At 41.4% G+C, this 144,179-nt stretch overlaps 6 protein-coding genes across 8 annotated transcripts in view; 4 read left to right on the forward strand and 2 right to left on the reverse strand.

Annotated features, from left to right (window-relative positions):
* Positions 1-9,197: 9,197 nt before the first annotated feature.
* On the reverse strand, positions 9,198-55,960 carry znf704 (zinc finger protein 704). Its single transcript, XM_018698040.2, is given in 10 exon segments — positions 9,198-10,233; positions 10,772-10,863; positions 10,983-11,117; positions 12,039-12,095; positions 12,097-12,334; positions 12,791-12,891; positions 16,152-16,429; positions 17,835-17,938; positions 48,796-48,983; positions 54,540-55,960. Coding segments are annotated over 10 exon segments (1,569 nt in total). The 5' UTR covers positions 54,801-55,960; the 3' UTR covers positions 9,198-10,118.
* Positions 55,961-56,506: 546 nt separating this feature from the next.
* On the reverse strand, positions 56,507-106,265 carry pag1 (phosphoprotein membrane anchor with glycosphingolipid microdomains 1). 3 transcript variants are annotated; one of them, XM_051066915.1, is made up of 10 exons: positions 105,936-106,265; positions 97,326-97,414; positions 73,936-73,971; positions 72,084-72,315; positions 70,537-70,594; positions 67,450-67,546; positions 66,874-67,043; positions 66,155-66,607; positions 60,166-60,225; positions 56,507-59,807 (listed from the first exon to the last, which is right to left on the reverse strand). In XM_051066915.1, the coding sequence occupies exons 4-10, from the start codon at positions 72,269-72,271 to the stop codon at positions 59,442-59,444; spliced, it is 1,392 nt and encodes a 463-aa protein (XP_050922872.1). In that variant the 5' UTR covers positions 72,272-72,315; positions 73,936-73,971; positions 97,326-97,414; positions 105,936-106,265; the 3' UTR covers positions 56,507-59,441. The 3 variants fall into 3 exon arrangements, with proteins under 3 accessions (XP_050922872.1, XP_018553557.1, XP_050922875.1); XM_018698041.2 differs by having other exon boundaries at positions 66,164-66,607; positions 105,936-106,264; XM_051066918.1 differs by lacking the exon at positions 97,326-97,414.
* A 3,120-nt stretch (positions 106,266-109,385) lies between these two features.
* Positions 109,386-111,775, forward strand: mrpl53 (mitochondrial ribosomal protein L53). The gene is made up of 3 exons (XM_018698089.2): positions 109,386-109,551; positions 110,779-110,891; positions 111,577-111,775. The coding sequence occupies exons 1-3, from the start codon at positions 109,457-109,459 to the stop codon at positions 111,693-111,695; spliced, it is 327 nt and encodes a 108-aa protein (XP_018553605.1). The 5' UTR covers positions 109,386-109,456; the 3' UTR covers positions 111,696-111,775.
* A 1,035-nt stretch (positions 111,776-112,810) lies between these two features.
* Positions 112,811-114,311, forward strand: fabp4a (fatty acid binding protein 4a). Its single transcript, XM_018698090.2, has 4 exons — positions 112,811-112,980; positions 113,150-113,325; positions 113,487-113,588; positions 113,973-114,311. The coding sequence occupies exons 1-4, from the start codon at positions 112,908-112,910 to the stop codon at positions 114,024-114,026; spliced, it is 405 nt and encodes a 134-aa protein (XP_018553606.1). The 5' UTR covers positions 112,811-112,907; the 3' UTR covers positions 114,027-114,311.
* A 12,778-nt stretch (positions 114,312-127,089) lies between these two features.
* On the forward strand, positions 127,090-131,884 carry fam8a1a (family with sequence similarity 8 member A1a). Its single transcript, XM_018698101.2, is given in 6 exon segments — positions 127,090-127,490; positions 127,492-127,681; positions 127,993-128,113; positions 128,399-128,522; positions 129,019-129,158; positions 129,364-131,884. Coding segments are annotated over 6 exon segments (960 nt in total). The 5' UTR covers positions 127,090-127,250; the 3' UTR covers positions 129,509-131,884.
* Positions 131,885-134,659: 2,775 nt separating this feature from the next.
* Positions 134,660-144,179, forward strand: part of atxn1a (ataxin 1a) — a 98,822-nt gene continuing 89,302 nt past the window's right edge. The window contains exon 1 of the mRNA XM_018697971.2: positions 134,660-134,809. The gene's annotated coding sequence lies outside the window, so the exon portion shown is untranslated. The remainder of the gene's footprint in view (positions 134,810-144,179) is intronic.

A 144,179-nucleotide genomic window follows, 5' to 3' on the forward strand; every position in this document is an offset into this window, starting at 1 on the left:
ACGTGTGCAGTTAATGGCTGTGGGAATGATCAGGCTATGTAGGGAGCAGAGGTGCACACACACACACACACACAATCTCACAGTGAGCCTTTGTGCTCACACTTTACTCACACAAACATACAGACAAACAGGAGGAGGTGTAAATGCTACATTGAGCAGATGGGGCATACCTCGGGCGGTCAGTGGAAACACACACTCCATCATCTTACACACACACACACACACACACACACACACACATACACTTGATGCTAACAACTCCTTGGCGGAGTGGTGCATTTTTGGACCAGCAGCCCTGGCGAGATGTGAGCGCCCTCCACCAGCGAGCTCTTCACATCATCACAGGATGAGACCCGAAGCTACGGGGACCATATGTTGAGCCGCATGGGAGCATATCGCCCCGATGACATGATCTAATGTAGTTGGCTTTCACACCTCTTTCACTCATACTGTGAGCGTGTGTGTGTATGGGTCTAGGTTGCGTAATATCTACGGAGTCCCTGCCCAAAAGGTATCTATGAAAGATAGAACACAGGCGACAAGTGTTTGCAGCTGAGATGGTTGCATATTTAAATGCTTTCCTGGTAAATTCCACTTGATAAATGATGCAGACAGATATAAATGTTGCAGTTGCTTGATGCTTAAGGTGGATTGAAAAGGGGAGAGAGCCTCAACAGCTTAAAAACAGCTTGCACCTCCCAAAACTGTCTGACCTAATTTCCCCTCCATCGACCGTATCCCATCTTCAACCCTTCTAGCCACAGAATGATAAACGTTATCTCATTCATCCTGCAGCCATGAAAACATACGGTTACTCACAACGACTCAGAGGAAGCAGGCCTGTGGGACTTGCACTGGAGCTCATCCCGTAGTTTGAAAAAACAGGCCTCCAGACTTAATTTTCCCTGCATAAATATGAAACAAGGAGAGGCTTTGGGAGACAAGTATTCCTATTAGAGCTGACAGTGTTTGAGATATCAGCGCGCTCTGGTGTAGTAAATAATTCAACCTTCAGCAAAGTGAAACACTCTTTCCTGTGGGGGTTGTTGTTTCTGGATCAGAACTGTGATGTAAATTATGCTGATTGGAGGAGACAAATTTTTAGGGGAATCACAGTTTGGCCTATGTAAGTCGTAAAGCCTCAGCTGGCACCGGCCAACATCTGGTTTTCATCCCAAATGTCAAGGGATAGAGGTGAGATTCACGAATTTACGGATTTAGAATGATCTCATATGTGTCTGTCAGCAGCTTTAATACGTCTGCCCACACTGACTGTTCACCCTCCACCTTCTTTATGCTAAGCTACGCTAACTGGCTACATGCTGTAGCCTTGTATTTATCCACACCCACCAAGTGTGGTATCAATCTTCTCATCTCATTCTCCCCAAGAAGGTAAGAGAAAGTGTGTTTCATGAAATGCTGCAGTATCTCTTGAAGTTTCTGAACCCAGAGACTCAACATCCTGAGCATGGTTTCACCTCAGCACGGAAAATAAGTAATCCCCCTTTTTAGGTCAATCAAGGTAGTGTCATCATATCACAACGCAACTGTGTCAATGAAATACGCTGTCCACAAACAGATCTGGAGAAGAAGGACAGTGTGTTGCATCTACGATTTAGTTTACAGTCCGGAAACACATATCAAACATTTTACATTTAGAGGCTTCAAAGGGATATAAAACGCAACATACTGTGTCGGCCACGTCAGGGTGGAGAGCAGCCAATGGCTAGGGGAGTCTTTGCGTACATATACAGAAGCTATTTAAAATGCAAGAGTGTTGCTTTAGTGTTGCTTGTGGTTACCTCTTGAGCCACTTGAGGGGGAGAGGCAATAATACAGTCAAAGTATGGCGCTGTATGTGGTAGAAGTCTCTTAATATTTGATAAGAACCACATGAATCAGGCCTCCGCTGATCACACACAGATGGAAAACATCCATTTAAAGCTCTCGGTGTGTTTCCAGTCGAGCTATCAGAGGATCAGAGATGCAGGTGGAGGAGGAACGACCGAGACTTCACACTTAAGACTTCTTCATAACTCCAGCTGGCACAATTCCCATTGCTGCAAACAATCACACTGAGATACAGGCTTTAGTGTTACAGCCTCCCTCTCTTAGATGGATCTGTCTTCCACCTGCATCCCGCCCAGACTCTCCCAGGACCAGCTAACAGTTAATACACACACAACGTCGACAACAAAAGGACGGAGGGAGCTTCACTCAGACTGTGACAAATTGTTCTGTGCCGGCAGGGAATCACAGGTACTGTAAAAATACTTGTATAGATTTGAAAACACAAATTTCTTTTCTTATACCAATCTCAAGTTTCAAAAACCACAATTCAGAGTTCAATTGGAGTGAAGAAAAAAAAAACAAAAGTGGCAACCCCGGCTGCTCTCAACCCGTCACGGACGACACAGCACAAATAGAGCACATTTATATAAAGTCATGTATTCCATAATTTCCTTATTTGCATGCACATGCAGTATTAAAAATACAGTTAGACCAGAGCATATAGTATATATACTGTTTGAAAAAAGTGTAAAAATCCAGTGCGACAGTCATTGAGTTCTTGAGGTCTACATGATTGTAATCAGATAAAACAGCCAATGAGATGATCCAGTTTAAAGAGAGGGTGGGTCACCGCTCTCTGTGTTGCATATTCAAGTTAAAACTGAGGGAGCTGTGGCACAAAATACCCTGAAATAATGAACTGAACTCTTCTGTTAATGTTGAGTCAATTAGTATTCAGATCCAATGATAGAATTCAGGCTGATGAGAGTGTTTTTTTTTTCTTCTTCTATCTGCCTGTTAAAACACATTTTTATTCACCCACCTTCACACAGAAAGCAAGTGATGCCTTTGCAGGCTGGAAATCACTTAACAGCTCGGCGCTAAAAATGGATCATCTCGCTGCCTGTTTCACACGCTGTTTGCTGAATGAGGCTTCCTTGATTTCCCAAACATTTCTAGATTGCACCACAACAGCAATTCTTCACATCGACGCACATTTATCTACAAGCCCTTGTACAAAAGGGAAAGAGGAGTCATGTTTGGGAAAACAAAGAGAAGGAAAAGAACAGACCAAAATAAAAACAAAAACAAAAACAAAAAAACAACACATTGAAACACAGTATCATCATAAGTTTGGATCAAAAAATAGTTTACAGCAGAAAGTAGAAAAGTCACTCTTAAGACTTTGCAACGTCTCTCTAGAACCAAGAAAAGGGGCCAAAGGGGCCCCTGAACGCAACTGACAGGACATTTCTTTGTATCACAAATCTTTGAAATATAAGTAAAGTAAGCAGAACTCAGACTAGCCAGCACCAGAGACATTCCTTCACCATTGCTGTGGCCCTGCACATCACAGCAATGCACACCTCCACCACAAAGTTTCTACACATAATGCTGGCGACTGCTGAGGTCCAACTCTAGAAACTCTACGCTCATCAAGGCACATTCAGGACTCCTATATTCCTCCAGAGATAACCGTGGTGAGGGCGAAGCGTCTCCTGGGAAAAACACAGACCTAGGACTTAACGTCTTTTTCTAATCATTTTCATTTGAGGTGGTGGTGGGATCAAACAAAACAGCCCCAGAGTGTTTGCAGAAAGCCATTTTGCCCTCTGTTCAACCCTCCTCCTCCTTCACATTCCTGAATGAATGAATAAAGGAAGGATGGAGGGAGGGAGGGCCCCTCCTCTTTTTATTGACAATAACACCCCCCCCACCTCCACCTCCACCCATCCACCCCAGCATTGGCAAGCGAATAGGAGCAGAGATGCATAAACCTGCCCGTCAGCACGGTTGCCACGGAAACAAGCCCTACGGTTGGCGGGTATCTGGACACTCCACACACACACTGCTACTCGATCTATACTCGGGGTCATGCAAGGTGACGCCATGACTACTCAGGCGCATTCGGTCGATTTTCTGTACTTTTAAGCACGATTTGAAATAAGCCTAATTACACTTCCAGTCTGTTTCCACATGACTCCACCAGAGCGCCACCTGCTGTCTGCCTGCTGTAGGAAGGGCGGTGCAGGTCAGCATGGCAGATAACAACCCTGCGGGCGTCTGCTCATGTGTTTTACTAGAAGTGGGTGGCCTGCAAGCACAGAGCTGGGAGAAGGCGGTGGGGTGGGGGGGCTCCTGACTAAAGGCACAACCCCTCAGTTTAACTTCAACTTCTGGAGCTGACAGGTGCAAATAAAAATGGAAATAAGTAGAAATTTCAAGAGCATTAAAGTCAGGGATATCACATCAATATACTGATACACCGATACTGTAGCTTAGATATACTGTACTGCAGCTTAATCTGTATATATTGTAGCATATATTGACCTCTACTTGGATGATATAAGGTATAATAAGTGTCAGCCTCTTGTCACAAACAAGTCTTGTCATGTATGAAATATTGATCTCTGTAAGGATCAGGTACATAAAGCAGGAATTCTTATAAAACTGTCAACACATGAACTGCTGTTAAAGCCATCACTGCTCAGTAGCTACGCTGGACAACCGTGCACAGACATAATATGGGGACATGTGTGCGTGTACGTGTGTGTGTGTGTGTTAGGACATATACATCGAGGGTCCCTCATAACTCACAAGAGTTGATTTTTATGCCATCCGTAAGCAGAATAATGCTACCTTGTTTTATTCAGCTTATAAATCATGGCTGAGCGCTCAGCCCTTTAATAGGCAGCAGCAGAGGGGGTAAATACACCAGAGAACAAAAGCCAGACCAGCCGATGCTGCTCCATTTGAAAAAAAAAAAAAAGGTCCTCATAAGTATTCATATCACCCTCACTAGAGAAACAAGACCGCCTATTGTGGCTCTTTGATGCCACAGTTTTAATTCTGCTGCGCGAACATGTTTATAATGGCAGCCCATTTCTGAGCTCGTGTTCAGCTGCTCGCTCCCCGCAGGTTTCAGGGCTCAGAGCTCGGTTCTGCTCTAATGTGAATAAGTTAGATGATCAGATCAGGAGGGACTGATGCCATATGGCAGGTTTGGCATCATTAGGTTGTCAGTTTGGGAGTGAAAATGATGAGTGTCATGATCCCTCTTTGTCTGCCAGTTTCGCCTAAAAGGAAGTGAATTATCCAAAATCCCTAACATTTGTACAACGTGTTCATCTACTGGTTTAAAGTTTCACACCCTCCGGGACTCTGAGGTATCTCTGCGAAAACAAAAGAAATGTTCATTTTACCCAGACGTTTGAGCAGAAATATGACAATGGATGACTGTATGTTACTATTACAAATTAGCTTGTCTTGTTTAATGTATAATATGCAAAGTTCAAAACAACATGGATTTTAATTGGAATTTCAACTCAGGGTCCATTGACTCACTCCCTCTGAAGCTTTAGACTATATCACATGGTCTTCAGTAGTGATGGAAAATAACTAGGTGCTTAAGTACAATTTTGAATATTTCCATTTATACTTCTACTCCACTACGCTTGAGTTTTAATTACTATGTACTTTACAGCTTTAGATTATTATCTGAATATTATCTGAAAATATGATCAAATAAGAAATTACAATGTGTTGTTATAGATTAAGATACCTGGCAGGAAGCTACAACAATGTTGCAACAATGTGCATCAATAATTATCCAATATTATAATATACATTACTGTGTATAATGAACGTTAACTTTTGGCACTTTAGGTATATTTTGCTAATAAGCAGATTCAATTTTCTCAGTTGTTATGAAATGACAGAATCATTGTATACATATCAATGACAAGTAATAAACTCAAACTACTGATGAGACCTGTGTGATATGGTCAAAAGCTCCAGGACAAGCAAATAAATGGACCTTGAGTCAAGATTATTAAGAGCTGCTTGAGTGCTGAATGTATCTGTTGTTTAGGACATACTGATAGTACTCACATGCTCGCACTCAATAATTTGCTTGTAATACAAAATGAACCATGTTCTACTCAATTCATCTGTTTTGTTCTTATCCACGGAGCTGAGCCCAAGAAAAGAGGCAACAGAACAAATCACTAAAATAAAACAAAACTGATGAGGAAGCAGGAGAAAGAACAGAGGTCTTTGGGGCGACCCCCCCTTACTAACTTGTGCCGGGACACTCGGTAGACTTGAGGCAGGGTGTTTTTATTTTCATGTTCTACAGCATAACATAGTGTACAAAATGGAGTTAGTATGATCAGAGGACACATGGGAGAAACAGCACTGCATGGGGAATATAGCACCTCCATTTCTCCCCATGCCGAGGCCACAGCACCAGTTTGTACAGTATGCACAGACAGACGTGGGCTGAGTGTCTCTGAGAGCACCCTCATGCTAAGGCCATCTTTATGCCATTTGAAGTGAATGGGACCAAGATGTTCTCAGTACAAGGACACAGGCCAGGTCACGGTCCATGAACAAATCCCAGAGTTCCTCAGTGATCTACGAGGAGATGGACAGGTTTGAGAAAAATGGCAGCAAATATCCTTTTGAGGTAATTTGGATTAACCCTAAATGAGGGAGGGAGATTAAGCTTATTTTGGCCCAATCTTACTATCAGCCATTTGATGGACGCAACAGTGACCTAGAATGAGCATCTGGAGAGAGCTTCTTTTACAACTAGCTGCCTGGAGATGCTGCCACTTGAAATATCCAGTCTTTCCAGCACCTCTGAATGATCTGAACCACTGTAGGAACTTATTCATGGACAGAGTCCTGACAGGATCTGATTGGCCGCCAGACTTTTCCACACACCAATGGAGGAGACGGTCCAGACACAAACGTGAAGCACCACAATGATGGAGAAGGGCATTGGGAAGTGCATGGAGTTAAAAAGAACAAAACAAAGCAAAAAAAAAAAAAAAAAAAAGTCTGCCACATCCGGCCACTGAGGTCTGGACCCACAAAAACATCCTTGAACCTGCACACCCTGACAGGGAAACGCCACAGGCCGTGTGACATGGGTGTGTAACTCCTTAGAAGGAGCGAGACTAATGTCTTTAGGGCAGAGCCCCGCGCCTCAGTGGCAGCCCCGCGCACTTCGCCTGGGGGGCTCCTTCACGTTCAGAAACTCACCCGAGCGCGCGCACACACACACCCAGCGAGACGTCAATCAAACTAATTGCAAGTGGGCCTGCGTGACACACCAGCAGAGGAGAATTGGAAATAAGATAAAGGCTTTAATCAACTGTTTTCGACCGCTAAGCAGACGTGGAGCGTGACGTGAAGGAGCTCCAGGCGGGAGCGTGCGGGTCACACTCACTGAAAGGAGCATAACAAGCTTGGCTCGCAGTGAAAAATATATCTGGGCTCCCTCCTATAGTTAGAAAAAACACAAAAAATTCCTTCAGCAGAACATGAAAACAAAATCCATAAACAGTATATATATTCATATATGTATGAAAAAAAATAGAAACAGCCAAATCAACATCTTTTTTTGTTTTGAATTTAAATTTCAACATGTCTTTTCTTTACGTATATATAGATTTGTCTTTTCTTAAACAATAATACGTTCACATAATACAATGGCAAATCAGTTTTTGTTGAGATAATCTAAATATTTCTTACCGAAACATCAATGTAATGACATAGAAGCACAATTAATTTTTTAAGAGTGACTTTAAGGCTATCCCTATATTCAAAACAACAGAAGCCTGAACGGTACATTATTTCCTCACGCAATATCATACTTGAACTTGTCTTGTTCGTAAGGTGGCAGATGTAATGACCGAGGTAACTGGTCATAAACATGGAGCTTAGAGAAAACACAAGAGCTACATATATACATGAACAGACAATAAAACGTAGACATAATTGAAACAGCTGAGTAAACATAACAGAGCTACGATTTTCAGGTGCGGAAGTACTGAATATTAAAACGGGCGAGCGTGTGAGTTTATTAGCTGGTGTTGGTTGTGAATAATTCTGGTGTAAATTGGTTGATTGTGTGTGTGTGTGTGTGTGTGAGAGAGAGAGAGAGAGAGAGAGAGAGAGAGAGAGAGAGAAGAAATGCCAATAAAGATTTCAGCGTGCATTCAAACAAGCTTCATATAATGCAGAGAGTAAATAAACAAAATCACAACGTCCAGTGTTTGCCTTAACTGGAACACAGGACACTATCACTTTCACTACATCGTAACAAAGTAGAACGCAGCCTCAGGTGACTCAAGAGTTGGTCCGTGCTATCACCACAAAGAGAACATGTGTAAACAATTTGGCCTTGTGATTTTGTTTCCTGCCTTTGAGCCAACAAGGAGGCAGGAATTCAAACGATCACACATTCAAATGACAAATCAGAAAAGCGCATTATTTTCACGTATCCCACTCTTTTATCTCAGTTTCACTTCATCAGTAACAAGGTCCCAATCACAAGAGCTCCGATGTAAGCTCGAGCCGAAGCTTTGCTTGCACGATGCCGAGTGAACGAAAGGTGCAGTGCACGTTAAACGACAAATTATCAAGTGCTAGTAACTTTTTTTTTCCACCGTTCTCCAAAATTCTAGGAGCAAACGGTGGTTTAAAAAGGGGAGAAGCATATCTGCTTTTTTTTTTTTGCTGCTACTTCCTTTATAACCAGTTAAGTTGGAAATGGAGAGAGCAAAATGGAAGATATTTGGAGACATTTTCAACTCTCTAAAAGTAACCAGCAGACAGTGGCAAAGGTTACCAAGTGCTCCATTGCAAGTGCCTCACTTTTGGTTTTCAGCACCTCCACCCCTTTGGTTAACACATCAACAAAGATGCACCTCTATGGGGCACGTAAACACAAAGTTATTTTGTTCCCTTTGGGAAGGTGTAAAAGTTGGGGTGACGAGGAGGAGGGCACTTCGTCTCTCTGTATGTAGTGAAAGATCTTTTTATGGCCTCGCACGCTGCCGACTTCATGCTTCCAGTGCTCTCACGAAGGTCTCTGAACACACTTTATCGAGCAGTTGGTAGGTAAACAGTCATTGTTTCGCCAAAGAAAAAAAACAACAGTAAACATGGCACCTTAACAAGATCCAAAAAGAAAAAGAACATGATGAAGGAGTTTTTGGTTGCAAAGTTGTCATGTGTAATGAAAGAGAGAAGCTATTGAGATAGTGCTGTTTACAGTATAACCCCAAGTTTTAGCTGCTGGTTTTTGCTTTCTGTATAATCACATCCCTGATAAAACAAAGAAAATGAATCAACTGGATAAAAAAGTGACATAAAAAACAGTTTCTGTCTTCTGTTCATGATCGTGTGAAAATACCTGTGTTTGTGTGTTTGTGTGTGTAAGTGAATGCTGTCATGGTTTTATGTGGAAAATCACTGCTTTCTGCTTTTGCTGCTGCTTTCCCTGACTGTAAATTGTATCTTTTTTTTTGCATTGATCATTCACCTTGTGTGTCTCTCTTCCTCCTTCTTTTTCTACCTGTCAACCTGCCCTTCCCTCGGCTCTGCCGTACATTCCCTCGGGGGCTGTCAGGAGGGAAGAGCGGGTGAGAGTCCGGGAGAGGGGCTGTGATGTCGGTGATAAAAGATCACCTCAAAAAGTCCAGAAATAAAACAAGAGATGAACAAGTTGAAGGAAGAACAAAAACTGCCGGCTTTTACCTCCATGCTTATTCATAACGTTCTTCGAAAACTGCAGCAAAGAAGCTCATTCTTCTTTTGGATAAAAAAGTGAAGATTTTTTTTAATCTTTTGACAAAACACACAAAAAAGCTATTGGCCTTTTTTTCTGGACCCCTTCTTTGACTAGACTTTCCATTTAAAAACCAGAGCTTTACAAAACATAGAAAGATGCAACACTGAACCCAACATAAAAAACGGCAGAAATCTTTAGATCTATTTTTTTTTTCTTTACACTGTTTAGCTGCACTGGGATTTCCCAAAACTGGGAACGACGGGAATGGCAAGGCAGTACTCAGAATCCTGGACGGCGATGTAAAAAGGTGCCCGCCGCCGTCCTTGCGTCCACAGCTGGAATGGGATAGGTGGAGCTGAGTTAAAGGAGGGGCAGGGCCAGGAGCTTGACGGACAGTTGAGATTTCAAGCTGAAGAAAACCAAATGCATGCAAAATGACGCCTCTCCCCCCAACTTTTCTCTGGCAAAAGGCAGCGGCGCCTGTTGGCGTTGAGCTGGGACAGGGGTAGGGGGGTGGGTATGCTCAGTCGGTGAATCTCTGGCAGGCCTTCTTCCAGCGGCAGGCAGTGCACCACATGTCGCGGTTCTCCATACCGTACACCTTGCGGCACTTCTTTCCCTCGCCACGCACCTTCCGACTGAGAGGAGATGAGATATGGAGAGAAGTAACCAGACAGATGTGAGAGTGGTATCAAACTTCTAACTGACTGAGCCTATTTCCCAAAATGTTGAACTACTCCTTCAAGAATGGCCACATAGTAACATAGTCTTAGTCCTAATTGCAAGTAAACAGTCATCAATAGAGAACAATGTACCTTCAGTTTTCATTAACATCACACTGACATGTTCATTTTAGCTCTGATTAAGTCCTACATGATCATTTGTGACATGAAACATAAATCAGACCGTCTTTAACAGCTTGACTTCTTACTGAAATGGATTACTGAGCTGACTAATCATGACTTCTTTTTAATTAAGAGTCATTGACCTATTTGTAAGAGTCAATATTCCATTTTTCATCTCTTACCACATGAGGAGATTTTCACTTGTTGAGGCCTAATCTGAGCAGAAAATCATATTAGATGCTTTGGCTTTAATTTGAGTTGTTTCTTTGTAATATTCAAGCTGTGCTTTCAATTAATTTGGTCTTTCATTAAAACTACAGAGGTCCCGTACCTGAGGGCAGTGGTGGCTCTAGGAGGGGAGGAGAGGACGGCGATGGTCTGGGAGCGCTGCTCACCGAACCCCTGGCTTTTACTGGGAGATACCTGCAGGGGGAAGATATGACAGCCATCAAGAAAAAAGAAAGAGCAATACTGTGTAAATGGGTGTAATTGAAGCTGTGAATAAACGTGAATTCCTGCACGTGACATTAAAGTTTCCTCACTGTGTTCCCCGTGAAAGTGACGGGTGGTGACTGCCAGGAGATGCTAAAGCTGGAGCTGTTGGTGGGAGTGAAGCTGGTGGAGGCTGAGCCGGCCGAGTTACTGCTGCTGGACGGGATGGACACTGGAGCCGTGGCCTGAGGGCAAAGGTCAAAGGCCAAAATGTCATTAGTTTCTGCTTCTGGAGCAATAAATGTGGAACAAATTTTGCTATTGCCCCAAATCGCTTCTTAATTCACAAAGCCCTGAAGTCTTGTCTTTGTGTCTTTTCATGTGTCTTGACTGATGCTTGGTTTGCTGTGCTGTCTGCCTCACTTTTAAACTGTGGCACTTTATTCTTTTAATTCAACTTTGAAATAAAATTTATTCTTTTTATGACTAGCTGGAAAGAAAAACTGGAGCTCTGTGCAATAGCATCAAGGTTTGTGCAAATGCCTTTTATTTTAAGAAAGGACAATTCTTTAACATTCTTAATTTGAACATTAGTCATTTCCCAAACTACCACAAAAGAATTTTACTCTGAAATTAATCACGCAAATTTGAGCCTGAAACTGATCGTTTGCTTTGTTGTTTTTTGCAATAAAAGTCTCAGGAAGATTTTTCAAGAGCAATAAAGCACTGATAAGTATGTTGCTGGTAGAACATGTAGCCATTCACACATAGGGGTCACATTAATTGAAGACTCAGATTAATAAAACTGAATTTCAGGTTAAAATTGATGGATTGTGTCGTTATTCCACTTACAATTAATTGTTCAAACCTGCTGATATGTGTTAATATACCACAACTGTTAGCACAGCTGCTAATGGGAGCGAGGGACCACAGGTCGCTGTGACATCATTAGTTTTTTTGTAAACAGTGTGACACATAATCAGGATAATGAGGACCCTGATAGTGGTGTGTGAGAGATTATATGTGCATTTTGTGGGTAGATCAGTGTGCTGTGGTGTGCATATATTGATCCAGAAAGCATATTGATCTTTTATCTTCATGTCGAGTTTAAGTGTGTGTGTTGAACATTGATCTTCGTCTGCGGTTGTGCACGCATGCACGGTCACCTGGTAGGCATGGTCCGTGTGAATGAGGTAGAGAGCACTGGGCGCTGAGCGGCTGAGCTGGGGTGGTGCCGCCAGCGTGAGGCTCCTTGGTGTTGGAGGGCTGCGGGGGTCTCTGGGACTCTGGCAGCTGGTTGAGGGAAGGGAGGGGAGAGGGGGGAGGGGGAGGGGGAGAGAGGACAGAGGGCGACACGGGGGACAGGCTGCTGAGCCCGTCAGCCACCGAGTCCGTGTTGAGCTTGATCTCCGTGTAGTAGAAGTCCTCCTCGCCGTCGCTGCAGTCTGAGTCACAGCTACGACTGAAAACAGAAATACAGATAGTAAGGGGAGATGGACAGAGAAGAAAAGACTGGATGAAAAACAAAATCAAAATACATTTCCCTATGAATGCTAATTACTGTACAAGTTAAATGTGAAGCAAAGTGTGTCCATGTAATTGCGCGCAACCCCTGCTCCCCTGCCCCCCTGCAATATTAATGTCACTCTCCAACCAGCAAATCAGTCATCTGAGGTTGTTCAGTGTAGTACAGAATTTGTGATCTGTCTGATATTACTGTTCTCTGCCTCCCCTCCCACTCGCACCCAGAACAGTAAGCATTACAGTGACGATAGCACATCAGCCATTAACCTGCTGTTTTGACAGTGTAGCTGGTTGAAAGATCAGAGAGAACATGACAGAGATGTTTTGGTGGTTTGAGGGGACTGTAGCTAAGGTATACAGAGTGTATATGTGTCTGAGTGTTGTAGCGTCTTACCCCAGGTGGATGGTGCGGATATGTCTCTGGATACCAGCAGCAGTACTCAGCACCTTGCCGCAGTTCTTCCACAGGCACTTGAACATCACCTTCATTGAGTTCTGCAGGAAAACACATGTTGATGTTGGCTGCAGTCAGAAAACACAAGAGCTCAAAAATGCTTCCATGTTGACAGAAAGAGATGATAACCCCATATTTATTTATCTATTTTGTGGTCCAGTGGTTTGCACTGTAGCCCCCGAGTTCGAGCCCCGGTTCGCCCGGGGTTTGCAGTCCTCCACTCCAGCTTACTCTCACAGTCCAAAGACATGCAGGTTAACTGGTGACTCTAAATTGGTGTGAATGTGAGCGTGAGTGGTTGTTTGTCTATATATGTTGGCCGTGCAATGGACTGGTGATCCGTACAGGGTGTACCCCACCTCTCACCCCTGCGACCCTTAACGGATAAGCAGTTTAACCTTTGAGGATGTGACATTTCTTATCTGCCACCACCATCACTGACACTACGTAAGTGTGCAACTAAATCTCCTGAGCTGTTCATTCATCTCATCTCTGTATTACAGGAGAGATACATAAAGCATTTCTCTCTACAATATCCAAAAGAAAATCATTTCAAGTGACTGCACAACATGAGACATTTTCACTGCTTAAGACTTAAGGATTAAGGCAGATGAATGTTTTTATGAGGTTCAGTTTAAGATTTGAATGAATAGTCTATACAGTATGCAGAGCAGTACAATGAAACAAATGGCTGTTACAGTCAATGTTACTATTTCACTCATAGATTAATGTCTAGTTAAAAGAATAAAATACTGAATTAAACTATTCTTGAGATCCCAGACACTACTAATGCTTTAACTTAAAAGATTCGGTTTTACTTAATGCTAAATAAAAGTATAAAAGCTTCATGTTGCTGTCCATTTTGTTATTTTCTTTGGAATAAAACCACATTTACATGAGTCAATTTACTATAAATCTATTTGTAAATCTGAGGCTAACAGTGTTTTTAATAAATAAATCATTACATGAACATGTACAGAGTGAGGTAGATTAACATGGTTAATCTTCTACTGTCATGTTTTTTGGCCAGTGCCACTTCTGTCAAACTTAATCACTTCAGCAAAGAATTTGATCAACATCACAGTTTGGTTGACGATAATTTCACTGCATGCTGAGAACAATTCAATGAAACAACTTCACACTATATGCTCTTTCATCTTGGTTATGGTATGAATGTGCTAAAAAAGCAGCTTTATTGTAACATTCTTATATGGAGCTATTCTGAGCACATTTTTAAGTAAGAGCTGAGCAAAGAAGTAGACAGTAAATTTTTCTCTGGTTGTGAGCCGACGATGCTCCTGTATCTTTTATCCGTTTACTGTAATTACACCACCGGCCTCCCAGAGAGACCGTACATTGTTTTTCATGGAGTAAAAAGCCCTGTGAGCTTTCTCTCTGCCCTACAGCTCCCCCACTCTGAGAGCCATTATAAATGGTCTTATAGACCCGTCTATCAAACTATTGTTGAGGAGACAGATTTAATTTTGACAAAATGTTTTTTTTTATTTTTCTGCTCCTTACAGAAATGCATGCACATACAACAATCATCTGTCCCCTGTGCATTGTTTTGTCTGTGGGTAACAAAAGCTTTGTGTGTGCCTGTGTGTGTGTGTTACTCCCTTTAAAGAAGCATTTCACAGTTAATTAAATGGGGAGCTCCAAATGGTATTGTCTTGCCAAAAGAGAAGCGAGAGCACAAGAGTAGAATGTAGATAATTTCATGTGAAAACTTGGCATCGCGTATATACTGCATGTGTGTGCGTGTGTTTATGTAAGTCAGCTACATTGTTATCCAAGCTTTTACAGAAACTATTTATCTCCATCCACGCTCCAGTCCCTCTTTCATTCTTCATCCATAACCTTCCTTTCTCTTCCTCTTTCCCTCGTAATGTCTCCATCTCCATCTCCCTGCCCTTCTTTGTGATAAGTCCCCAATTAATACAGTACTGCGTGCCAATGTGGAGCTCACCCAAGGGTCTTTATCGACTTCTAGAGGAGCCACGATGCCGGCAGGATCTTTATGTTTGCTGTAGCAGGTATTAAAATCATTACAGCAGTTGCAGAGCGGCTGCATGTGAAAGCTGAGAAGTAATTATGAGGGGCAAAACATCTGGGGAGAGCCCACACATTCAGAGCGAGGGGAGAGGGGGGAAAACACAGGGGTGCAGGAAAGGAAGTAGGAAAGACAGAGTCAAAGGAGGGAAAGATGGATGATACTGACAGTGAACGACAAACTGGCACTGATAAGGAGAGAGAGAGAAAGAGAGAGAGAGCACAGCCAATATACATAAATAATGAGAGTGACACTGAGCTGTGGACGTGATGAGTTGTCCGTGGTGTATAGAAATGAGACAAGGTGAAATGATGAGTGAGAAAGGAATGAGTGTACATTATGAATGTATATGTGTGTGTGTTGTGCTTATCACGTCTGTATAGCAAAGACAAAACTACTACAGGAGTAAAAGGCTGTGTGTCCCTTCCTGTCCCATTTTCGTCTCTGCCTATCACTCGACATCTATAATCTCACTGGTTAATATCACAGTGTGTTAGAGAAAGGAATGAGCCATCTCCTGTACATGTGACAGCATCTCAAAGACAAGTTCCTCTCCCTTTTATTATTGAGATCTCTGCCTGATGTCAAGAGAACTGCTGCCGATCACAGCTCCACACTGGAATGGGAGAAACTCTTACTGTACTGCTGTGACAATTTCTGGGGCCCACACTGTAAAGTCATGCCAACAAAACAATTGTGTTTTACTAGAAACTATGAGAAAGTGGTTATTTGGGCAATTTATTTGGAACTTGAGAGAAAATAGCTTTTATAAATAACTCTTTAGGGGTTTATTTTGAAAGCTACACAGACCTTGTCCATAATAAGCTGGCCAAATCTCACTTTGAGTGTGAAGGAAAAACACAGCTTTTTGGTCCAGCAGTTACGTTAAGAAGACAAGTGTCTGGCCTCTAACCCACAGTGTGATCACTTATTTTAAATCTCTGTAGAGTTTGATAACTTGATGGATAGCATATAAACACTGATCAAATAACTACTACATGTGCATGAGAACAATTAAATCATGACTGTTATATTAAAACACAATATACATGACCTTTGAGAGCAGTACAGGTTAAACCAGAGGTCTACCTAAGTGAAATTTAGCAGGCATCATTCAACTTTTCACTAGATAATGCTCGTGAACATTTTTTGTTTGTTGTGGTGTTTCAGTGTGGATGGAGTAATTTTCAAATGTTTTCAAGTTAAAGTAAGGAATGATTCCTCCATGTGTATGCCTAGTTTATTCACCTTGCGCTTGCGAGGGATGGGCTCATCAAAGAGCAGGCTGCTGCCATCCTGTTCGTCCAGGCTGGGGTCCTCCGGCCCCGCGGGGCCGGGCCCCACGCCGCCCAGGCTGGGCACCCGGAAGGGCTTGAAGCTGTCGGCGGAGAGTGGTGGGGAAGGTGTGGAAGGGTTGGACTGGTCGCTGGGGGCAGACCAGCTCCAGTAGCCCCCCGAAGAGCTGTTGCTAGATGGGGTGAAGGGTCCCGTTGAACCATTGTCCTTCCACGAACCACTTAGACCCTCTGAGGAAACAGAGGTGAGCAGAGAGGGCATGGATCAAGGGGGGGGGGTGAGAGAACAGAGGGGATAGAAAGAGTGAACCAGTAAATTGAGTTTAGCAACCTGTCCGAGTTTCAGACAGAACAATTCAACATCAGACACACACATAAAACAAGTGAGGAAGAGACTTCCAATTAAGTTCACACAGATTTATTTACACCTCACACAAAAGAGCCTCAGCACTGCTATTGACTGTAGAGCAAGAAAAGAAAAAAAAGGTTACTTTCCTGTACTGTGATTCCGCTGAGACACTTCCAAGGTCTTGTTTTTTTAGATCAAAGAAATGTCTCTTTTGAATTTCAGCTACAGCCATTTCACTTTGTGAAGATGGAGGCTGGGGGGAAACTTTGGGCAGAGTATGTGTGTGTAAGAGTGTGTGACAGACTGAGTGAGTCACAGAGAGGGAGAGAGAGAGTTAGGAGCAGTTTGTTTGGTTTAGCTGGGCTGCTTCTTTCCTTTCTTCAGCAGTGCTTTATGTAAAAAAGGAAACAGTTCACCAACAATAAGAAAACTGCTGATATGTGTGGACTTTTTTAAGATACAGAAACACCTTTAGATATAACTTATATCAAATTATTTTGAAACATATGGTGGAATGTGAGAAAAAAAACAGTCAACCATGGCAGTGAGCTTGGCATGAAACCAAGTGTACACTATGCATGACAACCTGCTGTGTGCACTGATGTAAATGCACATTGTATGATCTCCAACATGTGTACAAGGGTGTGACATCTGTATGACTACATTACAATAAAACCGTAGACTTGGTATTTAAAATCTACTTTGTGCATGTGTGCATGATGTATGTGATGTGCATTTAACATCTGACCACATGTGCATGTGTGACCGTGATAGCACGTGCGTGGTGATTGGAGGGTTGGCTGCATGTCTGTTTGGTTGAATGGACAGCTGGTTGGTTACACACACTATCTAAGTAGTTGCATGTGATTGCAGGTTACGGGGCACTTTGGATTTCTGCCACCACGTTGAGTGGCAGAGATCCAGACTCATTGTGCTTTTTCTGTGGATTTGCAGAACTCACAGAGGAGAGAATCCTAAAGCACAGCAGGTGGCAGTAATTTATCAACCTAGGCTTCCACATGCATTCACAAGATAACCACCGCACGAGAATGGAAAAAAGTCAGTGTATAGCAGAATATACAAATGACTGGCTTAGGCTGAAATACTTTTTTTGTCTTCACTTTCTACAGAATTTCTGCTTGAGATGGAAATGAGAGAATGATACATCAAAGCCAAAGATTCATTAGAATCTGTGCAGCTGCTGAAAGCATAATGTGTTTGTCATAACCTCGCTGTATCAAAGGGATATTTCCTCTTTCTCAGTCATTTAGCAGTTATGATACTCACCGCTGACTTTGACAGGTGGACTCCTGACCAGCGGACTGGTGGAGAGACTGGTCAGTACCATGGCAGCCGTCACCTTGTCCATGTCCACTTCCTCCTCTGATCGTCTGTAAAAATACAAAAAGAAAAAGACAATAACTTAACTGAGCACTGTCTGCTCCCACTACAGAAATATACATTTAGAAAGACTAAAACCCCTTAAGATAGTTGGATGCAGTGTGTAGCTCAATAATGAACAACAGAAGCTGCTAATTAGATAATTTTGTTGAAATGTATAACAAATAACAAAAAGTGTTAATAAATGTAAAACCAAATTGGACTGATGTGGGTTTTGTATTTGATCTGTAAAGCTTCTATTATAAACATCAGCTGTGCAGTACACACATTCGCCGATCCATATGACAGACCATAACCACAGACAACACACATATTTGTCACTTCTAATTGGCACACAGAAAACACAGACTGGAAGACATGGGTCTTAATCCTCTCACATGTATTCCTCAGAGAGAGGCAATCCCTGTGATCAAAGGGATGTCAATAGCTGTATTACTGACAGTATACCTATGGTGCATGCTCACTATTAACGCAAGAAGCAGTGTGTGTGTGTTTTTTGTCCCTGAGCAAGCGAGACTTTGATGGTGGGTGGAAGCCAAATGATCAAAGTTGATTCTATTACAATGATGAAATCTCCAGCTGCCTTGGAAAAAAAGTGACATCAGCCATCACCAGGTTTCCCAGTCACTGGGATCAAATAGTAGGTTGCGCTGCATCTTAATTGATAAACACACAGCAGAGGCAACAAACTGCTGAAATAAACAACCCCCTGACTTTCCCAGTACCTGTCAAACAACAAATTAATGCCCACTAAGTAGTGACACAGGAAAGATGGAGTACTTTATTTATCCCAAAGGGAAACTGCAACATTGCTGCAACCACTTCACATGAATCACAAAGACAATAAGGTAGGTAAGTAACAAGCAATGGATTTAAAGGCTAAATTCTGTGCAATATCTAAATAGACATAGACATGAACAGTCTGTCTTTTTCAAGAAGAGACTATTCTGACAGAGGAGTCCCCTCTCCTGAGATGGAGGAGAATCACTGCACAGAGGGAGGCAGCTGGCAGGACTGACTTCCTGTAGCATTCCTTGTTGTAGTTGAGCTGAAGAAATCCCCTACTGTTTGACCAGCAGGTGGTGGAAGGGATGTAAGACTTTCTCCATGATGTTTAACAGTTTGTGCAGCTCTATCCCCTCCATGACCAAGTCCAAGGGGAACAGAGTCCCCAGCAGAAAGGCAGTTTGTTCAGTTTGTTGGTGTCACTGGCTTTGTTGCTGCTGCCCCAGCAGACTGCAGCATTGCACATCAGGAAATCGCACTGTCCTGGTGGTGATGGTGTTATCCATATGAACTCTTCTCACAGAGTACATTTCGGTCTGTGGCCTCAAAACATCTCTGCACAGTGCCATTAGCTTCCTTTAGACTGAAAATTCCATAAGTGGTAGTGTGAGTACATCCATAAAAATAAACAGATAGATGTTGATTTGCTCTATGTTGTTTAAACTGAAGCCAAGACTTGTCTGCTGGTGTTAAAAATAATTTAACTTTACGCTTAAATCCACATTTAAACTGAGCTGTATGACTTCACTTCATAAATGGGCCAAACGAAAAGGGAACAAAGAAACAACAGGATTTAATACTAAGTTGAATAAACATCGGTCTAAATACACAGTAAGACAATTCAGTAACAAATGTTGAATTAAAATTAATCAGAAACCAGGGCAAGTGGCCATCAAAGTAACCACAATGGCAAAGACCACAGGATGACAGCACCACAGAAGGCCTCTACTGCAACTACCTCATCTACTGTATTTGTGTTGTGAGGCAGAAAAAAAAATACAGCCAATGACAGCATGTCTGGTGCTTGCAAAAAAAGGAAAAAAACATGTGAAGGGTTTAAAGGAGAGAGGATTTAATCAAATTAATATTGAACTCCTCAGTCACGTTGCAGTTCGCTGTCTGGTGCACCACTCTACAGTAAAGCATGATGGTGAACTGGGAGACGTGTAATGACTTCAACTGCCCTTTTCACCGGGGCAACAATTTACACTCCAACAGGACACGACCCAAAACCTACTATATAACAAAAACTAACAGTGGAGAGGCTTAAGAACAACAGTGTGAAACTTGTTGAGTGGCCCAGTCGAAGCCCAGACGTGACTCTCAGTATTTATTTTTAGAAAGGCTTTCAGGCACAGATGCTCCCCATCCAAGTCGACCGAGCTTAAGCAAATCTAGAAAAAAGAAAGTCCCAAATTCCAGATGTACCAAACTAACACAGATGAATTTAAGAAAACTGAGAAGACTCAAAGCTGCCAAGTTTTTCAGATGCAAAGGAGTGACTCAAGGAGTAGAATACTGGTTTAAATGAGAATTTTCTGATTTTAAAAAAAGCAGAGAGAAACTGTGTTGATCCTAAGACCAAACATACTCTACTATGGGATTAGACTGCAGAGAAGAAAGCACAAAGACGCAATCTAAATGCTTTGGCTGCTGAACTGGGAGAAACCTCATTTGAATTATACAGTACATTTTTTTCAGTGCAGTTGTTCATTGTTTGTACCATGATGATCTAGAGAGATGCTCAAACAGCCAGTGGCCTGTCAGAAAATGAACATGACCTTTACTGGGGGGGCTCTGACTGGTTGTGCGCTGTCCATTACAAACTGGATATTCTGTGGTCTTACTCTCACTTGTTTTTGCTGCCTGGAACATCATGGAGGACTTAATCTCCACCACACACAAGTCTTTATGTTTCTGTTTAGCTCCTCATTAACTTGTAATGGTGTTGTTGACCATAGTAGGACTGTGACTGTCTCCAGATGCAGTCATGATGAACATGTTTTTGGCTGCTTGTGCCCAGCGAGGGCTGAGGGCCCGTGTTAGGGACTACAAATCAAAGAAGCTAAAAGAGCTAAAGGGGATTTCCAGTGCTCTTTTCTGATTAAAAACAGACCTTTTTTTTAAGAGTGTATCAGTTTCATAAAATTGACTCAGAGCACAGGGTTAGCTGTGGACAACTTTGATTAAAAAAAGGCATAGTTCCCTTAATGTACTGGTTTTCACAAGCATAAAACATTAGGATTTGTAATTAATAAAAATGTCAATTTTCTAGTTAATTCTGTTTTCTATAAATGTGGGTAATCATATAATACATCAGTCAATCAAAATTCATCTGAAAATACTTTATCATTAAACAAGGAATATTGTTATAGTGAACAAGTGAATTACATATTTTTACATGTTTTTATTTAATTTAATCTGTAGCAGAACAGACAGCTAATACAAGCTGGATAATGTTAACTAGAAATATATTTACAACCACTGATAAAACTGCAAATCACTCATACATAATAGTATTTTCTGTCTAAGAACCATTTAGCATGAAAGGGCTGTCAGAATTAGTTTTGTGAGTACACAAGAATATTGACTTTGCTCTGTAGGTAAACTTATGGACAGACTATTATGAATAAACAACTGTTTCAAAATTAATCCAAGAGCCATTCAAAGTTTATTTACTTCACAGGCAAAATGCAGAGATTGCTTTTTCTGAGTGAGAAGAGAAAAGAAGAGAAGAGAAGAGAAGAGAAGAGAGTGTTAGCTAACAAAGAAAGAGTCTCCATTAGCCGATGTCTAATTTATTACCCTTTCCACTGTTGAATATGATGTCATTACAGCCTCCACATAAATCAAAAAATGAAGCTGCACACACAACTGCCACTTTTACATATAACCCCCCACCCTGCGTCGCAGTAAAAACCACTTCCTGGTCACCTTGGGAGGCCATCATGTGACTGTAGATATTATCGCCATGGTAACAATGACAGACAATAATTACTGGGTGCTTTGTCTATCTTGAAATATGAAAGAGTAAATCTCAGAAAAACACATTAGGAGGCACGATAATTAAGATGTGATGTATGGGAGGGAAAGAGCGGGAAGGGGAATTTCCCAAATCGCATTTGTCATTAGCAGCCTTATCAAACTTAGTTTCCGTCCAAGTGCTTATTATGGCTATAATTAACACACACTGAGAACATGTGTGTGTGTGTGTGTGTGTGTGTGACATAATAAAACATATGATACATGTGACACAGGAGATGTGGTGGGATAGTTAATGGATTGGTAAGTGAATTCTGATAAATGAGTTTTATATGTAGGTGTGTGTGTGTGTGTGTGTGTGTGTGTGTGTGTGTGTGTGTGTGTGTGTGTGCGTGTGTGTGTGTTTGTGTTTTAATATTCTTACTTCACAAACTTGCGATAAAACATCTTCCCATATCTGACCCCTGAGGCTTCCTAAAAGGAACATCATCATGCTTCATCAACAGAAAAGACAGAAAATAAAGAGCTTGTTTACTTGCAGATTACATGAAATGGATCAATCTAATTTTTTATCTTGCTGCTGGCTATTCATAAATGGAAAATGAGATCTCCAGGGTTCAAATAAACACATTACTGTAGAAGCTGTTAATGTTATTAATGCCTTTAAAGTCTGCCAAAGTTTTAGAAATGACCTGGAAAAAAAGTCCATTGACTTGTGAAGTGATATATATTCTGTTCAGGTAGCAGCATCATCTTACAGTATGAATGATCTGTGTCTGATTTATAGCTGACTCCATTTCATATTTAAATGCTCTTATTGGCAATTAGGAAAATAGGTTTTTAATTAAAAACAGAAAAACAAATACAAAAGATATTAGAGCGCCAACTAACAATTACTTTAATAGTTGATTAATCTACCTAATATTATTTGGATTAATTGCACTTTGTTCTGTGAACTTTCAAATTAGACAAAGAAAACAAGAAATTGCTCACATTTGAGGTTTGCTTTAAAAATGACCGTAAATGATTAATTGATTATAAAACAGTTGCAGATTTCAGTTTTCTGTCACTTGGCTTGACTGTTCAGCTCTCTTTTCATCCATTAAAGTATCCAATAAACATATTCTGGCTAATTAGACCTCTACTCAGGTTGAAGTTGGTCAGAGAGTTAAAATTACATGAGGTTAAACTTCATGAACCATTAAAGTGTAACCTCTCCCACACTAACAGGTGCAACAGATCTGATAAGGTCACAAAGATGTCAGTCAAGCACAGTCACACCCACATAGTCCTTAAAATAGGTCTAATAAAAATAAATGAAAACACCTGTGTGAGTGGTCCAAGGGTGTGTAGTGCCTTTACATTTACATTCTGGAGTAAATGTGGCTTCATGTGTTTTCACTTCCGATCCGTTTTTAAATTTTTTGTCTTGAAATGTTAATGCCAAATGTAAACATTTGATCTTGTCCACTTGTTGCATAACTATTCAAGAGCTACTGAATCTCTCCAGGATAAAGAAAAAAAGACACATAGACCCCTGGCTGTTGAGAAGCATTGTTGTAGTTGTTGAAGTGTTGAAAATAACAGAAATTACAAACTAACAGTTAAAATTAGAAGCAGGGGTGAGTTGGGAATCGCCCCATGAGAGATACAAGTAAAACAACAGCTCCCTCTTCAGGGGTTTTGATGAGCTTGGTGAGAGATGTGGCTGTTTGACAATCTGGCAAGGGGCGGTGTGTGTGTGTGTGTGTGTGTGTGTGTGTGTGTGTGTGTGTGTGTGTGCATGTGTAGCATGTGTTGAAACTTGTTGTACTTCCCTGGACAGATGTGCCAACTCGTTATTTTAGGAATCTCATGTGAATTGAACAAAACAAAGGGCCTACATGGGAAAAAGAAAGACACCAGGGCAGGGTGGGTGAGTGAGTGTGTGTGAGTGGGTGTGTGTGTGTGTGAGGCCAAGTCACCACCATTGTGGGGGACAGGCAGTGTCCAGTTTCAAGCAAAACACTGGCCAAGGAGAGATCGACAATAACAGGGGTTCATGTTACTGTGGCCACCTTAGTTTGACAGGTAGATAGGAACCAATGAAATGTGGGGCTGGCTTTTGTTTTTTATCACTTTTATAGGTTGCATTTGATGTTCAGGACAAAAAAGGAAGCCATTTTTTTAAGGTAAGAGGATGAAAACATAACACTGAATTATGTAGTATTCCTATTTTACCTGGATTCTCATGGTTAAAGTTCTGTGAGTTTGCTATACAACACCAGCAAACACAAACCACAAACCACAGCTTCTGTCTATTTCTTTGTATGCCACATTATTAGACATTTAAAAACACATTCCCTCATCAAAAAAGGAAGTTTCAATGAACTCATTTGTTATTCCTCCTTGCAATACCCTGCTGAACACTTATTAAGTTACCCTCATTCATATCATTAATTCACAAATCTTGCCTTGGAAACTGACTTTGTATCACTACTTATCACGGAGCAACATTTGGCTGCAGACACACAACTAAACATCCCTCGCTGTAGGGCTAATTAGGGAAACTTCTGTCCAGAGGCAAAATAATTAACCCAGGTCACATTCTTGACAAGTTCAGATACAACATGTGGCCACAGTGCAATCCACCGTTCAAAATTTTTAATCTTTTTAACAGACTCCCTTTCCAAACTCCTCCAAAGTAAATAGGCCAAGGTCAATCTTCACACACACACAAACAAGCACGAACCCCCAGTAGTTTCTATGTTGCCCAAAAACTATCAATCAGTTCTAATGAAGGCAGCTGAAAGGTGTGGTGGGTAGCAGGAATTCCCCTGAAATGTGGGCCAGCGCCGCCAAACACACCCCTCACTCCTACACGCCTCCATCCTGTCTCTCCTCTTCCTCCCTGCACCCCTGCTGGACTGAGTCTAAACTCTCTGTGCCTCTCACTCTCTCTGGCTTGGCCTCACTCGGTTTCCCTCCCACACTTTGAGCTTCTTGGAAGTTTGTTTCACACTATGAGCAAAGTAAGTGGGCAAGAAAGACAGTGAGAAGGAGCATGTGTGGAGTTGTGTGTGCCTGTGTGTGTGTGTGTTTGGGCTGGCCTGTCTCTTTGATGCTGGGCGGTGCAGGGAGGTCTTCTCGTTTATTACAGCCACTGGACTATGACGCCTATTTCCTTCTCAATAAGCTCCTATAAATCAGAACGCTCCTCCTCAACCATGTGCTTATCTGATCTCTTCCTCTCTCCAGCGCACACACACACACACACACACACACACACACACACACAGAAACACAGAAACACACATACAGATGACATCAAAACCACAAAGGGAATCTGCATATGACATGGGGCTAACATGCATGAAGGGCACAGCTTTTGATTGGCAGAAGTGTATGAAGCAACACACACAGGAATTTTTCTTTGACATGCTTGCGTGCATCATTAAGGCTCTAGAGACAAAACAGATAACAGTCCTTTGTTAGAAAACACACATCTCAAAAACAGCATTTCTATATAGACGTATACAAAAAGGCATACTATAGCATTGTGTTGCCTATTCAATTTCCTGTGAACAGTCCTGCAGTTGTTGTAGGTCTAGGAAATACACCTATGACCCACATGAGGGGTATGTGTAAGGTGTGGGCAGGTGCTGCCAACAGCTGCAGGCTGGTGTTTGCCTTATTGTAAAGCCAAGCACATGGCTTATAAGAGGGCTCCATTTTTATGGGTGCAATAGGAATTTTACAGCACATGGAGGGAATGTCCAAAATAAATAATCCTGCTTTGGTCTCGTCTGTTGGTTTTAATGACCAACTCCTTATTTGTACACTGAGAACAACCAACTGACTGCTGTTGGGGTATATACTAAAAACAGATGCCAGAACAAGCACTGACAGCCAATATGGTGCCTTCATCTGTGGTGCAAGTTTTTAAAAATGATTTTTAAAAAGAAAAAAAAAAATCATTTACAGCAAATTTATTAAATGGCTGTTTCAGTCCTTTCACACAGAAAATGAAAAAAGTCTGTTTATAAGTGTGTAAAACCATGCACTCACAGAAGTCAGCAAGTCAACATTTTCATTTGGATTGAACATGGTGGATTGACCCAGGTGGATTGATGCTTTCTGAAGACGTTGGTGATCCAATGACTTCTCTTCTGGCTTCAAAAGCAAAGTTCACATTTTGGGTTTTTATTCAAATATCTCAACAACTATTGATGGTTTGCTATGGAATTTGGAACAGACATTCATGGTCCATGGGTGGGTTGTCCGATGGGGGGGTGTAGTTATATAGCTATAATTATATACAAATGTCCAAGTAGAGGACTGGGGCTAGCCAATGTTTGTCTATATATGATTTACAGAGACTTACAATGCTTCTCGGAGCTTCTCTTGCACTTATTGCAGTGAGCTGTCAACCTGTCTCCACCTTTCTGCTCCAGTGTGGATGCATTGGCAGAGATACAAATTAAACAGGAAGCGGGGAGGGAAACGGAAATGTAAATGATCCTCTAATTTTTACAATGATTTCTTTGCTTTTCAAATTCTCAATGTTAGAGTACTTTTTTCTTTTTACTTAAAAGTTTGGTTGGCTGCCAGTCTGTCAACTTTACAAGTGGTAACTGAGTTAAAATAAGATGTCAAAGTTTTGATGGAACTGGCATTAAAGTCTGTTGCACTTTCACCCATATGTACACACATATACACTGGTTATTCAGAACTGCACATCTGTTCTGAAGGCCACACACACACACACACACACACACACACACACACACACACACAGACATAGACATATAATCAAAGGACCAAGCCATCTTCCTAGCCATAACAACATATGCACTGGCCTGGCAGCCAGCTCATTGAAATAGGAGCCATGGGCATCTTTCCCTTCACATAGACTCTGCTTCAGCTCTTAGAGCAGTGGTGCCAAACCTACATCTGATTCACTGTAACTTGAGCTTTACAATGAACTGTGGCCCAGATCACAGTTCCTCCACTGCTGAAAAATCACCCCCTTTTCTTGGAAATGTCAAGATACCCTTATTCAAAGTTGATACATTGTTTATACATCACATCAGAAACATTCAAAAAGAAAATGGTTTTAAATTACAACATGCAATGGAACTCCAGCACTGAATGGTAGAGCTTTATCTAACCAGAAAACAAAGTTATCCCCTCACATGGAGAATTGATTTTACAATAATTTAATAACTGTCATTTCTAGAATTGGAGAATGATGATGATAATGAAAAGCAACTGTCAAACATAAGAAGAGCAGGATATATATTTTTTTAGGGTGAAAACACCACACACGGTCTCAGACCAGGATTTTACGTCCCGACAGCAATGCCACACTGAAAGTGATATTTGCCTCAGTTATAAAATACCATAACTTGAATTTTGTGTTACTTGTCATACTTAGTCATGAATGCAACTTTGTAGCAGAAAATCTTCCATTAATCTTGCTCTGGTAAGTTGGACACATTTATAAAGGTAGTCCCATGTAACATTGCTGCTAGCCCTGATAAAACAGCTGACTTATGAAAAACGTAATTTTACATTAGACTTCTTTCCATAACAGTAAGCTGCCAATCATGAAAAGACAGCTATTATTATTCTGAAAAACTTTGTGTTTTAAGTGCATTACCACAGTGATTATGCATTTGGCTCTTAACACTTCCAAACACAGATGACCTACAACTCAATACTGTGTCTGAACAGTCACAAAGAGCACGAGAGCTGTTGTTGCTGCTCTGCTATAACATGCTACTCATGCTACACCATCTGTGTAGCATCATCACCATTTTTTTTTTTTTTTTACAGTGGATGTTAATATGGTAACATGGTCCAAAAACTAGAAAATTAGATGAGGTGGCTTCATGGTGTCTTCTCCACTTTAGGGGGAAAAAACAGCAGCAGTCTCAGAAGATGCCTGTGTGGCAGAGCACACTTTCATTAGTGAAAATAAGGCAATGAAAAGACTATTATAAGTTGCTGCTGACTTTCAAAGCATTCAAGATCAAAGGCGGAAACATGACTGTGTTCAAGAAATTGCTTTGTACAATTCATATCAATCTATTCTGCAGATATTACGAAATACAAGGTATTGGTAGATCTTTCTTAATAAATTCTCAAGAGGCAGAAGTGTTCTTTTTGTTTTTCTTGAGGGGAAATATCTATTAGTTTCGGGGCCTTTAACTGTCTTACTTTTCTTCTAAAGTTCAAATAGTCATTTTTGTCTGTGATCATTTGTTTTTCCTGAACAATACACCTGTGAATCCCTTGCCCACACCTACACCACTGCTACAGACCAACTACTGTCTTTAAAAAGAAAGAAATTCCCACACTTGATCTACTATAGTGCACTGTACAGAAAATGACTAATTGAATGTATAAGGCTGGTCACGTATAGATTAGAGCAGATGATGAAGTCATTAAGACTCAACAATATTATTGCTGAGAGCCACACCGTATCTAATCATCAGCATTTGCTAGCAGCTAATTAGCTGATTACATATTAACATGTTTTAGCTCTCTCTCTCTCTGTCCTCCAAACACAAACACACACAGTCATACACACACACACACGCACACTTGGGTTAGGGATCCAGAGCTAAACATTGAAACATTTTACACATGAGTAAGCGACAGTATGTGCAGATGGAAACAGACACACAACTGGTTGCTAGTTCCCCCTTTTTTTTAAAACAACAAACACTCAGACAGACACTACTTCTTCACAAACGCCCTCTGGTAAGAGCAAAACAGGGCGTGGCGTACATTAGCTGGGCATGGAGCCAAAGACCCTCTGTATGGACATGTGTGCGTTACTTCCTCTTGTGTCTGAAGACAGACAGTTACAGCTGGACAGTAGCTGCACTGAAATATTTGCTGATCAACAGAGCATGTTTTTATCTGCACATCCATCCATGTTTTGCTCTGCCTTTGTCCTTCTCTGCCTCTAATGCATCAAGAGTGGATGAGATACATTTCATGCCGCAAATGGATAAATAAGTTGACACTGACCTGCTGACACACACAGTCGCTCTCTCAAACACAATTTTCTAAGTGTACAAATCATTAAAGGTGTATACTTTTTGGAGTAAAGCAGATATTCAGTATCACAGAAAGCACTGGGAAAAAAAAGCCTCCCTCCCCTGTGTTGTTCTTTAGTCTAGTTATCCATCTACACACCGCACCGCTGCGAGACTGTGTGCACACACACACACACAAACAAACACACACACTTACACAAAGGGAGAAGACTTTCACTCATGCACACACAAAATTGGAAATTAGATCACACATGTAAACAGAGACATATGCACAGGGGAGAAACAAATACTTCCACTTAGATGTAACAGTTAGATAAACAAATGCAAAGATAAATGTGGTGAAAAAAGCCCTCAGGCTATTTATCAATTTTTTTACAGCATAAAATGTAACATTTTTATCATCATCATCTGGCTCAAACTGCCACTATGGGGATCTATGTGTCTTAAAATGACTATTAAAAACAATTTGAGGATACTGCTGTGCCACCCATTGTTGTTTCATTATCTACACAAGCACCTTCTATGTCAGGTAATATTTTCATAACTGCTACAAAAGCTGCACGGCATTTAGCCTGCAGTATGCGCTTCTCATATCATACATATCTACAGAGGTAAGCTACCTGTGCTATTTGAAAAACCTGGAAGGTTGCTATTTTGAAGGTATTTCTAAAATCTTTAAAGACTCTTCTGATCATCTGAAAAAAAATAAATAAATACTGTGGCAGAACAAAAAAGATCTTAACCCATTTCTACCCCAGGTAGCAAGAGTTGACATCTTCAACATATCTGACATCTTAGTAAAAAACACAACAAAACTAATGCTGCATTATTTTGCATGAAAATATTAAGTTAATATTAGTAGACAGTAACATCAATATTGACAAATACAATTGATAGCATGTTTCTGAATTTTGATTCACATTGTGTGAATTAGCCAAAGGCGCATGCTATTTCTGGCTACCCGGATCTTTTTTATGGTGAGACAAACAGGATATTGTTTTCATCCAGGTGGTTAGAAGTGTCATTGAGGAGTCTGAAAACATTTTCAGAACAGCAGCAAGTGCTGTTAAATGACCTTCTGGATTTTTCAAGCTTTACTGAGTATTTATTTTTCAGAGAAATGAATGCTTACCCATGTGACTAGAATGTAATGGTAATATGTTAGAGGCACAAAGCAGCATTGTGTCTCTGGACTCCGTGCTTGTGAACAATGAGTTAAGCGCCATAAAACCTGTCAATATTCCTTATCAGCTTCCACTTCACCTTTCACTTTTCTAATAAAATGAAGGGCATAAAAAGAGGCAAGCAACTACTGTTCTGTTTATGTGTATCTGTGTCAGCCTGTTTTGTGCGAATGGACAGCCTTTGAACTTGAAGGTAAACATGTCATGACAAAGGCGAGCCAGACCATGCATGTCGACACCTTAATGCCTCAGACGCAGGGATAGTTAAGTGTTTGAAAGACTACAGTCGTCAGGTAGTGGGTGTATGCGTTCATATAGCAAAAGAGCCACAGGCTAAGAACCAGGTCTTCAGTGAGTTAATGTGTGTGTCAGGTTGATGTATATAAGTCCTGATTTCTTCTCATTTCACATCCACAAAGACAGAGTTAACCCCTTGAGCGACAGAGATAAGGGGAAGTGATCACTCGCTCTCCGCTACACTTTACCTTTTTAAGTGCCTTTTGATTGACACATACATACATGCCTCGGTAGAGTGCCCTAGATTTGCATTGTAGGTTGGGGTTCTTACACATCCTACCCTCGTGGCTTGGGGTGAAAACACACACACAAACACATACAAAACACTTACCAGTCGTGCCCTAGATTGGTGCTATAGGTTGGAGGTCCCACTTATGTACCAGCCTCTGGGCCCAGGCATATGCACACAAACACACACACAGTACATACACACACCACTGACAGGGTACCCCTTTTTCAAATATTATGGCAGCAGGTGCGGAGAACAGCGAGTGGAAATCAGACTTGAAGGCTGGTAAACAAAATCAACTCACAGTTAGACTGATGCAGAGAGATGATGGGCGGTGAGGTAGAGGAGGGAAAGAGGCTTTACCAAATTTGATTACACGTTCATTCACTTCAATCCTAACCTGTCAGAAGTAATTGTTTTTGGTATTTTTCTCCACACCTCCCAATACTGAGGCCAATATCCCCTTTGTCTCCACAAACCTGCACCTTAGTACTCATTATATGACTCTATGTATGATTCCTGCTTCATATTTTAGCAGCACTCATGATCCCCGTCTTCAGTTAAGACACAGGCCTTGTTGTTCTTGCGCTGTCATGTTTTGATATGGTTTTTTGTATTCACCTCTTGTGTCTTGATGCACTGAATTAATCCCCTATGACACTGCTATTGTTGCATCTCAGCGTGCTTTCCCCAGAGCAGAATCTACACTTGAATCAAATGTGCACTTTGACAAACAAGTGAGAGGATAGTGTGAGACATGAACAACAAATACAGATCTTGTGTGTCTTTTAAGACAAACCTGCACCACATGAATGTACATCAGGAGCTTTTTAAAGCTGTGATCTCGATAAGTTTTCTATTTGAACTCAGAAATCATGCAAACAGAGGTCAGTAAACTGCAGACAACATGGTCTGAATTACTGACAACACTACACACAAGGGAACTGAGAGCTATCAATCTATAGTGATAGCTATAGCGCTAAGATGAAAAGAAAAAGAAAAGATTTTTAAGATGCTGAATTTTTTAAGAAGCAAATATACTTAAAAACAACATCAACAACAAGAACTGCATAACAACAACAACAAAATAGCAGTCATCAATGTCACAGAAGTGAAAATGTATGGCCAAAGCCCTAAGGTACTATTCCAAAAATAGATTTTCAAATAACAATGAAGGTAATAGGTGTAATGATGGAGACACATTAGAAATGCAAAGCCTGATGATGAGGGAGACTGAAGAAGAAAGAGGGGTAAGAGGTGGAAGCAGGATAACCCAGCTACACACACACACACACACACACACACACACACACACACACACACACACACAGAAACCGAGTGATGGGTCTTCCCTGAATTGATGTTGCTGTATGCCCTAATGAGCAGAGGGAATACACAGGATCTCACTGCTCCAAGCTACTCATTTGGCCTCGTGTGTGCGTGTATGTATGTATGATTGTGAGTGAGTAAATGTGTCACTTTCTGTGAGATGTTTATGTTTCTGCTCGCAAGTACCTGCGTGCACGGATGTCTGAACGCATGCCGGCAAATGTGAGTATATATGAATATGTGTGTGAGACAAAGTGAGGGGGGAGGGAGGAAGAGAGAGAGAGGGGGAGAGGGAGAGTCAGTTTGTGCAGTGAGGGGTCGTCCACTGATGCGAACAAAGGCAGCAGCTATAAGAGTCATGACGACCTTTAGAGCAGCTAGCTGGTGAAATATTCTCTCTCTATTCCCCACCAATCCTTTCCTTTCGTCCTCTTTCTCTCGCTCCCGATGTCCCTCTACCCGTCCCCTCTTTCACCTGTCTTCTCAGTCCTCTATCTCTCTTTCTCTTTCATGTTTCATCAACACCATCCACGCATATGATGCACCGCTGGAGTAAACAAAAAGAGGTGGCCCGAAGAATGAAGTATCTGAGCTCTGTGTCAGAAATGGAGTAAATGAAGAGCCTGAGAGTGTGTAGCTGGGAAATCAAACATCAGAGGATGCCTTTCTCTGTCTCTCTGTTCTGCTCTTTTTCCCTTCAGCTTGGTGTAGCATTATTACTTGTGTTGTAACATAACTGACACACAGCAGAGCCAAATTTCTGCATCATAGTTGTGACTCTGAGAGCTTATTGACCACAGTCACAAGGGCATGAGACAGGTATGGTTCAGAGAGAAATCCAGAATCAAAGCAAACTAAGTATACTTGAATTTGGAGTCATGTTTTTATATTGTATATGTAATATTTTCAGTGTAATACCAACAACATTAGTAATCAACATTTACAATATATTTATTGTATCAGAGTTGTTGAGCTGGTTAGCTTAGCTTAGCACAATGACTAGAAACAGGTGGCGACAGCTAGCTTTGCTCTGTCCAAAGCGAAATAATCTGCCTATCAGCACCTCTAATGCTCACTAATCAACACATTTTTATCTCATTTGTTTAAACCATTAAAAAAAACTAAGTGCAAAAACAGTGTTGAAGGTTGTGTGCCGGTCTACTTCTTGGCCCGCAGCACCAACTTCATGGAGTCTTGTTGTCATGTGAAGCTGCAATATTTCCCAAAATGTCAAACTATTCCTTCAAGACAAAATATGGGGCAACAAGTGTCACAAGCTCATTTTTGTGAAAAGAATTCAATTCTGCAACACAAAAAGCATGCTGTGTGGGTCAACATATTCATTACAAAAGTGTCACTGACACATTTTCTGAGAATAAAGTTGGATTAACTATGATTCTGTATTGGGCTTATTCATGGTCTCATTACTTATATAAAAGGGTGTCACAGTTTACATGCAAGCAGTTATGATGACTTTACTTCTTTCCTGGTGAAATGATCCTAGATATGTTTTATTTAGTGCTGTATATTGTGAATGAACAGTTCAATGGTGGAAAACAATCCTCTGACTGAATGCAGGTTCATGAAATGCCATTAAGTCTGAGCTGGAGTGACTGAGCCTAATCAAAGGTCTTCTCTGTCCATCCCCACATTGTCCACATCCTCTTTTTTTTCCCTTTCATCGTTCAAGAATTGGAGGGAACCTGCTCCTCCAGCTGCCTTTCACCTCATCAGTGTGTGTGTCTGTATGTTTGTTACAGTGTTTAGTGGCAAGTGCAGCGGTGATAATGGAGGTCGTAAGAGCAGCATGAGTTACCCCAGAATGCTCCTCTCTCTCCCCCTGCCTTCTGAACTCTCACACACACACACACACACACACACGCCGCACACAACCTGCCAATAAGTGCCATAAACAACGTGGACATAAACACACACAAGCACCCCTTTATCACCGCTGAGCTTGATTATAAACACCTTGGCCGTAACCACAGCAGACACAGACAGGCGCACACCCACACTTCCACACACACCTCCAGTCCCTCAGCTCCCAGGAGAGCGATACACACACACTGGAGGAAGGGGCCTCTTTCCCAATTACACCTCAAAGGAGGGGGTAGCTCTGTGTGTGTGTGTGTGTGTGTGTGTGTGTGTGTGTGTGTGTGTTTGCTGAAGGTGCTCATAAATGCTCCAGAGATTGAGCTGATGGAGGGTATAATAAAAGGCCTATCAGTTGGTCCAATCGCCTCACACAGCCTCCAGGCAGGACAAAGGATCTGCCCGCCACTTCAACATTTACCTAAAGGCCTTTCACTTACACCCCTCCCCCTTTATTCCCTCTCCCGATTTAAGTCTTCCTGTCTTCCTCCTCCATTTACTGGCTATTTGTGGGATTGTCAACCTTTACTTGCCAGAAAAAGTTAACTGAGATGTGTTTTTTCCTGCTTGGCATTCACAGTTAGATGTATACCTATAATTACAGTCTTCACATGTTGTAGCTACTGTTCGACCACACTGGAGAGCAGCGAGTGAGTGCCTTGCCCATTGGCAACTCAATAGTTGCTGGTAAAGGACAGAGAGAATCGCTCATTAGTAGCTGGATAATCAATACTCAGTCACAATCATGTTTGGGTGACCTTTCTATTGAGTCTTTGTTTGGCGATGGAAATGGTATTTGAGAGCAAAAAATGACAGAGACAGAAAGGGAGAGAAAGAGAGAAAGAGAGGGGAAGGGTATGTTTTGGGGGGAAGGTCTCCATCAGGCGAGAATCATCTCTGATTAATTTACTGTCTGTGAGGTACGAGGATGTGACACCGACCGTGAAGAGACAGCTCTGACAAAAAAAATGAACAGAGAGAGAGAGAGGGAGGGAGGGAAAGAAAGAGAAAGAGAAAGAGAAAGAGAGAGAGAGAGAGAGAGAGAGAGAGAGAGCCCACCCCTTCCCTCTCAACCATGTCAACAAGTCCACACAAAGATTCCTCTGCTCTATTATACCCTATAGATGCACCTATACAAAGCAAATGTTCACATTTCTAATGGCAACTATGTAACAGCTATTTCTGTAAAATTATATGAATTTTAAATTAACACTTCTCTAATTATCCTCTTACAATAACTGGAGTACAACATAAGAAGCTGCTTCATTTCTTTGTATATTAGTGATACAGTCAGCCTGTTAAACATCCAATTTAGTGTCATGGACAGAAACAGTCAAATTACTGTATTAGTTACTGTATTTTTAACTTTAAAACAACAAACAAGTTCATTAATTAAGACGATTAAACACAGTCACTATCATTTATTGTATGAAGAAGTGTCTTTAACTGTCTTTGTGTAAATTCTGGCATTGTTTCAAACATACTGTTTTGCCTCCTATGAAGCAGTAAGATAGTCATGGCTGCCTGTACACTGCTTAGCAGGAGGCACCGCATCAAATGTGAAACTCAGGGAAAAGAGGAACAAAGAGCTCACTGCTGCTCATTGGGGATTTTGTGAGTACAGGGCAACAGTCAAAGGCAATTCACTGTATATCAATTTACATACATTGTTTTCAGATCAGAGCAGTGGGTAGTGAAACCAAGTTAAGCAATTCTCTATAACTCTAGATTGTGAGTTGGGGACACAAAACTGTAATCTTGTGTCTACAGTGGAACTTACCCCCTTTTGTCTTTGTCAAAGAATTAAAAACAGTGCTGGGATGCAAAGGGAGGAAGGTCACCACCTGTCTTGCATACAATGCAACAGTATACACACTTGTTTTTTTTAAACACACTGTGACACAAAATAACAGATAGAGGCACTGGATGCTGACAGAAACAGCATGTATCATAAGAATCAATAGGCCCCACAAACAAATACAAATGCTTCACATTACAGCTGCATTATTGATTATACTTTATTGTGTGGGACATCAGCATTTCTTAAAGCACCGCCTGCACCTTGGTGTGCAGAGGGATTTCAACCTACAGAAGGATTTTATAAATGTGCCTCCAATTAATAAACACAACAACAAAGCAGGAAACTACACAAAGTAAAACCCTGAAGCTACATTAATATGTCTGGACTCCTGAGCTGCACTCCCACCACCTGTGTGTGTGTGTGTGTGTGTGTGTGTGTGTGTGTGTGTGTCTGTCGATATGTGGCGCATGACTTTGGTACTAACGCACTGAGCAGCCACAGGCGAGGCAAATGAACTGACAGACAGTTTCAGCCACCTACTTTCCAATTGTCAGTTAGCATTAGGGTCGACGCTGCATGCCTTCGTTTAAGACTGCCTGCGTTCAAAAGGTAAAGAAAAACATAACACACTTGGATTGTAAATAGCATGAAACGCAGCTTTGCTTTGCTGTCCATCAGTCTTTCTGTGATACCATAACCAATTGTTAATGTGTGACTATGCACAAACCATTAATCATTAACCCTTCCTGTGGGGGTTAACAGCAAATGATTGGCATATTTGCATACATAATTAGATATGGGCACGTGTGGGTGTGTTTAGTGGGTATTGAATCTGTATGCACACTCAGTATGCCATATGTAAATTTCTGTGTATATTATTAATTACAGCTATTTTCTGTATAACTAACATTTCCCTTGTGAAAACAGGCAACTGGAAGCAATTGCACAGTAATGAAATTTGTGGAGTGAGCAGGCAAAATTCCAATTTTGAAAATGCTTTGGTGCCAAAATTCGACACAGTTGTTTGTCAGAGCGCTCAGACAAACAACTTGTACTCGCCTCACTGTGGTTGTCGCTGCAGATTTCATACGCTAGTGTAAGTTAGCCACACAGCCTCTTCTACAATGCCAGGACACCACTCAGCAGTGGGCTAACATCTCTCTCTGTCAGTCAGAGGAAAAACACAGTCTCACACACACGTACACACACAAAACACACACAGAGCAGGCAGCACAGAGAGGAGACAAAGGAAGAGAGGGAGGGCTAGAGTGTGGGAGGGTGGGAGAGACAGATCATGGGGGAACGAAGGGGGAAATGAGCGGGAAAACAGAGATAGGGAACGCAAGATAGAATGGAGCGAGTCAGGGGAGGTGAAAAGCAGGAGGGGAGGAAGAAAGAGAGAATGGTGGAAAGCAACATTAAGCTCATCCAACCATCTGGGTAAGAGGGTGCGATGAAAGAGAGACGAAAGGAATAAAAAAGAAAGGGTGGGGAATGGACAAAGAGAGGGAAAAGTGTACTGTAAGTGGGAAAAACTGAGACAAAAGGGTGAGGAAAGAAAGGGAGAGAGGGAGGAAGAGGGGGATGTTTTCCAGTTTGCTCTTTGTTTTAGTGACCATCATTGAGACATTATCTGTTATGACAGCGAGGCACAGATTCAACCTTCAAAAACATTTACCTCTAATCCAATATAATATATAACATTGGCTGTAAAATCTGACTTTCTCCAAGGACTGCAGCAGAGATGACAAAGAGCTACACAAAATCTTAATATTGTCTTGACATGTACAGTAAGCTAAATAAAAATATGCTGCACAGCTGTCTTTAGATTTGTGAAAATCGTGGCTTTAACTAACATGCAACATGGCACAAGCCAGTAAGGGATATAAAAACAAGAAGCTCCTGGATGAGTGGCTGGAGTTGAAAAAACAAGCATTTCGACTCAACTCACCAACCATTGAACAAAAAGACCCACTACAGAAAAGCTGAAGGAAGCACCCATGTTTACATAGATGTCAATGGGAGGTCATAAATTATGCATGCTATATGGAGGAGTATGGCTGTGTAACATGGTTTGTGTGCATTCAGTGTTTGTTGACCTAAACTCCAGAAAGTGTTTTTTTTTTGTGTGTGTGTGTGTGTGTGTGTGTGTGTGTGTGTCTAATGGGGGTGTTATGTTTCCCTCCATCAAGGCTGTGAGCCACAAAGAGAGAAAATAAGAGAGGGATCTTTAAAAGAGGGAGAGAGTGAGTGAGAGAGAAGGAGAGAGAGAGAAGCCCCTGGTAAACACATTCATTTTCAGCTCATAGTGAGGTAATGCTGCCAAGGCTACCACGATCCACAAGCACATATAAATACACACTCAGGCACATGCAAAAATACACACACACACACACACACACACACACACACAGTTCTGCAGGCAGCCCTCTAGTTTGGCAGAACATCGGAGTCCCACCCGACCCAAACCCCTAAAATGACTGCACACACAGTGCTGCTCACATGGGAGTCAAGTTCAGCAAGTGAAACCAAAATCAAAACAATAACAACCTCGTTTGCAGATGCTGCAGCGGCTCCCATTGTTTACAGGGACGGGAGGGAGAGAAGGAAGGAGGGAGGTGATAAGTGTGTAGTTTGGGCAAACTGCTGCCTTGTTGATATTAAGAGCTCTATAATGGTGGGGGTGGTGTGTGTGTGTGTTTGTGTGGAGGAAAACAGGAGATGGTCTGAACAACCTCTCCCAATGGGGGCTGAGGGGGCAACTATGCCAGCTGTCCTCTGAATTCCAACACCACCCTGGATGTGTACACTCACACACACCCGCACACTATATTAACCCTAAAGCTTAAACTGCCACTGCTGACTGTTTAGCCCCTTACAAGATGTTCTGTACGGTGACAAGGGACAACCTGAAGATAAGTAGAACAGTGGAAAAAAATAACCTCTACCTTCAGGGGGCTGTGTGTGTGTGTTAAGCATGCAATCGCCTGCCAGCTTGCAGGTGAAGCTAGTGAAGCTAATGACAAATGTCTTGGAAGAACAAAGGACGACAGAGAGGGAGAGACAAAGAAAAAGAGAGAGTGAGTAAAAGACAGAAAGAGAGAGAGAGAATATTGCTTAGAACCCCTACAGAGAGGGGATACAACAATCGAAGCTTTATCTTATTTGAAAGGTTGGGTGGTTGTATATGTGGCAAGGGACAATTATGATTTGGTACATTTGTGAAGCAACTGGCGGCCGCCATTTAAAGTTTGACGATTTTGGCACCATAAAAGGAGGTCATTATTCATTTCGAGGCTTTTAAATGTTGATTTCCAAGGGAAAATCAACGGATCAAAGCAACAATAATAGAGAGTAAACAAAAATGCGAAGTTGGGAATAGTATGCAGACAACTGGACAAATACACCCGGGATCAAAAGGGGAGCATGTATCAAATTCATTACAACATTAAGCGATTTTGCTTCAATACAACTTAAGGCGACCTGTAAGCTTCCCATATACAGTTCCAATTTAAGGAGGGAAAAAATAGGAAATAGCTGCCATATCTGTTTCTCTTTGTTAGGCTCTACTGTATTTATGTGGCCAAGTGTGTGAGCAAAACAGATGATGGATTACCTTTTAAATTTTCTTTTGGAAGTTCCTAGTGTGTTATTTACAGTTCTGGTCTGCTGCCTGCTCGCAGCTTTAGATCTTATTGGAGACACCAAAGACCACAGCAGCTCCTTATTGGATTATGAAGTAAAAGGATATTCTACTGTTGTCCTATTCGGGAACAATTTATGCAGATCGGCCCCAGCAGATGGCTCTTTGATGTCAGACTAACAAATGGCTAACTTTCAATTAACTTTATCGCTCCCTCCTCACAACATAAGGTCTCTTTGTTCAGGAAGACATCTGTGGGATAGTTTTGACGAAATGTCTGGCTTATTTAACTGTGTGTCAGATTCAACAGTGTTGAGCAGAATTCAGAGGAATGCCAACTGTTGAGATGCGGGATGTCAAAAAGGCTTCATGTCTGTCATTAAAGATGATTCTGTCAAAGAAAAGTAAGAGTAAATCAAGAAAATCTGTGCTGAAAGGTCCTCTGATGCATGTTGTGTGATCACCACTTTTGTAAGTTTGTGTAATTGCTGCTTGTGTGAAAAATTATCGTTTTGCTATCTCTGAGGTGAAATTACATGCCACCACGCTAAACACATTATAGCTTCTCCTGTGGTGTAAATATCTTTTATACATCTGTTAGTCCAGAAGGTGGATCCATACTACATCTGGAAATTAACACTAGTGCAGGCGTTGTGGTTTTGATTCATTACATGAGTTAGGATCATATGAAGGCACAGTCTAGTTTGTTACACCGCTTTCATTTTTTAGTGGCTGTCACTGTGTAAATGTACAGGAACATGCTCTGTTACATTGCCTTAAAACATTTTACAGCGTGACTAGGATCCTGACAACAACTGACGTTTACTTGTTTGCTTTGTTTTGACAACACTCAAGGACACTTTAGGGATTCAAGGTCAGTTCTCCATCGGGATGGTGTTACGTCTTGTCCTTCCAAATTGCTAATTGGCAGGTAATTGGTGTCTCATCATTATCAATGACTTGCCTGTGAGCGCACTAGTGCACACACTATTGACAGAATCGACGGATTGTGGTGGTTGAAACATTGCTTGAAGGACTTGGAAGACAGAGGGCAAGATGTGAGATTTATCTGAGTGGCTGCACAACTCAACATTTGTTTGGAAAGGAGAGACACCTGTGCTCTGACCTGATATGACTCAGAAGGGGGGTGGGCACAGAGAAGGACAGAGAGAGACACCACTATTGAATAATATGGCAGAACTGATATATGTGTGTCCCTGTGTGTCAAAATAAATGCACATCCACACGCAAATACTCCGATAAACAGATGTACTGAATCGTACTAAACGAGTCATACTAAAACTGTTTGGCAGTCACAGCTCTTCACAGCATTTTTCCACATTTCAGTCCAAGTCCAGAAGATAGACTCTCATCTGGGGAGGAAATCACATTGTTCCCTTTTACAATGTGTATCTGCATGAGACTAAGGCAAGATAGTGAGGCACACAAGAACTGTTTTTCATATCATTCCCATGTTAATCAACTTGGTGTCTCAGTCGATTAAAGGAACATTTAAGAAAGCCCCTACATTAAAAACATGTGGTGAGCAGCTGATATGTTCTGTTGTTGGATGGGCCTGTCTTTTGAATTTAATTTGCACTTATCTCCTTGGATTAGGACAAATAATAATTAATGTGCTCATGAAAACTGTCATGAACAAAGAAAGGAAGTCATTATAATCTGGTCTTTAAGGTAGGCGGTGCTGACAATGGCAGGCTTGAGTGGTATCAGATGATGGCTCATATACCAAAAACACATTCACATGCATGCACGCATGTTGCATGAGGGCACCTCCACCCTACCTTTGCCCACCCCTCTGTCACGCCTGCGCCAACTCTGCTAAACTGCAATAAAATTGATGAGCGACACTCAAATTAAAACGGGGCTACAATTATGACACCCTCATGCCGTGCTCTTAATTAGTACATCTCCATTTTAATTAATAAAGCCTGTCAGCCTGACAGATATCAATAATTCACAAGTGACAGGTCAATGGAGCCTCAAAATTGATGGCCATAATTAGAAATAATGCAGGGAGGGGGTACTTCTTCAGGGCTGGGTTTGTTTTTAATAGGTTACACTTGAGAAGCGTGTCGCCTCCCCGTCGTGTCACAATGTCTTTGCCCCAAACCAAAACTTTGCCTGGGTCAGTACAGTAATATTAATACTAAATTATTGCACGAGGTGCATAGTAATTCAGCTTGCAACCCCCAGACTGTTCATTTTGTACTCAGTTTGTTTTTCATATGCAGTTTTGTGTTTTTTCTCTTTATAATATAGTATGTATTGTACAGAATAAACGATACAACTCATCAAAAAAGAAAAAAATAAATAAATTAAAGAGCCAAAATGTTTTCAAATTCTTGGTCACTGGGTAAAAACCAATACGAAAAACAGCTTGACTACTTGTCTGAAATAAGTTTGCTGCTATTTTATGGGAAAACAAGTTAAATGGTTTCATTTTAATAGAGAAAACATTAAATACAAGTGATTAGTCAGCACGCAAGTAAAATTAAACAACACATCACACACAACTGCATTTTCTTAGTTCAACACATAACTCGTGTGAAATAATTATTATACATTTTCATCAGCATTTTACAAGCTAACATTAACACAGTGTGGTGTTTTAACTGGCCAGTTAAGGTAAAATGTTCAGTCTACACCTAAGAAAATGGATGTTCAGTGGACAATACACTAATTTCAGCTCCTCATTAGTGCTGTGTAACACTTGATACTGCTGTCAATTTGTACCACCTTGTATATACCGTAGACACGCACACACCTCTACCTTAATGCATGTCCGTCGATAGAATCAATTAGAGCTTTTTTGTCTCATACAGCGCTCTGTGCCATCAGTCCATTAAAGCCGGGGACTATGGATTAGTCAGAAGCAACAGAGGGCCCACAGAGCCTGGTGTCACATAAACATTGGCTTTGAGGCCCTGCACTATGCATTATAGATAGTAGGCAGGGAGTGATTGAACACAAAACTACCTTACAGATAAAACAACTGGCATATAGGACAAATTAGCATATTAGTGACATTTTCTGTGAAGCTTTAGATTGATTCATCTGTTAATTCATGGCATTGGTGCTGTCAGGCCAATGCATTTAGTCTTGCTCCCTTGACAGCCATAAAGAGTGTGCAAACTCCTAAGAAGCTGCGTTATGTTTATTTACGACATCAATGACGGCAAATAGATTTTTGCTTATAGCTTCAAAATGAATGTTACACATGAAGAGTCAATTCCACTAATAGCGTCAAAGTAATCATAGGACTTCTAGACTGTCACATGCATTATTGCGTGAGGATTTCATTTAAGCTGCATGTTGTGAACCTTCAAAGTGAAAAATGTTACAGATGTTAAGATAATCTGTCTATTCTCAATAACTGATATTGTAATTAGCATGGCAGATGTAGGCCAATGAACTTGCAAGTAGCTCTGAAGTCTTCAAGTGAACGTAAATCCTGGATAGAGATCACAACAAAAACACATACATTGCCCACACATGCATACTACGGTCCAATGCTTTGGCAAAAGATCACAGTGAATTTAAGCTGACTGTCTACTAATCCACAGTTAGCCATTCCTTCACTCGCACTCACTGATATGCAGCACGCTTAATTAAAGAGCCAATTTGCATATAAATTTGAACTCACAATTCCACTCCTGCGGCATCACAGGTGGTCCTTTTCTCAGGAGCCAGAACACGTCCGATAAGTCAGTGTAGACCAACTCGATGCAGCTCTCACTAGCGTGCCACGGATATTGACAAAGAATGAGGGCTTTGCCTTTGATTAGTCTACATGCAATAAATCTAGAGCTGAGTTAGCAGCAGGACGGGGTGGGTGCATGAATAGTCAACAACTGTATCTGAGATTAGAGTCAGTACAATCAACTGAGGTGCTTTTCAAGCCTTGAACAAAGCAAATTCCAGTGAATCCTGGTAAACAGAACAATTACAGAACCAACTTAAACTACTTTGTCAGTGGTTCATGCTTGTAAAGATAGAAAGGATCCAATAAACACTGATATGATATTTAAGTAATCCATGTAGGGCATTGTTTAATAAGATGTGTTCCCTCAAGAAAATCACTCATGCTAGAAAATCTCAGTGACAACCTGAGGCGCACAAGGTGCTTTTGTCTCCCATCTCCTGTGCATTTATTCTTTTCCAGCAGATCTCATTTTGTCCTATTAAACTGAGTTACATTATACAGAGACACTAAAGATGGAAAGTGGGAGGTTAGAGATTAGATCTGATATTACAACAGTGCACATGATAGTTAATGTGTAACCCTGACACAAATGAGATCATATCACTCTAATTTTAGACCTGTTTGTACTGGTTAGCTGATACCCTCAGAACTGATTTTAAGATTTTGCCAATCCCTTTAAAAACACAAATGCACCTCATAGCAAGATATTACCACAGGCCATGTAATCCCACATGAGCGAGACTGAGGACCTCAGGTTGGTCCCTGCTGGATTTTCTAATGCCAAGATTAAAAATACCATCAGGCTTTTCCCATCAGAACTCTGAAACAATGAAACTAGCTGTTTTGATGAGCTCATGCTGGCTAAATTTGTACATTTATTTAAATCCCTTATTAAAACCTCCTTTAAGGCCTTTATTGAGCATGTTAGTTTTCATTCCTACGGTTGACTTTATTTACTGCTCTGTAAAGTGCTTTCTATAATTGTATTTAATTAATCTGCAAAGTATCTGGTCATTATTTAAGTTTATGCACACCACATCACAGATAACAGCATCTAAAGGATCTATTAAATTAAGAAAAGCTCTTCTAAACAGGCGGACACACGATACAACCAAGTGTAGTATTTCGACCTTTTGCCATTTTGCTTATAATAATGCTGTAAAATCAATGTCTCTCAGAAAGCACTGCCTGCTAAAGTTGTCATTCTGACAAATCCCATAATGTTTGGAATTTTGGAGGCTGTTATTGTGGCTCACAAACAAGAACTCTCTATTACACATGTTGGGCAATGTCCTTTTTATATAAATACGAGCACATTTCTGTTTGATATTTTTAGCTGTGTGTAGTTTGGCCAATCTGATAAAGTTGAACAGAATGCAACACACTTGGTTTGGTCAAGTAAATTGTTGCAGGGGAAAAAAACCCTCAGTGTTCAATCAGATAAGAGTACATTGAGGCTGGGAGAGTGAGGCAGTGAATGAGAGGGGGAAAGAGAGAGATCATGAGAGCTGTCTTTTCAGATGGTAATCACATGGTTTCTGAACTCCACTGGCATCCAAACCAGGAAAACTGTTTTCTTTGGCATCTCTCTCCCTCGCTCTCTGTCACTCACTCTATGGAGAACCCACTCTGCTCTCGTGCACACGCCCCATCCTCCCCTCCTATCTTATTTCGAAACTCAAACACCCTCCTCCGCCACAAACACAAACACATTGTGCAAAAGCAGCAAGAGCAGCAACAGTGTTCCAAAAAGGTACGAATGACCATGAAGACAAACAAAACCACTAACAGAGGGAAAGCAGGCAAATTGCAAAGCAATGTCATTTAATCAGAAGACAAAGGGATAATTTGACAGTCCCTCTGGGCTTCTTTTTGTACTGGATGAGAAGTCTTTAGCCCCGTTCTGTGTCTGAACTGGCTGATGCACTAGGCTCAGAGTGCGGAACACATGGTTTGCTCAGCAATGTGTCAACAATAAAAATGATCAACAGTAACAAACAGTTTTGTTTTGGCATTGAATTGGGTTTTGAAGTTAGTCCCACTCACCCCCACCAGCCTCCTTGCTTCAATTTACAGCTACATGAAATGGTGATTCGCTACCATAAATCAAATTAAATATGGCCATTGTGTTGGGCTCGGATATATATATATAAAAAAAAGAACAGATCATATCATTGTGGAGGGCCAGCGGGAGGTCCATTTATTTTCAGAAACATGAGTAAACTTGATTCACGCGGTAAAGGGAGGGCTGACTGTTGGCGATCTGTTGTTTTTTGGTTTTGCAATAATAAGCAGAGCACTCTCTTGATTTCCCCTTCAACTAAGGCTATACTTCACTTCCCCTGCTAGCAATTAGTCTCCAGAATGCTATTTGTCAAAAGCCAAGCCGTTCGTTTCCACTGGTCTGCCCCCGCCAGCTCTTGTTACAATTGACTGTTTCCTGCATAGAGCAAACATAAGCCCTTGGAGGAAGGAGCAGGCCCAGCAGCTGGCTAAGACCACAGTCTGACAATGTGTAGAGATGTCTGAGCACTCAGTAAAGAGGGAATCAGACAATAAGTATAGCACAAACAAATTAGAAATCTGCCACAGTGAGCAATTCCTGCCTCTGTATCGTTAGACACAGCACATTTAAAATCTTTCATAAAGGAAATAGTTTCTTTGGGCATTTGGGAGTTGGGGAAAATAGGTCAATCATCGAATGACATCTATTGATTTTTGGCACAAGATCTGACAAAATGCGAGTGAAGTAAATGTGCTGTAAACAAATACGATGAAGGAAGCTACTCAATAAAGTAATGAGAACTGGACCGGGCTGACAGGCTCATGAAATGTAGCTACACAAAACCCCTGAGGTCTAACATCTATACTGCACCCTGTCATTTTTCCTCTATTTTCCCAATGATTGCAGATGAGGCACTGGGGTACTTCAGTGACTCCCAGTGAGGTAGGAAACCTATTGTATCTGGGTTACAAGAGACCTGAAGAGCCATCAAACAGCCAGACATTTTCTTGGTAAATCACCAGCAGAGAGGGAACTTTTCAGAGTGCAATTAACAACCTCAAGGTCAGACTTCTCTGGAGAGTTAGAGCTGAAAAAAATCCTCAGGCAGTCTCTCTCTCTTCTCTCTTTTGCTGTTATCTTCAGTCTAACACATGCTCCCTCCATCTCCTTTACCCTTCTGTCTGTCCTTCTCTACACACACACACATTTCCTTCACTCCTTGTTACTCCCTTGTCCCCTTTCCACCATCCCTCCAAGCATCCTGCCTCCCTCATTCTCCCCTCCTTGTATCCATTACAGATAAACGTTACTTTGTGGTCGGCAGTGACACCATTTCTTCCCCGGTGCCGGAGCAGGGATAAAAATCGGTCGCAGGTGTGCAGAGGATGAGAGCCATGGATCTTAATCTTAAGGCAATAATGGTGCTGTGCACTGAAGAGGTCGCTGTAGGGATATCTGAGAAAAGAGCTTGGGCTCCTACCTGCTCTTAAGATGTGGCAAGAATGAACTTTCCATGTTCTTGATTGTGCAAGCGCACTTTATAAATGGGGCTGAATTTGATTTTTTTTTTTTTACGTCTGGTTTTGCAGCGGGTTTGATTTAGCGTTTGACAAGTGCAATAGATCTTAGGATTTTGAGTACCAGGCTTTGAAGTGCTATACACAAAATAATTAGATGTCAAGTCTGTGCTGTTGGCTAAAAATTGTGACTTTTCATTAATACATAAAAAATGCCTGTGATATTAAGAAGGGATGAACTCCTTGAACTTTAACTATGAGGATATTTCAAAGTGGGAAACATGTAAGAAGGGAGTTAAGTGTGACTCCTCACTTCTACAGAAACCTGAGGACACCCCATTGTTTAATCTCTGTTCCTGAGATTATTACTCCCCATGTTCCCTGTGTCTCTCTATACTGCGAATATCAAAGAAGAAAGAATAGATTTAAACAAACACTTTTAACGTTTTCAGAAGGTAAACACAGGGCACATACAACCACAAACACACCATCCAGGATGTCTTTGATTGTGCAAAGGGTGTCCTACCTACACATGGCCTTCACTTACCTGGCAGGAGATGACTATATTCCCAAGGTAGAGGTACAGACAGAGAAAGATAAACCTCAGTAAACTATTGCGACAGCCAATACAAACTTTAAATACACTTATAGCCTCTCACCAAAAGTAAATTTAACATTTGTCTTTGGTTGTTTCTACATAGGGGAGGACTATTGCTGACTATTCCCACACTTTCAATGCTTCAAAGATGCCTGGGCAGGCTAAATAAAAACACAGCAAAAACTCTGGCACATTCCAGTAGGAATTTTGGCTAGGGACACCGCTTGGGTGTGTTGCTGAAATTTTGGAAGTGTGGGCCTATACTAATAACTGAAAAGATGTGAAGCTTTTTAAAGGTCATGGCTTTCTCTTAACCATTATATCAGGATTACTGCATGTTGAGGGTAAAAGTCTGATTCTTAAAGTCCCCATGGCTTTCTTGTTGTTAGATGGTTTCATTAGGAGGATAAACAGGAACTTGGCTTGTAAAGTGGTTGTCCCTGAGCGGAGGCAACACGCTGAACTTGTGCAAGGGCAGTGAGATAATCAATAGGCCATTCCACAATAACCATATAAATATCAATATTAGTGCAATCCCTATGCAAGGAGGTAATTATGTGGGACAGGTGTAAAACTTCTGTCTAATCCATGTGATAGATTGAATTTAAAAAGAGATTTTTCCTCCTAATGGGTAACAAGAGAGAAGCAAATCAATGATTCATCAGCAAATAACTACTACATTTAAAGCAGGGCTCAGCATGCAGTGATAAAGCTGCTCAAATGACCGACTTTTACTGTACTTTTCAGCAAGTTGCCATCGATTGCCATCCGATCCAGCAGCGAGAGACAAGTAATGGGGAGTGATGTTCGATAACACTGCAGTGCTTTACAAGGTATTAGTGTTTCACATTTAATCGTGAAAGAGTGTTGTTTCTTTATTAGATGGCACTTCACTGCCATGCCCTGCTGCCTATTAAAGTTTAATTGCCCTGTTGTGGACCAGCTTTAGTGGTGGATTATGCTGACCATCTTAAAATAATATTTGTCAGTGTGCATGTGTGTGTATGGTGTAAAGAGAGTCACTGAATGTGTGAGAGAACAGCTCATGCATCATAACATAATGACATTCATTTGTATAGGGCTCTGTGTTACATACAGCAGGATCAGATGATGTACCCCTCTTTCAATATAATATAAAAGCAATAGCTGGTCTACCACAAACATTTTGAGCATATTTGTTGTCAGTCTTGGCTATAAGGTCATAGGTGTGTATAAGTCTACATTGTCTTTACTGTGGAGCAGGAAACACACTACAAGAGGGTAATTGATGCCATTTACTGTTAGTTGACTCTCATGGCCTTGAGTCCAAGTTGCACCACTTCTACAATTTGGGAAACCACCAGAGGCATGTAATTTAACCATAACCATAATTGCTTCAGAAAGTTAAGGCAACAGCACGATTCATCCAAAAATAACATTTTGCACACAACCCTTCAATATTTCAGACAGGGATACAATCTTAGACTAACTAAACTTTGGCATGGGATGAAGAATATGTTCATTCCAAAATACAGAGACCACTGATGTGCTGTGTTACATGCATGATGGCATATGATGAAATATATATATATAAGTGGTGGAGTAAAAATGGACTCCTGTCAAATAATATTGCATTGAGTGAGTTGCCAAAATGGCTTCAAAAGATCACATGGGAAAAAATGGGGTGTCAGCCCGAATCAAGTCAGTCCTATTTATGAGATGACACATCTATGTCATAAACTTTCAGTGAACTCTGCACGTATGAACTCAAGCCAAACTCCCTCTAGGACAGGAATCAGACTCTCACTGTCAAAAGACTGGCACACAAACACATACACTGGCACCCTACCTGGCTTGAGGGACATCAATGCTGGAAGAGACCACTTTGCGTTTCTGCTCTAGCAGGGACACTGATCGAGTGTCAGGGTCCCGGCCAACACGCTTGCCGTCCACCAACCGCTGCTCCTCCACGGCCTCTGGGCTGAGGGAGCCGCCCTCCACCTTGTGACCCTCTGGAGCTCCATTACTGGAACTCTGCTGGAGAAGGATGCAAAGAGGAATAAGTGAATGCTTGGTCAGAGAAACATATACAACAATAATGCCATGAACACTGATGGAAACAGAACTCATTTTGTGAAGGCCTAGGGTGATGAACGTACCATATAATTCTGCTGTAGATAAAGACTAATGCTAAGTTACTGTCCGTTCATATCAAATATATGAATGCACAGACATTAAGTGTATGGAAATAATTATGCAGTTTTTAAATACAGCATCAGTAAGAGAGTCAGGTTCTGGACTCTGGTTCTGGCTGTCAAAATCTTGTGACCCTAATTTTGTAGATTTTCATGTTTACGTTTTAAATGAAGGAGTACATGATCCAATATGGTTTAAGAAAAAAATTCCAGCCTCTGGCACTTAAAAAAGCCTTTCCAAAACAGATTGGAAGAACTCAAAAATGCACCGTGGTCAGTTCTAAAACAAGCTGATTTTTCTTACTTCCTGTTGACATTTTGGAGATATGAGGTTTTCAAACTGACAACCACAAAATTCTGTACTAAAATTGCCTTTTTATGACAAAAATAAATAATAAACAAATAATAAATAAAAACTGTGTATCTCTGATATACCTTTGTTGATGGAGGCAGCTGATAAAATCAGTCCTATTACCAATCATGTGCCGTAAGTGTTTGTAAGGACACGGGACCTTACAGGAGAAATCATCTGTACATGACTTTAAAGGTATCCTGTGGAGCTTTTTTCCTCCAGTGTTTTTCACAAGTGTTGCATGTATTGTGCATGTAAGTGGGTGCTGTGATACACAGCATGCAATAAATATATGCTGCCAGTTTCATGCTATCTGACATTGCAGTACACAGACCATAGCAATAAGCCATGAGAGGTAAGGAAGACGAATACCAGGAGCTAGCAAACACTGATATACTGAACTTTAAAAAAAAAAAAAAAACTCCTAATTGCAAGCAAAAAGAAATGTAAATATAATTGTAACATCCTAAAAAAGTTGTATTATCCTGATAAAGTTGTAGAAATGCATACAAAAACCATGGCTTGTCCCTCATTTTCATATCAGAATCATAAACATTTTAGACCCTAAATATAATTATTCAGAACACCTTATAGCCAGAAAACCATGAGGACGAAATTCTCTTCATTTTTATGGTGTTGGGTGTATGCGGTGCTCTCTGCCACGTGAGCTCAACCTGGTGTTTCTGCAAAGTCACAGGGAAACACTGTAGGTGAGTTGTTGTGTGTAGCATATTTTATCATTCATTGGCTACTAGTGAACACAGTTTGCTGGTTCCATTGCAACTTTACAAGAACTGTGCTTCTAAAGGTTATCATTGTTATGTTTGACAGCTTCAATGCTAATAAGGTGGAAATCTAAAAGCTCTTTTGGATTTTGGTGAATTTGGTACAATAAAATATAATGAAGTTCAAAGTCAAGTTGATGAAGCAGCAATGGGTGTTTCAGCCTTTCATGTAAACTTGCCTGGTCAAACCATAAAATACACACACACAAACAGCTCTGCTGCCCTGCAAACCACATGCAACAACACAAAGAAATAAACACACAAACATACTCCATAAAGCAAGGCTGCATTACACAAGACAGCATGCACCACACACATTTACCAACATAAACTACTCACTGATACACAATCACAAAAGAAAATCATTTTTCCTATCACAATACTCTGAAAACGCCTACCTGTAGCAATGTGAAAAAAGAAGCCCAGCATCATCTTTTCTCTTACACAACAGTCACGGATGGCATGCTTCTACACATGAATACCTGCATGCACCTACGCACACACCAACACACACACACAACTCTGTAGGTAACTAAAGCCATCAGCCTCTTAGAAACACACTGAGAACAGGCCAAAACACAGCTAGAGTGACACACAAAGCTGCCCACACCAACGAAGCGTTGACGAGTATGACATGCCGGCCAGCGTGTGTGTGTGTGTTTCCACAGTACGTGTGAGTGTGTGTGTGATCTAGATCATTATCTCAAAGCACTGTAACACGATTAGGCTTGACTGTGGAAAAGGCACCAGCACCCGAGTCAGTCAGTCAAACACACGTGCGTACACACAAACACCAAGAGAACAATTCACTTAGATTAATGAGGTAAAAAAAAAAAAAACACGAGAAATTAGTATCGAGTATCGCTCATGATAGAGGCTGGTTGTACGAACGCTCGGTGGTGTGCAAAATGCTGTGACAACACAGACTTGGGTAAAACAACAAGATGGATTACACTGGCTCGGGGAAGATTAGGTGTTGTGTTTATGACAAGTGTACTCCTCGGATAAAACCAACGGCGATTCCCTCCTTTCACCAGGCTTATGAATGATGGCATTTCATGGAGCCAGGAAATTGTGAGGCATACCAAATCGGTTGTGAAATGTGAGTTGCATGTGTCAAAGCTGGTGTATATGTGTGTGTGCGTGTGTGTGTGCACCCGTGAACAGAACAAATACCCTGAGTGTCGCTGATATCCCCCTTCCCTTTATCGCTAATTCACTCTCTCTCCCACTCACAAACACAAACACACACACACACACACACACACACACACAGAAACTCATAATATACTCGCTTTGGGCAGTAGTTTGTCAAGCATAGAGACTGTTGTACCTTTATGGGTTAAAGGTCATAATAAAGCAAGCTGACCTGGACCATAAACTGAATCCCATGGCCCGAATTTCACAAAATCCCAACAGATTGTGTTGTTTCTTTCATATGGTTCTTTGTCTCCAGAGAGTATTTTAGTGGATATGATCTTGATTAGAGATATTAATAATTAATTAATGGTTTAACACTGCACTGACACAATGTAACACAGGATTTTCCAGCAATATATATGACATAATCTAGTGCTTAACAATTAATTGTTTTTATATCAAAACTGCAATTTGAGAGAGAGCATCATTTTCAAATTGAAAGAGTGGAAATTTTAAGTGAGGCCGGTAAATATAACACTGATTACCCAAACTACCCGAAACTCAACATGCTCAGTAGAAATACATCTTGGTCACAGCTGCACACAGACCTGAAGGTTGTCTTGCAGAAAATTAGCAAATGATTAAAATTGCAATACTGGTCAGAAAAATCACAAATCGTTGAGCTCTAAGTTTGTCCCTTTTTGGTTTAACAGGGGAAGTTACTCTGCAAGCGGAGTCATTTTTTGCAAGACCAAAATAGTTTAATAATAGAACACACATAAGCACAAGATGAAGAAAGGGTATTCAAAATGTGTGTGTGTTAAACCTGTGTTTGTGTGTTAAAAGCACACATAAAACACAGATGAGCACATACACCTCTGTTACCCTAAAATATTACTCATACATCATTGCAAGGGCAGCAGGCATCCAGACTTGACCCTGTGGTCACCGTGCTTCATGCTGATGCTGCTCAGCCAACCAATAAGGACAGCCGACGCCAGCCTGCCTGGGATCACCGCTTCAGAACAAAGAGTCACTCAGCTCCTGTCAACAAGCTTGCTTCATTGACTGCCTCCTCGGCGTACGATCAACATAAACAACAGCAAGGACAACAAAGGCGTCAGTAAAACGAAAACAAGTAATGCCTCTTTGTTAGCAGCGAGAAATCGCCTCACACAACACACACTCACACAAACCAACAAGTCAACAAGTGGCATCCTGATGTTCCTCCCTTCCCCACTCCAGAATGGGGGTTGGGGGGGTGGGGGGCATTCATTTGCCATACCGGGCAATGAGCCAAGCATCCAGCTTCTTTGGAGCATGCCACCCGTTGCCAACCTGGGGGTGCCCGCTTTGTTGGCTGCACAGCTGCAACTCAAATGGGGAGGCATGCCCTCACAAACAACCCCCACTCCAAAATTTAAAGTAGTCAGCTCTCACTCATTAAACATACAAATGTACATGTGGGAGAAAGCACATTCAAGCAATTACACACTTGTGTGCACAAAAAGCAACACAGATGCACATGTGAATCTGTGTACGTGCACACACACACACACACAGCAGACCCCTCCTCCTCATTTTATGGCTTGTTTTCGACCTCAGCCGGAATTGAGTTGTGCTGAAAGAGACTTGACCATTGTGCTGACAGAACTGCGCTCTCAGCCTCAGCTGCACTACTCCAGCCTGCACCGCTGACTCTAACAGTATTGTGCAACAGCTTATGTGAGTGCAGCACTGCATTCACAAAATGTGCACATGCAAAACAAGAGAACCAAAGTTTACACTGCGTTCCCCATTACTCAAAGCTTTGACAAATCTCCACACAGAGTTGTTGCATTTCCCTTGGTTAAGTTTTTCATAACTGTTTACTTTATTTAAGTATTTTTATTTAAGATTTACAAGCATTTCAGACATTGTGGCAGAATTTGGATGTTGCTGCTGTAAATCCACCCCATGAGCCCCCACCCCATAACATCACATAAAGGAAATGTGAGCCGTCCAGCATGTGTGGTAACAAACAGTGGCCAAACACTTCCGTTTTGGTTATAGAAATAAGAGTTGAGATCACAGCCTCTGAGTTACTTCATCGATACATATCAAAACACAACGTGCCACATGCAAAATCACACAGATCAAAATAAATCAAAATCAGGCTGTAAAAACAAGCCCTTATTCAGTCACATGCATTCCTCAGTCACTCCCTCACTATAAAAAGGAAAGAACAAACACACTCACTCTCTCACTCACACACACACACACACACACCACACACACCACACACACACACACACACACTTCCCCTATGCCAGAAACTGTGTTTTTATCCAGGGGCTGGATTGGCTTCTCTTCCTCACACAGTCTTTATCTGAGGCCATGTGACACCAAAAGCATACAAGGTGGATATGGAGGCAATTAGGTCACTGCTAATTAGGCCCATATCACGACCACGGATTTGGACATCATGTAAACTTTCTATTCTGCCTCTGATGCCACAAGAAGCCCTCACTAGCCATTTTTAACCTTTGTTGAACAATAATAGTCTTGCTGTGCAGAGTGGTTTCACGTAAAGCCATTTAATATTCAACTGGGTGTCAAGCTGTATCATCTTTGAATGAAAATGTCCAAAACACGTTCACCGAGAGCAAATGTGCAATTAAAGGCAGGATGTATAATGTTATCTGTGATGAATGTGATTCGGACAATCACAAAAGCCAACGTGCAAAAACATCTCGGACCAGATCTTTCCATCGGTCCAAAACGCTGCAGTCACAGTGTGTTTGTTTGCCTCGGCTTACCCACCCACTAGCCCACATAAACATTGCGCAGGCCCTATCAAGCCCTTTGTCCCATATATTTGATGTCGCCAAATGTCATGACAGCCCATTATTTGATGCAATACGCAACCGAGTCAGTATTGCGGTTGTTCTGAGCGATGCTGGTTTTATCCCAGCTGGTTAAAATTTTGCATCAGCGGCGGCAGCGGCACCGTTAAATCCGCTCCGTGCAGGAAGCGGTTAAACGCTGCAAAACACCGCACAACAAAAACAGTGAAGCGCTGCCTGCCGGCCGGGGCGCCTTGCACGCTCTAACACACATACATACATACATACACACACACCTTCAGACTGGACTTGAGCGGTCCTTTGGCTGCAGTGTGGTTAAAGCCCGCGGCTATCTCCTCCTCGGAGAACTCCTTGAGGCTCCCGTCTTGCATGAGCACGGTGTAGACGCTGCGCCGGGCTCCTGCGGCCGAGACGTCTCTGTTTTCCTGCTTGACAGCCTGGACCACTCCTGTCACCGGGGCACCGTCCCCGGTCGGACTCGGCGCATAAACGCGGCTCCCGAGGATCGACCGCTTAACCAAACGCCTCGTATGCATGTCTAAAAGTGTCCCACTGAATTCAGAGGCGGCCAACCGGCGAATTTAAACCATTAACCGTCGAATTATAACCGGTAAACAACGTCGAAAAAAACACAAAACCGCAAAGGGTAGACTACGCGCCCCAACAGCCCTGACAAAATGTTAGAAAGCGGCAACATACTCGGAAGGCGAAAACTCCAAACAGCGTCCTAAATGCACCGCGTTCAAAAGCACCGAAAACCGATGGAGGACTCTGAATTAACAACCGACAAAAGCGTGCAACGAGAAAACGATTCATTCGCCGCTAAACAACCTCCACATCCAACCGGCTACCTATCTTCCTCCGTTCGACCTGTTTGTTTTCCCCACTGCTCCCTGCGAGCTCAGGAGACGGCGGGAAAACACGGACTAACCGCCACGTTCGGGAACCGAAATGACATTTGTACACGATTAAACAAAATTGCGGCTTATTCGAGAGAAAACGACTCGAACACCGAAGAATGAGAGCAAATACGTCGAATAATTTCACTTCACTTGACCCTATACATCGCCATCCCACCGCAGACGTTGGAAACGGTTAAAAATAAGACCGTTAGGTGACTCCAGCTCCGGCTACTGCGATATCCAGTCCGGGCGTTGCTCCCACCTAGCTGAGCCTCTACCGGCGGAATGCTGCCTGTAAACATGTGCGGTCCGGCGGCCTAGGCGGGCTGCAATTGGTCGGTGAAGCACACGCCTCCACAAGCCCCCCACCTCTCCCCCTTCTCCTCCGACTGAAGGTAATGTAAGCCGGGAGGATGCTCCATTCAAAACAATGACGCAAGGATGGAGAGGAAACGAGAAGGGAGGGGGTATGGCAGAAGGGAAGAAAGGAAAAAGAGGGGAATTTAGGCTACCGAAAGGAAAACTTCTACCAGACAGACAGGCTTTATGCTATAACCTAGTTGTTACAGGCATGTAGCCTACTTTTCAGGTGCCATGGGACTTCTAAATTACTTTAGTCTGGTTCTAAAATGAAAGCGATGGACTGCACTGGTCTGTTTTTGTGAATGTAAACACAACAGGTTATTTAATTTCTAATGGGTTTTTCATTAGCCTACTTAACATGTGGGTTTTTATCTACTAAATGCAATTGGGTGAACATGCTCCAACATCAGCCGTGCACATCATGCATCTGCCCAGGCAAGAGCCAACCAACTCTGGCCAGCCACATCAGATAAGTAGATAAACAATGCCAGAAAGGTGCATCTTGTGCAATACAAAAAATAGCCAAGATATTATGTAAATATGTATGAAAATGCAAATTTATAATGATGAGCCTAGGTCAGCCTTGCCAGAAATGCAATGATACCTTTATTTAATGTTATAACACTGCATATAGCAGCATTCAGTGGTGGCTTAGCTATATGCTGTACTAAATTAGAAACCTAAAGTGTGATCACACAATGTGACACAGGTTGTTGTTCTCAGAAAGGAAAAAAATTATCTGATAAGTGCGTCCCTCTTGATTAAAAAGTTCACTGAGCTCTGATAAATCAAACCAGAGGACTAATTCATTCATTGTGATTATCAGCCAGCCTGGCAGAGTGAATATACCAAAGAATGTTATCACAGTAACGAATGGCCTAATTAATGTCAAACCTAATGTTTTTAGAAAATCATATGCAGCTCGTAATCTTTCACCGTGACAGCACCCCAGTGAATAAAAAGACACAATGGCACAATTTATTATATATATATTTTAATAGAACAATTCATGTCATAAAATATTTACATGCAGAGAATTGAAACCGGACAGAGCGGAAGTGACAGATGTGGCCATAACTGCCAAAACAGGCTTTGCCCTGTGATCAAAGGCGGGTGTCACCATGGACTTGTCTGCTGGTTGTAGGAGGGGGACAAATGGTCTCATTATGGGAGTAGTGGGGCTGTAGGAGAGGCAGCAGAGGAGCATCTCCGAACCCCTACGACACCCCCATTCCCTGAAGGGGAATGTGTGTGTGTGTGTGTGTGTTTATATGACCAAGACAGACTGCTAGAGCGAATAAGTGATTTTAGGAAAGTATCTATTAACAGTGTGTGCGATGTGTGTGTTGTCCTGATTACATTTGGCACTAAAACATCCCCCTCTGGCAGATCATTTCCTTAGAGGTCATTTATAGCACTCTGTGAACACCATTATATCTAAACGATGCCACCACCCTGATACGCAACCACGTCACTTTGTAAAAACAATTGTACTCAAAGGGTCATGTATTTCTTGGGAGTGTATATAACACTGATAATTACCTTTTGCAGAAATGAACACAGTTTTTTTGAGGGATTCACTTGCCCATCTTTGTTAAAAAAAATACTGGTAGTAGATTGCATTGAAAATCTTCTTTCACTGTAGCATTGCCGGAAGATATAACAGCATTTCCAATGTCTGATATCATTTATGAATCTAATACCAGTCAGCAAGGCCTGCCTCTGTTTGTCTGAACTACTGACAAGCTCCTGCATGTCTAATGAAACATGAAGTAAGGCTGGAGATACTCTAACGCTATAATATTTTGATGTGGGCGGGAGCAGATGACTCCAATTGCTCTGCAAAAGGCGGGAGACACTGTAGCAGAGAAAGATATATTTACAGCAAAAAAAAAAAAATGCATTGGCCCTGTTAATTTGAAACTAAACATCAAACAACAGTATTTAGACAATAATTCAGTTTTTTAAATAAAAGTACCACACTCGCTATTTCTTAAAATGCATGTACCAAAACATTGTACCATATTTCTGACAGATGATTGGTTACTACGTCTCAGAACTCAAAGGTTATTTGACAACTCTTACATCTCTTACATTACAAGGCAAAAAGCCACTGGACAACAGGGTTTTAGGGTTTTCCTTAAAACAAGGCAGACATATAATCAGTGCTCTTGACAGACTTATTCTAAAATTATATCACTCTGAGCATTGTACAAATAAGTAAAGCGTACATAAAACTTCCAGCAAGTAACGGTTAAAATAGTGCTCTAACTATATACAAGCCTTGGTTGGCATGTCGTCAGTACAAGCTACAGACAGATATGTTTTTTTATTCAGAGTGCTACAAGTAAGTCAAATAGCATTAGATATTCAAATTGTGCAGAAATCTAACTGATTTGTAATGATGCTTTTGATAAGCTGTATATAAATGCAGTACCATAATATTAAATCTTGTGCTTTAAAATAATCAAAGATGCCAACTGAAGACTGTATACTGTACCAAGAGTAGGCTCAAAAAGCATGACAACCAAAAACTACAGCTGATCAATAAACATTTGCAATAATAATACAAGTTTGTTGTGTCATTTGTATCACATTACAAGTCTTGAATTTGTTCTGACCCCTTTGCAAAATGACAACAAAAGAAAATATGGTTTCATTACATGTTGTTTTTTTTTAAACAATGAATTATTTTAAAAAGTCAGGGGAAAGCGTACCTTTACAGCCATTATCTCACAACTCATTTTCATTTAGTATCTCAGTAAAAATGCTAGAAACTTCTATAAAACCCTATTTACTTTACTCTCACAGACATACTTTGTAACATTTCACAATTACACAACAATATGCACCTTCAAATAAATATGAATTTCACACAAAAATGTTGACATGGACTGTAAAAACTCTAAAAATCCATTAAAAATGTATTGTGAAACTGCAAGCTTGAGTGAAATCGACCTCATTCCCTAAGCTCTTGTTCCCATTTTGGTTCTGCAGATGACTAGTTTCATATCTCCTGATGTGTAACATGTGGAACCCACACCTCTGAAGTGTACAGTCTCAAAGTAGCACATGTATGTAGCAGTACACTCGATGGCATAATCTGTTAAATGCCATGTTTGTCTTTCACTATTTGGTCACAGATGAGACTGGCTTTTTTTTTTTTTTTTACTTTCCATGCCAAGATCCCATTCACAGGAATTTCAAGCAAGGAATGCACAGTGGAGGTGCTGCCAACCTGACTAGGAATAGCCTAGAAATAACACCATGATGTCTCAATAAAACATGACACACTGAGTCACCTGAAAGAAGCTAGAAAGTCGATAGCAGCTGCAGATGGGGCATACAAATAATGTTACCTTCATATGTACAGTAAGTGCATGAATTTGTATATGTATATATGTCTATGTATATGGCACTGAACTCTTGGTATTTTTTTTATATCGCAGGCACAGATTGTGTCCTCAGCTAACACTTGAAATGCTGCATGTGTGTTGTGATAGAATATTTGATATTTATTTGATATTTTTTCACAATCAAGTGTTCTTGATATGCACTGTCAGCAGAGATTAAACAGAGGAATTTAATGATGATCTAAAAGTGCAATCTTCCACATGATTAATGCCCAGCGACTGAGGTACTACAGTTTGTTTAATAGTAGGCCTACCAGTACCAATGACATTGACCCTGGGTGATAAATTAAAAGTTCAGATATGATAAACCGTACCCAAGCTGTAAAGAGGACACTCATGCATTGATGATGGATGCGGTGTGGTGAGTCATTTTCTGTTGCCTCCCCCCCACCCACCAAGTCATGCACCAAAAGCATGCTGGGTAGCAGGTTCAAAGCACTGCAGTGACGTCTGTAAGCTTCTCCCAAACCGCCACAGATGATGATGATGATGCAAAAACTCAGAGGCGGGACGTTTCCCGGCCCAGACCCAACTCTCCGACACTCTCGTAGTCAGGCTCTGCTTTGGCAGCGTCTGACCCCTCCGCCCCCAGCCCAGCCCTGCAGCCATCATCCGAGCTACCAGTCTTTGGGATGCGGATGGTTTCGTAGCCGGGATCTGTGCTGTCCAAGACCGGGTCCTCCCCGATCGGCTGGGGCTCGTCGGGCTGGGTGTAGATGTCTCGGACGGTGGCGTACAGGTCGCTGGAAGAAGAGGCCGGGACCAGGCCTTTGATCTCGGCGATGCTGCTGTAGTCGTGCTCTTTATCCTCCTCGTTTACGCCATCGTCACAGTTTGTTTTGTTGACTGTAGAGTACACAGCTGACTGGAGGACACAGAAGAGACACATAGTTCATGTGAACTGCCTTTGTTTTGGGTGTTACTTGTGAAAAATTGTGGTGAACTAACTACATTTATTGAGTTAACAGGGACGAGAGCACAAAAAGAAACAGTCACTGATGCGTTCATATCAAAAGACCCCTGCTAGGTTTTTTCCCCTCATAGCATACCGTCTGATGTTCTATGACTATTTTACCAGTTTTCAACACATCCCACCCCCCGTTTTTTTTTTTTTTTTTTTATCTTCCTGGTGCTTGGAGCATTGGCATTCACTGCACAAAGTGCTGCTGTCTCGGGACTGGAAAAGGCAGTTTAGGGAATAAGGGAGTTTAACACACACTTACCTCATTGTCTGACAGAACGTGGTTGTCGAACCCTGGTGCAGGAGACAGAGGGGAGTGTAACTGGAGGAGAAAAGAACAAAAAGATAGACTTAGATATGGCAGCCTGTGCATGAAAACAAAAGACTGAGTGCAGAATCAGATGTTTAAAACCCTTCCCAAGGCAATAAAGTGGGTGCTTGCTTTGACTAAAAGCGGCTGTTAGGGTTGTCACACATTTGTATTTTTGAGCATTTGGTGGCGTCTTCCTGTTGTTCCAATTTAAAGTGCCAGTACATCGATTTTAAACTATTTCTCTTATAATCAAAAGCAGCAACTTTGAGGGAAAGCAATTAAGGTATGGTTGAAGTTCTTATTGATCTGCATCACTAAAACATGCCGGTAAACTATTGACCAGTTCTCAAAAACATACACAACAGCAGAAAAATCTCTGTGAATGTCTTAAGAGAGTGCGAGGTAACCGATCAATGAAGTGAACTTCTAAACTATTCCCAGCCGCAGGAGAAAAACAAGCTCAACATTTGCCATTTCTGCTGTGATACATATGAAGCTAATGTTGTTTATAGGCACCCATTCATTAAGAAAATTATTGAGCGAAAGTCAATAGGCGGTGACAGAGAGTGTGATGTTTTTGTGCACAGGCTCTGTCCAAGTCGTCTTATGATCGATGAGGGAGCCATTAATCAACAAAGCACATCTGACAGCACTGCCAAACACCTCGGGAGTCTAACGAGAACCTCAATATCCCTGCGAGCGCTGACTGAATAGTTCATATTTCGTGAAAATTTTGTGCACACCTCTAAGAGGAAAGCACTGCTTTTTGTGCTCTTTTCTGACTTGATGCAAGGAATGGATTCAGATTCATGAAGTCCTTGGTTAGAGGCACCAAGGTTAATGCTGATGCACTTGAAAAAAGGGGAAGCTGTTCACTTGTTGAGCCATAGTGCTTATTGCCTGTCAAGGGCACATCTCCACACAGGCTACACTCTGAATGTATGTACTGAATGAAAAACTGCGTGCAGGGATGATATATCAGCTGTGCATTGTAGAATTTTCATGCAGATACATGTTTCTCCAACACTTCCTCAGAGAGCGTAAATCAATGTGATTACTTTATGGATAATGCATGTTTGGAGACATGATTACTTTTAAAGATCCAGCACACACACTCTGAAATGCAGCAGATGCCTTTTCCCTTTTGCTTTAATTAGCCAACCAATTAGGCAGAGTGACTTAATAGGAGAGTTCAAAGCGTGGACGCAGGTGACTTGACCCAGTCGCTGCACCTCTGAGTGCATCTCACAATATTTGTTCATCTAATTTGCAGCCTCTTTATCGCTGGCTTAAGTATTAAGTGCAATTTAAAGAGGAATGTTCATTTAGTTAGTAATAAACACAGCTTTTAACCTGGTTTGATGCATATAGGCATTAAATTCACATATAAAAACTTTATTTAATGCATATTAAAATTATATCATGACCTGCTGTATATCAGTATCAGTGAACGGGGTATTTGTTTCAATGGTGTCAATGTGTACTGAGACATTACATCCGGAAGATTAATATTCTGACGTATTACAATAAGGTGTGATGTGTTTGCATGTTTGCGTGAGAGAGAAGATTATGGGAATGTGTTTATGTGTACGCAGGAAATACAATGACATGCAGGACATGCAAGTATGACAATAAGCTGATTACAGTCGGCTCATACGACGGACAGCTCAGGTGTCAGTGTGTCAGTCATGCTGACGTGCATGTTGACAGAGGTACATATGAATCAGTATTAATACCTCAACTCAGATTATCTGCATTCTCAGTCTTGCATGTGCTCATTCAAGTACATAAACAAATCCAAATGAACTGTAGATATGCATATATATAAACCACAAGAACACCAACTCAGATTATAATCTATAAAACAAACTTTAGACATTTTCTATCTAACAGTAGTGATTCCCTCCAGCTCAACAATGCTGACACGCTGAATATCGCAGTTTACCTCTACCATGTCCCAAGTGTATATCCCAGCAGCCCACTGGCTGGGTCAAATTAATTTCCCGCACCTCACATGAAGAGCCCACAGGCGACACACAGTCAAAGGACTGCAAACAAGTGTTACTGCTGCTGTTTATGACGGTTCAATAACTGTACAACTGCACAGGATCAGAGAAGCTGCGAGTAAAAGGTTACCAAAAGGCTGTGTGAGTGTGTGTTTGCGTTGAAATGTTAAACTAGAAACCAGGTGCACGTATGGGAAAACATGCCTTTCTGTGTGTGTGTGTGTGAGGAGTGTTCACAGAGCTGCCACAGGACGGGATTCCTCTCAGACATTTACAGACATTTACCCCTGCATATATGCACAGATGACTGTATATATATAATATATAAATGTGTGTGTATGTATGTGTGTGTGTGTGTGAGAGAGGGAGACAGAGATGGAGAGAGAGTATCTATAGCCCATATCATCCATCATGAAGCCAGACTAACTGTCATAGTGATGGTGGCCAGCTGGCGCTCACTAGGCTAAGATGCACACACACACACACACGCACGCACACACACACACACTGGAATCTGACAAGACAAATCACCAACAGCTCCTGGTCATGCACAGGCGTAAACCACAGGGAGCCAGGAACATTCAGGGTTAACCTTAAATCAGCCCCAGGGAGTCTATGTGTAGCAGAATATATGTAAACACACACATGTCTCAGTATCAGTGTATGTAAAAAGAGAGTGGGGTGGGGAAAAAAATAACAGAATTAATGCTGAGTAGACACACCAACACGGTAACGTGTGTGTGTGTATATAAATGAGTACACTTGTGAGCATGTGTGTGTGGTTTGGAGATGTATTGTAGCTCAGTGGATCAAGATTTCATCATAGATACAAAGGTCAGCTGAGGCTAGACTCGCCTGCTGTCCAAATGAGCTACAGTGATTAACTAATTGGCTGCAACAACAGGGACAAAGGAAAAAGAAGAAAGAAGAGAGAGAGAGAGAGAGAGAGAGAGAGAGAGAAGAGAAATAAGGAGCGGGGAGGAGATGAGCAGAAGAAAAGACAACCAAGAAGACTGAGTATATTAAAAGATAATTCTGCTTTATTACAACATATTTTCATAGTTGTTTTTATGGGTTATGGTTATGTTGTGCTCACCAAAGTAATTGGGAACATGGCAGCTTTGCTACGGTTAAGTCCACTGGGATAAAGAAAGGAGCAGTCAAACAACCAGACCAGCCAGATTTATCTAAAACACTGTATTTAAAGGTAAGTCCAAAACACATCTTAAATGTCGGTAATAATATGCTACGGCAAGTAATGTAGGTCAAACCTGAAGCTGGATGAATACTCAGATTGGGTAACAATTTTACCTTTGGTCTCTGTGTTTTCCTCTGAATAAGTCTGGCTTCTTAACTCTGTCTGGGACGTGGATTCAACTCAGAGTGTACAGCCATCTTAGCAGCCCTATGAGGCTACTCACGCATGGCACAGCTCTAAGCTAAATGCTACCGTTGGCATGCTAACACAAACACAATGACAACATGAATCTTCTGATGCTTTTGGCTTGATACAAGTAAAGTGAAGAGCTCACCAGGGTTGTTGCAATTCATCCTGACAGGGACATGAATGTCAGTCCATCCAGTAATTGTCAAAAGATTTCACTCAAAAACTCAAATTTTAACTTCATGGAGAAAAAGTAAGGAGATCAACAAAGTCACTATGGATACCTGTGCCAAACTTAACAGCAATCCAACCAGTGGTTGTTGAGATATTTCAGTCTGGACCAAAGTGGTGGACAAAACGACACTGCCATCTTTAGAGCCACACCAGTCGTGTAAGTTATAATAAAGCATAATTATCCTTTAAAATAGATTAAGGGGAAGTAATGCAGAAGAAAGAGCAGAACAAATATGAACAGAACATAAAAGTGTAGAAAAGAAGAACAGTCGCTGCTTTATGCATCTTTGTAGCAGATTGACAATGTGGAGTTTGTGTTCAGTCTGATGCAATTTTTCCTGAGCTCTGAGAGTGTGTTAGTTTGTCAGTTTTGTTTGTGTGTGTGTGTGTGTGTGTGTGTGTGTGTGTGTGTGTGTGTGTGTGTGTGTGTGTTTTTCACCGATGGATCTCTGCATGTGGAGGACGGCATGCTGAGAACAGCAGCAGCAGCAGCTCTGCTCTGTTCAGCACACGACACTGAAGAGCAGTTCAGTTCCCTCTCTCCTTTTCACCTCCACACTCCTTTATCTAATCATTCTTTCTTTTACTCCTCTTCCCTCTCTTCTCTTTTACATCTCCATCTCACACCCTTTTTCTTCTCCTCCATACTGTTTCTCTTCTACCATTCTTTCTTTTCGCTACACTCCTCTCTACTACAGATGGCTTAATTTGTTTGCCGCTGGGTTTCTTTTTTTTTTTCTTTTCTTCCACTCTATCTCACTATCTCTCACTCTTGCCTCTCCTTCTCCCTCACCCTTCATGTCTCTCGGTCCTTTCAGCGTTTTCTGAGTCAATCTCCCATCATCTCTCCATCACTATCTCTGTTTCATCTATTACTCGCTCCTGCTCTTCCCACTTCAGCTCCCATTTTCATTCTTCTCTCCTCCCTTCACTCCTACACTGTTTTCTCTCTCTCACTCGAATGTCTCCCCTCAGTCTGTCACTCTCCCTAAAGCAGCACTGAGCTGGCAGCTTAGCACATGACAATTGTGTGGGAGACACATCTCCCTTTTTCCTTTGTTCTCCATTGTCTCTTTCCCAAGCCAGCGTCCTTAACTTTTTTACATCGGGTTCCCGAGCAGGTGACCCACCTCAGGTTTATACGGGGATAAACTGGATTACAAAGGTTGTGATAACTGTTCACTTGAGAATGAGAGAGAGGATATGTATTGTGACATTTGAATGAGCCAATTCACGTGGCAATATGCACTCTGACAACATTTTGGTTGTTTATTTGGATTTTTATGCATTAATGTGTTGTTTCTGTTTGACCTGCACAACACCAATAGGTGCTAAGGATATATAAAGAATGTAAAGATCCTGAAATATTGCTAAATCTCAAGTTCTGAAACCTCAAAATTGATTATTTTATCAAAACCTTATAAATACAATTGAGAAAAGTAGTAACTAAGTTGAGAGTCATTATTAAAGTTGTTTGAACTTTGTGAAAAGCTCATTTTTACCATTAGCTAACGATACAGATAGCTTGCTAATTACTTACACAGTTCATGCTGCTGTTTGTTAAGAATTAATGTTATTATAAGCAACAAGGTATGTAAGTTAGTCAAGGATGACAGCTATGACCCTAAATTTTAATATGTATAGGTATCTGAGATACTGTAGTGATGTGCTATTCACTCCACCATGCTCCTAACTGAGCCTGTGTTTGTTTAGAACTTGTGCAGTGTGGCCATATTTGACAGACAAAAAGTAGTAATTTGAATAGGAAAATTGTTTCCCCCTGGTTGAAATAAACTTAAATGGTATTTGGTTTTGGTGGTCCTCACCTATCAGTCACTGCATATCAAACCAAACCAAAAGAACTTTAGTGCCGTGTCATACTAATCAGAGACGAGGAAGGTCCAATTAATCCAAATAATACAACTTTTTGTAAGTGGAAACCACCCAAAGCCCAAATTATGACCACACAGCCGCAACAAATTAAATTAAAAGTTGGACCAAAACCAGCCCATCTGGCAGCATCTCTTGTGTACTGCAGCACACATATGCAGTGAAGATAATGACTACATTCAGAGCTGAGACACTGACAGTGATGACTGAAGTGAAAACTGCAAGTTTTCGAATGGGACCCTGTTTTTGTTTTGAATTAAAACATGTTTTTGAATTGTTGTCTCATATCACAACTTCTCTGACTAAATAGAGAAAATAAATCTGCTTCTGCCTTGCTCTTGGAAATGTGTTTTTCTCTGTTGCATTGACTGAACCTGCATTATGCAAAAGATCTACAGGTGAGAGACGACATATACACACACACCATCCTCACCTCTCCGTTGTGCAGCCCAGCCCCCGCCAGCCCATTCATCATCACTGGCTGGTTGTCGTTTTCATCCAGAACCTTCTCTGGTACTGGTGGAGGTAAGTCCTCCTCTGGCTCCTCCAGAGGCTTGTGAGAAGGTGTGGTGGCATTATCAGAGCGCCGTTTGGCCTCCATGTCGGCACTGTGACGGCTCTTCTTATTGAGGTCGATGGAGGCATACTCCACCCCCGCGCACAGGGGCACCCGCTCAGGTGTGCAGGGGCTGAGGTGGCCGTTGAGGAGGGCGGGGGGGTGATGAGGATGATGATGGGGAGGTTCGTCGGGGCTCAGCTGGACGGTACCGTTGGGGAGGCCAAGCTGCGCAGGGGGGTCTTTGAGCTCCTTGACCGTCTCATACAGGGAGTCTTCAACGCTGACGTCACGTGACGCCACAGCGATCTCCTTCACCACCTGAATAACAGATATATACATTGGATTCTTTAATATACTTGTGAATGAGCTCAACACATTTAATGCCTCTGTTTTCTAACTGAAACCTCAAACAATCTATCAACCTCTTGTGGAAAATTCAAATTTTCTCTCTCTATTTTCACCTCAAGCTAAATCGATCAATCAATCAATCACTCAGTCAACCAGGCAACCAATCACAGCTTTAATCTCCTCTACTGGCATGTTCAAGCTCAGTGCAAGTAAAAAAACATGATTCTGCCATTGACCTCATAGGTGCTGTCCCCTGAGGGTGGGGGTCCGTCCCCGATAAGGGCATTGTTGGGAGGGATGCTGGGAAGCTCGCGGTCCTGAGGACACTTGGAGGACCTGAGCTCTGATTGGCTGGAGAGCATCTCCTCTGAAGGCTGGGGACTGGTGTCCTGTGTGTCTGTGAGGACTGGTGGAACAGAGGAGGATAAAAAGAGAGTGAGGGTGAGCAAATAGCTTCTTGTTCAATTTTTTTTTTTTTTAAGAAAACAAAATACATTTTCAACATCAACATCAAAGTAGGTTTGTTATGAGTCATTATTTTTCCCCAGAACAGATCTATTACTATTTTAATGATAAGTACCCATCCAGGTAAAAGACTAATGACAATGACTAAGAAAATTACATGGATATGCCCATAACAGCTAAGGTCGAAAATGCTGCATAACAACAGCTGCCAAGCAAACGTTATTAACATGGAGCTGATTATATAAACCTATTAGCAGGAGAAACATGTTGCACGTTGCTAGCTGTGATTCTGAATATCTATAGCTGAGGGCGTGACATGCTAAGCTGAACTAACTAACTTGGCTTACTTGTACCGCTGGTTAGAGGACCATTGTGAGAGCTGCTGACGGCCAAATCGGTTGCTGGGCTGTCTGCCGATTGGCTGATTGTCTCTCTCTCCGACACCTGTGCAGCAAAGGACAGGATGTTAGTCGCTGCTTGGTTCCCAATACACAGGCTAGGAGAAAAATCTAGTCTGTGGTGATTTCAGTTATGCCAAAAAAAAATGTTGGACTGTTTAATTCCTGAGGGGGACAGACATCGATCTTCACTTGTCATTTTGCACACAGTAGATGACTCTCACACCTCTGTGCAATCCAAAAGCTGCCGGAAGCAGACTGGTGTGTGTTTGGAATGTTATTTTCAGGATCTGAAGGATTTTAGGGATCACTGTCATATTAGCGGTGCTGATTACAGTCTTCACACTTCCCTGTTTTTCTAAATTTATGCTATTCTTAGTTTTTCCAAAACATTACTGATTATTTTAAGCTTGTTATCCATATATTATGCATGCATAATTAAATGTAGTGTGTTTTTACCCACAAAGAAAAGACATCTAAAGATAGCTTACAATTTCTGCAAGTGTAAAAAACTGTTAACTGACTTATGACTAATGAAGATATGCTGCCGTCTATTCTTAATTCTTGTGTTAAGTGTTCTCCTCACCTGAGAGGATAAAAGGACAGCATTACTACTGTGACATGAAAATAATTCATACCATAAAAGATAATGCTTTATGGGTACAAGTATCTTTGTTTTCCTATTTCACCTACCCTCCCTCTACAGGAAAGTCAGAGCTACATAGCAATAACCCTGAAGCTGGCAGGGGTTCAGTGTTGCTCAAGGACACTTCAGCAGATTTTTTTTTTAACACTGAGATCATGTTGTCCTCCAGTTGAAGGCTGTTTCCCTCATTTGCTACATCACATGGCAAATTCTGCGGCTCAAACTAAACTGTGATAAAGCAAAAAAACCCCACACCGTCAGTTTGATCAGCCTCCGTTGAATCAGCTCTGTGAGCGAGCAAACACTCAAATCAACACTCTCATCAACTCCAAAGAACAGTCTCTGAATAGAAACTGTGCTAATTAATGCTGGATGTGGTGAGGACCTGCTGTGCCGAGATGTGATTTATCACCATTCGCTTTAAACCTAAACATGTTTCCATAAGCAAAGGTATCACTCAGTCATTCAATACTAACAGTTAGAAAACACTGTGAAAATGTATTAACTAGTAGAAGTCACGATTCTCTTTGTTTGGGTTTGATGTTTTCCCTCAAGTGTGAGGAGTAAGGTCATGTATTAGAAGCTCCACATCTCCACCTAGTGGTTGTCTACTGTCATAATTGCTGGTGCCTATGATGTAATCTTTAACTATTCTATGACCCAAGTACCTCTGATGTTGTTCTTTAGGTGTGAAATACCTTTTTAATTTTATCCAAAATGAGTCACACGATTCTTTTGTGGCTGAACCTCACAAGACGTGAGCTGTGGTGTTTTAATGAGACACTAAATTTACACATTTCACACCCTTAAGGTTAAAAAAGTTAACAAATGTCTAATGTTGTGTGTGAATGAAGGGGAGGCGTGAGAGGTGAGGGGAGAGCGCTCCTTCATAGCGAGGCCACGGGAAAGGCAGTCAGACTGATTGCTGGTGAGCGAGGAAGAGCCAATGTACTCATCCTCCAAAGACAAAGACCCCCATTTAACCTGTCAGGCTGTGACACAGTCTGTCGTTTAAATAGGCCCCTCTTGAAACAATCTGACCACCCCACAACTGTGCTGCTGCATAAAGGTTACGGTGAAGAGATCCATCAAATGCAAAATGGCTTGGAGGAATGTGTGTGCTCACAGCGAAGCATGTAGGCTGACAGACACACACACACACAGAAAGCCCAAGAGGGAGTGACAGAATATGAGAGTAAGTGGATGTCGCTTGGTATGTGTAAGCCAGGCATTTGTCATACTTAAATGTTGCTGGGTTACTGGAATCATCGGCATTATGGGAGTTGATAATTACCATCTACTGTATGTCTGTGAATAGATGTTAAAGAGGACATATTCACTTACATCATTATGAGTACTACATATCAAGAAAGGGCAACTCTATAAATACTCAATATTCACACTATTGTGCCCATTGTCTTTTTGTTTTCATTCTTTCTAACGAAAAAGAAACACACACTACAATTATAACTGATATAAGAATAGCAGTGAGTGGAATTTCCCACAAGTGCTCTCTTAGCAGGAGTAACCACTTCCCCATCAGTGGACTGCACACAATTTAGAAACAATCTTAGCAACAGCTGCAGGCTGTCAATCAGGAGGAGCGTAGGGAGGTGAATGTTTTTGTGTATGTCTCTCTGTGTGCATGATGGAAGTGGGTTAGGAGGCAAATGTCAGAGGATGGGTGTGTGTGTGTGTCTGTGTGTGTCACTGGATATAAGGGTGGAGACATGTGTGAGTGTGCATGTGAGTGTGTTACTCAGGCATGCAGCCAATGTGGAAGCTCTATCCACGGCCTCATTTATCAGTGGTTACACTGCCTGATTACAGACATGTCACTCTCCCCATGCAGGGAGTAATGAGGGCTGTATGTCAGTGTGCGTCCTGCTGTGTGTCTTGCTGCGTGTGCTTCCATCTGTAACACTGTACGGACGCTGTTGTTCGAACAAGAGACAGGTCTGAGTAAACATTTTTCCAAATTCAGATTCAATAATTTACTTTCTCACCACTGGAATTGACAGTTTTCTTGAGTTTCCCACAATCTCAAGATGCTACTGAACCCGGACTTCATCTGTTTTAAAACAACATCATGGTTACATGTCATTGTTTGTCTAATCAGCCTGACACACTGTGGTAAGCTGACTCAAAACACACATCACATCACATAGGCAGCACAGGCAGCACGTACACACACAAGAACACATGACAGACACAAGAAGTGAAACTGGAAATGTAATCACAACTTTAGAAAATCATTGTCAGCGGCAGCCATCTCATCAAAACCACCAACTACGAGGTGCCTCAGTATCCCTTCAAAATATCCCTTTATTTCCTCTTCAAAACTGTACTTGATTCTGGGCTAGAGCAAGGGTGTGAAAAGCCTGACTCACTCCATTCATGAGGTTGTCATGGTCTCCTGCTGGATGTCCATTGACTGCTTTCTTCTGCCTAAATAACAGAGGAGTGGAGAAACGAGAAAAAGACAGTGTTCGTTGTTTTGCCTCTGTTCACCAGTGCACTGGATTTCAAATGTAACTAAGAAGTTAAAAAGCACTCTTTAAAGTTTTAAGCTGCTGTAAGGTCTACTTTTATGATTCCTATACTGTTCAGCTTTTACTAACACTGTCATAAATGTGTTGATTACTGTATTATTATGTTTTAGAGTAGAGGTCATATTAGTGATGTTGTTGTACCAGTCTGCATTGTATTCTAATAGTCTGCCCTCTCATGCATGTAAAAAGGGAAAGACAAAAAATAAGGAACACATCTCAATATAATATAGTCCAGTAACACACCACTTTTATCTATGACCTTAATAATATACACATAACTGAATTTACACATTTTCAAAACAGTCACCACAAACTTTAATGGCACCTCTTAATAAAGCATTAAAAGCTTCATAGAGACAGATGTTAATGCAGGGCTGTACAGATGTACCTAATAAAGTGGCCACTAACAAGTGAGGATGTGAAGGACATTCCTGTAACAGCAGTAATGTTGGAACTTAAGTACTTTTTTGTATTACTCTTGTTTTTATTCATTGCTGTACTTTTTTGTATGTATTACATCATTTACTGACTGCAGTGTATGAGCCAAATTGGCCTTCAGGGACATTAAAGATCTCCTCTACTCTACTTTGAGGGTTTGAGTGAACAGGATTTATAGCGCTTTTTACGTTTTTTTAAATGTATAAAACAATTACGCTTCTAAAATTTCTATGTGCAACATCAGATGTGGATTTTTGGATTTAATTTATATGCCTTCAAATTAAAGCAAATGTTGGCACCTCATTAGCATTGTCATTGTTTCATTCCAAATTCATCAGACTAAATTACAGAGCCAGAACAAAGCATTAAAATCTCTATTATACTCTGGGTAGTTCATCAGAACAAACACACTGATGAGAGACGTATTTATGTGTTTGCACTGTTGACCACCAACGCTTTGTATCTGCTGTGCCATCTCTCACAGAAACTGTAGATTTATCTGAGTGATCTTGTTTCCCTCTGTTTATCCTTGTGTTCTTTTTTCTCTTACACAGTCAAGTATGTGTTCTACTTTGAAGACAGCACTTTCCGAGAGCACACATAATCATTTATAATTGTTGTATTAAATCACAATTACCCCTAAGGGCAGTCTTTAGTGTTGCTCAGCAGCACTGTTCCTTGTTGTTGCACCTATAATTACTGTAGCTAAGAATGCCCTCTCAGGTATTTGTGCTATTGTTCAACACTGCCACGCACAGCTGTCATTTCCAGCACGAGCAGATTTGGTGTACATAGTTGGCACTGTCGGACCAGGAAACTGTTATCATTGCACACATCAGCCTTTCCTGACCTTTTCTAGATATGCAAGTGTTTCCTAAAACAACAATCATATAGGTCATTGCTGTTCATGCATATGTAAGTGTTTGTGTGTGTGCTACGGTGCTCACCCCTGGCAGCTAGCGCACAGCAGCAGCAGCACAGAGACCAGCAGCAGGGCAGTGAGGGCGCTGAGGGTGATGACCAGGACCAGCTGCTCGCTGCCCAGCCACGATGCCACCCCGGTAGCAGCTGCTGCCCCCGACCCAACTACACCCGCCTCCGGCCCCCACCACACTCCACTCAGCACCGGAGCCATGACGCATCACACTGTGGTAGGAGAGGACATCGGACAGGTACCAGCTACAGAAATATAAAAAAGAGAGAGAGCGAGAGAGAGAAAAAGACAAGATTTTATCATTTCAAATAAATATCCAATTAAAAAAATGAAATAACAGCTTTGAACAAATGGAGTTTGTTGAAAAACACACATTATATTGTCTATCAGTGAGATTAAATATGTAGTGGGAGAATCTGTGTGTTCAGCATTTTCTAAATGTTTATTGTTGGTAGAGGATAATGATAGTTTATTGAAGGATACAGTCAGCCAGACTGTTCAAACTCCACGCAATCTGTCAAATGAGTAACAACATGATCAATTTCAGTCAACACCGGTAAAATCTACATATCTGTTTTTTTATAATAAATAAACAGTTATCTTATTGATTTGAACCTGTGCAGTGTTGATTTTTGTACAATAGTGGAGGCCATTGAGCTACAGCAGGCTTACACAGGCAATACTTGTTAGTAAGATAAATTCAGTGTGGTTTTGGTTTTTTCCAGAGATTTGTTGATTTGTTGAAGTTGGTGACACCGTTATCAAATCTGTGCATCATTCACCAGCAGCTACACTGCGTCCTGTGATCACCTGCAGCCAGCAGGTGGCAGCGCAGAGCAGGAGTCGGACTGCACTGCAGACAGGGAGGGCTCTGCCTCAGTCTGCTGCAGTGGCCCCTCACACCAGAGCCTCCGCTGCTGGTGACTGGGCTCTGCGCACAGCATAAGCAAGCTCATCACGTCCCCCCTCCCCCCGCCCCCCACCCAACCTCACCCCACCTCCTGTCTAACAGCCAAAGTTGGGTTTAGCTGAGCTGATGGAGCTCCTGATGTTATCACAGGTGATTTATGGGGCTGTGTGGTGTTAACGGGGTTAGTCACAGCCGCAGCACGGGGGAAGAGATGTGAGCCTCAAAAAAACTCCAAACAAATAAATGTGGAGTGGTGTGCTTTGCATCCCACTGTGTGTGTGTGTGTGTGTGTGTGTGTGTGTGTGTGTGTGTGTGTGTGTATGTGTGAGGACATTAGGTACTGCAGTGACTGAGACAGAGATAGAGGGATGTGGAACAGGAATGAAAAGGTATTCAGGAAGAGGAGGTGACAGGGAGCAGGGAAGGAAAAAAAATTCACCAAAAGTCAGGAATGTTTTCTCTCTGGCTATCCATCTACCTACATGCTGATCTCCTCTCAATCAGCAGAGGAGACAGCTACAGCAGACCTGGCGAGGATCAGTGACAAAAATATGACAATCCATCTTCCCCCCGTCTATTTCCTCCTGGCGTACACATGAGCCAAACTCCTGTCTGGAGTAATGTGTATGTATGTGTGTGCAAGTGTACTTTGTGCCAGTGGTGAAAAACTCCATTGTGTGTGTGTGTGTCTCTGTCTCTCTCTCGCTGCCGCTCGCCTATGCTAATGTGACTGGGGAACATGGGAGTTGGGGAAGAGCTCCTCTTGTCTTCTAGCGACGAGGAAGTTTTGTGGTGGATCAGATGAAGCAGAAGCCAATTTTAACTTCTTCTTCAAAGGCCGCTGAGGAATTCCTGTTGGTGGTGTTTTTTCCCCCCTGCGTGAAAAAAATACAGTGCAGCGGTGCTCATGTTGCTATCAGTGTGAGTGTATGGTGAGAGGCAAACACAACCTTACCTTGACACCTTGGATGATTAGTCAGGTTGGTCTTGCCTGGAAGAGAGCAGATAAGAAAGGGGGGGGATTAGTGCTTGGTGGAAATATAAAGCACTGAGCTGAATATTATCCTTGGTGGGTGGTGTTGTTCGGTGAGTGTGTGGACTATAAGTGTGTGTGTGTATGCCTGGAAGTAGCCTGTGCGAGTGGGAGAGTGGTGAGGGAATTGCGAGTATGTTTTTAATACCCATATCAAAAACATATTGGACAACAGGCTGCCTGCAACCTCTCAGCCTCAGCCCCATACACACACACACACACACACACACACACACACACATTCAGCTCACACACACACACGTCTATATGATCTTGTCTTCACTGTCTCTTGCACACAATGTCCACTTTATTGACCAGTCAGCCCATGTAACTGAGAGGATAATAACCGGGTGACATCATCTCTGTATCATATCACATATCACATGATATCGACTATATTCACCACATTATTTAAGGTCATGAACACACATTTGTGCCCCCCTCAGGCTGCAGCGTTCCAGTCTGTAATCACATGAATCTTGCTGCCAAACATCTAAAATCTTTGCTGACACACCGGGGTCTTACACATTGTTACACATTGTCCACATGTGGTCAGAATTCCACATGATGAACGGCTGAAAAACTCCTCATCCGCTCCCCGTCTGAGTGGCTCATATCCAGGTGTCACTATCTGCCACAGTGTGCCAGCTCGTGTGTGTCTCCGCTGGCACTTAAACCAGAATAATTACTGGCTGCCACAGCACTGTGTCACCATGGCAACATTCCCTTCTAGCCATCAGCACTATTTATGGTGGTAGAGAGAGAGAGAAAAAAAAATAAAATGAAACAGAAGAAAAACTGATTTTTTTTGAATGCAACTCACACAAGACCATTAGGCTGCAGGTGATGAGTGAGTTTTTTAAGTGTGTTATTGGTTTTAGTGTGCATGGTCACGCTGATACACTTGTTTTAAGCCTAGGTTTTGTTGTACTTGCAGTGGATGATAATGAAGACGATGAAGTAAAAAGTATTTAGGGTAAAAAAAAACAAACTCAAACTTAGTCATTTCCAAAGCTTTCAACCTTCCTCAGGTGATAGTGTTACTCATTTGTCATGGAGATGATTTAGTTCTTATCACATGACATGCGATCTCAGTCTGTTAGTCATCGGGTGCATGTACACTGATGGGTTGATTATTACATTAACATCGGTCTCTGCTTAAGTATGGCCTGTAGCTTCTGATAGAGTCCATTTCCATGACAACTGTGCAATTTCACATGCTGAGGAAGTCCCTGAAATGCAGCCGAAAGCTTTGGAAACAACAAGCTGGACTTTTTTTGGTCAAGATTAGTTTCTGTCAGGGACTATTCATTTTATGCAGGCAAGAAAAAAAATCTGGAAAAATTGGTATTGCTATATCACCAATTAAATGACATCACCTTCAGATGTCGAGGCTGGAAAGATAATTTGAGATGATTCATCTGTTCCCTCTGATCCAAGTCCTCCTTTACACTCCTAATACTGATACCTCAAATCAGAGTACCAGCCGATACCAGTGCTCTCTTTTCCCCTAATTTAAAAACTGTTTATGACACTCATTGGGATCAGTCATGAGGTAATGTAACATAGCCAGGGAGACCAACAGGAACACGTCATTTTATAATGCCAACTGACAAGACTACTTGATATAAATCAGGTACGTCATGGGCGATACCCAAACCATTTAACATCCATCGGACTGGACCGGTGCAACCCTAGATTCATTTTATTTATTTATCTATTAAATTTATAATGACATGAAAAGTAAGCAGCTCCTTGCAAATATGAGGCTGTAACCAGAACTGATCTGGACATGATCGCAAGTGGAAATTCCATCAAACCACAGATTGATTTCTGAACTTATGGACACAGAGGTATCCTTAATGCATCATGAAGGCTTTAAAGCAGAACTGTGCAACTTTGGAAAGAAAGAGTGACTCATCCATCCTCCTTCAAATGAAATTTTGCTGCGACAGTCTTATTTAGTCGGGTGTCACCAGTAGCTTACTGTGGCTTATGTCGGCTAATATTAGTGCACTTAGTATAGATACTGCAGTATAACTGACTGCTTAAGTCAAGCTTCATGACACTACATATCCCACTGTTCCCCTGCATTTTAACATTTAACATTATCCTATAAATGCTCCTTTTACACAGGCTTACTCTCAGGTAGCATTACAGTTGCTCTCTGTGAGGCAGAGAGCTCCAGCACATTCCTTGCACTTGCAGCCATCTTTCTTTCCAGTATTCCCTGTCTCCCACTGTGCTCTGCCACATTTTATGTCATGAAAAAAAAAACAACAACCTCAGACTCTTCCATTTTAACTCAAACGGTATGAATAACCTGTTAAGTGCAAACACAGATCTAGCTCTGGATAACATTTCTGACATACTTCCCCTGCTGAGGAGAAAATATGTGCGGAGTAAACCATTTATTCTTCCCAGTGAGGACACACTTCATTCCTAAATACTTGATAAATACCACAGATAAAAGCTCAGAGTGTCTTTTTTTTTTCACTGTGGAAAACTCCTTACAGGCCACCACCATGTGATGTGAGACAGCGAGCCAAGGACTACAACTGTACTCTCTAATGCTGTCATTCTCTTTCTCCCGGCACTTTCAAGCTTTGATGAAAGAAAACAGAAGCCTTGGAGGAGAGACAATCAGTGTGGCTGTCTTTCTGTTTCATGCCATAGAAAATAACTGACTGGAAAAGCCATTTGAAGAGGAATGTGTTTTGGGAATTAAAGGCAGAAGTCCAAATTCTGCCCTCACCCAGCTGTACACACACACACACACACACACAGACCCCAGGACTAACCACAAGCTCCATCAAGGCGTAACCTACCATGCAAGAAACTAAGCCAAAGATGCAAGGAATCCAATCTGAGCCCTTCTGCTCTGAAGGCAGAGACCTTACCTGACACTGCAATGAAGCATACTTGCCAGGCAGAGCCATGACTGTGTGTGTGTGTGTGTGTGTGTGTGTGTGTGTGTATGTGCGTGTGTATGCATATACATGTGTGTGGGGGAGTTTCATCTGTTGGACAAGCTGTGCAGAGAAAGACAGGGGGGGGGATAAGAGGAGAGAATTAACATCCGCAGGCAAAAGCAATGCTTCAGCCTCCACTGACGCCCGTGTGGCTGTGTGACACCTCCCTCTGCAGGGTCCTCTGGGTGCACACAGACGGGGGGAAGGTTTACAGCTGGATGGCTGCTGAGAAATGAGCCCCAGGAAGCTTCTCAGAGGAGCACCAAAGGCATTTCCACAATAATAAATAATCCAGTTTTTAGGGGGAGGAAGAGCCTCAACTTTCTTTAAGAAGTCGTGCTCGTGCTTGAGCACTGCAGGAAGCTCAAGAACGTTCTATAAAGGAGTTCGGAGAGAAGAAAGTGATGACTGGAGTTTCTTCCAAACAATGAGGATTTTTGCTTCGTTTGCAGAGATTCCTTTTGTGCAACTGTTTGGGGAAATGAGCCAGGATTTATTGTTGCTAATGCACTGTATGCAAAAGCGCTACTTTGAATAGTCTTCTGTGATTTTTTTTCTCTGGGAGGCAAATATATGAATATACACACTGCACATTTAGTGATTCACACACACGCTTACCAATACCACACTTTGTAGTTTCTGCAGGGACTAAGCACAACCCAAAGACCTTTTGCTCCCAAACAACAACACAGCGCTCTGCAGGGTCTCTGTATTGACGTTATTTTGGCAGGAGTACACCAAACTGGGCATAAAACTATTTCACTGAAACACAAAAAAGAAAAATCAAAGCCTCTTTTGACAAGACCCCACCTCCCACCCCCCCGTCATCTCCATCTCTCACCCCCAGCATGTATTATGCATTATCATAGTTATCCAGCACGCCTCCTAATTGCTGACACCCAACTCAAAATTTCACATGGGTGGCTTATTGCACAACTCATCAGTCAGCACAAGTGATATATGGATAAACATATAAACATGCATACACAAAAGCATGCAAATGCACATCAACCGTATGATAGTGATAAACATATACATACATATGTTCCTAATGCACAAATTGTCTTTTGAAAGCTTTGATTTTCATTATTATTCCATCTTTGTGAGAGCAAAATGGTCGTCATAAAAACAATGAACATGACACACACTCCGCTGACCATCTTGTGTCCTGACCGCGGGGCCATTTGGAGGGTGGGGGGTGGGAGAAATGGGGGATGGGAGAAGAAGGCTAAGGGACTGTTGCCAAGAGGGGAGAGAATGGAAGATAAAGAGAGAAAGAAAGGGGAGTAATAGAGATGTGCAGAAACTGCACCGCAACCACAACAAACAGAATTCAGTGAGAGAGGACGACTAGCAGAGGAAATAAAGAGAGAAAGAGGCAGTAAAGGAAACACAGAGGGGGGAAAAAGCAGAGAGCACACACCGGCCTACATAGTCATAGTGACACATACATCTTTACACACACCCATCCCCAGGGAGGGTTGATGAAATACAACTCCCCACTGGCTGCAGCGCAAGAGGGACCCTGCCCTGACTGAGACAACACATACAGACACACAGCCGTAACAGCTGAATTAAATGCACTCCTGCGAAAAAACAAGTGTCAGTTCATTGCATATTTACTGCTGATCAGTCCTTGCACAGTCTAATATACTAATCACCCTCTCTGCATGAGCACCTATGGCTGCGTGCTTGCTGTGATCATGAAAACAGGTGCCTCTGATCAAGGGACATAATTTGCGTTGCCTTGGCAACACTGCCCATCCTAGGGGTTAATGGTTTTAGCATGAGAAATTGATCTATCCTTCCTAAATGGGGAAATTGAAACTGCATAATTTAGCAAGGCTCCCCAGTTTCCTCCCTCTCCTCCTCTCCTCTCTCATATTACAGATATCTATGTCATATCTTCATCCATACACGGGGGCTGTGCTCCTCTCTCTCTCAAGATACACTAGTTATATCTGCTAGAAGTAGCATTTATATCAAAGTCCCACAGGGGACATGTAGTAAACGAAATATGAAGCATTTTCCCCAAGCAGATTATTGTCTCCCTCCCTGAACTCCTTTGAATCTTAGCTTTCATCTGCACGTTTTAATTCTGGTTCTTCCTTTTCGCTGACAGGAAGGTTTTCTATGTACTGTGCTACAATGAAAACATATTGCAAGAGGTGAACTACATCCTCCAGCTGCTGCCCTTGTGGACATTATGATAAGTCCTTCACAACCACATTTCACTGCATTTTACAGGGTGGTAGGGTAGTCTTGTGGTTAACCAGAGAACTCAACCTCAACTTTTCTCATCTTGAATCTTGACCAGCTGCGAAGCTGCAAAAGGCGGCAACATGTGTCTTCTGTCTTCACCATAAATGACAGAGCCCCCCGCCACAACCACCACCACCACCATTGCAGTCCACAGAGGCTCTATGTACGTGTGCAGGGATTGTGTAAACATGCATGTGCGTGTGTCTGTAAAATCTGCCTCTAGTTAATGTCGCACAGCCCCATGGGAGAGATACATTTCCTGTCTTCCTCTAACGGCTTTCAAGGACGCAGATGACCCAGAAGTCTTCGGAGGGCCTGCAGATGTTTCTCTCAAACACAGACAGAAAAACAACTGAGCCAGAAACTACTGTATTTAAATTGGATAAACTCAAAGCTATAACTTAATTGAGGCTGGATAGCTTCTGGCATATTTTTGCTTGTCTGACTACAGCTTGCAAAATGTAATTTTGTGAGAGAGGGAGAGAGGATGGTAACCTCACTTACAACAAATAAGCATATATTTGTGTCATTATGTCTTAAATTCTCTACTATTTTGCATCTCTGGTAAGCTTTTCTCCCTCTTCTCCTACGTTATCTACCCTATTATCACCCTTTTTGCCAATGCCTGAGGCCACTGCTCTGCATTTAAATCATTTGGACTTGATTCTGTGAGCGTTCGTTCAGTTAAGCTTAACAATGTGCGTCTGTGTGATCCGCTGACACCCTGCATGGAAAGAATATTCACTCTTTCGCCCTGAAACACTTAAAGCCTTTCAATTTCAGTTCCACATTTCTCCTTCCCTCCTTTCTTTCGTCCCCATGAGAAACAGCTTTCGCAGGCTCACTTAGCTGTGTCTTCCTTACACATGACGAACCTTTTCAATTTCAATTCTACTTCACACACTCCTTCTGCTCATGGAAAAGGGGAAGTTTACTGTCAGTGTTAAGAGCTTGACCGGTTGAATGTAACTGTCTGCAACTCCCCCAAAAACCACATCTGCTGCTACAGCTGCCATCTGAATATGACACCATGTTAATGTTCAGGGTGTGTTTTTGCCACACTGCTAAGCAAGCTTACATCAATTCAACTGAAAACTAATGAACTGAGCTAAAATTGCACACAATTTTTTTTTGTTTTTTTCTATCCTCCACGTCCTTACAAAGCACTTTTATCCCCCTCAATGCGGCAGAGAGATGTGTTCTGTTATTGTCTCAGACCGATTAGCTTTGTGACAGCGCAGCCGCTCAGCTAATAATAAAATGCTAAAACAAAACCGACTTCAGTAATTGCGCAGCGGAGCAATTTACAGTGATTAAACAAACCAGCCAGGCGTATCATCCAAATATGTAAATGGGGGGGAAAGCACAGAGCAGAGAAGAAGGAAGAAGAGATGGATTGTTGTAATGATTTCAGGGATTGTCACTCACATTCTAAGTGACCTTCTTGGCAAACACTGATGGGAGGGATGAATGGGGAAGGGGGGAGCGGGGGCGTTGAACTGTTGAACTATGGGAATTTGAGGACCAAGAGCATGGACAGAGGGACCAACAAAGAGTGTCTGTCCTGTCTGTGCATCTTGTTTGTTCCAGTGTATCATCTCGACTCCTGCTCTCAAATAAATTGGTGCTAAGCTCAAAAAAACCCAGACCTTTCTCCTCCTTAAAAGGGAACTGATAATATTAACTGCGCTCATACAAACAGATATAGATACACACACACACACCTCTGATTAGGTTTATTCAACACTGAACGCCTGCATGCATAAAATTTCCCCATCATTGTCACCTTGAGATGAAGATTAGCATTAGAGCGAAAGAGGAGTAGATACGACCACATCATTATTCAGTGGCATTGGCCTTTATGTGTTGAATAGCCGCCAAGATAAAGGGATTATCAGGGTGGATGGAATAGGATGAAAGATGTCGTGTGTGAGTGTGTGTGAGAGAGAGAGAAATCCACTGAGATAATTCATTCTAAAAGCTGCTAATGAGATGCAACAGATGCCTGGAGACGCATGATCTTGTTCTCGCTCCAGCAAATACACAAATGAGGTGGTGCATGGGCGACACATACACATGCACTTTCTCTATCAAGGATGCATTGACACACACCAATATAATTCTCTCGTCCTCCCAGTCTTGCAGACACACACCCCTGAGCTGACGAGGTGGCGCACCCGCTCCTCGCCGCTGCTCTGGAAATTGCCACGCAGCACTTCATTTATCTCCTGCTTTGACACTGGCCTTTTGGACAAAAGGCACAGGGCAATAGGGGGGATTAATAGAGGTGTGTGACCGTGTGTGTGTGTGTGTGTGAGCAGATGAGCAACTGAAATGGAAATGTGATCCATCTTTACAAGGATCTAACCACAGCAGGGGTGGGTTTATTAGGCGACCCAGACGGGGCGAGCGGCAGGGGGTCAGACCCCTCCAACCCTCTGTAATGTTTGACTGTAACACACTGTGGCTGAGGTTTAAACAGAGCACAAGTCTAGTTTGCTAATGGGTAACGTGTGTGTGTGTGTGTGTGTGTGTGTGGTGTGTGTGTGTGTGTGTGTGTGATTGAGGGGAGGTTAGAGGGAGGACAGAGAGTTAGGAATGAAAAAGTGAAGGTGTGGAGGGTGGCTGAGGCCTTCTGATGCGGCTTCTGACCTTTCAGTACAAGGCGTTTTTCAGACATACTTCTACTGGCTGGGACTGTTTGATATCACACCACACACACACACTCAGCCCTCTTCCTCCCCTTCTGGCTCTGCTGGTGTACCACTCCCTTATCCTTTCACATAAACCACCAGTTATTTCACAGTCTTCCCTGTCCTCTGCTGTCTTCTTTCCCTATCTCTTTTCTTGCCTTTCCTTTCTCTATCTCCATCTCATACCTCACTCTCTCACCTCTCCTTCTGCCCCCCCTCCAGCGTCATCTCTCTCCAGACTATAGCATATTCAACACGTCTGCTACCCGACAAATATATGGTAAAATATGGAAGCCTGCAGGGACTCAAAGGGCAAATCTAGAATCAGAGGCAGCAGCTGGGGGCGGTTGGGGTGATGGCCGGTTTTGGCTACGGGTATGTGTGTGTGGGGGGTTACAGCCAAACATACATGGCAACCTCCATGTGGGCTCAGGAGGAGAGGGAGGTTGCTGCAAGACATGGCAACCTTCAGACAGCAATCTTCAGATTTCTGGTTAAATCTGTCCAGCGCACGCTTGAGTGACTCTGGAAGATTGCATGTGGCAGATACAGCCCCCGCCTCCACCTTTTTCACAATTCCATTTGATTCCTCATTTCACAAGCTGTAGCTTATTCCGTATTTTCTTGGCAGAAAGTAAAGAGGGTGAAGAAGAGACACTCTGGGTCAGAGAGGAGGAATCAAAACCAGCTGCTAATTTGGAGAGAATGAGAACAATAATCTTGTTTTTCCTTCCTACAGTAATTTAAAGGAATAGTTTGACATTTTAAGATATACTCCTAATTGCTTTCGTGCTGAGAGTAAGATGAGAAGATCAAAACCACTCTCATGTCTGTATGGTAAATTTGAAGCTTTAGCCAGCAGCTGGTTAGCGTAGCTTAGCACAAAGACTGTAAAACTGTTAGTTCACAAATCAACATGTTATATCTCATTTGTTGTACAAAAACCAAAGTGTAAATACATCAAGTTACTTACTGGCTGGGCTCAGTTACTTCCTGGAATCTTGTCATCATATAAAACCACTTGTCTATTTCTAATCAGATATGACAGTGGGGTCAATCTTCTCATTTAACTCCAAGAAAGAAAGCAAATATGTAAATATCAAAGTATTCCTTTAAGCAAATAATATTTCTAACAAGCTAGTTGCATTATAACTAACAGTGCTTATCACTGTCACCTGTTGTTTGCTAGTGAAGATAGCCTTACTAATTACTCGCTCTTTACAACCACAACCGAAGTCAAAAACTGCTTAATCACACAGCTAGACCTCCTTTGTCGACAAACTGCCTCCTATATTTAACACCTACATGTAACTAAAGGGACAAATCATATATAATAAATATATAACACGGTAGAATATGTATTTACAAAGCAGCACCGGCAGCCACAGCCCTTCTAAAATCAGTTAATGGGGGTGGCTCAGAGAGTCCTGAGGGAGAGCTGAAAACCAAATGAACCAACTGAATGTGCATCAGAGCAGCAAACAGACCGCCTGCTGGTGGCGGAAAATCTGCTGTCAGTCACACACACACATGTACACGATTATTTACACAAGCACACACGCTCGGGAATTTAGACACAAAAATACAGCACACACACACAAAGTCATCTGAATAGAGATGAACCAATTAGCAGGCGACAGACATCAGCGTAGCAGAGAGAGAGGGAGAGAGATGGAGGGAGAAAGAGGGAGTGAGCGAAGTGGAAGAATACATTCAGGCACTTCACTGTGCAGGCAGCAGTCCGAGAGGAAAATGCAACTGAGACACCTTCGCTCTGACACTTTCAAGGAAGCCGAGGTGGCCAGAGGCAAATCCATTTTGACACAGTGGGTGGATATTGTGACAAGATGTGTGGAGACAGCGGGACAGACAGAGGTGACACTCGCTGATATCATTCACAGACTGACACAGGGAGACTGAGAGGAGAAGTATGTGGCATACACACCGGCTTTCATACAGTGAATGGTGCTGATCACACACACACACACACACACACACACATTATATATATACACAATAAAGATGGGTGACAATTTAAAGGACAAACTATCAGTGTCTTCAGTATATATATTAGATGAACAACATATTCCCTCCTTTGGTGTTTTGATGAGCAGATGTTCTGTTTGTAGGTGGCCATGTTCATATATGTACTGTCTGGGAATACAATCCATAGACACAGACCTCTTTACATAGGCAGATAATGACATTAAGTAACACAGACTCTTGCAACTATTTTGATGAATTACATATAATTAAAGCTTAACATGTCAGTTCAGCATTTCCATCTATGTGCTGAAATCTAGTATCTGCTAACATAACCTGACCTAGCTGAGCACGACACCACTGAAACTGGTAACTTAAGCAACTGCCTGACTATGTTCTGTTGTTATGTGAAGGGCTGATGGATGGGAAGTCTCCATCTATTCCTGTGATGATACATACAGTTGACTCAATACTGGTGGATCACACATAGTGATCACTAGTGTATCCTTAAGAGCTGGCAAAGTTTTCCATTTAAAATGATACAAAAAAGATTAAATGTTTTGAAAATAAGTACCTGGATAAGAACAGAATACACAGTATGAACAGTATGTAAAACTGTAAAACTCTCCTCAGGCAAAAAGCTACATTGTCAGTAGTTTCAGCAAATGCCCAGTTCTGACATACTGCACCTTTACCATAGGGTCATGAGAGTTATGACTTTGGTCCATCAGGACCACAGGATAAAATACTATAATGTTGTTTAAGAGTCACAAAATCTGCAGTGAGAGCAAGTCGGGTGGATTTAGCCACTTGAACCACTGTAAACTTCTTTTGTCCCATTGGTTGTCAACATTGGTCTATTTTAACCATAACCTTTTAACCATAACCACAATTTTTCCTAACCCTAACCAAGCAGTTATTATTTTAGCCATGACAACAAACCCTAACCCCATAGCTTTAATTAAGCAGTTACTCGGACCCAATCCACAATGTTTCCCTTACCTCCAACCATTATCCATACCCTAAACCTAACCAAACCATTTCTACATGTGCTCTCTCTGAACAGACATACTGGTTTCTTCTCTACTTTATTGTATACACACCTCTGTGCGCCACTCGGCACACACACATCTGAACTTTACACACTTAACCATTGCAGCATTTGCAAATTACCTCTCAATCCTCCTGACCGCAGACTCATATTAGTCCATTAGCAAAGCCCTGGACACTTAACACACACACACTCAACACATACTCTGACCTCTCGAGTGCTGCTGATGGTGATTTTTTTTCCCATTGATATCATCCTGAGTGAAATGTAAAAGGCAACATATGACATCATATCATGGAGATGATGACTTGTCTTTACGGCTTGGTTACTTAAGAACCTCCCGAGTTTCTATCAGCATCGCATCAATTATTGTGAGTCAGGATATCAGAGCAGACAGGATGCTGCTCGGAGTAGATCACAAGGATTTCTCAAAGGAGGAAGTCAATTAAGAAAAAAAAATGGACACCATGTCTTTAAATAGACAGTGAGTGAAGTAAGCAACCTCCTGATCTTTCTAACATGGCTCCAGTTTTATATCCAATAAATACAGTGAAAATAATCTTTTTTTAAAAAAAGAGCACAAATCCAGGCTTGACTTTGTGTGATTGTTGCTTCTGAGGATTAAGAGGGAAATAGAAAAGGCAACTAGTTCAACATAAGCTGACACAGCAAGGAGCATAAAATCATCTCTCAAGGAGGAATTAACAGTGTGAACGGAGCCAGAGAGGAGATTGCAGATTTTGCCCCATAAGCTGCTTGGGCACAAAAATAACATTTACAATCTTCTCACTTCCAACAACAAATTTGTTGTGTAAGATTTCCTGGAAATCTTGATTAGAGGACTGAGTTTGGAGGAGGAGACAAATCACAAACAAAATAAACACAGAGGACGCATTTATATATATATAAAAAAAAAACAACTGCAAAACTGAGAGGAACAGGATGATGCATTCAGGTGCATACAGTTCATATGAACAACACATTTCCACTTTCAACTCCAACCAGGAGTCCCCCCAAGGTTAAAGAGTCCATGAGGATGTGTGTGTTTGTGAAGGAGTGAAGTTTGACCAAGAGTAAGTGCTGGTCTGAGGACATTTGCCAATTGTATTCCAGAGAGAAGTCTATAAATACCCGAAACACACACATACACACACAGGCACCTTCCCAGGCAAATGAGCTAGGGAACAGAGAATAGAGAGCGGGATTCCCGTGAGGAATCGGTGGAATGTAAACAGGCCACCCACACGCACACACACACATACACACTTTCAGAGTGCTTCATCGGAGGCCGTGAGACAAGGGCCTCATCAGGAAAAAGATGCCCCAGAGAACAGTGCAGTTTGCTGAGATTGTCCTCTTGGTTTACCCTCTTCTGTCCTCCCACTGTCCTCCAGAAAGCCCCATGAGAGAGCTTTAGGAATGCAGCTGCGTGCTGGGAAATCCGTCAACCTTCACCTCTTTGTTTTGTACCAAATGTACTTTGTATAAAATCATGCAGATTTACAGGGTACAGTGATACAGCTGCACTCAGCCATACTGAGGACATTAGCGCTGCGGCTAAAGCTAAAGCAGGGGCACTAAGATTTAATGAAAAAGTCAGACAGTATTATTCTTATTATCCTTCAACTCAATAATATGGCTCGTCTCTGGTGCTCTCTCTCTCTCTCTCTCACACACACACATATGCTCACATATACACACGCAATACTTCATTCTAATCCTATGCATGGATGGCTCGGATAAGTGACATCAGCCCTTCTTCTGTTAATAATACCCTTTAGATCACACACACACACACACACACACACACACACACACACACACTTCAGCTGCTTTTAGACAAGTATAAATCAGATACACAGGTAGCACATAAAGCTCAAACTTCATGGGTGGTGCAGTGATCAGGTATAAATTTGACATGGTGCTTTCAGCAATGCACACAGAGATGCCGAACCCCTGCTGTCTTTAACACTTTCTCAGCCATATGACGCCATTGTTTTGTTATTAGGCCTATGGCCCACATAACCACCTGCTCTAGAAATGACTTTCTGGGTCGCTGGGGGATTATTGTAGGGCTAACGCCAACAGCTCACAGTCCTGGGGGCCACAAATGGGTCAAACACTGCTTCATTTCAAAAAGCAGCACAGACACTGAAACATGCAGCGCTAACCTTGAGAGCTCATTCCTCAGAGATCAGAAATCCACAAGGGGGATCTTCGCACTTAATTAGTAGGAACAAGTCTAGACAAGCAAACGTAAACAGCAGTTAATTTCCTGTGTTTTGGCTTCTCGGCTTTGTCCTGTGGTTAGCCCCGTCGCTTAGCTTAGCAGAGTTGTCCTTCCTTCGGCATGTGGCTACCGCAGCTATTGTTCTGCTGACAGGCCAATAATAAACAGCTGGTTGCAGCCAATGTAACTGGGCCTAAACTAGCCACAACTGCTGCGAAAAACAGACCCACGAGCTGTTTGAAGTCGTCTAGGGTGGATTCCCATTGTTTAAAGAGGGAGATTCCTTCTTTAGCAGGGAGAGAGTTCATTTCTTCTTTCAAGTCCTTTTACAGTGTGTTTTGTCTGCTAAACTGTCCATGCAGACGCTGACACCATTGTTTAAACAAAACCTCATGAGTGAGGGAAGAAATAAATCTAAGGGAATAAGAAAGCCACAACATGTTTTTAACTTTCAAGGGTGAATTTCAGGTTTAAACACGAGTGACTCTCTCAGGATAAAATATCCAAGAAAAAGTGATGGCACAAGTTCTTCAGGATTTGAGAAAAAAAAAAACAACTTATTACACTTTGAAGGTTTATTTTATCATTCCTAAAAACCTTTCTTGACTGCTATGCGTTAAGTATCAGTTAGCTTCAATAGCAGCTTCAATAGCACCTTTCCTATTGATTTCCTTATTTCAATAATTAAAAGGAGAGAGGAGAGGCAGTCAATGTGATAAAGCAACACCCTTTCTCTGGTTATAATGGCCTTATATTTCACTGTGCGGTCATGACGGCCCATTAAATTAGACTGAGATACTAAAAGAAAGTGTCAAGCTGTGGCCCTTTCATGTAAAGATCCATAAAGGTAGAGGAAGTTAAAACAGATGTTTGGAGTTATTCCAAAAGGCCCCTCACCTCATCCTCTTAAGATTCCTACAGGAAATGAAAGTGATAGAGCAAAGGGCAAGTGACATGAAGACATGAATGAAAATGAAAGCACGACAGGCGAAGAGAGGCACAACTTAGTGCCCTGAGAATAATGCTGAATCTCACACCTTTGTGAGGATGTAAAAATCTTCTATAGGAAGTTATTTACCTGAGATCTCTAACTGATGTTGTACACGGTCACACATTCCTGACTGAACATAGAGGAACTTGTTATTCACCTCAGAGTTTACTCCTATGAATAATTGATCAACGCGTTGTGCTGTTAGCCCATATGATGATTCAATAACGAGCTCAAGAGCCTGTTCCTGAGATTTGCTGAGTGAAGCATTGCACAGCTTCCAGGATAATATAGATTTTTTTTTACTTACTTAGTTTTTTTTTTTTTTGGTTGCAAAGTTAGGAGCAACAGCAAAGACAGGATGTGTGAGAAGGTGTCATATGTTACAACCTGGACTCAAACCCACAATGCACATGGTGTTCATTAGTGCACTGGCCCATGAAAAGGAACTGCTGACAGTGCAGCTGTAGCTGTTTCTGTGTTTTAATGCAGCTTCTTGGTCCTGAAATGACAGGCAGATCGATGTGGACATGTCTATGAGGGTGTTTTAGAGCTGAGGTGATCTGATGAGTCCACTGACAGAAAACAATCAAAGACAGTTTTTGTGCTGAAGACAGTTCTTCTGCCATTTTATGGCCTTTTTGGATGGTTTTCATCAGAGAGAGGGACTAGATATATTGGAGGAGGAGTTGGTGTTTGCAAGTCATCAGGTCCCCAGCTGGAGTCCTAATGAGTCAGTCATATAGTTACATGTAGGGCTGAAATGACTGTTTGATTAGTCAGTTAACAGAAACTTAACTGTCGTGGTTTCAGAATTGTTACACCCCAACTATTTTTTTTTAATATTTACATTTAAGATTCTAGCTTCTAAAATGTAGTTTTGTGCAAGTTTCATTGAAGACAAGAGACTGACAGAGCAACTGCTGGTCAGACAAAACAAAAGATATGAACATCTGTCAGTATGTGTGACCATACATGAGGAGTTGTGGTACAGCAGAGTATTAAAGTTTTCTGACTGCTCATTGTCAGCTGTGAATGAATTCTGAACTGCGTAATTGTTCCGCAACTGATTTATGCTATCATGTGAGGGAGCCTGCATGTAACCACACATCTGTACAAGTGTGCGTGTTGTTTGGCACACACCCAGGGGATCAAGAAAAGCTTGTTAACATCCCCTCTGATGTTCAGAGGTCGAACACCCTCCCCGGGTCTTGTTATCGCTCTGCAGGCCACGTCCCACCAAAGCACTGTGTCCCAATAACTGGCTGTAAAAATGACAATGCATATCGCTGGACTCAGAGACAGTCAGGAACCGGCCCGGCGGATATAAAACGACCTTGAAGTGTGTCGTAAGAGCGTACAGGGGAGAGGACACATTCACATGAAGAAAGCACAAGCATACACATGTTTGCACAGACACATCACTTATCCCAGAGAACTGACTGGCTTAGCTGGAACATCATGGAGTGTGTCTGGGGCGTGTGTGTGTTTGTGTGTCTGTGTGTGTGGGTTTAGCCCTTTAGCCTAGTCTTCTGATATTATAACAGCTCATATTCTGCAATCAACTTCAAATAGTAGTGGAGTTTAAAAAGAGAAGAATGTATGTTTTAGATGTAATAATCTATTAGGCTCTGTTGTCACTTGGAATTATTTCTTTGAGCATCTGGTGTAATGTGGCTTTTTCTATTTTTCTCATTGTGTGCATTTGCAGGAAGTCACAGGTAGACTGTGACTAAAGCAGTGTCAGCTGCTGCGAATGCCTCAGTCGCGAGTCATTGGCAGCAACTGAGCGATGAACATACTCTACACACTGTTTCAAACACATTGTAGAGGGAAAGTTGTGTGTGTGTGTGTGTGTGTGTGTATGGGGGGGGGGGGTGTCCTCCCGCTCATTTGTTGTAATTCTCCCATAAGCCTTTACTCTGCAAAATGACACAGCTGCCAGACATATCCTCTTTGCTGGCGCCTCAAACCTCCACTCCTTTCCTCTCTCTCTCTCTCTCTCTCTCTCTCTCTCTCTCTCACTCACACACTTGCACACACACTCTACAACCTCAACATATCTTAAAACAACATCCATCATGATGGAGCATCATAATTATTTATACACTGTGCAACAATAATAAATGACACAGTCTATTAAAAGGATTCAGTTATCTACAGTGAAAAGAATAGCTAACCATGAAACTCGATAACTGGAGACAGGAACTCTAGTCATAATGTACGATTTGTCGTCTACTAATTGTGATAGAAATTACTGGGTTGGTTTGGACTGGATGCGGAGGAGGAAGATGAAACAGCGTGCTTGCTTCCTGTTTGCAAGGACAGAGCACACCCTGTTTATGTAGCGCTTTTATTTAAGAGACAGCCAAAAATTCACAAGTACCCAAACCTTGCTTCTTTTACTGACTTTTATTTTAATCAACTATGAACGCTCCTTTATTTTCATGAATTCAACCTAAGAGTATCACTTCTTTTCTGTATAAACCTCATGGCTCCTGGGAAACCAAATGAATTTTTAAAGAAAAATCTGTGACTTAACATTCATGAGCACAAAATAAATTCACGGTCCTCTCCAGGTACAAGCAGGAAAGGGAGGTTGGTGAAGGAAAAAAAGAGCAGGAAACCAGGATGCCGGGAGCCCACACGCCTAGCTGGCACTTCGGTGATGCCAGTCTGCTCATCCATCCCCTAGCAACCCTGTAACCCGGGGCGACAGGACCTTGACGATGAACAGACACAACAGAACTCAGTGGTTCTCCATTTGCTTGTTGCCAAGAGGCTGATAATGCAGACCTTTCAGATCTGCGCGCATACACACTGACAGGCACACACAGGCATAAAAACACTTGTGTATGCATGAAAACACTACACAAAGTCACAGGCTGACACTTCCCGCCAACACATACTGTATATTTACACAGCGTGCACGCCCTCTCATACCTGTGCACAGTTTAAGAAAATGAAACATAATGTCTGTGTATACATATATACATTCTCCCCTCTATGCCATTATCCAGGCGATTGAGTTACTGAGACAGTCAATATGCTAACCTCACACTGAGAAAGAGAAATCAATGCCGTTACTCTATCCATGCAATTCATCATCAGCTAACAGCACGAGACAATTCAAAGACTGTGTTTAAGGCCAATCAAAAGGCAAAGTCAAAAGGAGCCAGAGCATGAAGCACAACCAAGTGAAAATCCGCTTCTGTCAATGGCATCATGTTGAGGAATGTTACGTCCAGATATGATGTTACTATTTATGAACCCCAACCCCTATATTTGTGGAAAACTTCATACAAGAGGAAGCAGATTGTGTGTTTCAGGCAGCGACTTGGATTCAGCCACTAACTGCTGATTTGCTCTCCTGCAAATTCTTTTTGATTGAATCTGCGCACGCTCGACCGGCGACGTCAAGTTCATGAAGCACAAGCAGGCTAACTCTGCTAGAACAGATGAAGCCGGGCTACGCACTTGCAACCGTCAGGGGATGCAAGATGACAGCGCAGAAGAGGCGTGTGAAAGAGCGAAGCGGCAGCGCCAACATCAGAACAAATGGGTTGTGAAGTTTCTGGAGCAGTGTGTGTATTGTTGGGGAGACAGCACTGCAGGGGGCTTTAGGTTACAATCTCTGCATAGCTTCTGTCTATTGATAGAATGCAAGAAAAGCACACACCTGCACACATTAACATGGTCGGGACATCTCGCAATTAGAAAATCACACACTCTCCTCTCCTGTCGATACACTCAGCAAAACATCAGCTGGGCAGGTTTGTCGTCTGTCTGTCTGTCTGTCTGTCTGTCTGCAAAGTTTGTGTGGCTTAAGCCAGCTATTATGGCATTAAGCCTGAGAGTATTGTGTGTGTAACAGGCAATGCAGAGTCATTAGCAGTGTTGCTTTCAGCGTACAGCATGCTTAATGAGAGGGCACGGCCACGCTGTCTGAGTGATTAGTTACTGTGGAGGCTGAGGGCCAACACTGATTTCTGTGTGTATGCACGCAAGGCAGGGGGTTTGTTCATTTATATGTTTGGAGGGAAAGAGGGGGAGGTCTATTAGTGTGTGTGTGTGTAAAACAGACATAAACAAACAGACACAAAAACCCAGATGAATTAAAAATCATCTTATCTCGGCTTTGAGTGAACAACAGAGAAATCCCCTTTCACGTCATGCTCTTTGCTAAACATTTACTGGAAGTTAGATCTCATGTATCAGTGAGATACCCAAACCTACTGAAACCCAGCCAAAGATCTGTATTTAAAAGCCAGACCCTACCCACTTTGTTGCTTTTATGAGGCATTGTGTGGCTGAGAGCAGTCTAAAAATAACCTTTATAACATGGTTGAAAAGAAGCTAATCCCCCAGCCTCATTTGTCGCTCTGAGTCAGGCTTTTAATTTACCGGTTTATGGCCGGATGTGTGTTTATTGCCATGGGTCCGTGTGTACGTGTATAGTGTCACAGTGAGCGGGTAGGAGAAGCGCCTATGTGGGGATGTGAGAGGAGAGAACTGACAGATAATATACAGTGGAGGCTGCTGTGGAATTCCCACCATCCTGCGTCTCTCCTGCTTCAGCACTGCAGCAGCCACTGCAGTCTGCTCTTTATCAAACGCGACACAGGGGGACTGAATGGGTCCTATTTATGTGAGATAAAAACAGGCTTCATCAGACCCATGTTTTATTGCTCCTGTCAACTTGAGAGAGAACAAACAGTTTTCTGATTTATTCAAACCAGGGCAATAATGCAGCAGCAAAGCACACATTAAAAAGAAGCCGATCAGCAGAAAAGGAACAGGCAACGTGTTTAATGACTGCAAAAATACCAAACATTTTGTTGTTCTTGCTTTCTAAATGTGAGGATTTGCTGCTTATCTTTGTCACATATAATAGAAAGCTTTACATCTTTGTGTTTTAAACTATGCTCAGATAAAACAAGCTTCCTATCACCTATTTTTTTGGTTCGAGTGCAACAGCCGGGCCACTTGTAGAATGTCCATAACTGGCTGACTCACACGTAGAGCTGGCCAAGGTGATGAGAATTTTTCCCAATTCTTGTTTACTATTTTAGCAATATTCTCTGACATTTTATAGCCGAAATTATTGATCGCAAAAATAATCTGCTGATTAATTAACTATGAAAATAATTAATCAGTTGCAGCCCTCATAGGCAAACACTAAAAAAGCCAAAAATAAATTTCAGCTTTGGTTCAAAGAACCCAATTTTCTGCTCAGGCACTCCTTCACATTTCACTGACGCTTGAAGGTTTTTTGAGATGATGCAATTTCTTTCCCAAAACTCTACAGGATTACAAAATTCCTGATAGAAAACCTGACATGAAGGATAGCCTGAGATTTGAAAATTTCACTTCTGCGTGCAAAGAATTTCTAAGATTTGTTATGTGTAGAGAATCAGCATCAAGTAGCTCTGATTACAACCTTACCCAGGAGATTTAACCCCCCTTCACACCCTGAGACATGTGACCCTCTGTGATGACTCACATGATGTCAGGGTGGGGCATCGACCCACTAACAAGTCACACCTGGGCTCACGTGACCCTAACAACTTGGATAATGACAGGGTGGGTAAACAATTCTCAGGACCACCTTTCAGAGCTTAAATACCTGGGACTCCCCAACCAGTTTTCAGAACTGAGGAAGCCTTTTGGATGAGAGTTGAAACGTCTTCAAGAACCTAAAAGAAGTCCAGTTGCCTTCAACTTTAGCACTTAGGACTACCATGACCTGGATGACCTACACAGACAATTAGTTCACATCATTAATACAGTATAGATGTAGTATGTAGACTTAAAATGATATTAGCCCAATGATGTGTTCCTGCTGTCATTTTTTGGTCTGTCTGAGAGTTGCCATTGGCTCATTTCCCCAAACTCCTCCTTCTCCTTTCCTTTTCTTTCCCTGTCCTCCACTCCATCTGTCCATTCTTACATTCCTCCAGATCCAGAGACACTCCTGAATTAATTGCTGAGGGAGCCATTTCCAAACCTCGACCCAAAGCAGAGCCTTTAATAAACTCCAACTGTTAGAGATTCATATTTGAATTTCTGTGTCACGTCTCCTCTTTGTACAAAGAATGTTTGCAGATGATTATAAAAGAAAGCACATTGTCTCCCAGAGTTAAAGCCCTGCATTAAAAATCTGTCGTCAATTCCCAGCTTCAGCCCAAACTCTGTCAACTTGAAAGAAGACACTGGAAAGCACTTTGCTTCACTTGACTACCCAAGGTTCCACTTTTTTTTCATCGTCCCTGTCCTTTCCTCTCCTATTTTCCACTTTCCTCCTCTCTTCGTACACCTCTTTTCATCTTCACCCCTCCCTTCTAATCCTCCATTTTCTTTAACTTTTCCCTCCTCCCATCATTTCCTCCCTCTCCTTGGTTCCTCAGTATTCGAAGAGTGCTCAGGGGGCTGGCTCTGGTTCAAAACCTTTTTATGTCGCCGTTCAGCGCAGCTCAGCACAGCACCCTGCTGTGGAGGGTCTCTCTCGTTTTTCAAGCTCACATCTCTCTCTTTTTAAAAGGTCCTCTCTCCCTCTATCACTGGCACCAAGATTACTTCCTTTACCAGAAGCTGGAAGGTAAACCACTTTCATCTTCCCCTTCCTCTTTTTCCTCCTCTTGTCAAAACTCCCACTCCGGTTATCTGAGGAAAAAGTGCAGCTTCCACAACACAACTTCAAGCTACAACATTTTGTAGCTTTGTAGGCATTTTTCAAACACACTATTCCCTTGGCCACACCTGTACTCCTCACAACCTCACTGAGCTGTGAAAAAAAGATATATACCATTAAAAGATAAGCAGTTGACAAAGCTGGAGGGTAGCTGCAGCACATGACCTGATCCTGTCCTCTCGTCTTTACAATATATTCTTTTAATCCCAAACTGTCTCTCAGAGCCGCAGCCAGCTATTATTTTCATTATCTCACAAAAAAAATGCAATTACAAAACCCCGAGGTGATGTCTTCAAATTGCTTGATATGATATGCAGCAATCTTCAATTCACTCATATTCTGTTATGTATCAAACAAAGCGGTCAATTTTCACATTTGAGAAGCTGGAACCATTTAATTACTGGTGCTTCAGCTTGAAAGACAACTTTTAATTATTAAAAGTTCATTAAAATTGTTGCAGATTAATTTTCTGATTAAACGGTAATTCTTGAAAAAACAATTTTACTCGTTTTTGTTCAATAAATAAAGCTTTTCATCAGGGAATCTAAGACAAACATCAGGGACAAACTGTCCAGGAACTGAACGGTCCCTCGCAAACCTCAACAATCATCTCTTTGTTCTTCCACTTGGCTCAAACATCTTTTCTCTAATTCTATTTACTCATTCATTCAGAACGCTCTGTCTAATTCTCTGTCTGTGCCACTCTCTCACTCTCTGCATCGTTCTTTTTTTTCTCCTCTCTCCTCCTTCCTTTACATTTTGGTATTGCCACTGTCTACTCCTGGATAGTGAAAGCATGTTTACCAGAAGCCAGCGGAGGCAAACAACCAGCCTATTCAAAGAGCTCAGCAGTGACAGAGATGGAGTAAGGAAGGAGGAGGAGGATGGAGTAGGGAAACAGTGGGATACTGAGAGTAAATTCCCGAGATGACTTGCAGATATCAGTAAGCAATCCTCTCATTTCAGAGAATACACAGCATGTGCAAACAGTCCTAATGGCTATAATTGCATCGCTCACAAGCTTTCCGACAGTTCTCATGTTGCAAATTGTTGTGGTCAAACTCGACCACACAAACACTGTCTGCCCCGCTCTCTCTCATCTTCCCATACACATCACACTCTCTGGTGACATAATGCCCTTAAGTCCATTAACAAATACTCTCCTTGCTGTAAACAGTCATTTGCAATCAGGCTAAAGGCTACTCTCTGGAGAAAAAAAGAGATCAAACTCGACAGTAATTTCCTCTGCACCAACCAGATAATGACCTCATACAATCACATGATCTGAGGCAAGACAGAAATCAAAACTGAACACTTCCTTTACTGCTTTTATGAAGGTGACGCCAGTCACTCACCCACTCAAGCTAAGCACTCATGAGCACTCATCATCAATGACAAGACAAAAAATCTAGGAAGTTACCTTATCTTTCATAGTTTCATAGTCACTGGCAGAATGCAGGTTCCTTGTTGAAGGAAAGTTTAAGAAAATATTTAATGTATGTAACGTTTCAGTCTAGTAGTTTCAAAGAATACCTCCTGTGTTTCATGTGAAATGAAAGTGTCCACTCCCACTAACACACAAACACACAATACTTGTCTTGAGTGACCTTGCTCTGGTATTTTGCTTCTGACCTGTAGCTTACACACACACACACACACACACACAGACAACTGGAGCTCTCATGCCCTCACTGTGAACTGTTGACCGCAGCCTCTACGGCTCAAATTATCTGATCATATGATCAGATTTAATGTTTAAAACCAAGACATGAGCAGCAGTGTGCTATAACACAGTGTGCAGAATTGGCAAAACCTGTTTCTGAATTAAGGCCAGACCATTAAGGGGAAAAGGGGAGAAAAAAAGGGGAACATTTTGCAGCAAGATTCAACCATTCCAACAGTATTACAGAATTGGTGGATTTACTTGAAGGAGCAAAGTGAAATTAGACCCATAAATCAAATCAAGCTGTCTTGACAGTGCTGACCTTTGAGGGAGCAGAGAGGTGAGAGTTCAAAATGGAGAAAGCTATTGTAGCTTATTAGCTTATTAATATGGCTTATTGACACACCACTACTTTCCTCCTCTGTCAAAGTGTGATCTTCACACCACAAATGAGTGGTTGGCAGAGAGTAACAAGACAGGAGTGGATGGAAATGCATATTTTGAATAAACAGTGTGAAGCTTTTAGTCCCATTAGCAACAGCGCTAACAAGCCAGCTAAGTGGCAGTTAGCAAGCTTGTTAGAAAGCATTTTAGGCCAGGGTTGTTTTTGTTTTGTTTTTTTATTTCTCCAATAAAACTTTTGATATGATGTACAGTCCAAAGAACAAAACGCAAAACAGAAGAGGAGCTAATGGCCCAGTAAAGAAAAAATAAGCTCAAGGGCCTGCGACTAGTGTTAACATATTCTCAGCTGGCTAGCATGTTAGCAGTTAACTCACCACATTCAGGAGTTCACCAGCTAGTCCTTGGTCCCTACGTCAGGCTCTCAGAACTTTTTGCTGTGCCACTTTCTGCCAGGCCTCCAGTCCTAAAACAATCATTGATTAGAAGAAAGTTAATCTGGAACAATGTTAAGCTTTTCATGGTTTTAACCAGTTATCAAGAAGAAAAGGGGAATCATTAGCTGGTTCAAAAGTTAGTGTTTGCTGATTCTCTCTGTTTATATTATTGTAAATTGAATAACTTTTGGTTTGGACTATTGGTCAAAAAAACAAGTAACTTGAAACTGGTAAATGCTAAAAGGCATTTTCACTATTTTCACATATAAAATATTCTTTCTCATGCAATCATGTAGGCTACTAACAATAATGTGAACCATCACTCTTCCTCTATATATTCAGTTCTCTAAAATCTATCCAATCAACCAGAAAAAAGATCAAACCACACTTAGAAAATGATGTTTAAACCTGGAGAACTCTATCTTTAACATAATTTCCCACATTTTTCCCTTTACTTTTCACACCTGTTTGCTCCTCATCTCCTCTCACTACATTACTACATGGACGAGTACAAAAACCTTGGGGAAAACAATTTGAAAAGGCTGGCCATGTAATATCAGCCTTGTACTATTGCATTTTATCAGAGTGAAGGCATAGCAGAGCACGTACCCACAACTTGTTTGTCTATGGCTTATATTAATACACCGGTGCCCGTAGAGATAACGGGGGCATTTCCTATTATGAGCCTGCTTGGGAAAAGGGAAGAGGGAGGTACTCTTTAATTATAAGCAGGACAGACTGTCTTTGTGTGTGTGTGTGTGTGTGTGTGTGTGTGTGTGTGTGCCCGACTGCCTCTGCTCAAGATCAATGCCACTGTTAGAGTTGGTTTTGCAAGATTTCAGACTAAGAGAGAATGAAATAGGCTGGTAGGAGAGAGAGTACAGGGGAAAAGAGTACAAGAGAGGCTGATTACAAATATAGAAAGAGGAATGGAAAGGAGACAAATCGACGGCAAATGTGAATAAGTGAGCCACGCTGACAGAAGGTCAGAGAGGAGGAAGATTGGAATGCAAGTCAAGATGAGGAGGAAGAACAGGTGAGGACAGAAGAGGAGGTGGGAGGGGAGCGAGGAAAAATGTGGTAGACTGGGATGAAATGGAATAAATCGACAAATAGGGCCATGGACACAATGGGTGGGGGGTGGGGGAGTGACAGACACAGACAGATGGAGAGAAAAGGTGTAAAATGGATTCAGCCAGCCCGAGGACAACAGTGATGAATAGACGCCAATCATGTGGCCATCACAACCTCGCCGCACTATCAACTGATATGTTATGTGTTATGTTCAATTTATACGAAATGAACACCTCACTGCATGTACACAGAGATACATCAGAGAGCAAACCAACAATCATCTCTTTGTGTTTTATCTTTTCAGTATCTTTCCAATAACCCTCAATCAGTTCCAGCTGTAAAATGTCCATGAACAGATATTTCACTTATGTCCAAACATGTGATGCAGAACACGGGACACATGATGACCTTATTAGCACTGACAGAACACTGCCTTACTGTATTGTGCATTTCTAAGAATATAAAAACAAAAATGTACAAAATAAAATTAACTCGCTCCCTATTTTCACAAAATTGTTGTTGGTGAGAATGCCCTGAGAAAAATACACAGGCACAAATAGAACAGATATTGTTTTCACAAAGACAAAAAAAGAGCAAGTTCTACAGAATACAAATAAGTATTCTGTACTTCTATCCTGTAGCTGCATAAGCGTGCATGCAGACTTTTGAGTGTAACCTTAATGTGGATGTGTATGTGTGTACAGTCCATGTATACATGTGTGTGCCCACCCTGCAGTTCTTTAGTCAGCAGAGCTTTAGATGAGGATTCTCCTCCTGGGTGACATTATAGCATCCCACCCCTGCAGTGTGTGAATATGTACGTGTGGGTGCATCAGCAAAACTTAACACCAAGGTGAAGGGACGGTCTATACACACCTTGTTCACTCACCCATGACGGTGCCGTCCATTACCTCACCTCACCCCTGAACACACTCGGCACTCTGTTAATAATTTGGTCACCATCTTGTTCACAGCATATTCATGAAGGCACTTGAGGTTGTATTTGTGGTGTTTATCAAAAGGTAAGACCACACTTCTGCTACAGAGAGGATGTTGCTGCTTGTCCCCTCCCAGTCCTTGGCATCACTCCATTTGACTTGAAGAGCAAGGAGCAACAATAACAGCAGACAGCTGCCCTCAATAGCAGCGAATCAGCTTTCAAACGAGGGAAACTGACGTGACCCTGGATATTATTTACAGTACATTAGTAGAACTGGAGCAAAGCTGCATCCGTGTCTGGGCAAAGTGGTTTTCTTGCCAAATCCAACCTGGTGGCACACAATGTAGAAGCACTGCAAAGTATAGTAGAGGTTACCAGTCTTCTCAGAAATGTGTTATGGGACTATGAAATGTTTGCAAGTCAGCTGACCCAAATCACTCAAATCATATGTGTCACTTACGTGTCCTAGTCGTATCTATTCCTCCAACAACAGTAAAAACCCTGAGCACATGACAATAACTAGTTGTCTGGACATTCTCTCTGGAAACACCTGCTCCTGATGTGTTCTCAGATGTCATTTTGAGTGTTGTAAGAAAAAAATCCATTCACATCCATTGAACTGGGTTGGCCACAGAAATCTCACAGACAGATCTTCAGATCTTATCACCCAAAACGATAAACATGCAGCAAACACACCTTATACAGATATGGCATACAGAAACACATAAATGAATGCCAACAGACATGAGACAGATATGTGCTCACAGAAAGCATGTCCATAGGTGGAAACCACAAGGCAAGGACCTGCTATCTCCATCTCATTTGGATGGAGCCAGGCTACTTGGAGTTCCCTGCTTCCAGTCTTTATGCTAAGCTAAGGTAAGCATGTTTGGGCTGCAGTTACACATGTAGCATGTAGACATGAGAGTAGTCTCAATATTCTCATGTAACACTCTTCAAGTAGTTTGACAGAGCAATCTCAACTCAAGAGTGACTTAAAAGCTTTTTACGTTAAGATCTCCACGACAACTGAGCCAGCTCCATATCTGCTGGTGAAGACTCTGTTATAGAGTTGAAAGCTCCAAATCGAGCTTTAATCTCCTCCTTGCACAAGACAGCAATGACAGTGTACCAGAGTGCAAGTCATTTCCAATTCCTCAACCTTGCATGTAGATTCTAACATCAGAGGATGAATGCAGAACAACTCGTGTTACCCTCAACTCTCGGGAAGAGGGACTCTGATTTCCCATTAGAGCTCCCCGAAGGCAATCTCAAGTTAATCGCATCCGCAGTGTTTACTCGCCTTGAACGCGCCCGCTCTCCCTCACCCTTCTCGCTCTCTGTCTCGCTCTGTCACACAGCAGCACAGAGGTGAGCTCTGTTTCAGTTGCTGTAGCAGTGCAACAGAGGCCGTCTGCGCACAGCACAAACACAGCAGCAGAAGAGTTCGACACGAGTCGAAACACTCTGTTATCCTTGAGAAAATTGCTAAGGGGCCACCTTGAGTTGATAACAGTGTGTGTGTGTGCGTGTGTGTGTGTGTGTGCTGTTCTGTATTGTGTATGCATGAAAGAGGTCAACAATCTTGTAATATGTCTGTAAGTGGAACCTGGTGTGTAGGCAAGTGTGTTTGAAGTTCTACATACAGTGTGTGTGGGTGTTTTAGATCTGAGAGCTTATCCAAGATGTGTGTTGTGCGCACTTGTAAGTGCATGGCATGCATGTATGTGTTTGTGCCTTTCTGTATACTGTATGTGTATATGGTATGTTTACTGCATGGTTATTGTTTCGGCTGGTAAGTGTAAGTGTGTGTGTGTGTGTGTGTCTGTGTGTCTGTGTGTCTGTGTGTGTGTTTCTGGGCACAATCAGGCAAGATTCCAAGTACAGTGCATCAGGACAAACAAGTCTGGTTTTAACAATGTGTGACATGATTGTCACAAACGCCCGCACGCACACACACACACACACACACACACACACACACACACACACACACACGCATGAAATTTGGCATTCCTAAGGCTGATATGCTTACATAATGAGCTCAACTCAAAGGTGCTGCCTCTTGCTATTAGAAGTGAAACATGATACTGTGTACACACACTTTCTCACACACACACACACACATTAAAGGCTGAGGAAACAAACAGAAGAATTTTTAGGCCAAATCACATTTCTTTCATATCACAAACAGAGAATAGAGATGTAAGTGATGAAATACATAGATTTGACAACGCTTTCTACGCTGGAATAAAAATGTATTTAATAACATGAGAGTGGTGAAGCTGTAAAAGGACTATCTCTGCCACAAATTCTCTGACTGGATGACAAAGCTTTCCAAAGTTTCACTGAGGAAGAGATTCATCATGGTTCAAGTATTCGACCCATCATTGATTAACTAGTGTAATATTTTACAGTTTATCTCAGCAGAACAGTCGGTACTTTCCTGCTTTAAGCACATGAGGTGAATTTCCTCATTTTATTAGATGTGAAAGAAAGGTGTGAAAAATAAAGCTATTTTAAAACGAGTACCTGTCATCTGTCTTTAGCCGCGTGTTGGTGGTTTTAAAGTGGGAATTTGCATTTCTGAGCTGCGTGCAGCTCTAAAACTTGTTGATGGCTCGTGAACTCTGTTGAGTACAGCCTTTTTGAAGATTGTGTCCCCACAGAAGAAAAGAAGCACACTAATAACTTCCACAAATGGGATTTCAAAAAGCATAACAAGTGCCCTTTACACTGTACAGAACAAATGAAAAATCAATTTCACAAGAGTCAATGGTGTTGAGGAGAGAGAGAGGAGCACCAGTGATAACCCAACAGATGCACTGTAGATCAATATCCTCTTTTTATTATTAGAAGTGCACTCTCATTTTTTATTCCCCTTGTCTGTCGTATACCTCCCCGTCTAATAGCCTCTTTTCTAGCTCAATCCCTTGCTTCACTCTCTGATTGAATCACCGTTCCTCTGTTTCATTTCTCACTCTGAACCCTCTAATCTTTACAAGCTGAGGACACGAGGCCTTTTCAGCAGCTGCCTCTAATTTGGCTGGAGTGAACAAGTGCAAAGTTAATGGTCGCTCCTCCACCAATAGCTAGTTCCCTTGTCTTATGATATGACAGACCTCATAGAGCAAAAGTACAGATTAAAGATACCAGATACATGAGCATCACTGGATTAAAGGGATAAATCTAAAAAGATGTCGAGTTACACTGATGATAGAGCCCTTACATCATACAGAAATATTTACCACCAGCTCATTACAGTGCATTTTGGTGAAGCCTGAAGTAGCGGCAATGGAAACTTTGCATATCTAATGCTAGTAAATGCACACTTCATAATAGCCTTACAGAAACACAACTGGGTGTTTCTAACAGCCCACACAGGCATCCCCATTAACCACACCGACATAGGCTACAGCAAAATGCCTGTAGCCTGCGTAGCGTAGCTCCAATGTATTTCCTCTATCTTTGAGAAAAAACCCACAAGGTGAAAAAACACATCTTCTTAAAGTTAAAAACAATCTTAACCTGGCCAGCATGAGGGGAAATTAATTACATTTAGCTCCTCTACTTTGCTACATTCCAGATCAATGGGAGAACAAATACTCTTTGCAACACCAGCACAAAACAGTATTTTCCATTTTCATAATAGAATCCTGCTAGATTCAAAGCAAGGCTGACATTTAACAAACACTGGGTGCTCTGGTAGTCAAAGCAACGAGGGCTTCCTCCAGACTCAATCCTCAGCCTAATTCCCCGAGGTGTGTGTCTCAGATGGACAGGGGCGTCTAGCGGGGCATGCAGGGTAATTGCAAAAACCTGGGGTGCAGAGCCTAACACTTCGCTGTTTGCCTACCAATGATGGGGATGGGGATCTCGTTTGTTAAAGCCTAAGTGAGTGTGAAATGTGTGTAGTCTGCTAAACGACATCTTGACAGCCTATGATGAAATTGTACTCTTGCAGCAGTCAGACAGAGTGTGATCATACTTTCAGCATACTTTCCTTTCAGCAGCGGGACCTTCAGGGCCCAGCACAGCAACATCACTGCAATCTCTATCAGTCTATCAGACACATTATACTCAGCTTTTAATGAGTGCACAATTACAGGCAGCTCTTCATCTTCACCCCTCCTGAACAGGGAACAGTTTTGGTCATGCAAATGACTTTCTACAAAGTCATTTCACCATAAGGTGCTATGACTCAAAGTCCTGCAGTTACAACAGCCTGCTGAGGCTAAATAGTCCTGTTCTAAAATTGTTTCCTGAAAGCAATTTTTAACAACAGCATAGGAACCTTAAGATGAGGCGGACACCTGACCTACGGGTTTAACAGGTACCATTTATAAGCTAAGATCAACATTAGAGGCCGAACAAATAATAGAGACAGAAAAGCACATGAATGAAAACAATTGTTAGATCAAGCTTGAAATGTGGCCCACTTTATATAGTCTATATCTCAGTGTGAACAACAAAACCTTTAGAAAAATGACCGTGTGTGTGTGTGTGTGTGTGTGTGTGTGTGTGAACAAAAGGTTACCCATCTCAACCCAAACCAACCTCTCCTTGGTCCTGTAGGTGCATTTTGGTAAACTCTTCAGTGAACACTCTCAGACCTTTCGCTCCTCACTCATCTCCCTTCTTACATGCAACAGCTGCAAGTACCCAACCTCGTCTCTTTCCAAATACCAGCATTAGCAGCACACTATGAATACTCTTTGAGTTCAAATTGTCACAAAGCATTTGCCACGTCACATTCGCCTCCACACAGTCAGTCAATCATAGAGTGGCAGAGATTTAGTCAAATACATCCAGCTGTGACCCTTTTTAACACATGGGCGTTATATCACTTCCTTATCAGCATTATATGATGACATAGGGCTGAGCATGTTGAGATCTTTCAATATCATTCAAGTCATTTGGTTTCCATGCTAGACTTAAACACTGAATGACATTTATTGTAGCTGCCATGTGATGTTTAAAAAAGAGAGTCATGGTTACAAATTTAGCATGTAAAACATGACTGTTACCAGTTTGGTACAGGGATCTGGGTGTTTATTTACCACCCTACTATTAACAGATGTAGATGGAAAAAACTATTTCATTAATGTTTAGCACATAATACAAGGAAGTGAAGTGAATGCAAAGGGAAGCAAATTGTGTTTGCGAAGTGAATGTCAACTTCTGTTGAGGCCAAGCTGCTGCAGGGTAGATGGACTGCCAACAGCTCCTATTCAACAACTGAACACATCAGCACTGACTGAGGGAGGGGGGCTTCCATTGGTGGCATTTGACTCTATGTGCCCATGTGTGTGTGTGAGTGTGTGCGTGTGTGTGTGTGTGTGTGTGTGTGTGTGTGCGTGTGTATGTGTGTAGGGAGAGATTGGGGGGAAAAAAGAGAACTTGAAGAAAACTGACAGAGCAGTGAAAAAGGGTGTTTATTTATTTGGCAGGTCAGCAGAGAGGAAATTCTTATTCACTATTACATAGAAAGATGGTCAAAGAATTGTGTCTGTGTGTATGTGTATGTGTGTCTGTGTGTGTGCATGTGTGAGAGCACTTCTGTCATCAGATATGCACATACAGAATGTCTGTTTGTCTATGCATACATGCATGCAAGCTCTTAGCCATATAGGAAGAGAGGCCATGTATCTGTCAGTGTCAATGAGGACAGTGCTGTTTATGCATATCTGGATATCCAGGGGGTTCAGCAACATCCACACATGACCACCCATGCTGCATACAGTGTGATGTGAGTGTGTGTGTGTGTGTGTGTGTGTGTGTGTGTGTGTGTGTGTGTGTTTGCGTTCCTATGCCTTCAATCATTCAAGCAGTCTATTCTGCACCATGGGGGAAGTTGATTTGCATCTCAAAAACAAGTACAGGCTTATCTTGCAGTTATGTAGACTAAATAGTTATGCATAAATGTTCTAGTAACCCCTACTGAACCAATCCCATGACAAACCATCTCCAATTTCCTACTGTAAAGTAACCAGGAGGTTATAATGAAGAAGATAGAACCTCACCACCACTGACAATGTCATAGGAATAACAAGGTTTGTGGAAATCTGAGGGTAACACCAGGTTATCTTTTATATCCAGTAAACCTCCAGGATTGTCCAAGACTGAACCCACTGCAGCAACACGAAGGATGAAAAAAAATGAGCAAGACACTATGAGCCAGTTTTAAACAAGAAGAAATACGGATATGGATGCAAATGCATTACACGGACAACTTCTCCCAAAGAGTGTCACATTGTTCAAATCCAATGAATCTGCAGCATCGACGGCACCACACGGATAAATATTATCAGGAAGGCAACAAGTCCCTGTTCCAGCTCCGACTGCCACCGCTATACAAATTTGGTTTCACTGCGACCGCTGAGGCTGCCGCAGTCACAACTACTCTGTCAGTGAAGTTTCCCAACGCACACGCTCCAACACGCACATACTCGCACACTGGTGCAGCGCAGGCATTTTAAATGAACGACAGCATAAGTTTTATCTTCATATGTGGAGATATTAATACGAGCACTTACCAGAGAAGAGAGAGAGAGAAGGGGAAAGAGGACTGTCCAAAAAAAGAAAAAAAAAAAATCAGCATTCAGTGGCTGGGCTGAAGAGAAAGTGGCTGGATTTGTTCAGAGCGCCTTTATCCTTCGTCTAAAGCTTCCAGTGTTACATCAAACAGATGAGAGTGGTGGGTGTTGGTCTGAAGAGGCGACACGCGGAGCGATGCGACTCGTTCTTCTTCAGCCTGCGCACATTTCTGGACATGAGAGACACACACCGAGATGTTCAGTTCAGTCTGCTCCGCTCTGAGCTCCGCCAGCCAGCCAGCCAGCCAGGACGCTGGTGGGAGGAGGGGTGCCAGAGAGAGACAGACAGAGAGAGAGAGCGAGAGAGCGACCGCGCTAAGCCTCATGGGAAATGCAGTCCGTCGCTTATAAAGCCTTGTCTGGCAGCTTTGCTGAAGATGTGCGACAGGTCTCTCTCACAGCTCGAGTTTATTTCTTCACGTTCACAAATACATTAGCGAGTGTCAAACTGAATCTTACATATCCAGTTTCTTTACAACATGAGGTATATACATATATAAATATGAACAAAAAGAGAATGTGCATGTGAGGCTTGTCTACTGGCCCTTGCAGTGAAGTAAACACACATATAATAATGTTACATGCAATAATATGACTGAAAAACTGTGGCACTTACTGCTGGTATATTTTTTGGTTGTAAATGAATAAGTATGCTTGAGTTGATACACTTTATTGAAGCTGTGCTGCTCTCTGATGAGATCTTTCTGGTTATTTAATATAAAATAATTAACACAATCTGATAATATTTAAGATTAATACAGAAAAGCTGAAGACAAATGCTGTTTTTCACTATATAGTATCAAATTGTTGTTGTTAAACATAAGTTATATGTGTACTGTAATATTCACAATTAAACATGCTTACAAAGACCTCAGAATTTAATGGAAAAGCTCTCCTGATGCCTTTGTTGTTTACAGCAGAGAAACTTTTATAAGGATTGTCAGAGACTTCATGCCAGCAGCTATAAACAGAACAGACTGCCCTGAGGAGCTCAACACACCAAATTTCTGTTTTTACTAATTTACGAGCTCCAGGATTTTGAGTGACACGTTTAGTTATATTCAACTAAGTGGAGAGGAGATGTTTTTTTAAAGACTGAGAAATGTAATTAAGAGTGCAGTGCAATTTTATTTCTTCTCATTTTTTGTCAGTCATACCATGAGTCTGTGTTATTCTTATCTCTGAGGCCCCCCTCATGACCCCTAGGAGTTCCTAAGAAACAGATTGAATAGCGACTGCTGTAATGAATACAGCGCTACCAGAGTGCTACTTCCTTGTTTTTCCTGCTGTGCATTTGTCTTGGGGGGGAGACACCTTTTTCTCCAATGGTAAGTGTGCTGGTATTTCCTAACAAACCCTCTGGGCGTTCACACATACATTGTACTGTATCAGATTATTCTCTCAACTGCAGCTGCATATTTACTATAACGTGGTGATAATATCACAGCCTCTATAACTCTATATTCACACCCAAATTGGGTGTCACCCATGGTGTGAAGAGCAGATGGTATATGAACTCTTAAATTAACAGTATTATGACACATTTAATCATGTTATACTGCAGTGGGGTAATAGTAGTATATGTTCTCGCACCAAACGCAACAAAGATAAAACCTAATAACAGACAGTTTGAAAAGGTCACACACTGAACATCCTAAACACTAGTATTTCCTTTGAAAGATCATTTCGCAATGAATAGCACAATTCCTAACTTATTATTGTGCTCAGGCTGAGACCTTGATATGCCGCACCAGGACAATACCTTTTTTTTCTTTGAGGTCAAACATCCCCTTGAGCATTCATTGTTTCTGATCTCCCTCTCCCCCACTTTCTGATTACTGGACGCACAGTACAACTACTTAAAGACGTAGCTGTGTGTTTGTGTGGTGGGCTGGGTGTGGGTTGTATATAGGAAATGCTTCTGCCTTTCAGTAGCTGTATGTCTAAATATAGATCCCCTTGCCTCCACTGTCCAACTGTCACAGGCTGGGTCGGATTGTCGGCCTTTCAGGAAAGAGACTTGAGGCCTGCTGAAGTTAGGATAGATTGTGCAAACTTAGGCGTGCTGATCTGAGAATAACACATTTGTTCGTCATGTGCACTGAGAACAGGGTGGCTATAAATACCCAACTTTACTGCGCAGAGATCTAGGAAGTGCAAATACAGAAATGAAGTGTTTAACAAATAGGGTTGATGGGTTGATTGGCGAGTAGTTTTTCCTCTCTTTTTTTCAAGTGCGAGAAAATAATATCTGACCAATGAAACTTAAACATCAGTTTACTGAGAAAATATAATGACCTCACGTCTGCTGCAACCACTGAGAATATGCACCTACTTTGTCATAGTTTCCACTCTGAAAATCAAATATGATAAACTTCCTTTCCCAAAAATTGTAAAATGGCTGTTTTGATTTTTTTTTACCTCCTCCATTACAGGCAGACACTTTCACAGAGACAATTCATGCCATAATTAAATTTGAATTTAAATCTGCTAACCCAGTAAAAATTTAAATGCATCTCCATTTTTGACACATTTTTATACCCTGACAGGCTTTTGACCTTTTTCATCTGTGGAGTGCAGGAAATGGCATTAGCTAGGGACTATTTTGCATCCTGCTTGTCTGTTTGATTATGAGATGTGTCTGTTTGATTGTCTATTTGGAGAGCAGCACCTCCTTTATTGACTTAGTGCCTGACAGACCCCCCGCTAATGTAATTCTGTTCTGTGACATTGTTTGTCAGATGATTGCATGAAGGTGCCACAGTCAGTTTCCTTCCCAGTTTGCGTTAATTAGCTTTGTCATGCCATCGTGAAAGAGATGCTGCTGTTTATAAAGCTCTAAGCGTGTTGTATTTTAAATTGACCTATATTAAGGGCTGTTAAAAGAAGTTGTCCATCACTGACACCTGCAGAAGCTCCTATAATAAAGTCTGAAATTTACATCAGCACGCAGTTCTGACAATATCTTCTAGACCTCATGTTGGGCTCACATTGGGAATGCATTTACAGCACTACAGCCAATAAATGTCATGTTTCACCTCAAAAATGTTTATGTATTAACTTTCAGAGAGAAAGCACAAGATGCTAATTACATGATGTCAAGGGATTTGAAGGATGTGAAGAAGGAGAAAACACATTTTGAATATTCATGAGTCCTGCCTACAGGTTAATGAAAATGTGGAGGTGGAAACTCAAATATGAAATACAGGTGTAAAAATATAACCTAAATCATAGTTATTTTCAAAGAATACAACATTTCTAAGGCATACGTGGCTCAAATAAAATCCACCCTGGACTTTTCATCTTCATGTGTGCTTATTTTATAACGGCCCTTTTTGTATCTTTTGAGTTTCCTAGTAACCGTCTACCACCGGTGAGTTGTTTATCCTCTGACGCCCTCTAGTGGCCCATACGAGCAGCATCAATCTCCGTGTCGAGGTTAGAGGTCACTGCAGAAAAACATGGCGGCTTCCAGTAGAGCGACCGTGGTGCTGAAGGCTGTGAAGAACATAACGATTCGGTTTTGTCCGTTTGAATCCAATGTCCGGTCCACAAGGTAAGAAGAAGTGTGTGTGCGTGTTGACTGGTCGTTTTGTGACGCCATTTTGTTTCTGAACAGCGGATAGAAGTGGTTTTAGCAGGAGTTTCTCTAGGAGTCCTACAGTGTTTCCAAACAGACGTCGCCACGTTTTTTTTTTTTCCCCAATTTAACGCGTTTAACTGTCCTGGTTGGAGTAAGAAATATGATTATGAGTAGTTTTGTTGAACCTGAGGTGCCTGTGGTCACAGTAACACACAGTAACATTTGTTTGTATGTTTCCCTGTTTCACTGTGCTTGCCTTTACACGGCATAATGAGCAGTGCAGGGGTCACGCAGGTGGGGTTACACCTCTACAACAGCTAATATACTTTAAACGTTTTCTTCTCTTCTTTATCTACCCGTTCAGATGAAAGCCTATTCGTTAAAGCACAGTCCTGTCATTATTACCAGTCCGACTCCGGCATCCATTGTTCAGTCAAAACAGCTTTACATTTGATGTTTAATGCATCTCAAAATTGTAAATGAAAGCTCTGTACATCCACACACTGGTGTTCACTTGATGAGATTGCCAATCAGGCAGTTAAGGTGAAACACCTGTGTGGATGTGCGGGATCGTTAACTACCTAAAGTCTGGAAATACCCTGAACAGAATCCAAACCAAACTATATACACGTAAAAGACCATTGTGTCTGCTGCCTGTATTGTAGTGATGGAAGATTTATTTACTTGTTCCATTTAATCGTTTGCTTAAGTAAAAGTGACAGTATCATCATGTCTGTTACAAGTCCTGCTTTCATTTTACTTGTGTAAAACATAGGTGTAAAAATTTTATCAGCAAACGTGCTCAAGTATGAAAGTTAACAAGACTTTGTTATGCAGAGATAATATTATATTTTTACTGTATCTGCTGATAATGTTGTTGTGTAAGTAGTATTCCAGTGAAACAGCTGTTTTAAAGTAGAACTCATTTGAACTATTTTGAATATAATTTGCTATTTTTATGCAAAGAAATCAGTTCAACGTATATATTGCATATGAAATCTCAATTTGCTAGTAACTAGAAACCACTTCTGTGAAATACAGGAGAAAACAGGCAAATATTTACTTTTGTTTTAAGTGTAAAGTTGCAGAAAATGGAAATTCAAGTAAAGTATAAGTTCCTCAAAATGGTACTTGTACTTACAGTAGTTACTTTCGGTCTGGAATGTAATCAGTCTGCAATATGTTCTTCTTGCCTCAAAGGGAGTTTCTGGCCATGGTGGGTTCAGAGAAGGCCAGGTCCACCAACATGAATTGTGAGGTGATAGCCATGGTGAAACATGACAAGTCTGAACCTGTAGTGGATATTACTTATGGTAAGTTTTATCTGACTACAGTGAATGTGTGGGAGAAGATATTTCACGGTTAGACTGCATTTTATATTGTTTAATTTCACCACTCATTCATACACTGTGAAATAATTACATGGCTGAGGCTTAGTAGTTATCAAAGGGAGGCTGATTATTTTGGGATTTATGCAGCCTAAGACTGAGCCAGTTGAAGAAAACATTTGAGACAGACAATAAATAAATTAAGGCATTATAATGCATCTTGAAAACTCTTGAATTACATTTTGACATTAAACAATATTCTCAAAAATGAGCTACTTAAGTGGAAAATCTCTGTTTCGTCAGTTACATAAATTTGATATTAATTTAGCAAGAAAAGCCTACAGATCCCTTCAATGATTTATCTGTAAGGCCTTAAATCAGGTCAGAGCTGGAAGACAGTGGTAACCTTCCTTGTCCATTAAGGGTCATAAAGTCATATTGTATGACTTAGTACACAGTATCACTCACACACACAGTGAGTCAGGTACTTACCAAAGGCAGAAATGTCTGTCATGGGGTCAGCAGAGCATTGTATGGAAGTAGCCAAGTATATTTTTTGACTTTTGCTCACACTTCTCACCTTTTTGCTTCTTGTCCTTCCTGTACACAGAGATCAGCCATTGTGGCTCTATGAGTCATCTCATTGTTACCTTGTCTTTGTTTACTACAGCAGATGGGGAGAGGCTGGTGATGAAGGGAGCAAAGTTGTCCACCAGAGAGATGTTCAGTGCGTTTCAGTCGCGGTGTATAGCCAAGGACCCACAGTCGCAGGCAAAAGCAAAGAAGTGATGATCTGTATGTTGAATTAATCTGTATTTATCTGTATACATTCTTGGATGTTTATAATAAAAGTATCTCATTTAAATGTGGAGGTTGGCGTGAAGTGACCTTTGATTCACTAAAGCTGCTCTGTGTTGATTGTGACGTGACTTAACTAGGATGATACTGAGTCGGTTACTACTCCTCTTATTGAATCACTCGTTTTAAATTCCTTTTTTGTTTTCAACATGAACTTTACTACAGTTAAACTGAAAAGGAAAAAAATAGAAGTACTGCACTCTTGTAAAGGATAAATGGTTTGGACATCCCCATCAGTTATGCTCATGTTCTCCATACTGAAGACATCAATTAAAATGCTTTAACTGCTAAAAACATGCTGTGATCAGTGCAGGGTCATGGTGTGTCCTTGCTTAATGTGCCATTTTCCTGATAAAAGAGACCATTCCAGCGTTTTAGAGAACATTATGCAAGCCCCAACCTTTGGCACAGCAGGCTTAAATGTAATTTGGCACAGATTTTAGTTGCAGCCTCAATGAAAAGAAACAATAACCTTTGACCCAGTCACAGATAACTGAAGTCCTCTCTGCTAATTGCCCTCTGTTCCATTAGCATTTGACACTTCATGGGGTTTCTCCATGGATGGATTATTATTACATCTGTGGTTTTTACATAGAAAATGTACTCTCATCTGTTTTCCTGATTAGCTGAAGCATGTTTGTGATGGGGTTTACCATTCATATTCAAAGCTGAATGACTTTAAATAGCTTCCACTACTACTTCCCAGTGAGGCACCCTTTCTAAAATGCCTTGTAACTTATTGTTTCATTAGTAAATCATGTATTCATTTCTACAGATCAGTTATAAGCAACACAATTTGGATTGTGGGGCTGCAAATACGTTGTACAGTGTATTGTATTGTCAAATGATAATGATGATAACATATGTTTTTGGTGTAACCATTTGTAGAAATAAGTGGTTAAACAACCAATCAAAAGGATTCAAATCAATCCAAAAAAAGTATTTAATTAAAAAACCCGTTTAGTTACAGCTGCTGGATTTGTATCGTGTGACGTGTCAGGCTGTGATTGGCTCCTCCCGCGCGGCCGACTGTCGAGCTGGCCCTTTAAAAACGCTCTGAGCCAGTTCCCACCGTGGAAGAGAGTTCAATCCGGAGTCACTCCACAGGCTGTTGTTGAGGATATCACACCAAAAACTGCAAACATGGTTGAGAATTTTGTTGGAACATGGAAGATGATTTCCAGCGAGAACTTTGATGACTACATGAAAGCAATTGGTAGGAGAATGTGTCGATTTTTTGATGGAAAATAATAATAATAATAATTAACTTTCCAAATATGGACTCAACTCACAACATTTGGATTTGCAGGTGCATATGTTTCAAGTGTATGTGTTGAATACATGTTGACTCTCCGTGTTCATAACGTTACTTTCCCGCTCTGCAGGTGTGGGATTTGCAACCAGGCAGGTGGGGAACCGGACCAAGCCCAATTTGATAGTGACCGTGGACGACCAGGGGACTGTGTGCATGAAGTCTCAGAGCGCCTTCAAAACTACCGAAATCAAATTCAAGCTCAACGAGCCGTTTGAAGAGACCACTGCCGACGATAGGAAGACAAGGGTTAGTATGGTCTAGTGTGGTGTGGCCAAAAATAAATAAATAAATAAATAAAAAAAAAAAAAATAAAGATAAAATAATGATAATAAAAATCACAGTCCACAGAGGGTCTTTTTCTGAGCAGGAATTAACGGGTTGTCTCTGTTCTGTGCCCCCCCCCGCAGACCGTGGTGACTCTGGAGAACGGCAAACTTGTGCAGAAACAGAGCTGGGATGGCAAAGAAACTAATATCGAGAGGGAGATCACAGATGGGAAATTAATAGCGGTGAGTAACTTGGTAGTAAATTTCAAATGTATTAAAGTTAATCATGCAGTGGTCTGTAAAACCACTTCATCAGTAGTACGCATCCTTGCATGGTTTTAAACCGTTTTTTAAAATCACAGGCTCATTCATTTTTATTAATAGTCAATGCAAATACAATGTGTTCATGACCAGTTATTATAATGTGTATACTCTTGCACACAGAACTAGGGTAAGCATGTGTCTTAGGGTAAAAATAATAAATTATAATGTCATTGTGCCACAGGAACTCCGCAGCTTTGCGTGATAACTGCAGCCTGAATTCCTCTGCCAAATTCAAAGCATATGCAGGAATTCATCTTCACCTTTTCTGATCCTCAGACTGATTTCTCCCTTTCTCTCCCACAGAAATGCATAATGGGAGAAGTGGTCGCAGTGAGGACGTATGTGAAGGAGGCGTGATGGAGGGTGGGGGGGTGGTCCCCCTTCCCTCTCCCCACTCCCACTCTTCCTCCCTGTTACCTTGGATGCATTGCTGGATGACAGGCTCAGTTCAATGAGCGTTAAAGAAAAAGAAAAATACCAAACTAAAGTAATGGCGTGTTCTTCTGCTCTCCTTTATTCTTTATCTTCGCTGTGTTGCCAAAATCAAATTTCTGTGCCTCCGTTCTCCAACATGACACATTTGGTTTCATTTGGAATTGTTGTGGTGATTTGAATAAAAATGAACAAACTACTGTCAAAAAAGAGGCGTCTCTGTGAGTTCATTGAATGTGTTGATAGTGAGTTTTGTCTGCTGTTTATTTGAATGGTGTAATGTCAAAAATGCAATTACGACATTCTTCAAAGCATTCCAGTCATTAGGGCATGCTGAGGAATGCTGTCCCAAAAAAAAGTACTCTAATGGGAACATGCCACCTAATCTGACAAACTGATTTCCTGACTTTAATGGTTTATTCCCATGCTTGGTGAATATTGCTGTAATTATTCCACGTGATCACATTTTCCAGCTGCTTTGGCTCGTACAGTTTCTTTTATGCTTCCTTATTTTGGTCAGAGGACGAAGGCAAAAAGGGGTCAGAGCGTATTCCCCATGCTCTTAGAGGTCAAGAAGCAAACAGTCAGCCATCCTGATGATATATGATGTGAGTTGGCAGGGACTCCTTGAGGAATGTGAACTTATATTTCAGAGCATTACAAGCATCATGCAGAGAGTTCAGCGAGGAAATGTAGCCCCTTTTCCTTTTCGGGAGGACGAACATTTCCCATTGCACACGTATTGGCAGCTGTACGTACACAGAGAAACTAAAAGCATTATGGGTTGTCCCCCACGGATGTCCCCGCCCTTTGGCTACTGGTCAAGTGTGTATATATGTGTGTCTCTGTGGGGGGGATTGTTCCAGAGACGACGGCCACTTTCCCATGACAGGAAAGGGAGATGATAGCACTGATTGGACCTAATGGCCAAAACAGCTGAAACAGGTGGAACTGTGGGCCAACGCTCTTGTTCCCTTCTGTGTGGACAATAGTACTGGCAGCAGTTGAGGATGTACAGTATTTGAACTTTTGGCGAGATGCCAAGAGGATGATAATATCACAGTGGGCGCCTAGCAAAGGTCACCAGAGTTGCATTAGTTTGTCATTGGCCATGTTTTTAATTCCTCAAATATATTTCATTTCTATAGCTAAAGAGCTATTTATATGGCTTTTTGCAAAATAACACACAGCGCTCATCTGAAACAGTTAAAGGAGATACAATTTCCTTTATACACTTAACACTTAGCCTGTTCCCATCCAGTACAAAAGATAAGCAACTTGGCACTGACTCTGTGGAGACTCAGTCATCCAGGATGTGGTTATCCAAGAAGGGTTGAATCAGGGGCAGCTGGACTTGGTTTTAGATAGCTGAAGATGTTTCACCTCTCATCCAAGAGGCTTTCTCAATTCTGAACTTGGCATTGAAATGATCCTCATACAACTAAGGCTGGATTACAAACTGAGCAAAGCATTGCCCAAGGGCCCAAGACCTCTGGGGGCTCCAAAGGCCACATGCTCACTGTGTCTGCTGGTTTTTTTTTTTTTTTTTTTTTTTGGCAGTGTGAGTACTTGCAGACCTTTTAGGGAATGTGTACCACTAAAGCACAACATCAACTGGACCTTGTAAAAGTCTATAATTTCACGTCTCTCTCTTGCGCAGGGTCTTTGTGTCATTTAATGGTTTAGTTTGTATTGCGCTTATATGATGCATTTTTCCTAAATAACATATTGTGTTTCATCAAATTACAAACTAACTGACATATGAACACCTGAATCCAAGTAGTGTTGCAGTATACAAGTGCAGGTTTGATTGATATGTGATGGAACCCAACAGCAATTACTCTGGGCCCCCAAACAGGTTCATTCAGTCATGTCACCAACCATCCAAAAATCTCCTTTTAGGACGTAACTAAATCAAATCTGTGCTAAAAGACAGAAAAAGAAAAAAGACTAGGTAAGCATAGTGTTCACAGACTGTAAATCATCTTGTAGTCACTTCAATGTCATGTATATAAACATGAGTATTACTTTTTACCAGTACTATGGTAATGCTTCTAACACAAACCTGTAGCTAACACTGTAGAGTGTACCATGGTTTACTTGTTGACTATTACTGATTTTATATTTATTTTATTTATTGCAGATCCTCTGCAAATGAATGAATCTAAGCTGCAGCAGGTCAGGTCTCCAGGGCGGCATCACCTCTGCGGTCTGGCAAATGAATAAATAAATAAATAAATCTCAATCAAATTAATCCGAAGAGCCGCCGCTTTGTCTCCTGTGCAAACTGTTCAAACTGCGGTATATCCTGCCTGCTTTAAAAACATGGTCGTTTTCTCACAGCCAGAAAGAAAAGATCACATCTGCTACGGATTGACTTACAGGTGCAGTGCTTGTGATCCACAGGAATCCCCGTCACTTTGTTTGGGTAACCGCGGGGAACGAGGCAGATCTCCACCTCCCCATTTTATCTCCAACGTCTTGATTTGATGGTGCATAGTGGTTCTTTATTATCTAAAATATAACTTGGAAACTGGAGCAGAGAGCTTCAAGACAACTGAACAAATTATGAGTCATGTTCTGTAAGTGGCTCTTTGCAATGGCTTTTGGCATGTTTTACTATGAGTTCATTATGTGAACTGGTGGGAGCTGTACTGTATTAAAAGACAATACGATCTCAAACATGAGGCAGAGATTCCCCTCCGAGCATCTGAAAAAATATTTTCCAGCCTAAGGCCCAACAGGATAGAAAGGGAGGTATTCTAGTGGAGAGGAAAGGTCCTGATCTTCCTCCACTGCCCACAGTTGACGTTGACGGTAAACCTTACATCAGCAGAGTGATTTCTGAGTGCAAATTAGGAAACCGTTCAGGAAGGGAGAGGATTTTAAGAGGCCTGCTGAGAGTTCACTGGCAGAAAAGGGCAGGATAAAGTGGAGTTACTGTCCTCAGGTTATAAGGATATTTTTTGTAACGTCAAAAGAAAATACAGAGGTATATGAATAATACAGCATATATGATAAGACACCATTCACACAATGTAAACTGCTGATCCCCCCCTTATCGCAAGTTGTTTGTCTGCATATGTTGAGTGTGTGCATGTGCGTTCCATGCTGATAGAGTATCTGTTGACACTGGGGATGTTTTGTGTTGAGAAAGATTGTCTTGGACTTTAGAAGAATGAACTCACATCCTTTACATAACATCTGGAAAGCTCCACTTGAGTTGTAATGTTGACTCCCTTCCTCCACTTGTCCTCTGCTTGTCCTTAACTTAAACCCTGTCGGTCACAAACACCTTTCATGTTTAAGTGGTTCGGCACGGCTAAAGATACACTGACGTATGATCTGTGAATTCTCATGCAACGCACAATGTGTAACTCCACTTTGCTTTGTATTGCACTACTAAAATACACTAAGCGGGTGCTCCAGACTTTCTGTATCAGTCAAGAGTAATTTAATTTTGTATATTTATCTGTTTATTTGCCACAGCTTGAGGAAGAACTGCTTCCCTGGTCAGACGTGTGCTAAATGTCACCTCTTTCTTTAACTCAGAGAAGCTGAGGGAGTGATGTGTGAGAATGAGCTGTGGTGTCTGGAACTGTAAATTGTCAGTCACAACAATCTCAATCTGCAAAGCAGAGACTTTTCTAATCAAGCAATGTTAAGAAACAAATTCAGGGACAAAATTTTGCCTTTGTTTTATTTCCACATCTGTGAGGACTAAGTGAATTAGATAGATAACAGTTTAGGTAATTTTATATTGTAAGAAGCACAAGACAGGTGACCTGACCAAACAGCTGCAATATATATTGTCATTTTTCTGCCTGTCTAGACTGATTTGATGGTTGTTTTCTTGATTATTTTACTTGTCACATTAGACGTCAAAATATAAAAAAACTGTAACTTTACATGTCAGTATTAAATGATGGCACAAAAACCGTTGCTTCACAGCTGTTATCAGCATCAGCTCTCTCATTGCGGTTTGCTGTTGTGTCTGAATGACTTTGTTTTCAAGGAGGGAAATGAAAGCCAAAACTGAATGAGGGAGACTGTCCCACATGTACCTGCAGCTAAAATCTGTGATTCACACCTTAGGTTTTTCTTTTTAGATCGACCTCCGCCCAGATACATTTCACTAAGTCTTAGAGGTTGCCTTTGCTTCACTCATCATAACATTGTACATTCATCAGTTTTAAATCAGTCCTCTCGACAGGGCTCTCAGCACCCAGGATCAGTCTCCAAGAGCAACGAACAGCTGGGCAGAACTATGTCAGTTGAGGCCCACATGGCACTGTAGGGGAGGCTGGTTGCCAGTGCAACAAACTTTCCCTTCTGCCCAACCTTACTATACTTAAGTATACTTGAGTGTGAACTCTGATTTCTTCATAAAGTGTCTGAATGTTATGCAAGCTGTGCCTTGTCTGGTCGCACAGAGGCAGGCTGTTCTATTATCTCCACAAACACTCAGGGAGATGTGTCTGGGATTCCAGAGGGAGACTGTTTAGGATCAAGCATTGCAGCGTAGGCATCTGGATTAAACTAATTATTACAAAACTACGTGAGCAATTCATATGTTTATATATAACAAATCAACAGTCATTGTTGCTTTACACACAGGATATACAATTAATACAGGCTATACAAGCAGTCGCCAATTTATTAGTTACACCTAGCTAAATCTAATGCAGTCTAATGCAATAAATTACACTGTGTTAGAGAGGTGTTTCTGTTATTTGCATGTCTTCATTGATATATACTGTTTAAGGTGGACAAAGTAAGAAACCTCTGTCAATATAATCAATGGCACCATGAACAGCAGCAATCAACCAATTAAATAAACACCTCTCTAAAACAGTTTCAACACAAGCTGAACATTCTAGTCTTCATTGAGGAGGATACAGTACAGGACTGTTGACCACATTAGCTTTAGCTAGGTGTACCTAATAAACTGGCAGCTGAGTGTACAGTAGATTGCTCATTTGGGATTAGAACCTCTATCAACAGCATAGTGCAGTTTTCTTTTCCAAATGTTTCAATAGTTTTCTTTTTTAATTACTGAAAAAATAAAAAAAATCTGGGATGTGAGCAGTGATTCTGAGGTCTGGAATTAGGCTATTCCACAGGGATGTCAGTGGTCAGAGGTCAGCTTAAGACTGCAGACAGAAAGCAAAGTGTTGTGTTTGAGCAACTGGATTGCCGGTGCACCTTTTCATTGTGCAAGTTGCTGAGTATACTTAATATTAAAATCCTACAGTCAGTCCTGAATTGAGCCCCAGTCATTCAGCAGTCAGAGAGACTGTCCTCAGTGTGTCAACCTTAAGGTACCCTATCTGCAATAAAGCTAGTGTATTCAAACTATTCTCATTTTAAGTGGTGAGGGTGTAGAGCCAGCTCAAAATATAACTTCTAAAGGCACCTGTAGTGTATATGAGGAAATACATTTTAGCCTTTGAGGAGACCACAAAGACTGTTTTTCAAGTCATCCCACCAGGAGTTCCTGTCAAAGTTTAGCTTAGAGCGAGGGCCCCTGTAGGTGATTGTATAGCTCAGAGGAAGGATGGTGGAAGTCTTTAAAGTGAGGCTATACAAACCAGATCCTACACAATGGTTTCCCCCAGAGAGCACTAACCCAAGCTCGGCACATTGGTCTCGATGCATATACAGGCATGTTTACCTGCCTGTTCTTTTGTCCGTGTGTTTGTGCACAGGCATTTCTCTTCAATAACTGATAGAGAAATGCCCAGCTCGGTAATAATTTTTTGTTTAAAGTCAGGAGGTGTTGGTATTTTCTGCTGTGAATGCACCACAAGTAATCAGTGTGATATGTGGACTTATCCGCTCCTCCTCCTACGACTACTGTGTGGCAGCACATGTGATCTGTAATCTGGAGGGGGGGGTGGGGCGATGGTGGTCAGGGGTGGGGGAGTGAGGAAGGGGGTGATCTTTGAAATCGGTGTGAGTGTGTTTGTGTGTGAGTCTCTGCTTGAATGTACAGTATGTGTGCTTGCGCTGAGCCACTGGTTCACGTTAAACATTCTTTGTTTTCGATTCTCAGAAAGACCTCAGTGACTCTGTAAAATGCAGAACAGTTTTTTGTACACAGCATGAACGAACTTCTCTGAAGAAAAAACTTCAGACACTAATTATTACACAACCAAATCAGTGAAACTAAAATAAGTTTGCACTTTACATACTCAATCCAGCAGACGTTGCAGATTAAAGAAATACTGTATATACTAAAGAATTGAGATATGGATATATAAGGCATGTTTGAGATGGTTATTTGCATTAAATCCGTGCTACATTAAGGAGTGACCCATTAAAGAGGAATGCCGGGAAGTTTTGGGGGTGGTAGCAGACATCACAGTCTGAAGTTTGACTTTACTTTTGTGCCGGAAGAACAATTGGTGCCAGACGACACAGCAGCCTGTCTGTTGTACCTCAAATGATAACACAGTTTCCAGGACTCTAAGTGGATAAAGCCACAGAGCGATGATGCTTTGTCGTGGTTTCTGTGCCTTAAGTATGCACACACACAGAGACACACTGACCTTGTAATGCAGGTGGTATGGCTGAATGGTGCTGGCGTTTTAAAGGTCAGACTATGCTGTTTGTCTGCCCCGGTTTCAATGGCTCAGATTTTTTTTTAACCAACAGAAAGAGGTAAAGAATGTTAGGCTTTGAAATATGGAAGAATGAAGCTAAGAGTTTGTTAAAAACAGAGGCTGTGTGTGTAAAATGTGTGTCAAACATCTTGGTTCTTAAGAGGATTTATTCAGGGTTCATATTAGCTGCATTTCTCCAAGAGTAAAGAATGTGTAATTTCCTCAGTGAAAAGCCAAACACACCGTCTTGCTTGGACTAAAAAAAAGGGAGTCAGTGCTGTGATATAAATGATGTTACATTTCATCACAGACTAAGCACAGACAGTTTGGACTTGATTTGGGGAAACATGTATATCAAATAAACAATAGGCCATCAGGAAATTCAGCCTGATGGACACTTTGAGACGTGTTGTAGGCAACAGGCACTTCCCCACAATGTATTGGAGAGATAACCGCAGCCTCTGATAGGCGGTAGGAAAACGGAAGCCATTAGTCACAGGCTGACCTTTCTAAAAGAGGCTTACCAACAGACCTGTCAGCAGCATAAACCCAAACAACAAACTTATCCTAGGCCTCCAGGTGAGATTTATTAAACTACCACAAAGTTTAGTTTTTATAGGGTTTACTGTAACATCATAGTGACAATCAATGGATAGTCACAGTAGTATGAACATTTTGTCAATAATCAGTTCAACTATAACAGAACACAACAAAATCCCATAAAAGCTAAAGCAACCAGAGCTATTTATTAATGTATTTGGAGGATTACAGGAGTGGATCTCTTTATTAAACTCAACTGTCTGACCATAAATCTGAGGTCTGTGGGTTTACAGCTGTTTGAGTCGACACCCATGTGAAATTCGCAGAGAAAGGAACTCGGCTGCCTTTCCTGCGATGCACAGCTGCACGTTAAACAAACAAGCACCCTCTGTGGGTCAACTCTTATGTTAGCTCTTTGTCTTGTCAGGAACTTTTGATGAGAGGAAAAAAGCAGAAGGGAGAGTGAGGCATGTGACCAAAAGTCAAGATCCTGACACTGGTGTGATGAAATAAGAGAGGGCGATGGTGGAGGTTAGAGTGAGACATGGTGAAACGTCCAGAGAAAGCTGTAGCACTGATTTTACACATCAGAATTTGCCATCATTTGGACTACAGAGCATGTGAAAAAGGTCCTCTAAAGTACTTTATTGCTCTAGAAGGACCAAATGAAACAGCAGAAAAAGCAGTGAAGTGTTCATGAAGACTTCTGTTGGACTAGCTCAAACAGTTTTGGCAACAATTCTGAAATATAAGCAAGAAAAAATATGTCATTTTTCAGACATTATTTTCCACTACAACATTCAAGGCTTATGCAACATCCAACAACTTTGGCAAGGCGTGCTCTAAGAAATGCTGCTGGGGTAAAATTAGGTTAATCATCCAATATTTTAACCAGATTACCAAAATTTTATTTGTGATTCAAAGTCAGGGAAATGTAAACAAGATTTTAAATGGTATTATTTTTTTTCTTCTCCAAGACATTTGCACTACTTTTTTGACCACTTGGGGTCAGCGCAACAAGCCACAAACACAACACTGATATACCATCATCACCTTACAAGGTCAATACAGAATTCGTGTTGGCAGTCGCTTATTATTCACTGGAAGTTTCTGTACAAATAGCTCTGTTTTGGTCTCTACCAACTCCTGAATGTTATGCCTGGCATTTTAGCAGCTAAACACTCCACTATGTTTTGTCGTTTTTTGCTAACAGCTGCCTGCTGCTAGCGGAAACAGTGCTGATGAAAGAGGTTAGAGAGAACCAAAACAGTGAAGCTGTGGGTCCCGAAGCGCAAACAATGAGTTAGAATGTTTTATATCTGGGTGATGTGTGATTATGAAATGAGAAATGAGAAAACTAATTGGAAAGAAAGTAACAGGGGGACTGGACTCAGGCAAGAGATGAAGCAAAAAGCAGATGAGCGCTGTAGGTAGGAGGGGAAAGGAAAAGAGCATGTTTTTGTGTTTTAAGGGAAGAGGAGGGCTGGTACTGTTACATGATAGACCCCTCACCACCTCACCAAAGTTAGCCAGCAACAGGGGAAAGGTGAGAATGTGCCGAGACTTCAAAGATGCAGGAAATAAAGATAATTAGGTGAGGGTTAAAGCGGCAAAGAAGGTGAGGGGGGAATTTGCTGGAAGCAGGAGCTGGTGGGGGAGCAGTCGTACTCCCACTCTCCCCTTGGGTGTTCCTGTCAGGGCTCCAGGGAAGCAGACATAATTCACTTAATTGGTTCTCACTGTTACACATATAAGACAAAGCAACAGAATCTCAGAGGGATTTTTCTTTTCTCTGGGCCAAAGGTAGCAGGGACTTCTCGCTGCTGCCTCAGCAGATGAAGACATTTTTTTCATCTTCACCACTTTATTCCAGTCACATTTTCCATGCATCAACGGCACAAAGTTGTATTCATTACTACAACGTTGATAATTTGATGAAAAGAACTGAAATGAAAAGATACAAACACAAATCACAGTAAAGGAACGCCAGTGTAAACATTATAGACTCTTTGATCGCTGCATGAAATCAGTGAATGAAAGAGATTAATCCTGTTTTAGACTGTAACTACTTGGAACATGAAGTCACAATCTTTGTGAGCATGCCCCATTGCTCTCATTATAGCGTGTTCTACTTGATGGATTAAAACCATCATGTAAACAGTCTTAGTCATTTATAGAAAAATCACATGACAGCTCCCCTCCCCACTCTCTCAAAACAGGACGTGAACAACTCCTTTCCCTGCTTTCTCTGACAAATGCTTTGTTCACTTCTTTAACCTGTGACCCAGTGGACACATTCAAGCTGGAATAAATCACTGTGCTTTAACCTCTATGTGGACTGAGGGCTTAAAGCCATACGTGGCCGTGCAAGGCAGCGTGCCAGCACGAAAACCGCATGAGCATAGAAAAAAAAGCCAAATCTGCAGAAACCTAAATCTTGAGTTCCCACATGAACAAGAGTGAAATATTTCTGGTGGGCTTCTGGACAAACTTATCTGAATGAGACCTTTGAAGATCCAAGAGTCGCTGCTTTGTGTAGACTGCTTGTTTTTGCAAATCACTGGCTGAGACCACTGATATGCTGTTATCTATAGAAGTTTTACGTAAACTGTGGTGAAATTCCACATGACTGTTTTAACTACAGTAAATAATTAGCTCTGACAGTCAGCCTGCTAAAAGGCAAATGCCATTTGATTTAAGATTTCATGTCATCCTAGCTGTACCATTCAAGACAGTTTGATCAAGTGCATAAGAACCTTTTCCTAACATAACCCTCTTTCTAAATTATCCTTAACATTCTGATAAGCAAGGCCTCGACTTGCGAAATAAATGAGGCCAACAAATGCCAATGTTCATCTAATGCAACACTTAAATGCATGTTTCCACTGAGGAAGAATAAGGACTGTATCTTGGGAAATAAATAGATATTAAGACCAAATACATGATAAGGATAACCCTTAAGGGTGTATCCAAGCAATTAAGGTTATTTGTTGGCCTTGTTCCCTCAGTGTATGTCTAGGAGCATTGTACACATCCTGTATAGACACAGCAACCTTTTTCACAGGAACTCTATGAACTGTGTCTACCTTTCAGGTCAGTGAACGCACCGTTCGCCATTCTGTCTGCCTCCAATTCAGTAGCGTGCGCAGAGTTTGTAAAGAACATAAGCAAGAAATGAAATGAATGGAATGGGTATATCTTCCATGCATGCTAGTGTGTGTGTGTGTGTGTGTGTGTGTGCAGTCATCAGTTGAGTAATTTGAGTGTAGTCATGGTAGATCGAAGCATTTTCTTCTTGACATCAAAGAAGCATGCAAATGTCTCGACATGAAGCTACTGCAGATGAAAAACGGGAGGCTGTTGTGTGCCATTGGGCGTGTGCCTCGTGCCAAACATATGCAAAGTTAAGTGGCCCAAGTGCTCCTCTGACATTAGAGTTAAATTGAAGCACAAGAGAGTCCTATTAGGGCACAGACACATCCTGCTTTCACAGGTTTCAAAAGAGGGCACTTCTGCACTCAGACTCAGTATTACAAGATGTTCATTTTCTGACTTTTGCTGTATTGCTAGCCTGTTGTGTTGACTTAAAAAGTAAAGCTAAAGTGGTTAATTAATCACAGTCCGTAAAACACACATGTGAGATTAACTGATCTTTTTCAGACAAAGGAAATACATTTAATTTCAAACTAACACTATAGGCTATTTATGTGTATGGTTTAAACACATATGACTCTATCATATTTTTGAGCTCACATACACATACATTTTTCATTCAATATTCAATAAAGTAATTACACTCATTATGTTTAATGGAATAACTAATCTGGTGGAATAATCTATCAACGTAATAAATAAAAATTCTGCACTTCTTTAAAACTGTTCTTCAGTACTTGAGTGAATGTGTTTAGTGACTTTACACCTCTGAGTGATACATTTTCCTGCCGCCACCAGTATAGTAACTGAAATCCCCTATTCACTCACCCCTCCTCACACAGACACAAACACACACACACACACATGCACCTCCACAGCAGTAATCCCAGCAGGTTGTTGGGTTTCTATGGGGGTCAGCGTTTGCCGGACGCAGCTTTTATTTGGGCCCGATTACTTTTGGGCACAGTCATCGTATGGCTTCTGTCGACAGGGATAACGCCCATTGGGGTCGGATTGGCGTCCGCCTCACTGGCTCCATTCAGTGGGCCAGGCACAATCATTTAGGACTGGCAGACCTAACACCTAACCCACTGAGTCGGGCCAGCCCAGTCAGCAAATATAACCACCCTCCACACCCTGCCTCCCCCTGACCCCTTTAATCAGAGAGGAGAGTAAAATGAGAGAAAGGGAGAGACAGAGAAAGAAAATGATAGAAGTAAGAGCAGGGGTGGAACGGAAGAGAGTGGAAGACACGAGCATGCAAATCCTGCATATTGGGGTCATAGGGAAAGGGGGACATAAAGAATGAAAGTGAGAGAAAGGGGGAAAGAGAGAGGGAGGGAGAATGGGAGAGCAAAACATAGCTTTTCATCAGCTGACTGGCCAGCAGGTCTTTTGAATCAAAGCCACTTTCACAGCAGCTTTCACAGAGTTTTGAGTTTTTGACCTTGATGGCCTCTTTGGCAGACTACTGATTCGTCACTGAACTCACATGTTTGGGATTCCTAAATGTGGCTGCAGTCCAATGCCCACAACTCCCACCCCTGTGATGTACATCTACGTGGTCAAACGTTCTGGGCAGAACTGTGTAAAAATTAAACATATCTCTATAGAGAAATGTGCACAAAATGCAAATACACACAATGCAAAAGACATGCACATGCAATTAGAAAGTTCTCTAATTTGTGCACCTGAGATCATACAATTTTATAACCCAGTATGATGTATATAATAATAACAAACACAATGCTATTATAAATATATGAAGAGAAATTACTCTATCCTGTTGTATTTTATGTGTTCTGAATGTGGATCAACAGGCCTCTACTGCACTCTTGTGGTGCAACTGAAAGGTTGTGTTCTTTTAGTTAGGACCAAGAAGAAGGACATCCATCGTTATCCTGTAGCATAGATATTCCCACACCTGTTTGTTACAGAAATGAGCCTGGGTGCAGTGAGTGAGTTATTTACTCTAATAAATAACCAGAACATGTCAACTTGAAAAAGGAAGTGATTTTGTTTACTAATAGGTTAGTGTTATCAACCTTATATGCTAAACATGTCTCTTGAGATAAATTTATGATAATGTGATAATGGACACCTTTGTAAATATAAGCTTGTCATCATTTGACATTGTAGCATATAAAACTTGCTGAACCTGTTCCACCCACGAGAACTGATATAGATCTGTTTTTAAATTAAACATGTCACCATGTGAAGTAAATTAAACACTCCAAGGTGATACACAGTATAAAATTACATCTGGGAAGATATATATATATATATATATATATATATATATACATACATATATATATATATATATATACATATATATATATACAGCGCTACATTCTAAAAACACAAATCAAAAGTGAGATAATATACAAATATATAAACAATGCAATAAATAGTCTGTTACAACAAGCTGCTATGAGAAAGTTAGTTTTGTGCTCGATGATGGAACTACTACGGAACTTAGAAAATACACAGGTTGCTCCTTTAAATGGCTCATACCATTAATGACAGAAGGGGGGTTGATTCAAGTATTTTCACAAGATGATAGTGATATCTGTAGCACATGTAAAATACTAATAGCATTTCTAAGTGATAGATTATTGGTGTTAATATGAATTACCAACATGTTATGCAATGACACTATTCCGGAAGGTGACTTGTAACGTTGAGCGGTCCCGGAAATCCCTGTATTTACAAACAGACTTAGCTAGCGTTGTGCTTGTAATCCAGCAGGGAGCTAATGAGTGCAGGGTAAGAGGGATTACCTGGCGGGGAATATACGTTCAGAAAGACTTTCATGTTAAATTAGCCGAGCCTGTGAAGTGAGGCAGACATGTTTGCGACTACGACGAGTGACAGCCGTCGCGACGGCCCGGAAACTAGCGCAAAGCAGCCTCAAACGACTGCGACAACGGAATACTGCGCAAAGTTGCAGCAGTGGATGTGGCAGTATTACTGGGGGTATGCCAGCTGGCAGAGCTGGGTGGCCCTATCAGCCTGCCCCTTTCCTCCGCCGTGCAGCTTCCCTCCGCCGGGTACGGGTGCTCAGACAGCGGGTACACCTGCCTCGACCTCCGGCGGTGGAGCAGCAGGCGGTTGACACTAGAAGCTGGTACAGCTACCCTTATCCCCTCAGCTTCCCCGCATCCCCGCATCACCCGGGTGGCGCCCAGACCGAGCAGAGCTCAGCCGCTACCCCGGCCCCAGCTGCTGATACCCGGCCAGCCCAGCAGCAGCAGCAGAATGGGAATCCACCTCAGGCAGGTAAGTTAATGTTCCGTTTGACAGTGAGCTGTTGTAGTAGTCAACGGCCTACCTCGTCTGAAATGCTGTTCAGCCTCCAGTAATGTGTGGGCTTTATTTTGTGTAAGCTAGGTCATGAGTGTGTTGGGAAGCAGGCTTAAGTATACAGTATATGGCCCTGTGGAAACAAGCTTATATGCTTACAGTTCTCAGGGGATCTTTGGTAACTTTCAGCAGACCCACACGTAACTGGTCAGTCATTCAAAAATATTTATTTGAGAATATAAATAAAGCTAATGCAGAATATGTCTGTCTTTATGTTTGCTTCATAGGACGAGAGTACACCATCCCCTCACCGCTCCAGAGGTTCTTAGCTGAGACAGTGGACTTCTTTATCCTGTTTTGTGTGAAGGCCACCATTGTGCTGTGGATCATGCATCTAAGTGGGATGAAGTGAGTAAAGCTTGAAAACAGCGTTCAGGAAAACAGAACTTTTTAACTTAACAGATAAACAAAAGAAGTCATGGAAAACAGAGCCTGAACGGGGCATTAAAAGATTCAAATCGACTGTTTCAGTGTGTCAGTAAACACTGCTTTCACAGTTATTCTAGTTTTTCTCAGGCTCAGCTAGCGGTGGTGTAGCTGTGAGTCAGTTATACAAAATAGACAATTTGCGTGAACCAAAGAATTTGCATCATCGCTTTAATGCTGGGTTTTTTCATCATTCTTCATTTAAAGGGACATTGCTAAATTCATTACCCACTTCATCGTGGAGGAGATAGATGAAAACACGTCCATGGAGGACCTGCAGAAGATGATGGCTGTGGCTCTGGTCTACAGGGTGCTGGTGTGTGTCTATGAGGTGGGTCACATTTTGCACTGCCTAGATTATGACAGAAATACTCAACCCAAATGACTTCATAAGACACTGTATTTGTAATAAAAACAAGTACTCAGTAGAGAAATATATATATTGACATTTGGTTCAAGCTGACTCATTGCCATGTGTTCTTGTTTAATGAGAGTGAGGTGGAGTCAGGGTTACTCTACAACACAACATTGTTTCCCAGGATGGTGATGCAACGTTGCATTCATAGTTGCCTGAGATTAAGTCATGCATCAGGTGTCTTGTTTGACTTCTGCATCAGTGGCTTGTTTTCCCAGGTGGGAAACAGCTCAGGGACGTTCGGGCACCTCTGTGCAGACCAATGCCATCTGGCATGTTCTCTTTCATGCTTTTGACCTTGTTTGTGTAAACCTGAAAATTCATTTCTTGCTGCTTTGTATAGCACATTTTTATACCACAGTCAGGAAACTGCTGGGTTGTCGTTTGATGTTTACCCATGTTGTCCAATCAGATAATCTGTATTTGGGGCGCTGGTGGTGCCACTCCAGGGAAGTTCCTGCTTGGCTTGCGGGTGGTTACCTGCGACACATCCACTCTGGTCCGACCCAACCGAGTCTTTGTGGTCCCAGCTTCTAATGTTTCGCTCTCTGCGTGAGTGATCACATTATGTATTTTCTTTTTGCTTGGTTAGCATTTATTTTAGTGACATATGAGTGTATAAGAATTGGATTGTCCAATTTGGAATCTATTATGATATACAATTCACAAACCAATGTCTGTAGCACCTGTAGATCATCTGCGTGCACCTTCTTTAACCTCTTATTTTTCCTTGTCTTCTTTGTCTTGATGTCCACAGCTCTACAGTGCGGGCACTGAATAAGAACTTCTCCATTGCTTTCCTCTTTCCTGTCTTCATCACTCTCCTCTTCTTTCAGCACAACAGGACTGTGTATGACATTGTGGCAGGGACCATTGTTGTCCAACGAAGAGGGGCCAGATAGCCTCTCCTCCAGCAGCAGACTCTTTTACACTTGACAGGGGTGATGGCAAAGTGTGGTAATCTTTTGTGTCCTGAAAATTACATTTAAATCAGTCACAAATGACAACAACAACAACAACAACAGCAGCAGCAGCAGCGGGAGATTGATGCATTGGCTTATTTCTACACCAGATAAACTTGGACTTGAATTGCACTTTAAATGGGATGCATAGGTTTAGGCCTGGAATGCTGAAATAATAATTTTAAAAAAATCCAACCTTACATCTTTTGGTGTAAGGTATTTATCATTTACCACTGGATCAACAAATAAGCTATGAGGAAACCCTCTAAAGTATTGTGAATGTTGTTAATTGCAGTGTAAGTTTAGCTGAAAAGGGTGCTGTCCAATACTTCCACGATATCCTGAGACTTCTCCTCAAAATGAATCTGAATGTGTGTTATGTCATATTATATTGTTTATTTATTTTTGCAAAACTTAAAGCTCCCATGTGTAGGAATTATAGGCAACCCCTAGTGGCTGTACCAAAAAAGACCCAAAGATGCCTAACAGTTTTCACAGTGATTGTCTTATTTTTCTACAAAGAGAAATATCATATCATAATATCATCAGCTGTAATTGACTCCTGCCAAATACACATAGGAGTTCTACACATAGGGGCTTTAAAGCAGGATTAAACATTATTAGGATCAATACTTCTCTGAATTTCTTATATACTTTGATCTTCTCTTCAGAGTAATAAAAGTGAATCAGATGTTTGGTTTGCAAATTAGTTTTGTGTTCTATAGTGATTATTCATATGCACTCACACTAAAGTAAAATGCCAAGCTTATTTGTATCTATTCTTTGTGCCTATGGATGTTTTGATGAAGTATTCTTTTGATATCTTTCTTTAATGGTGAAATGTAACAATAACTGTGTAATCTCTGGTGTATGAGGTTCAAACAAAAGAAATTGTGTGTGTGAATTTTCTGCTCATATTTGCTCTTGTCAGACTTGTAAATTTTGTGACTCAGGGCAACTGTTAAGCCATAACCGCTGCTGCTGTCTCAATTGTATTATTGAATACCATTCCTCATGTTAGATTTCTACGCACAGTATGCACAATGTAAAACTCCTCTGGTACTAAAGATTATTAATCATATACCACAATGTTCGTTTAGCAGTTCAGTTTAGAGTTTACTGAAACTCAGAGTTTGGCCATTTACATTTCAGTCAAATGAAATTTGAAATCAGATTTTTCTGTATCAGACCATATCGATAGATCTGCATGCTTACAAGTAAACAAATGTTGACTGTCAAACAGCACCAACATATGGTCAAAATGATTAAAACTGGCATTGAAAAATACCCATTATTTAAAAATCCTGCCTAAATAATTGAGTTGCAGAGCTAATACTGTCCATTCAAGACCACTCATGGGTTGTCTGCAAGGATGACATTACATGTGACACTAACAGATGACCTTTGAAAGTTGTGGCATAGCAGTGCATCATACATGATGCTGCAACCACATTGGGTTTAATGTTTATAAATAATTAACATCCTCACATGTGAAATTAAAACTTATTCAAACCATTTGACAGAACTAGCTAAATGCTAATTAAATTAGCAATGATAGTCGGATTTTGACATCTAAATTGCAGTATTTCCATAATTAGTATTTTTGTTTTTTTTTCCACATGATGTCTTTTTTTATGCAAATGAAACAAGCTGCTGATCTGGCATTTACAAAATGACTTGTTACCCCTGAGGAGGTAGCTATAGGAAGTTAAATGAAAGGTACCATGTGAGCTCATCCTGTTAAATTCTCTCTTGAAAGGAAAAACTGAATTAGTGTCTTTCGATTGGTCCAAAGGGGGTGCTGCATCATTAATGGGGGAACATGTTTTGGCCTTGTTCTGTATAGCTCACAGGGATAAGTTAAGGTCTGCAGTGCAGAGAAAATGTGGGAGATATTTTAATATTGTATAGAATCTAAAGGAGTTCAAAAAGAGTTCAACTTCTGAGTATAATCATAGTGCACTATTCAGTAAGTACTGAATGAGTTTACAGTAAAAGTGAAGACACCTTTAGCAACAGTCGCTAAGTTACTGATTTAGCAAAAGAAGTAAACATAATTGACAGAGGATTTTCAGAATACATTATGAAATCCATTTTCTTTGTCTCATGCCTGAGGATGTGTGGGATTTGGCTACTGTATAGTAGAGATACAGGCTTAAATGGATTAGTTTTTAAAGACCTGTAAAAGGTAATCACACGCCCTGATGCAACTGGCTCTCAACCTGAAGGAATCTTTAAGATGAATTACAGACCAACTTCCAATCAAAAACTGAAGTTTTATCAAGATGTTTGCCATTAAATTGACAGTAGGAATAATGTTGGCTGTTGACTCTGTTTTTACAGTTTGTGTGTCTTCTGTGTACCCTCTCATAAATGATATTTCTGCTTTCTTTGTGTTGAAAAGATTATTTCACAATGACGTCTTCATTATGCCAAGTGCCCCCTTATCACTGTTCTCATTTGCCACATGGGGGCGACATTAGGCAGCACAGATCAATACATGTGGCCTAGATATCATTGGTAGAAATAGACTGTAGCTATTGGATGTTGACATTTTTGGAAACATGTTTTTGCACATAATCTTAACAGAATGCAAATGTAAAAAACAAGGGCTGTAATTGCACGTAAAAGCACTTGCTGACTTGCAAAAATACACTGCTTGCCGTACCTTCCTGTCCTTGCACCCGTCTGTCACTTCACAGTTCACAGTTCCTGTACTTTACTGTCCTGTCAGGTGTATTTCAAACCCAAACCCTGTGCAGCTAATGATGTGAACACATTGTACACACACACACACTTTTGTGACAGGCGCTTCTTTTAATCCTCAGACAATATTTTCTTTCCTCCATGACATCTGCAGCCACCTTCAGGTTGCTGACATCTGCAAACTCACTACTGTAGCAAAAATATCAGTATGTGAGAAAATCAGGTCATACAAGGCAATGTTTTATTTGGAGAAAAAAAAGGGTGCAGCTGTTGACAAAGCTTAACAGTGTGAATATACAGTGGTCTGCATTTTTAATTCCATTTCTCACTGAGGTTGTTGATCTTGGAGCTCAGTTAATTACATGCTCTCGCAGCGAGGTCAGGTGCAAAAATGTGGTATTTTGCAATTATGTGTGTTTGTGTGTAAGTACATTGAAGTATATACAAAGTAGACCAAATATTAAGTTGTGAGATCATTTATACATCTGGCACAATTGATTTTATGTTTTTCATTTTGGGCTTTTTCGACTTTTAAACCATCAAATCTGTATTTCTCTGTAACATTAAATATTCATATCACTGAAACAGCATCAAAGTGATAAAAAAAAATCCATCCTCAGTTATCATTATTTAGAGAGAGTTTAACACTAAAAAGAGCCCTAATCTGCTTCATCAGGACTGGGTAGAAGTTGTTTGATAACTGATTTAAAGTTGGGACCGAACAAACAACCCACCAACTGTCATCAGATTCTGATTAAGATGTTGCTGAATCATGTTTCATACACAGAAATATGTGACATTGCATTATTTCTTAGAGGGCAGAAGAAAAAAAGAAATAAAAAACAGAATATCTTGTGAAACGACCAAAACTGTTCCACCTGGGACTTCCAACCAGCCGTGACTGAACAGCCCTTTTAGATTAGGGGCCAAATGTCTTGAGGAAATCAACAGAAAGTCAAGTTATCTTTGATCTAGCACCTTTAGATACCATGGTATTGGTAAAATAGACCTTTGTGTTTGATCAAAGGTCTAAGATAATTACTAAGGTCACCTAAATGACAGTAAGCAAGCAAGTTGTGTTAACCAGAGACAGTTTATTTAGGCTTAACACTAGCTAGTGCATAACTACACTCATTTTCTGATTTCCAGTGCCAAATTGCTGCAGAGTCAAATTTTTATGAGCCGTGTTCATGTAAGATTAGCCGGGGGCATATTTTGTCTTATAGGGTCCCAGAAGGAAGACACAGCGTTCGTTTGGCTCTCCTCAGAATGGTAGGTTTTTAAATAGCAACCATTAATCCTTATGAATTAGTAATCATCGCCAGTCTCTTGCCAACATTCTCACTCCAACATGCACACAAATGAAACAATAGACACAAATCACAGCCACCAAATCAAGATTTTTTTTCTGGCTCTAGCCTTTTCATTTCTGTCTGTTGAGCTGTTTATGCTGTCATTGTTTTCTATATCTGCACATGTCTGTCATCTCTCCTCTTTTGCTAATTACTTCCAAACTCTGGCCTTTAAGGAACAGTAGAGCAACTTGTAGCTCACACTTGCAGCTACATGTGTGGAGTGTGTAGAACATATGTTAATGCAGTGTCTGAATTATAAATGTGTAATATCCTCCATACATTTTGAGCTTGTAGAATTTAGATGTGAGTTTTTTTTTTTTTTTTTTTAAGGAAAGTATTAAACCCCATAAATGGCTGTGAGGCAGGGAGAAAATGAGCTTTCTGATGTATAATCTCTGTGCGTGGAAAAAAACTATCCAAACATTTTGTCAGCCATTGTGCATGATTTTAAAAGTTCATCACAGCATTTTGTCCTTCAGTAGCAAGTTTTTTTGTGCTGAGAGTCATGAGTTGTTCTCTGTGCCAGGGAGCCGAGAGAGAGGCTTAGCAATAATTACGCCTCGAGTGGCTCTAATACAAATTTCACAGGGAGACAGAGTGGGGAGAGAAAGCAACAGAAAGTGTGAGACACAGAAAGGGATTAAGAGAGAGACAAAAGCCCAAGAGGAAGGAAAGGATTGGAAAAGGGAGTTCAAAATGAGAAAAGAGGGGGAGTGCAAAAAGAAGAAATGGAAAGAGAAGTGGAGGAAGAAAAGGGAGGAAGAGAGAAAGAATGAGAGAGTGTGAGAGGCTGAGGGACACCATGCTTGAAAATTCTCTCTGATCTTTGAGCCGTGGGACCAGAGGCGATGGAATACCCCGCAGAACTCTATTAAAATTCAACCAGCCTCGCTAAAGCTCTCAGTTATTATACAAGAAATGCCCCGCATGGCTCAGCTTTCTCTGTTTGCTCTCTGTCGCATACACGCAGTGCATGAGCACGCACACAGAAGACAAACAGACACATACACGCCCCATCCACACACACACACACACACACACACAAAACTGAACTGTTGTCTTCACTGGAAGACAAAGAAGTATACTTGAGGATAGGTGACAGGGCTTTTGAACTTTACTCAGTACAGCATATATATACGACTTTAGCAAAGACAACTTCATCAGAGCTGGAGCTTTGAAGGTAAGCTGTTCCTCAAAACTGTGTTGACAGTATTTGCTGCTTTATGCCTCGTCTTTGAACACTTCAGGTGTTCTCTTTAATAGTTAGTATTTCTTAGTGGATTTGCACTAACAGCCTGGCTTGTGATTGTGAAATTGTATCCAACTGCAGGGAGTGGTAGTGAGATGTTAACTTCACTCAAACCATCTGAGACTTACGTATTTAGATGTAGGCTTTAAGGGATTTCATCTGGGTTTTTTTTTTTTTTTTTTAAGTCCAACATGACCAATTTGGAAAAGTCAGAATTTTTGTTCAAGCATAGAACTGTTCTGTATTAATATTAAAGCTGCATTAACATATATTCTGGCCACTTAAGTGCAGCAGAAACAAGCTTTAAACAAAGCACTTACATATTATCCCCTTATGAAGTTGATATTGTGAATGTGTTAGCAAACAGTTACCTAAGTACATTATCATTTATTTGGACTTGTGCTCCTGGACAACTGACCCATAGTCCTGAGGAAATTATCTGTTTTTTTTTTTGTTTTTTTTTTTGCTGAAAACAATTGCCTATGTCTGGAAAAGGAAGGACACTGTGAACAGCGTACAATAACATATTCAACCTGCATATTGGGGAACTCAGTTGGTGTGGTAAGTCCATAGAAAGTAACAGAAATTTTGGGAATGTGGTAATGTTAACTGTAATCACATTTGCTCCCTCCCTCTCTCTCTGTCTCACATATAAAGATACACAAAGTGACTCACCTTTTACAATTCTGTCCCAACTGGACTTTCCAACTGACTCATTAGGCTGCTATTACATTGGAATTTTTTGTAGAGGGACACTCCACCTTCAGATACCTCACAGAACAGAAACTCATTCCAGGCCTTTGAATGCTCTCCAAGACTGCAGTGGGTTCAGCAACAGGTGTTTGTGCTTGGACTGCAGGATCACTCTCTGACTGAGAGACACACTGGACAGTGAGAGAGAATAAGTAAATGATTAGTTGGAAGGAAAAGAAGGAAAACTGGATATGCATGTATTCGTATACGGAGGATTTGTGTAAAAATGTTGTAAAGGTTATGTGTCTGAGTAGATGGAGAGGAAGGAGAAAGGGAAAGTAACAGAGCATGAAGTAAGAAAGCAAATAAAACAAGGCCAGTGGGAGCATGAGCAAATATTAGAATACAAATGTAACCTCCCATGTGAAGCAAATATTAGATCACAATCCATTAACATACAGTTGTGTTTGTCTTTAGACAAACCCAGATATTCTCCGTATTGCCCAGTAGAGGGAGTTCCCTTTGAATTTTACTCTGTCTACTCATTCCCCAGAGCTGACTCTTCATTGGCTCTTGGCAGCCTCAATGTCGGAGGTGGCTCAGCCAATCAGCAAGCTTCTGGGCCACAAACATCTGAAGTAGTAATAATGTGGAATGTGCTGGCTCGGCATGAGCTGTCAACTAGAGCATGTAGTACTATACTATATACGGATAGAGGGAGGAGACGAGTAGAGAGGAGGAGGAAGTGGTGAGCACTCGATGACAGAGCAGTAGTCTTATTGTGAGCGTGTGTGTTAATGCGTATGTGCACAGAACTGTCAGCTGTTCTGCGTTGCCTAATATCCACAAATGAGCCCCACCCTCTGCCTCACCCTCTTGCGAGTTCATACACACAACACATGTACACTCTTGCACAATTTGAGCACACACAGAGTTGTGAGTAATTTATTGCTACACTTTAGATAGACATAAACATTACTCTGGTCTATAAACCCAGAGAAGCAGCAGCTAATCGTATATCAATAAAGAGTGTTTGAAAAGTTAATTATTTATGTGTCCAAACATATGTCCAGACATTCCTTAGGGGCTTTCAGAGTGCATGTGTAATTAATATAGTATCAACATATTGAACATACAATACAGAGTCGTGTATTTAATCCCTCAGCACACTTGTCTCTGCAGAGCATTTGTGTCCTCTGAGGCTGTGTTGATACATGGCAGCAGGTTATGTGTTTGACACAACAGTTTCAGGCTCCAGGCCGTAACAGCCAGGCAGCGACCCAGGATTAGTACCTCCTCTGTGTTGGCCTCAGCAGATCCACCACCTGGTTCCCCCTGGTGGAGGTATGTACTGTATGCCAGGACTCCCACTGACTCTCAGATAAAAAAAGAAAAAAAAGAAAGAAAGAAAAAGAAAAGAAAAAACATTTTGCATGTCTGTAGACAGATAGCATTCATGCCTATGTTTGCACTGTGTTTGTTTGGTGGTTTGAAGAGATAGGTGGCAGGAGAGTAGGTATACAGAGGAGTACTGGAATAGAAGCTAAAATGGTTGTAATGCTAACTGTATATTTAGTTAAAGTCATATCATTTCTTTATAGGTCTGCCAGTGTTAGGCAATAACAGATAACTATCAGAGGTCACTGTAACATGTGACATTAACATAAACACTGCCTTGTTGTTCCTCTGCTAATGACAATGAAGTCGTAAAGCAATATACATATATAACTCTGATCAAAGTCACAGCACATACTTTCAGCTGCTGTTTATTAGCCTCACTGGTGAGATGTACAAAGTTGTTGCTTGTCCTTTAGACTATCAACATTTGATTAGCATCAAACTAGTATTTAATCAGCCATTTTGTTCGCATTAGTTGCAGCCAAAAAAAAAAAAAAAAAAAAAAAAACCTAGCTGACCTGATCTACTTATCACAGTTTTACTTCAACATGAATGTCTGCTGAGCTCTCCTCACATATTGTATGCAAGTAATCACGACATAGTGTGTTTTCATGTCTGTGTGTGTGGATGGGGAATCTCAGAAAGCCCATCCCAGATGGCAGAGTAACAATCTGATGGGTCATAATCTGGCCGGCTGACTGACAACATGTGTTAATGCAGGGTCAGCTACTGGAGGTCTGCTATTAATAGAGTGGCAAGCAAACAAGCACACTCTCAAGCACAGGCACACACACACAGAGAAAACACATGCGCACATAACTGCAGAGTACACGGATCAAGATAGAACATTCTATTGCATGGTTCACTTGTTTGCTTTCATTAAGTAGTAATTGTATTCAATATAAAGATAGTTGATTAAACTTTATTGATACCAAGATCCCTCTTTAAGAGCAATCTGTATTCAGAAGTACAAACATGCATGATTCAGACATAGAATTTGAACACATGAATTGTCAAAACACTAAATTATAATTATAATTTATAATTATTATAATAATAATTGTTGATAATAATGAAAATTAGATGTATACATGCAGGTTTTTTTTTTAGGGATTTTGAGATGCTCTTTCAGCTTTTAAAAGGAAGTGCGTGTCAGAACATTTCCATCTAAATTAACTCTGCTCTTTATCAGAGCGTGCCAGTTTTACCCATACTTTGTTTTCTAGCTCATGCCTACCAAGCACCTCTTTCTTAGCTACCACTGATGAACAAATGTTATAAATATTGCCATTATATTTTGTTATTGCCTGTTTGCTGTTCACATTACTGTTACTCATACAGATTGGTGTCCCATCCTCCATTAATCATAGTTTTGGGCTCTTTGGCTCTTTTGTTTCACGTCACACATTGTTCATTTCTTGTACAACACCCAGAGTAGACTACACAATCCACAAATTGGTACATTATTTCATAATCAGCTGCTGCATAGGGAGGATGTTAAGTTTCTGCTAGCATGTTGGAATATGTGGTGAAATATGTCTTTGTCCCAATTGTATAGTAGTTGCCAAGTTAAGAGTACACTGCCAAAGATATTTATGGGAACTCCATGGGAAACCCCTCAACTTCCACTGTAAAATGAGTCATGTATCACGCTTCAGCACACACACACACACACACACACACACACACACACACACACACACACACACAACCATCAGCTGCAATATATAACTCAAACAAACATGCTATCTAGAAAGGGAGAGAGTGTAAGCTTGTGCTTGAGATGTAATATTTTGTACTGTCTACAGCTTTATATTAAATAAATCCTGCTGTGGATACTGAAGCCAGATAATGATCCATGGTCAGGGTTGAGTTGTATTATGCGATTCCAGCTGGTGTACTTAAAAGAATCTGCATAATTGAAAATCCTGAGAACTGATAAATTAAAGAGGAAGTGATCTATAAATAGAGAATAAAGGTTGTTTGAATAGGAAGGACAGAACTGAACATGGTTCTCAGAAACTGTTCAGTCTAATGTCTTTTTATTATGTTTCTTTGTTTCTTTAATACTAATCTACAGATGTTGGATGTGTGCCATGATTAATTCAATATCCTCATCTGAGTATTTGATTTATATTTCATTACATTAATTCATTAATTCAAAGCTGGGATGTTTTTTTTAAAGACTGAAACAATGACATGACCGTCAGCTGATGTGAACATCAGGAAGTTGGAGAAAGGCCTGCCAAGAGAATGCTAGCCTTGTCTGTCTTGATTTCAGCTGAAATGAGAGACTGACAAAGAATATGATCTTAAGATACGGCAAACACACAACAGGTGTTGATGCATGTAAAACAATCACATGCATCAGTGGCAAAAAAAAGCAAGTTATGTGGCGTTAAATGTGGGAAAATGTGAGCAGATTCACCTCTGTTTTGCTCCTTTTTAAAGATAAACCTTTTTCAAGATAAATTTACAGTAGAGGCCTACTATAAAATGTAGCCACAGGCCATTTAGATAGAGAGGGTGACACATTGCTGTGACTTGAATTAACCAGAATGCATGTGCATTTACAACCTTGGGAAATATACCACGTCAAAAGTAAGTGGGAACATTTTCCCACATTTACTGTAATACAAAAATCCACACTCCCACATGTAAATATAAGACGTAAGCTCACATAATCACACTCAAACATTGCCCAGCATAAACAAACAGCCAGAACACACTCAGCAACTTCATACTGGGACTCTCCCTCACTTAGAGTGCTCCCCCTCCACTTATGACAACGCCTAGGCATGCACAGAGAGACAAGGAGATAAAGATTAATTGATGGTGTTGCAGAGTTTGTACAAGCGCAGTGTTATCAGGCCTCTTGTGGCCGGGCGTCTGGGGAAGCTGTGTGTTGATGAGACAGCAACTTTATCGATTTGAGTTTTTTAAAAGGCTTTTGAAATCGAGCGTCTAGACGATCCGGCTTGGCCGATGCTCACGTCCAAATTGCACTTGAGGAGAACAGCAGTCAGATAACTTTGGTGGCAGAATGAAAGGATGAGAGAGATTACAGATACAGATGCAGCGGGAGTCTTATTATTGAATTAGACCATAACTACGAGGCTCTTCAACAATACTGTGATATTTTGGGAATACGCATTCACCTTCTTGCCAGACATTAGATGACAAGATTGGTACCACTCTGAGGTCTGTGTGGTAAATAGGTGGAGGTTATGTTATTCTAACATTTGTAGATATGTGTAATTCTACATCTTCCCTCTCAAAATTTCAAACTAAAGCAAGCTAAAACAGAGGGTAGATCCTTAAAGTGACCCATACAAAATCACTGAGGGCTTAACTGTTCCTCAAAAGTTCATTGAGGAAAAGGTCTGCACCGTAGCCCTCAGGTAGAATCCCAACATGCTGTATGTCCATGAGAGAGCTGTGAAGATGCAATCTACTCAATATACACAGGAAGGGAAAGATACTCATGACTGGGAACAAGAGGAAAGCGAAAAAAGAGCAAGTTACGGAGAGGAGCGAGGTGGCACTCGGGGACACAGAGGTGGGACATGATGGGAGGTGCTAATGATGGCGGTCAGGGGGTGAAGCCACAGAAGCAGTATTGATCAATGACCACGACGCATTGCAATCAATGTGTGTGATGAGACAGGGCGTTTGCACTAGTGTGCTGTCTGCTCACTTCACTTGTCCTAACAACATCCAACATCTACAACAATACAAGAGCTGCAACTGACAATTGTTCTACTTTGATTATTTTTGCGTGTACAAGGCTGTTCACTTATATATCAATGAAATGTAATGCAATAACATGGACGTGAAACTAGTGAAAAATAGCATTACATGTAAAAATACTATTGCCATTGCTCCCTCATGAGGGAATTAAAGGAATAATTTGATATGTTGTTATTTTATTATTTGCTTTCCTAGTCCACAGTTAGACTGGGAGACCGGTACCACTCTTATTTCTGTCTCCAGGAAATCACTGCTTCTGTCCAAGACTTAGCTGTGATTATGCCAAGCTAAGCTAACTGGCAGCTGGCTACAGCTTCATAGTGAACAGATGTGAGAGTGATATTGATTATCTCTAGTTCTGTTCTCAGAAAGAAAGCAGATAAGTGTATCTCCCAAAACTATTCCTTTAAACATTTCATTGATTATTCTAGTTGTTGGCTGATTAATCAACTCACTGTTTCTAGAATAATACTTGAATTGTTCTCGAATCAATGGGACACTCTGCTCTACTTTCCCCTCTTTACTCCTTTACCATCTGTCTCTGCTGATGCTGTCATTTCCCCTCTCTGTTCCTCCAGCGCAGTCACGCTGTCATACACAAACAAGGGAGAAAAAATTAGACAGGCGGGGTGTAAGGCGAGTGCTACAGATTTGTCAGCCACCTCCTTCAAGCTCATCTATTATCCAACTGACTTCCTCGCTGACCCCGGAGTTAGCGACTGTGTACTGCAGAGACCTGTCCTGATATCACTCACCGTCATTTGTATGTGTGTGTGTGTGTGTGTGTGTGTGTGTGTGTGTGTGTACAAAAGTGTTTTGGAGAGCCTCCCTCGCCTGGTCAATAATTTAAGTCACTACTTAGTGGGAGGAGAGTGGCTAAGGCATAACAGACTTTTTTTTTTTTTTTTTTTACCCTTTATTAAACCAAAAAAGATGGCTTCTCATTTATGATACATGAGGTGCTGGTGTTTTTATTTTGGAGGATGGAGCCTTGAATACAGACATCACATTTAAGAAACAACTGACACCTTATGCAGAGAGAATTGCAATAAAGTGAGAGTGGAATTAAATATTACCACCAATATGATTTGTATTAACTTATTAGTATAAACATGGAGCGTAAAGGGTAAAGTAGCAGTTCAGAGTCTGTATGATAAGTAGAAAAACATTCTGTCTCTGTAATATTGCAGTCTCATCTACAAAGGCAGCAGTCTAATAATAAGTTCTAGGTCCAAGAGAGCCAATTATTTTTTCATACAGAGGGAGCTCGGCTGATAGACACACACACACACACACACACACACACACCATGCTCGTCTTTGCTCTGTGCCTCTCTTTCCAATCTTCTTTGTGTTTTATCAAAGGGAGAAAAAATGTAATGTCATTTCTGATCTGCTGCAATACTCACGGCAACATTCAGATGTCAGGTTTCCATTGTGTGCATGCATGTGCGAAAGCAGAAATACTCTGTGTGCATGTATCTGTTTGGACTGTTAAGAGAGAGACAGAGAGCAGTGAGGATGAGACACATTTTTACAGTATGCATATGAGCAACCTCAGTCTATGTTTCTCCATTCCAATTAGGTCTGGGATTTTATACGGATCACATTAAGGCACTCCAGATTACTTCCCAAAATCTGCCTGCCCAGGACAGCCTGATTCAATTGGCTGCTGTTAATACACAGATTAGGGAACTCTCTTTGCATCCTAATCCTCCCCGCTTCGTTCTCCCTTGTCGCGGAATGGGGAAGGTGTGTGAGAACAGGTTAGCCAATAGCAGGCATTCACTGTAGGATTACACTTGCAAGGGCCAACTTTAAGCCTGTGTAATTTGGTTGTTAGAGAGGTGGTGTGAAAATGATGGTATGCTGGAGTGCTTGCGATTGTTACTTGCTGATTTAGATGCTGCAGAAACTGGATTTAAGTTTTTCCTCACATTTAGGCTTCAACGAAGCTATCACATGTGGCCGAGGTACATCGATCTCTTTGCTGCGCCATACAGTTTGACAGTATGGGGGAAGGAATGGGAAACAACTAAATGGTTGGCCACAAGTAGTGATGGTTGAAACAAATGCTTGATGTAATGGGTACATGGATGAAAATAAACAGTTCAAACAGATGGCTAAAAGTGATGTATAAATGGCTGAAATACATGGTGGTTTCAGTGAAGGGGTACTTGAACTCATCTTGCAGGGCTGTGTGTGTACATCTGACAAAAAATATTGGGGACCAATGTCTATATCTATTACTTACAAAATAGTATTGTTTCAAATGTGTCTTTTTAGAAGTACAATAGTGAGTATTAGTAATGAATAGTGATGTTTTTCCAAAGTGAATATCCCTATACAGTGGATGATAACAGTATCTGGTGAAACACTATTTCTCCTCACTGTTTAGCATCTGACCCTGAAACTTGTCAACACTTCCATGTTTGAGCAAAAGGGGGGAGCAGTGAGCAGCTGAGGAACACACCACACCACTGTGCGGAGAGACAACTTCAGCAGACACTATTGCCTTGAAATCTGAAGTGACAGCTGCTTTCAGAGCATACAGGATGAGCATTCCTCCTCTACTGAGAAAGTACTTATTGGATTTTGCAGAGAATGTGAAGAGCTAATGTGTGGATAACACCGGCCTGCTCTTTACACTGTTTCTACTTTCAGGTAAATTTTACACATAAATGAGGAAAATTCAATAATCTAAATGCCTAAAGGGCTGAGGTGCTCAATAGATGAGTGTGCTACATTAAGTGGCATCCACTTTAGATGCTGCTTTACTCTGTTGCTCTGCTGTCCAATAAAGAAGAAATGTCCATGGCCATTAAAATCTCAGAAAATCCCTTAAGAGCTGCCTCCAAAGGCTGGTGTTGATTAATTATTTATCTACCTTAGTGCATGTTTTAAGTTCAGAGTGTTATTTATTCATATCCCAGGTGAAGTGTCAAATCCCTTGTTTGTGTATACTTGTTAGTAAAGTGGATAACTTATTCAGTTGAATGTCCTTGGTTGAGTAGAGTTCTGGTCAGAAGAAGTTAAAAACTGACACAAATACTATAAAAGCTTAGCTTTTTTCACTGGTAACATATCTATCTTCTGTTTCTAATATTTAATCTGGCACCCTCTCCACAAAACTTTTTAAATGCTGATATTAAAAAATGGCGTTGACATTTTAAGTATGAGTCATTTAAGCTCACAAAATAGAGGTATGCAGCTTTTAAACAGTCAGTCTCCGTTTCACAGGGCTCGTCCCATACAGGCCACACCTGGTAAGCTTTATTGTCTGTGACGGTATACTGTTCACACCTCCTACAAAGAACACAGGTACATCTCCAGGGAGTAACCCAACCCTCGAAGAATCTGCTCCTCCTTTGGGAGCAGTTCATTATTCCTCAAGCACGCCATGGCCCTGCACTACACACACACACACACACACACACACACACACACTTGAGTACATATTC

This window comes from Lates calcarifer, linkage group LG3 (assembly GCF_001640805.2).
Source record: "Lates calcarifer isolate ASB-BC8 linkage group LG3, TLL_Latcal_v3, whole genome shotgun sequence".
Taxonomy (NCBI): domain Eukaryota; kingdom Metazoa; phylum Chordata; class Actinopteri; family Centropomidae; genus Lates; species Lates calcarifer.

Excerpts from the sequence above, each read along its gene's own strand:
- mrpl53 (XM_018698089.2), top strand. The coding sequence starts at position 109,457 with ATGGCGGCTTCCAGTAGAGCGACCGTGGTGCTGAAGGCTGTGAAGAAC. Across the intron at positions 109,552-110,778 it reads TCCAATGTCCGGTCCACAAG|GGAGTTTCTGGCCATGGTGG; the intron begins GTAAGAAGAAGT and ends CTTGCCTCAAAG. Across the intron at positions 110,892-111,576 it reads TGTAGTGGATATTACTTATG|CAGATGGGGAGAGGCTGGTG; the intron begins GTAAGTTTTATC and ends TGTTTACTACAG.
- pag1 (XM_051066918.1), bottom strand. The coding sequence starts at position 72,271 with ATGGCTCCGGTGCTGAGTGGAGTGTGGTGGGGGCCGGAGGCGGGTGTA. Across the intron at positions 67,044-67,449 it reads TCCTCTAACCAGCGGTACAA|TCCTCACAGACACACAGGAC; the intron begins GTAAGCCAAGTT and ends CTGTTCCACCAG. Across the intron at positions 60,226-66,154 it reads ACAACGGAGAGGTGAGGATG|TTACACTCCCCTCTGTCTCC; the intron begins GTGTGTGTGTAT and ends TTTCTCCTCCAG.
- fabp4a (XM_018698090.2), top strand. The coding sequence starts at position 112,908 with ATGGTTGAGAATTTTGTTGGAACATGGAAGATGATTTCCAGCGAGAAC. Across the intron at positions 112,981-113,149 it reads TGACTACATGAAAGCAATTG|GTGTGGGATTTGCAACCAGG; the intron begins GTAGGAGAATGT and ends CCCGCTCTGCAG. Across the intron at positions 113,326-113,486 it reads CCGACGATAGGAAGACAAGG|ACCGTGGTGACTCTGGAGAA; the intron begins GTTAGTATGGTC and ends CCCCCCCCGCAG.